Consider the following 144,179-nt stretch of genomic DNA (forward strand, 5'->3'; position numbering starts at 1 on the left):
TTGTTTATGCCAATTGTTGCTAAACACTTAGCCTATTTGGTAGCTGCCTTCTCAATCATCTTTCAACAATGCAAAAAGAGTGATATCAACATAAACAGACTTCGTTCTAGTTTTATAAAAACTTCTTGTTTACTTTAAAAGTTTATTAAAATAGCACAACAAAGGAACTTTGTATGGAGCATTGAATGTGCTAGGAGTCTATCTAAGAAAATGAAGAAGTAACTTCACAATGCTTTATATTAATTTCAACCATTAACACATCACAAGCAACCTACTCACCAATTGAAGACTGCTGGATTTGATCTTAATAAAGTTATATTCAGAAATGTAATTGCATTCTACTCCTACCTCACAATATATACTGTGTGCAGTTAACAACTTCGAGGCATACGCTTACAACAAGAATGTTAGAAACAATCCAGGTCTGTCAATGTTTATTTCTTGAAAGAGTATCTACACAGGCTAATGCTATTCGTATACGAGGTGCCTTGTACAACAGACGCTCCTGCAACATAAATAAACTGTTCTGAGAATGTTCACGTTATAGGAATTTTATTTTATCCAAACCGTACAGTACACGTAACTTGCCTCTCAAACTTACCCCTTTGGCACTTCAAAAAGACAATAAATGCACCATTTTAATTTAATGACGGTACTGGTGCAGTAGTTGTGATATTGTTGGTTTGTAATGACAACATTTTTCATCCCTTTCACTTGGTTTAGGAACCATGGTTACGGTAGTTTTACGTTAAGAGCAGCTACGCAGACCAATGCTATTTGTATATAGGTACATTTGTACTAACACTATAGTGGCCACATATACTAAACATTACACAAAACTCTAAATTTTAGTATAATTTGTGCTGGTCTAAGATGGCAAATGAACTTACAAAGGTTCAAGTCTATTTTTTACAATCTCTTTGATGTTTTATCTGCTGTGAAAAAATATGATAACAGTGGGTAATTTTCCATGAACTTTATCAAATGCAAAAAGTTTTTTTTTGCTCTCCAAACTAAAAAAGGAAATGATAACAATGTGAAAATGCTTCAAAAAACAACCAAAGCTGGGCTTTACATTGAGACCATCAAAAGTATGTATCGTCTAGCATTATCATAAGCTGACACACTGATGGACTGTGTGATAACTTTCCAACCATTTAGCTAGAACCTTAAGTGTTGTAATAGTTATTAGCTTTGTCAATGTTTAATTTCTGCACTTTCTGTACGAAAGCAGGTGCTGCCATAAAAACCATTTGAGCCCTAAATACAATTTATTGATATTTGCACATTGCTCACATCCAGTTGCTAAAATATTTTGAATAGATAATTGTTGATTTATTATAAAATTCAAAAGTTATTCTATTGGGCTTGAAAAATTACTGCGAGTGATCTCTCTACTTTAGTATGATGATCTACCACCAACCTAATAATTATATAGTAGTGCAGTAACACGCACGCACGCACACACACACACACAAAAACATATATATATATATATATATATATTTATTCAACTCCTAACTCTAGAAATATGGGTGAATATATATCATAATATATATCATAATATATATCATGATATATATCATGATATATATCATGTTGGTTATATATATATATATATATATATATATATATATATATATATAGCCAACATGATATATAGCTAATGCGGTTACCTACAACCAATCTAGTATATAGTGCGGCTGCCTACAACCAACATGCAATCGAAGTGCAACAAAGATGTCGAAGCTTTTTATTTTTGTGTTACAATAGCAACTGTTTTATATGTACCAACTTTTTGGCAATCTCAAATTTCTCAACATGCATTTAATGGAACACCTAAAATGCTGGTCAATTTGTAGCTCAAACCCATGACATCCAGTTTATTATACTGACCAACTAATCAATTGAACTAATCAGCTATCTTCTAGAGTCTCAAAATAATTGTGCCTGTTTTTATCTCTGTGGCAGAAAAAGCAAACAGATAGCAGGACATGGACCAGTAATAACATAGAAGATAGAATACAATTATGAATACTAGACAAAAACGCTAAAAAACTGCTACTTTTGCAAATTCTAGATTTTTGAACTGTTAAATCTAATCTGATTTTACTAATTCCCATCAGCTAGCATCAGATGGATGTAACAAAAATGAGTTAGTGGGGCTTCAATAGATCTAGCTTAAAACTATCATTTTTGATAAAGAAACGTTGGTGAGCAATCTCTATCTAAATAGCTGTTAAAGGTAAAGAAATATCAACATACAAGCGTTTTTCTTCAGAGAAGATTATAAAGCATGCATAATATTTAACATTCGAGGTTTGATGGGAGCTCCTTCTGGCAGCTTAGGACTATAAGTTTTTAGTATGTTCAACAATGTTTACTAAAGAATCACTGCTACAGGGTATTTAATATTCTCATATCCTACAGCTTATAAACCTACTCAGAATGTTAAAGCTCTTCTTAACACACCTGCGCAAGTGCCAGACTATTGCTGACAGCTATAAGATTATGCTGCTAATAATATTCATGCATGAGACGATCAAAAAGCCTCTTGGCTAGCTTGGCTTGATAAAGAGAAGAGCGGCAAACGAGGGTAAAAATAGCATTTACTGAAAATATTAATTGATCATAGATTGTCATATCAATATCAATTTGTGTAAATATTTTTGGCGATCAGTGAATGACTTTGTATCAAGATAACCAGCATGCAATTCATCTTCGCCTCACTTACCTTCTGTTCATTGTCTCCTCCTTTTACCTCCTTGATTTGTCAATCAATCTCAACTTCTAAGGATAAGTCTATGAGAACCAGTAAAACTTTTCTCATTATTTCAATAGATAAGCCACACACCTAGAATCATTCTGTCATCTTGTGTTTCAACCCAGTAAAACTATATAAATGATAAAGATGTAGATTTTATTGTTCAACTATTTTCTAAGAGAAGAAAACTCCATATAGATTATTTAACCTTCGTGTGCTTGACCTGAGTAATTTTTTGTCTAGTTCCTTACTTTTCTAAAAACTAAACTGTTAGATTAAGAGGATTAAGAGGTTAGTATAAGAAAATCAAATTTTAAGGTATTGAAGATTAGCTAGCTAAATGCAAATTCTTTTTTCAGTCGCTTTTTGTTTCATACCTGTGCAGCCATTTAATTTTCTGGTTATGGTGAACAAATCTGCAATTCAACAGTATGGTTTTTACTATCTTGACGGGTTGTACTCTGTCTTTAAAGAGTGTATGTCACACATATTCAATTGTGCCAACTTTTACAATGTGTCATTTCATTTTATTAAACTACTCAAAATCTAAATTGGTTTTAGATGCCAAAATATTTGGCCTCAGCCTAGGCTGTTACACTGAACTATTTAAAAGTGTATTTGGTAAGATTTCTTGTCAAATTGACCTTCTCTGTCTCAAAAAATTTGAGGAGTCTTTTCAGCTATTGGATAATAGATGGTTATCCTTGTTTTGTTTGTGTGATGGTGCTAAATAAGTCACTCTCTCCTTTCAGACTCAGATTACAGTTACGACAGCGAGGAATTGTCAGGTGCTGCCGTAGTAACACAGTATTTACTGTTTAGATAGTGGAGTGAAAAATTTAGCCTAGTTGACAGCATAGCACTTGTAACTACTTTTAGATTTGAAACCTGAGATCTTTCCTGGTTGAGTGGGTGATTGCGAGCCTTCCCCTATTTGCCTAGAGCCATGAACAGCAAAATTTATATCTATGAGAACATCTTTTAGGACCTTCATAGGTTTATTTCACATTTCTGAAGTTGCCTCTACCTGTCTTACTATGTGATTTTAAGTTAACAAATTTTCTGTAGCTGGACTATCATAAATTAATGGCATGACTTTAAATAATTCATCCCTTAGATTTTACCCCATTTTGTATTAGTATACTTTTACCAAAAAAAGACCCATATGATATTTCCAGTTTAAATCTAACTATTCTTGGGCTGAATATAAAATAAAAGTCCTTCAATGTATATCTTTTATTCATGTACTTTACTTACTAAATGGCTACAATGTGTTGACATGATGATCTGCTTGTTTGCGCAGTCGATGATGAAGTGTTGGATGCCATAAGTAATGACTATATTATTTATCAACTCATATCATTTTTGCTTTGTTGCTTACAGTTGAACAGTTTTCTCCATATTGTGATGTCAACTCTCAATGGTTGAGCAGCTAAACAACCACAAACTTAACTTTTATTTGACGAGTAAAATTATTCTAGCATAAATGTCTCTTTTTTAAAGCCATAAAGATGTCTAGCTTGTTTTATTAATCAGCCAATAAAAAGACAGGTAGCATTTCACAGATATCAGTTGCCCAATTGAGCTTGGTTTCTGTGTGTGTGCGTGTGTGCACTTTTCTGCTTTCTTTGATCGTTTTCTCCTTTTGCAACTATATTGTTATTGCACTTTGTCCCACGACCAAACACGAGCAGAGCGAATGTTTGAGAGTTTTTATGATAAATGCATGTGCACACAACTCACGAAAATTATTCATCAACAACGTCGCAAACCCTTGATCCGAAATCTCATCAACAAATTAAACCATTTTTGTGTAGAGTCATTTAAGTATAATAACAATACAAAACACATAAAAACATATTTAAATATGTTACCAAGTCTTTGAAAGGATACCGCAAAACCCTAAAACTTACCCATCTGAACGGATTATGCACAAATAGACAGATTAATTTGGCCAAAAATCGTTATTAAAACTTGCTAAGCCTTACTTTTATCAAAATTAAGACCGGCAATTGAAACGCCGAACGAGAGAGAATAGAACCATTAAGTCGTGCGCATTTCACAAAAAAATAACATGCACATTTCACCAGTCTATAGCATTGTTGAATTGCCGAAGGTTTCTGTAATTAACATAGGAGTACTGAAATCGTTTCATTTTTGCCGATTTCAAAGTAACTGACATTTTAGACACTTTTGAGTACTTTGGTATTCTAACTGATGTCCAACGCAGTGTAAGTAAAGGAAACGACGATGATATTTTTTTTAACGATTCTTATAGGATTATTACAATTGAAATCCCCTGTCATACAGCCCACAACCTGATAATGGAATAAGTGATAATGGAAAAAAGAAATGGCAGTGCTGGTTGTTGAAATGACGATGATATTTTGTTCTAACCATTCTTATGAGATTATTACAATATTTAATTATAAGTTTGGATGAGTATTGAAGTGTTATAGTCACACTAACAACATCGATGATGGGCAATATGTTGCTGTTATTATTTTTTCTAAATAGTTTTGTTAAATAGATTTTCTAAAAATCTATAGAAATGCCACAACTTCTTGATATTGTTAGCTATGACGTTTTGAAATGTAAACAAAATTGTGCATTGGTTTTCTATTATTACTATATTAATAATATTGGTTATTCTAATAATATCAGTGCATTTTACTTCTGATATTGGCCAATATTGCATTCCTCCTATTGCAGGGGAGAGATATAAACATATAATCTTTCCCTTTCATTATTGCTGTTTGTTGTATATAATAACACCCACACCCACACCCAGTACATTACAGCTATCATTGCAGTTATCCTATTGCACTGCAGTGCCATTTGACTGCTAATATTGCATTTCTCAACCATCAGTACCCTTTCTTTTTTCCAATATCACTTTGGTCGTGGGCTGTATGACAGTGGAATTTCTAGTTTAGAGTATGGATGGGATTGATAATCAGGAGTACCTCAAGTCATCAGATGGTACACCATTGAGCAGTGTCACTGAGAATGGTACAATAAAACTCCTACACACTAGATTTCAGTTAAGCACCTGTTGTTGTTTGTCAGCTGTCACTAGACTCACATACAATATTTAACACGCCTCTTGATGTTGTATTGCTGCACTTAGACTGCACTAACACTTAGATTACCTGCGAATTAGATCCTCTGGCTAAGTGACCTTTTAGTCTTAAAACATTACACTCAGGCGTAACACGTAACACGCAGATGTAACCTGCAGATGTAACAGGCAGACTTAACACGCATACATATAATTATAGTTCTTCCACAGAGTAGTCATAGAGAACTAGCAGACCTCTATAAAATATTGAGCTCTAGTTCTAGCTGTCAAAGTGTCTATTTCCGTGCATAGCAGCAGATTACAATGGTCCTTGGGAAGCACAGGATCATACCTTCATCTGCTCATCACCTAGTGAGTCTTGCTCAACGTGTCTAGACACGGCTACGTCTAGTGATGACTGGGGCCAACTGCTGCAATACAGCAGCTCCTCTTTAAGCCCAGAAAGCTCTTCTCTTACTGCGATGCGTATATATGGTGGAAAAACATTTGTGTCTCGCTCTCTTGCTCGTAGCTCCACATGTGTTTTGTTTGGTGCTCAGATTCTGTTTGAGAGCTGCTTTGATTATACCAACTAAAATTAACAGCCATGAAATGCATTAGTGCAGAATCGATTGCTTAAATATTAGAATATAATTATTTTTCAGAAATTGTCTGTTTGTAAAAGTGTTCTGACATCTGCTGCTAGCTGTGACCATAGAACTTTTTATGTACGAGGTCAAGGGTCAAGGGTCAAGAACTTGTAACAAGAAATTCCAGTTTTTAAAGTTTTAAGCAAATTTAATTGTAATTTAAACTTAACGCTCTTCCAAGTGATATCTGTTTTATTAACAGAGAAAAGTATTTTAAAGGTTATATGTTAAACCACTTATTTGATTTGATTGGCTAACTGTTGCCCTTTTTGTTTTATGATTCTTGTATGATATAAATTGAAAACACTTTTGTTTAAAATGAAATTATTGCCAATGAAGTGATGTACATATATATAACAAGTTTTTGACTTGCAGCTCTTGAGAAAGCTCAAAAATACAACAGCGATAGGTTCATGATAATGTTAAAAAACTGTTGATTGCCTAACTATCAGACATAACTAAATTTTTTAGTCAGTTTGGAAACGTGTTAGCAAGTTTAGGGTGTTTCACCTTATTAGTGATTTGAGTTGTTTTGCACTTTAAGTTAAATATGTTGTTTACATTCGTCTTTAGTTTTTTACATGTATGCGTTTTGGAATGAGCTCAACTATAGTTGCTAGTTAGCTGTCTGCTAAAAGGCCTTCTCTGTAGTCTGACTGAATCCTTATCCCTTTAACAATACCAAAATGTTGACTAGTACAGATTAGGCTAGTGACAAACAAGCAAACACCTATTATCTACATTTCTGACCTTCAACATTTATTTTACCTTGTCTTTCAGAGAGTGAGTCTGAAGAAAATAAGTCAGTAGGACACGAAGCAGAAGAAGTCGATATGCCAGACGGAGTCCCACCTCTCCAGTCGGATGAACACTGCCATGCATTCATCTACCACTCCTCCAATGCTGATGACCAAGATCTCGTTGAGCATTATGTCTCAGCAATAGAGAACAGGTGATTGACACTATGCTTTCAGATAAGCTTTAGCACTGCCCTATTATGAACTGAGTGAGCTACTGGTAGTAATAAACAAATTGTAGCTGCTTGTGAACACTGTCTAATTGTACTGCTAAATTTTGATTTGGCAGTTTTATTAATATCAGAACTGTGAGAGTAAAATAAGACAGCATTATGCAGCCCTAAAAAATTCTGGAAATATTTGTGAAACTCTAAATATACAAGTTTACTATGAATGCTAGTTACTTTTTATCAACTGTGTTTCACATGTTTTAGTTTTTAGAAATATACTGCAGACTGAGTTTAAAAAGTTGTACTTATCCAGGTTTCTTTTGCTTCTTGTTATATAATTGCACAAATTGCCAGCTTACATGTGATATCAGTCCAGCTTTATCTGCATGTCAACAAAAGATGCAGCGTTGAACAAATTCAGAGTAATGTGCTCCATTATGAGAGCAGACAACTTCAATAATTTAATTGCTTTGCACTGTTATTGGTGATACATGTTTAACAGGCTATTTTATGTTATCATTTAGCGATGACATGTAAAGGATGATTGGTGCTCTGAGTGCTTAGCTTCGACAACCTTAGCCCCAGTTCTAACCAAACATAGTGCTCATTCATTGTGAACATATTCATCGTTAACAATTTATTGCTCCTATGCTATGGTTTTGGTCATGCTTTGCTCATTGGCATTGTATGCTGTAGCATGAAAATACTACTTGCATGTTTCTGATGTGTTTGTTACACCCAATTCTGCTTCTTTTAAAGCTTCCAACTGTTGGAAGCATGCAGATCGGTTAGGGTTTGATGTGAATTACTAGAACCTTAAAGTTAATGATTTGTGATAAATTTTGTTGACCATTTTATTCATTTTCAGTACCTCATCTATCTTCATTTGACCAATAACTTATTGTCCAGTGTTTGTCATTCCAGCATGCTATCTTCAATGTTGTACAAATCAGTGGCTATGCCATCACTGTCAAATGCATGTATGAGAATTATTGACAATTTTTAAAAATATATGAATTAACAGTGCTGTAGCTTGCCCTATTCCAAACGTAACTAATACGGGTGAGCTCTTATTTAAAAGTAGCCAATAAGAAAGAGAGAGAACTCTTATTTAAAAGTTACCCATAAGAATGCGCTTTTATTTAAAAGTAGCCAATAAGAGAGCTCACATTTCAAAATAACTAATAAGATAGAGCTCATATTTAAAAATAACCAATAAAAGAGAGTCTATACTTAAAATATTTCCTGCTACTGCAGCTAAAGAGCTCCATTACGCTCGTAACTAGAGGCAGCAAGACAACACCATCTTGCCCTCGTCTAAAAAATCATATAAAGTTGCAAATACAAAAATTTACATTTAGTTAGCGGCTTGATTCTAATTAGTCACTATAACGTATAATTTTATAAAATTATAATATAGAACTTAATGCATTATAATGTAAAACTTTATACATTATAACGTATAATTTTACAGTTTTATGCTTTTATCAGGCATAGTCAACTTGCAAGTATGCTGACTTAGTAAAATAGATGTGCTTGTAAAATATTCTGCCTTAACTAACCTTTGTACTGTGCAATCTGAGACAGTCTTTTAGAACAAACCATGTTTGAAATTTGTGTGCAAAACAAGAGGCTTCATTCACATCAGCGGCGAGTAGTAATCGCGGTGTATGTTTGGGTATCATCTCACATTGACAACTCTTTTGTTTTAGTGAAATTTTGTTTACTTCTACAATTTTTTCAATTATCAGAAAATTATGCTAAACAAGATAATATATTTTTAGCACATTGAGAGATCAATTAGTGAAAACTTGAGAAGTAGCTAAAATGTGAATACAGAGAGAGTTAAGCATTAGATTTGATATAACTGCTGAAGTGGAACAGATTTAAATAGTTAAATTTAGGTAAAATAATGAACACACTTCGATTTTATTCATGATCTAATGCATGACACAATACCGTACCAAAACCTGTTCTTATGGCAAAACAGTGTGAATTGCTTAAATACTTGTGTGTAAAAGTAAAGTTGAGGTGTCAAAAAGGCATGAAGAATGTAAACTCCGTAAAATATTTTTCCCAGAAATTGGCACTCATGTAATCTTGCTGAATCTGAAAGGCACCCAATTTTTTTAACGTAAAAACATCAGTTTGACGTTTTGATAAATAAGGGCAATATTGATAATTGCCTCCCCTTTCATCACTTCAACATGTTGGAGTAACTAAAATAAACAATAAGTTGACAGAGTAATGAGGACCTTTAAGAGTGTCTAAGAAACTGAATAATATGTTGATGAATTCTTCAGAGCTGTTAGCATCTTCAGAGGCTCAAAACCCAGAGAGGTATCGCAACTCCCAACCTTGCAACTATTGAATAATACATGTATTTATTGATGCACTAGAACCGTAATTTAATGCATAGACAAACATTTATAGTGTATATTTGACTAAATATAAAATAAAATAAAAATTAAATAGATTTATATATAGTAGTTAAATTTTTGCTCAATTAGTATATTTTCAAAAGTAAAGTAATCATCAGCATGTACAACATTCCAATGTTATACAGCCCGCATGACCTGAAGGTAATGACTAACGAGAGAGACTTCAAGGCTGACCTTTCAAACACTTCAAACCTGCTGCTGGCTATCACACTCAGTCAGCGAGTTGTACTTGTCTGCAGTCAAGAGTTTGTAGAAAATGAGCTGCCTCAGTTTGAGTCAGTTGAGTATGGCGTCATGTCAGAAGTGAGTATCTCATGACAGCAGGTACAATGGAGGGATATGCAGGAAGTATAATAAATGATGTTGTTAACATTTAAAGGGCTAAACATTTTATTCATCATAGTAAACCTTGTAATAATGATAAAAGCCACTGTAAAATTTAAAGTAACACGCATGCCCATAAGGTATATGCGTTTTAAATACTACATCGATCCTACAAAACTGGCATAGGTTGCTGTCTTCTGACATTTTTAGTGTTATTCTTCTTGTGAGAGCACAAGCAGTTATGACACTTACAGTAGGGAACTTTGCAGTAAGTGACACTTCCAGTAGCTGACACTTGCAGTAAATGACAGTTGTAGTAGATGACACTCACCTGTAGGTGACACTTGCAGTAGGTGACACTTGCGGTAGAAGACTCTTGCAATAGATAACACTTTTAGTTGATGACACATGTAACAAGTGGCATTTATGATTATGATTATTTAGTGAGAGTACAGATGAGAGTAGTGAGCGACACTTGACAAAACTGACACTGACAGAAAATGACCATACAATATTAACACTAGAACAAGAAAACACAGCTCGAAACAAGAGCCGACACTTTTGTAAAATGCAGAGCTTAGAATGAAACAATAACATCTTAATTGTAGGAAGACAGAAAGAACAGGCTGCTGGTTTTGTTGCTGTCAGATGTGGAGCTTCCTCCCAGCCTAAGTCGCCTGCCAAAAATATTTCGCTCTATTGATTCAGACTGCTATGATAGACTTACCAAGATTATCTCTTCTGGTTGGTAACTAGTATTATTAGTTATCAGTAACTTACACATAAATACAGTATAAATGAGCAAAGATGATATAGTGCTGACAGTTAACTTTCATCTACGACATGTACTTCAGCTAAATAGTGCATTAGGTTGTTACGATTTTTTGTACTGAGGGCACTGAGCGCTCCAGCGGACACTGGCTAGCACGTGCCTGTCAGAATCTTAAATGGCATAATTTTTATTCAAGCTTAGTGAATGTCGTTGATCTATTCTTAACATGAACATTGGCTATTGCAGATTGCTGTGCTTTAGTATGTTTTTCGTAGCGACAATGCAGCCATCTTTATTTATTTTTTTGATGACAAAAAATATGAGCAGTTTGTGAAATGTGAAAAATGAAAAGTTGAGTTGAAATAATTGTCTTAGTACCTAAAGGGTAAAATTCACTTATTCTTCTCACAATGCGAGTTACTTGTAGCTTACTCATATTGGCATGAAATGAACAACCATTACCCGATTGCGAGCCAAAAACATTTTGAATTGTGTAGCACACTTAGTGGTATGTAGCCAACTGAACAGAGTATTCTCTGTTATAACCATATATGTGCATAACATTGTTGAATGTGATTTAACATAAGTCATTAGCAAGACATGGCATGAGAGAACAATCATCTTACACATATATACTGTTGTGTTTGCTCATACAAGATCATGAATACTATCTAATACAGAAGTACTTAGAGTGGTGAGAAAATTTCATAGTGCATCCCATGTCAGGCAGATAGTTATGGCAGAGGGTGTACGTTACGCATAGCAAGCAGTGGACAATGTACGACCTACAGACATAATAAGTTTACTCAGTGTAGCAGCTTAAGCGTAATGAGCATGTGATAGAACCACATTGTATATGACACAAAACTTTATATTGCTGACACGGTATATGGCATTTACATAATGCATATGACACACACTATTTTTCAGATGAACACATAATATATACATTATATGTGTGCTATATCGTGAATTTTTAAGCAATGTCATCAAAATATCATAAACAGATGTTGGAGCACAATTACTTGCATATTCTTATTTAATTCACACAAAAGACTATTGCATAAAGCAGCAAGATGAATGCATTACACTAAACGGTTACCCTTATTATGCAAGGCAATGCTATTCACCGATGATAGCTACAAATGATAAAAAGCCTGAAATAAAAACAAATACTATACATTTGGTATTGCTTCCTAGGGCTACAGATCATAAAGTACTGTAAGAACCAGAACAATCAGATGGTGGGTGTTTTTAAATAAAGGGGATCAATGCAAAGATGGCTGCTAAAATAATGCGATGATATTGTTCATCTAGTTCGTCAGTCAAGGTAGCTCAATGTACTTGAATAATTTGATGAAAGAGAAGAAAACTCTGGACCAGACAGACTCAATACTAATGAGAATACTTAAAACTAGTGATCTTTTAACCATCTCATCTTATGAGAAGCTAACCGAACAGTGTTATGGAGTAAGTATTATCTATGTACGTGTGTATATGTAACACAACATGATGTAGCGGAGCAAAATCTCAAGGCAGCATTTAACTTTTAAATCTTGCTACTTGATCCACTCCACTGAATACACTATTATCATCTTTTAAAAGGTTCCTCAAAACGTTAAACTCGGCTACCATTCCTTTATTCTCTATCCATCACCTATTATTATTTTTAGTTTCGTAAGCCTGACGACAAAAGTTGATCGTTATCATTTTGGCAGTTTGACCATAATGCCGACTCCATTCTCTAACATAAAAATATATTTATTAGAAACATCTAGACCTAATTCTGAGGGATTTGATTAGCAGAAATGCATTTATGTCCCTGTTTGCAACTTTTCTTTTAATTTATAGTAACATAAAACTAAAATTCGTTATTGTATTATACACTATTGAAAAGAGCACAGAATTCTCTATAAGTTTCTGGTAATGATTTTATAACTTAAAATAGTATAAACTTTTTAAAGCTCAAGTCAAATCACAGGTTTTACCTAAATTGGCATTTAGCTCAAATTCTGATAAGTTTTGTATCTGCAACCAGTTTATGGTTTGTGTTTTTAAAAGAATTTCATATTTTTTGAGGTCTGTGTAAACATCCCAAATACTGCTGCTAAACAGTCAACAAATATAACAACAGTGGCTGATGGTAATATTCATTTGAATACTGTAAGTAGATGCCTTTCTTTAAACTGTCCGTCTTCTAAGCACACAAAGCACTTAATAGCTCAAGCAAGAACACAGCGGCATTTGTTAGCAGAAAGATATCTCAAAAATTTTGAGTATATATCCTAAATCGGTTTAATTATAAAAAATACAAATAGTGGAAAAATACAGTTCAGAGTTGGAATTGCAAATACAAAAACTGCTTTTCATATATAGTTTTAGTTTTTACCTGCCAACACACATTGAAAAAGGTTCTTTCGCATAAGGTAAGTTGATAAACAGGCAGAGCTAAAAATGAAATGTTAAAAACAATACTGCTTACAAGTGCCAGTCATTAAGCATATTACTGGGTTGGTGCGATGACAGAAATTGCAACTAGATTAAATTAATAATTAGTTGATAGCTTAAAATCAAATTAATAACTAAATAAATTAATTTTGAGTTAGTGAACTTGCGTAAAGCATTAAATTACCAAACTAGTTTGAAGATAGATTGATGACTTTAATAATTAAATTAACAAATCAGCTATGGTATAATCAACAGTTAAATCTCGCTAAACAGTCAATCTTGCTAAATAGTACACACAAAATGAACTAGCTGGTCAGAGAGATGTGGAGGTGCTCATCGGTATGCATGAGTAAAATTACCAGAGCTCAGAATAGTTAGTTCAACTTCTACACAATCGATTTGTTAAGGAAAACCTTGAGTAAAACCGCGCAGTTAAGTATTTTAGACTCTGGTGAGTCTTCTCCTACAATTTTAGTTCAGGATTTAGATCAACATAGACAGATGTTTGTTTTACCTGCACACAATAAAAGCTGAAGGTCAAAGATTCTACACTGACTGCTGAGCAGAAGGCTGTTGCACCTGCAACACTGATGGTACATAGGAGAAAGGTGCAGATGTTTTATGATAAATTGTACCAAGTAGTACTGAGCAGTATAACTATTGTGTTTGATGTTATGGGAAATATAGTGCTTCTCCTTACTCCAGTAGGGCAGCCTGCTACAACGGCAATTATATCAGTAGGCTTTTGCTGTTATTCTGCATTAAGGTGAGCACTCCCAGCAAAAAAGGATGAAGTTTTACTTTACACCTAGTAAGGAAACTAAGCATTCCAACGTGATTGGAACAAACACAGGGCTATTCAGCAGCCATCTACAATCTGCTAAGACTTTAATAATTTTCAGTGACCCATGTTTTGGGCAGAATAAAAATATGTGTGTGATATCGATGTTGCTGATTTTAGCCCATAAGACCTGCTTCAGACCAATGTTGTATATATGGCGTGCGATAGTGTTGCTGCGCGAGGCATTGCGCGAGGCGTTGTGTCATGCTATGCAAACTTATGCAAGTGTGCGGATTGATGTGAACCATTTAGCTATAATATCGCAGAGTGATGAAACTAAATCATGGGCGCACTCTGCAAAAGCATTGTCTTGCACGACTGTGCGTAGTTGTGGGTTCACTACGCTATGCTAAAATTGATTTGAATCGAGTGAGACTCATGTAGCTTTGTCCCTCCACCGCAAAAAGATGACTCAAGGACTTTGTTCATTTACTAACAAGGTAAGGTCTTTGTTTTTACATGTTTTTTGTAGCTACTGTATCTTGTATGAATATGAAAGATTTTACCACTGTTTATAGAATACAATTTATGGTAGAGACAATGAAAATACCAAGTTTTATACGCCACTATCATTAAATAGTAAAAAACAACAAAAACTACAAAAAACAATGCTTGGTCAAACATTGCTTCCAAGCTCAATTATGGGGCTTATTTTCTGCTTGTTTTTTTTTGTTTATTATTTTTAATAGTAGGAAAGCAGCAATTCATCTTTTTGGTCGGTTGCAAAGCGGCATCTTTAATAGATTTAAATTCCGGAAGACGCTAGTAATGATGTCATTACTAGCATTTCTTAAAACTGGCCAGAATACAAATTTTGGCAAAGTCGTGAGCTGTTCGCAAATTGCTGTGTCACATATAATCAGGAGCACAACTGCTCGTGTGATTTGAAATTGTAGGAGACGAATCCCCAAAATCTAAAATACTTAACTGCACGGTTTTACTCAAGGTTTTCTTTAACAAACTGATTTTGCAGAAGTTGAACCTTGTATTCTAAGCTCAGGTAATTTCACTCATGCAGACCTTTGCGTCCATAATGGCTAGCATAGCACAGTCCAAAAATATTGGTCTGAACAAGGCCTAACAGACAGGCATCAAAGACACTCACAGGAGACTACAAGTTTCCTGCAGGTGAAAATTGCTATATCCCTACTGATAGAGCATTCGGTCGCGTAGAGAAAAGCTTTGTATTGCAAGCAGAGTATGTTGAAATGCTACAACAGCATGACACTGCTTTGCCGTATGAAGTTTACTAGTCTGCCTATAATTTTAAAACCGAAGTCAGAAATATAGTAACAAACTGTAGGACCTACAATATATCTGAGGCCCGAGTAACTCAGCTCTAAATGGCAAGCTTTTGCTGAAAGAATCAACACATGGCAACATGACTGAACACAGCATTTTGAAGCCACGCCAGTTTTGAAGTCAATTCAATCTAGTACCCTTACTTGTGAGTCTTGTACAACTTTAAATCTTTTGAGACCAGATTATTATTGTGATGTTTACTAATCATTTACCGATGAGTTTTTATTTCTAAACTATTGGGTGTGATTTCACAGATGATAATAGGCAGCCGTATCTTACTAACACGTATTAAATTATTGGTTGTAAATAAAATCATGTGTAAAGCCTGCAAAAGCTGACTATGTTCAGATGTTGGTAAGAGAATCGAGTACTTTGAAATGACATGCTAGATCGTACATCAGCAGAAGAGCATGAAAGCAAAAATGAGTGCTAGCATAATTTGACTCGCTTATACTGATGTTTGATGTGGCACTTTTTTATCTTCTTCAGTATAAACCCACAAATTTTTATTTACAGAGATGCTTTGCAGTTTGATTTCTGATGACTTCGATGAATAAGCCAGCTCTCTAGTTAATTAAACCAGCATACACTTTTATTGCACCACCAACTATTTCTGGGGGTAACTGGTTTTGCAATAAAAAGCCGCTTTAGATCTCCAGTTGCATAGTTTCTGGAAACTTTAAAAGAATGCTAATTTGATAGCATGTAGGCCTACACATAGAATAAGTCTTTTACATAGGCTATTGAAACCAAACTTTGAAAATTCATTAACTCGCCATGATATTTCTCAATTTGCCAACGTACAATTTGAAGATAGATAGCTTTGAAAATAAACTCGTCATATGACAATCTTACGTTAAAAATGCAGAAATGCAAATGAAGTCAGTGAAGAGGTTTTGCCAGAGTAAGCAAACACTAAATTTGATTTTCCTCAACCATTATAAGTTCATCTAAAATAGGCAACAAGTAATAATAAAGTAATGGAATGGATACATGTGAAGCTGAAACGCCAGAGTCAGCTCGTTTTGGTAGCTATAAAACCATAAAAAGGTTTTTATAGCTGCCAAAAGTTCATGCAGGAACTATTGTGTTCTAAAAATAGGATAGTGAAATAGGAAATGGTTTATTACATTCTTTGCTTATTGTTATCAAACTTTTACCATCAAACCATCTATATTAAAGCACATTAACTTTGATTTATAATTACTCCATGAAAGTGATCTTTAGCATTTATATAAAGTGTTCAGTTAAATATCGGCCTGAATCTCTATCATATAAACATTATGCAACTCTCAGCACACCTTTATGCATTAGTAATTAGTAGCCTGCACTGAAGTAGGCTAAAAGTTTATAGTCACTCTGTCTATATTGGTCTTTATAGTAGATCACTTGGTCTTCAGTCCTGCTTCCATCACCATTCCACTAAATATACCTTCCTCATCTTTTAACAGGTTCTCTGGAGTATCAAACTCTGCAACCATCCCCTTGTCCATCACAAGAATCCTGTAGGAACGAAGAAAACCTGTTACAACTTCTGGCTATAAGAGTACACCAGAGTCGAAAGTCAACCATCTGTTAGGAGAATTACCTGTTGCCAAGGATCAAATCCTGGATCACACCAACTAACCAAATGGAAAAGAATGGCTCACTAACACGACAAAACATTCAGTAAATAAGTTTGTTAATAAATTTACAGATTCACTTAAAATGAAACCTAAGCCTGTTTTGATCAATACAACATGGATATTTTCCAGGAATGGTAAAACGACACACACAAATCTTGGCCACCTTCTGAAGCTACTGAATAATTGTCGCAATCCAAAATTTTTTTTTTTATTGGCTTAAACATGGCATTTACCTTATGAGACTAACACTCTAATTGCGCTGATCAGCTGCCTCCTAACATAAAACCTATTCTTTATGTTTTGTGGCAGACAACTGCCAACTAACAGACAACAGCCAACCTTTACTATAATAAGAGTCCTGTCCATCCAAAGTGTTGGTTAGAGTTTGAGACAAAAACCTACTTCCAACAAGAGTCAAACTTGTGACATACAGGTCAGCAGATCAATACTTAGACTATTCACCCAGCCTCCAGGGTCTCAGAATAGTTATGCACACAGTTATTCTCTTTGCAATGTTGACACACATGACGGCATGCTATACTAGTAATAGTAATAATAATACTACTATAATACTACTAGTAATAGTAATAATAATAATAATAACAAGGGTAATAAAGAAAAGTAATTGGAACTTATTATTGTAAACATGATCTATCATAGGCAAAAACTGGTATAAGCATGTATCAGAAAACGTTGTTGAGAACAACAACACAAAAGTACTGTGGGATTTCACTATAGAACCAGACCATATAATACAAGCAAGGAAACTAGATACCTATTAGTGCTAGATAAATAACTAGAGCAGATGTGGTTGGTAGATATTGCTGCGCCTGGTTATGGGAGAGAGGAAGCAAAAGGAAGAGAAAGAGAGAGAAATAACAAAAACTGGTTAGAGAGATAGGGAAACTGTGAAGACCTTGATGAGTGTGATACCTGTTGTGATTGGAGCACTTGGGGCAGTGGCAAATCTAACAAAGGGTATAGGGTAGTTGAACATGGGAAGGAAGGAGATAGACAGAACAAAGTTTTCTGCTGTTTTCTGCTGGAAAGTGGACCTTACCAGATACTAGTATACCGTAAGGCAGAGAGCTGAGAAAACTCAACTAGTAGCGATAATAATAATAGTAATACTAATAATAATACTACTAATAATAATAGTAACAATAATGTTAATAAAAAATAGCACTCAGAAGAATTCTTTTTATTTTAATTATAAACAAGATGAAGGATAATAGTAGCTATCATTCAGCTTGATTTATTATAAAATCACTGCTGTTGGAAATAAAGGAGAAATATTATTCTATTGCTTAATTGAAGTCAAAAGTTGAAAAAATACAAATTCAGAATATAAGCTGCTTATTGGCTCCAGTGCTGCTATTGAAGTTACTCATCAGTAGACACAAAACAGCAGTCAATGAACACCAGGGTAGTTGTCATAACATGAAGAAGAGGACAACTCCAACTTTAACTCTATGTTCTATTCAGAAGAGCTTCAACTCTGATTTATATAGAATATTGGGCTCATACAATTAAGCAGTTGGTATAACTTAGTAAAGTGATATTTCAAATTGTTACATATTTTCATAATGTGATTGTCGCAAATATGTGAAAAATTTGGAAAATTTCAAACACATTCCTGATTGAGTACTTTTGATCGCTTCTATGCATTTCAATTGCTTCCTTAGTTTGCTGTCTAACGGCTTTTGGTAAGAACTTATAATATTTACCTTTTGAAAAACGTGGTAGTAGCTGATATGAATCTCCACTGTGAAGGATAATTACTAAATTTAAGAGCTATTTGCCCGTAGAATTATTTTTAAATTAGAATGTTTTAGCTTTTATAGCCTTGTATATATAATATAGTAGCTGTATTTGTGACGATCGACAATAACAAATACCACAAATAAACACTTTGAAATTTTTCAAACAATTCTAAATAAAAACTTTCACCTTTTTAGTTTTGATCAATCTTATTTACCGATGCAGTAAAAGCTCTTCTTACAAAATGAATTTGTTCAGGGAATTGTTTCGTATGCAGGAAATTTGGTAAGCAAAAGTGCATTTTATCTTATAAAATAATGCTTTAATCTATTTCAAGCTCTTAGAAAACTTAAGCATAATATTTGTACAACTTATTGATTAAAACCTGTAACAGATACATGCTAGAATTAGATTACTGTATAATTAATACAAAGTATACATGAAAAGAAGAAAGAATACAGCAATAATGAATAAAAACTACGAATAGTATATTTGTTTACTTTTGATTGACTAGAAAAGAAGAAAGAAGCTGTCGAGCATCAGCCAATGGCAAAGCAATCGCAAAATTAGCAAAGCAATTGCAAATAGAAGTTTTATGGTAATTTATTAATGGTAATTTGGTAGTGAAACCTTTACCCTGACCCAACCAGCAAGAGATAACAAGGAAATATCATACTGGAAGGGCAGAGCGCTGACCCCAGGGTCGGCTGCCTAGCCGACCCCAAGGCCAGGGCCACAAACAGGTCAAGGCCTGGCTCAGCAGACTAGACAGTCAAGGCCAATGGAGAACCAAATGACCGATAGGATGGAGCCGGCAAAGGTCAGATGTATATATATGAACGCAAAAAGAATGAAGAGATCTGAGATTGCTGGCAGTTTCTTGCATGTTGTTCTGTTGTAAGCGCAAACACTGACCACATGCATTTATATATTTATCAAATATATAAATATATATTTTCCAAATATATAAATTCATATTTATCAAATATATAACTGTCCTTTTGCCTTGCAATCAGGGGCTTAGATTCTTGTGGTGCAGTAAAGGGAACCATTAGTTTACTTTACAACACCTGTGACTGTCTATAATAGCATCTAGCCTACGGATATGTTCATGAAGATAATTGATATATACCGTCAGGTACATGTAGGCTATAGTTCAAATGATAGCCAGTTGTGTGTAACCATCACCCTCTTTGATAGTATTCAATTTATTGGCCATGTGGGGATTAAGGGATGGTATACATAGCTATCACTGTCCATGATAGTATTTAGTCTATGAGCTATGGTTATGATTAAGGGATGGTATACATAGCTATCACTGTCCATGATAGTCTTTAGTCTATGGGCTATGGTTAAGATTAAGGGAGGGTATACATACTTATCACTGTCCATGATAGTATTTAGTCTATAAGCTATGGTTAAGATTAAGGGAGGGTATACATACTTATCACTCTCCATGATAGTATTTAGTCTATGAGCTATGGTTAAGATTAAGGGAGGGTATACATACTTATCACTGTCCATGATAGTATTTAGTCTATGGGCTATGGTTAGGATTGTGCAGTCAGCGAATGCCGTTTTGATGGTCTTTTGAATGAGATGATCAGTCTCCAAGTCTACAGCCGCAGTAGCTTCATCCAAAACAAGAATCTTAGTCTTTCTTAGTAGAGCCCTGGCTAGGCAGACCAGCTGCCGCTGTCCTACGCTAAAATACAAAAAAATATGTCCTTACCCAGAACTCGCTGCAGCATCATCAAGCGTCATACAGTTTTTAACTTTGATTCAAAGACTCCTGTAACTTGACTATGATTTTTGGTTATTGGATTGTAATACCAACCTTAGATTCGTCCCACTTTCTCCACACTCATATTCTAGTTTCTCTGGCTGTTCCTCAACATATTCCTTGAGATAAGATTGTTCTAGAACTTCCCAGATCTTATCATCTGAGTATTCGTTAAATGGGTCAAGATTGTCTCTTATGTTTCCAGCAAATACGGTTGGATCCTACAGAAATTCCAACTCAGTATGCACTTCATCTTCTTCTTTAAAAAGATTTAAGTTTTATTGAACTGGTTGAGAAAAAATTCTAGAATATTCTACTACCTTATATCAATAATGCTAGTTAATGATTGATAGAAAGTTCTGAAAGGTTCTAGTACAGTAATAGTTACTGAACATGAAATGGTTATGGAAGGTTCTGGTACAACAATAGTTACTGAGTGAGTTCTTCAAACAGTCAAGTTGCTTGATATTTAACAGATAAAAATTTATAGAGAACTGCGTAAGAGAAAGATGAGGCTTAGACAAGGTCTATTATCATTTCAAACAGTTTACCTGTGGTAGTATGGTGAGCTTATTTCTGAGCTGGTGTAGTCCAATGTCTCCTATGTTGACTCCATCAATAGATACGGATCCTTTAGATGCTTCTATTAATCTGAACAACGCCACCGCCATGGAGGATTTACCTGCTCCAGTCCTTCCAACAATTCCAATCTAGTGAGAAAATAAAAGGAATTGAGTCAATATTTTTTGCGTCGCAACATTGTTTGAGATTAAGTGAACACAATTTTTCCAAAAATTGACATAATTTTATAACATGATTTGTTTATAACATGAGTTTGAGCTTTAAAAACAGTAATTTATGTGCAAGAGAGAAGTAAATGTTGTTATACATAAACAGATTTATAGCCTAGATTCTAAAGATATACTCGAGTTACAGCTACTAAAGTCCACAGCATTCTTTCAAAACATATTATTAAGCCACAAAATAAAAATCCTAATCACTTTTTTGCAAAATAAATGTCTTGTGGCAAAATATTATTCAGTAGATTTTTGTTATTAAAAAACATGCTGTTTGCTTATACATGTATATAGCTAAGGTTGATAAGTTGATATAATGCTTGATGCAACTTGCTGATGTAGCAATTACAAGTGAGCAAGTTTGTCAGCTAATGTCTGTGTCCCTTTCTTATAAATTCTCTCTCAGGGCATGTATGAGTAAAATGTTGACTTGTTTACATCATGACGTAGAATGACATAATCTTTTTTATTTTATGATTTTTAGTTATGGTATAAAGATAGACAACTTTATGCCTGTACTACTAAAAACTAAAAATAATTAACATTCTATGTGCCTGAAACTTTATTGCTAAAAAACTAGAACAATATCTTTAGATGGGAAAAGCATAAGGAAGTGTGAATATTTTTATGAAACATGTACTTATGCCAAAACCGTGTTATAAGTTGAGAAGGTGAATATTTTTTCTCACCTAGAAGAACAGGTGTAAGAATAATAAATGTTGCAAGCTTTCTACCTCTGTCATACTTGCTACTTTTGTAATAATATGTACAGTCATCCATATACTTTTGCCAACTTTTTAAAAATCTCAAATTTAAGTCTTCTTCACACAAAAGACCAACTTTTAAGTACAAACCTTTTCTTGAGGTTTGATTGATATGCTGAGGTCTTTGAGGACTGGGTTTAATTCAGGGCGGTATTTAGTGGAGTAATGTCGGAACTGAATGGCACCGCTCACAGGCCACTCTCTAAAACAATAAAACAAGCAGAATTGTAGCTATTGGGTGTAATCCTTTAGAACCTAATGATCTGTAAAAGTAATTGGGAAGACCAAATATTTTTATTTCACCACATTTAACGTTACAACAATTCTCAATGCCTGCCTAAATGCAAAATATTCATAAAAGAGATAAAGTATAGTAAGGTACCTACTCAGGTAAAACCTTATCAGTTGTCCAGTCCGCCTCGAGAGGCAGTTCACTGTACTCCTTGATTCTTTCTATAGACACTGCATTAGTTTCAAAATCGGTAATGCTTTGAGAAAACTGTGTGTACTGTAATGTTGCCTACAAGCATTCAGAACATTGAACAACTTACAAAGTTTTTTTTAAGGTGGATAGCCTAAGCTAAACTATTTTATGGATTTTCACTATTACAAAGCAAGTTAGACATTTCTACTTGCGTATGAGATGATATAGTGTTCTTGTGTATACTCCTAGTCGCAACTTCTTAATTTAATTGATTGTGTGATAGACCGGTGTTAAACAGACCACAGCAATTTTTGACCAAATTGATTCAGTAGTATATTTATCTTCAGCAAGAAGTTATACACAGACACACCTATTCACCGCATCTGTGTAGCTAAGAGAAACCACACATTGTAGTTGGTATATAAAGAAATGCATCTCATGTAATTTTTAGAAAATGAAAAAACCACTTGAATTAGTTAATCTATATCCTACTTGTAACTTGTTTGGTCAAACCAAGACACTCGATGAGTGGCATTGCAAACAAGACTTGTACGGAAAATTTTTTTGACTTTCCAGATGTTTCAGTCGAAGCAATTATTTTGTTAATTACTGCTAGTGAAGCTTTCTGTTATAGCTTTTTATTTTACTTTACCTGATGTTTAATCATATACTTATTTTTGAACATGAATCTAGAATCTAAGATACCTACCTGCTAATACTTATACATATACAGAAATTTTAACTGCATCCGATTTATTTGTCAAAAGCTTTTCACCATCTATATATATATTTCTCAAAGTCCGTCTGTTTTCCGGCTATAGCTATTATTAGAACAGCTGAGCTGGACAACAATGCAGGCTCAAAGTCATGGCTTACCTTCATTGGAAGCCTAACCTTATTAACTAGCTTAGTGGAATTTTCTATTGGCAATATGCTACTAGCTTGAAAGGTACAGTTGTTTGACAAAGTTTTAAAACCGTTACAGTTGTTTTTATTTTTCTCTTAATTTATTTAAACTACACGACACACTTCTCTCATGATATGTAGTTTGAAAGTTAGAACGGCAAATGTTGTTATATGTTAAATACAAATCAATTTTCTGTCCAAAGACTCTTCTATTACACGGGCAACGCCGGGTGGCACAGCTAGTTTAATAAACAATTACAAAAAGCCTGACCATTAGGACAAGCAGATTTAAATGTAAAAACCTACATATAAGGAACTTACATATAAAGAGTATGTAATTGCCATGCCAGTGAAGCTGCTGTTGATATAGTCTTTCAGAAATGGTACTTGTGTAGAGAATACGCACAGACCAGCTACTAAACCAACCAAAATACCAGAGAGTACTTGTAGCCGTACGGCTAACCATCTAAAACAGACAGTTATTGGGAAATCACTTTCTGTAGGCTGAAAAACCATTTAATGTATAAAAGAGTTTCTAAAGAGTTTCTAAAGAGTTCTTACTGCTGCCACTGAACCAGAACTTACAGAAAATGTCTTGAGCTTTGAATCATTGCAGAGATTTATTCAATTAGCGTGAGGCAGCTTCTTGGTTATGCCCGTTTCAGTTGGATATAAAAGATGTGATAACCTTTAGGATATATTTAGTCAAAGCTAAGTTGGTAGCAGTGCTAATATGTAGGCATAAAGATTCAAGTTAAATTCTCCTTTACTCATGAGATTCTTAAACAAAAAATGGAAAAAAACTATATCGGCACCAACAAAGTAGAAGGCTGCAAAGATGAACGAAAAAAGATCATGTTAAATGGGTCCCTGCTCCAAAACAAATGAAGTCAATTAGTAAGATAGACCTAATGAAAAGCTAACTGTTGTATATGCAGGCGTCTCTTGCGGGCTTGAGTAAGTTTCAGGAGCTCGGGCTAAGGACACCAGATTGACTTTAGGAGGCAAAGCCTTTTACACAGGCCTATAGGATTATGTAGCTTTTTTAGCTTATTGAGGTTCCCAAGTATACATATACAAGGGTGTAATGGAGAGTCGTCTTCTTTGTTTCATCTAGTGAGGATGTGGTAGGTGATTATAAAACAATTATTTCAAAATGAAATCAGAAGTTGCTGAACAGAACCACCATAGCAATCACATCCTTCAGTATCACTTTGCTATTTGAGATCAACCCACTGATATACAGTACATCGAATACTCTCCTAGAATATATCTACATTGAAGTCGCAGATGCTGAATGATATTGACCGATGCAGAGCATGAGAGCATCAGTTATACCAGCAGTTATGAAATCATAAAAGCATTGGGTACAGCAATGTCTATCCTAGCCAACCCCCAGTAATACTGGATAACAACCTTTTGCAGAAGAGCACACTAATTAGATTGATGAAGATCTCGAGACAAGTACTGAAACTATCAAATGCTTGTAGCAATTTCTTCTCAAAGGGTGGTGAGGTAAAACTCTTTATATAGGCATGTGTACATGTGCGTACCAAATATACATGTACACATGTGCCTATCCATGTATACACATATACATATCTATGTATCTACATACATGCATACATATACATGCATACACATATGCATTTATGTATATGTATGCATACATACATGTATGCGTGTATGTATATGTATACATATACATTTTGCATTTACAAATTTGTATGCGTATTTGTATTCTAGTTGTATATGCATATACATATGTATATACAATTTTTTGTGACTGCAAAAAGTTGCTGGGTATTTTTCAAGTCTGGTTAACGTGGAAGATAATGTCATTTTAAGCTTGGTCTATAATAAAAGCTATACTCTAAGGGATACATTGGTGCAAGATTCTATGAGAACTTCAGTACCTGTAAACCTAATAGAACATGCTGAAAGAATGAAATTATCTAGACTATAATGACTATAATTATGTAAAAACTACCTGCATACTTTAAATGACTATATATAAAAGTTACCTGCATATTGTAGATGGCTATCTAACAATTACTTGCATATTGCAAGTGTCGATATGTAAAAATTACCTGCACACTTTAAAAGACTATATGTAAAAATTACCTGTTGGCTGTCCACTGAGAGTAAAAGAAAAGATTATTTTCTTCTACAAATTGTTCCGAGTTTTGGATGAACCTTTTTTGAGCTCCAAAGGCTCGGATAGTCTGAGCACCAACTATCGTTTCACCAAAATGCGTGAAAATAGGGGAACGTGTCACCGCTTCCCACCTTTTGAGTTGCATAAGCGCCCTTATAAAGTACCTCTACAAAAGTAAGACAAAAACATATCCACACCTTCACACAAGCTCCGAAGGTTTAAAGGGTTACTAGCAAAGTTGAAAATATTTTATCAGAAAGTATAGACATTTTTTTACTATTTCAAATTATTTTGTGGTTTTTGGTGATCCGACTGCCAGGATGATTTAAGATTAAAATCGACAAAACTTGATCGTGGTTAAAACGCTGAGATACAAAAGACATGCATAGTCTTTTATATGAATAGACACAGTAGTTGTGCATATTGTACAAAAGTAATAAAGATATGGTCTCATCTGCATTGGGTTCTTATATGTTTGCACACCATTTAGAGAGAAACAGTAGGACAACTTCTAACCAACCTTTCTTTAAATCACTTGAACAATTTATAACATTTATAGCAATGTGTTGATGCTATATTTGCAATATCATTATAACAATCATTGGCAAATGCGAATTAAAATATCTGTCATTAGAGACGTGTAACACTGCAACTCGAACACAACAGCCGATGCCATAACAAAAAGAACAAACAGAGAGTGCTACTGCTGTTGTCATTTTCAGAGAAGCATTTTTCTTCTAAGTATTTTATCAGTGATCAAGTTTTGCCAATTTTAGTCTTGAAACATTCTGGTAGTCATATCACCTCAACCAACAAACAGCATCTCAAATAATGGAAAATTATTTGCAATTTCTTATAAAATCTTTCAAAATATGGTATGAGAGAACCTTTAAATCGGAAAACAAAATTCTTGATTAGCAAAACTATAGCCAAGCAACTAGAATCAAACATATTAATAAACATTTTATTTTAAGCAAACATACAACTCATTCATTAGACTTCTCTCACCTGAATGGCGTAGTAACATAGTAATAGAGGGCCTAAGACAATAAGGAAGATTGGAGTGCCGTACATCACAGTAATTAGAGATGCAATAATTCTGGCAGCAGCTGTCATTGCTCTTAAACCCATCAGCCCTTGAATGTTGTCTGTAACAAAAATAAATCGTTTTAATTCATTTCAATTTGCTCTACAGAAAACTAAATTTACCTTTTGGTCCATCAGCTTGCACTAGTAGTTAATACTGTTTCCCTTTGACTGTTTTTAGTAGACAGGCATTATAGCTATGCAAAGTTTTATAAAGTTGCAAAACCCAGTATTTCTGTAAAATTATAAGATACTAGTAACCTGGCAGTCTCTTGTCACATGAGAGATTGGCAGGTGTAATAACCATGTGTACAGTTATTCTCCAATTAGCAAGGTAGTTGAGTGGTGCAATTGGTATCATAAACGGCTGCAAAACGGAGTATCTGAGTTTGATTCCTGTGCGAAGCAATCTATTTTCCTAGCTTTTAGCGTGGCTTCAGGAAGATGGACAAAAAGATGACCGGGCAGATAGATGGAAGTATGGAAGTATAGTAAAAATTGAGTGATGTAAATCTATTAAAAAGAAGAAGTCCTCATGCTTGTCAGCAAATAGTTTAAACTGTTCAATAGGTCAAACACGATAAGTGGTGTAACTTCTGACACAAATGGTAAAAATACATACCAATAACATCTACATCTTTTGAGAATCTGTTTAAGATCTGTCCGAGGGGCCGTGTGTCAAAGAAAGTCATCTGTAGTCTCATGACTGTGTGTAGAATGGCACTGTGAACATACTTTGATGCTGATATTGAGCCATATGCCAGTGATGCTGTCATCAGCAGTATTGTCAGCACTAAAAAGAATGAAATATAAACTTATTTTAAAATCAAATTAAAATTAAATTCAACTTCTATCAAAATTTAACTTGGTATTTAAACTTTTACTATTTTTTAAATGCAGCACTTGGATGAACTACAACTGCTTAATATAACAAAACAGTCTGGCATTCGTTAATTTCCCAAAAAACTGGTCTTTTTTAAAATCATAAATTGATATATAATAAATCTCAACTTCAGGACTAGGCTGTCTGTTGATAACTAGTTGATTGCTTCCTTCTATAGAAAAATGATTATAAAAACTTCTGTACTTTGTAAAGTTGCATGTTTTAGACTTATTTTTTTATCTTCATGGTATCTAATTTAAAGCTAAGGAGTTGTCTGTCTACTGCAGCACGTGGCAGCTAAGCCTGACTAATGACAGCTCCGGTTTAGTACTGAACAAATATTCTTAATAAGGCTATTCTTGTTTTAGCCACTGTTTGTAAACTACAATCTACTTGCAAGATGTCAAACAGGTCTTAAGACAAGAGGCAATAGAACAGAGAACAGCCCTGTTGAATCCCTACCTTAGCAGTTAGCAGTCGTTACAATTGATAAAATGATGAGAAAACTTGTGAGCTCAAATTCAAAATGAAAAATCCTGTGAAAGTTTTGCAATTACCTAAAAAAAACTGTTGTTGCTATGATACCAATATTTTAATTGAACCAATAATATACATAGGAAATGCCTAATTTGATTATATGAAGTCTGCAACCTGGTTGAAATTGCTACAAATAGTCAAATGTTAAACTTTAAGGACGACAGAAAATAGTTGATAGAAATTGAATCTATGGTCTAAAATCTAAATGATTGACTATCTAGGCAAGCCTTAGTCATAGCTTAGATGTGGTGGAGTATTACACGTAAGAACATAATATGGGTTCACAGAATATTCCACAAACATCTATGTATGTAAGCCAAATTCTGTCGCTGTTTGGTCTGTCCAGTTATAGCTACTAAAAGCTAGAAATGAAAGATCCAATTTGTGCTAGATCTCAGAACCTCTCATTCACCAGGCGAGACCTAACCAATTCAGCTACGTGAGACGCAATGGATTCAATCGGCAATATAAATAGTATGATAAGATAACAGCTTACTCAAATTAGTCATTGTCAATGTGCCAGGCTAATGGCAAGTGACAAGCAACTACATTACCTCCCATTGTTTATAAGCTGATTTTTAACACCTGTGCAATGCAGGGAAGTTGGCTAATATAATATAATTGCAGAAACTGAAGCATCTGCTACATGAGCAATATTTGAATCAGTTGTTTTACAGTAGACTCCATTGTATTTCAGGTAGTCAACTGCTTTGACTTTTTGATCCCAGTTAAACGGCTCAAAGTAGCTTTTCTGTTTAACTAACAAATTTCGTAATGATTAAGTTTTTACAGATAGCTACATTCATAATTACTAGTATCCTGGTAGTCTAGTGTACTGTGAGAGATTGTCATGTGTGCTGATAAAGTACAGAGAATAAGTAGCTGTATAACATATAAAGGTATCTCTATTATATATACTTGTATCCTGGTAGTCTAGTGTGCTGTGAGAGATTGTCATGTGTGCTGATAAAGTACAGAGAATAAGTAGCTGTATAACATATAGAGGTATCTCTATTATATATACTAGTACCCTGGTAGTCTAGTGTGCAGTGAGAGATTGTCATGTGTGCTGATAAAGTACAGTGAATAAGTAGCTGTATAACATATAGAGGTATCTCTATTATATATACTAGTACCCTGGTAGTCTAGTGTGCTGTGAGAGATTGTCATGTGTGCTGATAAAGCACAGAGAATAAGTAGCTGTATAACATATATAGGTATCTCTATTATATATACTAGTACCCTGGTAGTCTAGTGTGCTGTGAGAGATTGTCATGTGTGTTGATAAAGTTCAGAGAATAAGTAGCTGTATAACATATATAGGTATCTCTATTATATATACTAGTACCCTGATAGTCTAGTGTGCTGTGAGAGAGTGTGATGTGTGCTGATAAAGTACAGAGAATAAGTAGCTGTATAACATATAGAGGTATCTCTATTATATATACTAGTACCCTGGTAGTCTAGTGTGCAGTGAGAGATTGTCATGTGTGCTGATAAAGTACAGAGAATAAGTAGCTGTATAACATATAGAGGTATCTCTATTATATATACTAGTACCTTGGTAGTCTAGTGAGCTGTGAGAGATTGTCATGTGTGCTGATAAAGTACAGAGAATAAGTAGCTGTATAACATATAGAGGTATCTCTATTATATATACTAGTACCCTGGTAGTCTAGTGTGTTGTGAGAGATTGTCATGTGTGCTGATAAAGCACAGAGAATAAGTAGCTGTATAACATATATAGGTATCTCTATTATATATACTAGTACCTTGGTAGTCTAGTGAGCTGTGAGAGATTGTCATGTGTGCTGATAAAGTACAGAGAATAAGTAGCTGTATAACATATAGAGGTATCTCTATTATATATACTAGTACCCTGATAGTCTAGTGTGTTGTGAGAGATTGTCATGTGTGCTGATAAAGTACAGAGAATAAGTAGCTGCACAAGTATTCTGACGTTTTAAATAGCGGTCAAATTGGCCCTGGTTTTAAAGTGTCAGTCTACCAAGAGGAAAGTCATGAGTTCAAATCCCATTGGAAGTAATCTTTTATGCAAATCTCTAACCAGAGAGATGGATGGAAATATCTATCACAACTCTTATCACATTAAAGATTTCTGTTTTAATTCCAATTTAAAGTTATATTTTAATGTCACTCTAGATATATATAAAATCTAAATTCTAGAAACAATCATTGCAGACTCACAAAGGTAAAAGATGTTATATACTCACACTGCGCGATTGTAAAGACCCAATAGATAGCGAGATAGAAATTTGTTGCTTCACGCTGCTCTTGTTTTGTGTAGTTACCGCACGTAGCTGGCAAAAACCTTTCATCATTTGTCCAAGTGCTAAGCCATATGTTTGCTGCAACTGTTGCAAGTGCAAACACCAGCCCACTAACTAGCGAAAGGATTGTCCAGTACCGCCCAATTGCCTTCACATAGTACTTATAGACATCAACTGTAAGCTGTAAATGATAAAAATATCGTCAGCGTTAATCATAAGAATGCGATGCTTTTTAAATATTTGCAAGTCTGAGAATACAGATTCATGCACTAATCACTTCTAGTTAGGTAAGCAGACCACAAAGAGATCTTCTGCTGACATGAAATTTTCTAATAAATAAAGTCATCGGCGAAGATATACAGAAAGCTACTTTTTCCTCTAGCTGGTCTGCATTACCTATGAACTCCATTTAAATATGGTGAACAAGTATGACAACTTTTGACATTTTGCGGTAATTTCCTCTGTGCTGAGGGAAGGTTACCATCAAATTTAGCTGATAACTAGTTCAGCATTTTTGCAACAAGGTTGACAAGAATAAACACCACACACCGGTGAGAGCACAGTGCGGAGTGAAGAAGCAGATAACTCCAACTACCTAAATTTAAATAGAACCTCTTTACTAACAAACAGGTGTATAATAAAGCACTTGCAATAAGTTGCCTTCATCTTGGATGAAAGCTGAATTTTTGCTGTTTGTTCTATGAAGAGCTCACAATAATCCTACCCAATTCTACTGCAGAAAAAATAATGGCTTTAATTCATCATAGCCTGGTTCCCCAAAACCATCAAATTTACAATAGAATTAAGGGTTTTTGATAGCTGTTTCTATAATAAGTGACTTTACATTTTTCCATGATCCGCTGTTGGGTTCATAATCTAGTAGATGACTGATACCAACTTGGATTTTAGTGAAGCACACCAAGATTTTGTTTACAGTGTATCTAAAGCACTGCTAAAAGAAATTCAAATGCAACGCTTGTGAATGATCTATTATCTTTACCTTTCCAGATTCAAGAGTTTCCAAGTGCAAGGGAGTTGGCTCCTCATGTTTACTCATATGTGATTGGTTCATAGACATGAGATAATTACTAATGACGAAAGATGCCGAAAGCTCCTGTCTACAAGCAGTATATTTCCATTATTTACATGTTATACAAATAATACTATATAAACCTAAAAGTTGGTCAAAAATTTATTTTCGAGTGTTTCCTTACCAAATGATAACAATTTATAATACTAATACTGCCATATAACAATAACTGCAGAACAATCAAGTGGCCCAGTAGCTGCATGCGACAAACACGTTTGCTGATGCCCAACATAAGCTTATCGAACAGACCACCAGGAAACAGCAGAGCAAGAGATGTTGAAAGAAGACAAACATGGCAGACCAAATTTTTAATTGACAGAATCTGAAAGCTTTCCCTGTTCACCATTAAGTTCCAATAAGTGACATACCCCTTTTCTTTACAGCTACAAAATTGACATTTCTGTAGATAAGGAATACTTAAGATACTCTAAGACTTTAGCATTAATAAATCCAGTTAATAATTAGTGAAAACTCAAGTTGTATGAAAGTAATAATATGAAACAATCAATGTTTGTTAACTTTTTGAGTTTTAAAATCAGCTAACCAATAAACTTAACTATACTGCCCTAATTTGGCAAAACCTATTATCTCATCAATTTTTCTCTGTTTTTACAGCCTGCTAACATTGATTATAATTTGGTCACCTATTGATAAAGATAGTTAACATAATAGTTGTTGAAATTCAAAAAGATGAGCCTCGGTGAATTGAAAATGCTACTAACTCAGTTCTAAATACAACACAAATGTGAGCTCTAGTTTAGGAAGTAAATCATTTTAACATATCAACAATAAACATTTTGCTGATAACTTCCGGATTTAGTGGAAATAAATTATTGAAAAATATTTTTCAATCAGAAGATGTGTGAGCGTCACAGTCTTTTACAGTCGCAAAATTGCAAGCAAGAATTAGATTATTTAAACAGAGAGTAGAGTAGCCACTAAACTTTTGACCAAAAATCACATTACTTTTTTAACCACGCTAGATTAGTATACATGTAGAACTAAATCTCTGTACAAGCATAATTATTGTTTTATTGTTGCTCAAAACTAGAGTTGCCCCGATTTCAATATCGGAATCGGTATCGGTGCCGATATGGGTGTTAAGTATCTGAATCGGTATCGGCCGATCTTTTCTTAAAAAATCGGAAACTTCAGATACTTTTTGCAGATCAACTATCTAGCAGAAAACCGTATTTTAGCCTGCTGCACTAATCAAAAATCATCAGCTGCAAGTTCCTTATTTTCACCTAATGAATTCCAAGCCTGTCACACAATCTATTTCATGTCTATAGCCTGACAAACGTTAACACAGCTGAGGAATCTTTTGGCTTTAGACAGGACGTAATCAACAAGTGCGGTATTTCCCAATTACAGCGATATGATTTGTTGCAGCCAATCACGAACAAGAGACCAATGATGGAAACAAGAACGCGTGCGTGCGGTGTAACATTTCTATGTACTAGCATTACGAAAGTAATTTGAGCAGTCAATGCATAAAGTTATTTACGTATCTCTCTTGATCCTGATGATATGATGTATCGTTTGCATCGCATAAAATAACCTGAGTGGCTTATCGGTATTTAGCCTGTCCTCCATCATCTGTTGCAAGTGAATCCTTCTTCAGTACGACTGGCTACATCGCTAGTGATGAAAGATGAGGATGTCTCACTGAGATAATTGAATCACTAACGGTAATTTAGATAAACGTTTATTTGCTCTAAACTTGTACCGATGCATCAGTTCGTTCAGCAGTAAAAGACAGACTCCACTATCACAGAGAAAGATGTACCACTAACAGTAATTACCATTATTAATAGCAGATTACAAGAAACATGGACTGTTTTGTTACTAGATGCACGGTATGTTAGTATGTGAATTTAATATACATGTATATCTTTTTCCATAAATACAAACAAGTAAATGCATCAATATTTATATTTTCTTTGCATTATATTTGTGTAATAAAATTAACAATTATCTATGCAACACAAAAGATCTGAATCGGTATCTGAATCGGATTATTTTTCTATAAGAATCGGTATATCGGATCGGTATCTGAATCGGCTGGTGAAGTTAGAATCGGGGCATCTCTACTCAAAACCATTGTTTGAAACAGTGATCAGTTCTCACCTTTTTGTAAAAATATGTGTACTTTTAACCCAATATCTTCGGCAAATATAAAAAAAAATTATATTGAATTCTTCATCTCTAGACTTTTTCATTCATTCTTTCTTTTATTCATTAATTCATTCATTAATTGTTTTGTTTGTTCGATAGATCGTTTATTCATTTATTAATTCATTTTAACTAAACTCTAGATCCATTACTCAAAAGACGATCAATTTATCCTTTCAATCTGTGCTTAACAATAGACTTATAGACTTAACAATAGATTTATATATAAATCTCTTGAAAATGTATTCTTCAACAAATTTGAAAAGAATCAAAAATGGGAGCAAGATTTTTGTCCCAAATTACTAACTAATTAAAAATGTTTTCTTGATGAACAACAAAAAGTAACAGCAACAACATAAGCATAAAAATACAAGCTAATGGTTAGATATAATGAGGCCATATTAGTTTGTGTGATTTAAGATAATTGATTGCAGTTGATTCACTCACATTGATAAACCCTCATTAAGACGAAAGAGATCATAGCTATTTAGAGATTGGTCATATTCAGATTCCAGGTCGGAGTCGACATCCTCTAAAATCAGGTACATTTTCCTAACAATGTTTTGTTGAGTTTTCCTTGTCATGAATACTAAGAAAAAAATTATGCTTTGTACACAGAACACCTCAACACAGGGAATACGTCGACCAGAAATGGTTTAAATTAAGAAGAGTATAGGGCTTTTGAGAAACGTTCAGTTTAATTTAGAATATTGGATAAGTTTAGGCTAAAACAAAAGCTGTAGAAGGCTAAAAAGTATCAACTAAAATTGTGTTTTAAGTAGCTGTAAGGAACAACTTAAGAAAGTCTATGAAAAAAGTTTAAATTTTACTACTGAAGTCTTCAACATAGCTCACCCGATAGAACATGGGACTCAATCAACTGGGCAAAAGCACCCTTCTTTTCAAGAAGGCTGTCATAAGACCCAGATTCAGTCACTTTACCATATGCTAATACAGATATGCTGTCTACTTCTGGCAACCACTGTAGACCATGGGTAACAAGCACTCTCGTCTTGTTCTAAAATGAAAACACCCATTACGTTCTGAAAGCTCTTCATTTAAGATAGATTATTATGCACATCAAACGCTACTTTTTTAATTTTAATCCTTTTCAATACATGTGCATATATATGTAAGCACATACGACATGGTACTTATGACATGTTTTTATTGATGATAGCCTAAGGCAATTAATAAACTATAGTTATATATAATCTACATATATATTTTTAAGTGTTGGTGAGTAGATGCCTTCAGCTACATGTATAGGTATTAAAATCTTGGAAATAAAACTCCGCAGTTTCAAAGACTTGAACTTACGGAGATATCGACCACAAATTTAAAATCCAAGCGCTCTACTCACACACACTATAACGTATGCTATAATACGCAAACTATTTTAGCGCTGCGCCCAAGCGTTACGATGCCCCTGTTAAGAAATATTTCGGGACCTAAGTATATGCCGTACGGTGCTTCTTCATCTTTTTTCCGTTAGAGCAATTTGTTCCTCTCCAGGGTAATAATTTATCTCGAACCTAAAACTTGGCGATTTTTGCAGTGATCATATAATGTACATTATTAAAAGATATACATCGCTGAACTTGCCATGGTGGGTTATCAGTAACCGTTATCCGCTACATCTGGTATCTGTTATAATAAAAACGATTATAATAAAATATTATAATAAATTTTGTTAAAAGTTTGAAGTTTACTAAAGTGCATGCTAAAACTTTCCTCAAGTATGTTTTTAGTAAGCTAAATCATTTATGTTAGATTCAGCGTTTTTGTTACACGTCTGTCTCGAAGGGAAGAACTCTCCATGTAGTACATTGTAATGTTATGTTATTTTGCAGATCATAACCACAAAATGTACTAAAGTCGTTGTAGGTACCTATAATTACTAAGGTTAACATAGTATTTTGGTACTATTTTTAATAATGATGATTTTTACCAGGAGGTGATTGCATTAGATAATGACTGTGGGTTTCTATACCACTCTATGTACGTCTATAGCCTGTTATATTTTCGCATGCCAACACTGAAACGAACTGAAATCATAGTTGTATCCCAAATATTCTTTGATTGTAGTCATAGCGAAATATACTATATTTAGCCATTACTTGCTAATGATTTTACATTTAAACGCCTTTATATTTTATTTTTCTTTCTAATTTACTTCAAGGAAACACTTCTTTCAAGTTATAAAATTTTAAACTTACAGTTTTTTGAAAACCTTCACAGTTGTTTTATTTATTTATAATTTAGTTGTCCTGCACAAAATCTTTTTTTTATGATATGAATGTTACAGCTGTTTGACAAAGTTTGAAAACCTTTACAGTTGTTTTTATTTTCTCTTTTAATTTATTTTAACTAAATTTATCTCATGATATGTAGTTTGAAAGTTAGAATGGAAAATGTTGTTATATGTTAATACAAATCAGTTTCTGTTCAAAGACATTTTTTATTACCCGAGCAACGCCGGCTAGCACAGCTAATATAATATACAATATAATAATAAGCTATAATGTGGTCTACAAAACTATTCTAAGCAAAAGATATGTCAAGCATTAGGAGTAAAGTTGAATCACCAGAGGATGAGAATAGCCAAGCTATAATACCAGTCTTATACAGGCTTCAACAACTACCATTTTTTTGTATTTGTAAATATTTTATGAATTATTTTCCATAATACTTACCGTAAATTTCGGCATATAAGCCGACCAAGGATATAAGTCAAAGCCTAAAGTTTGGTTTAAAAATCATGGTTTTGCCAGTTACCTGCTGCATAAGTCAACCCCTTTCTCTGGCTCAAATTGTTTGATCGCTATTAGTTCAATTGACACACGAGGCAGACAATGCGTTGCAGAAATGGCATTCAAAAATTTTATCAGCAAAATCGCCATTGTTTTTTTGTTCCGCCTGTAATACTGTAATACGTAAACGAAAAACAATCATTCACCACTGTACCACTCTGCTTCACCAATGAAACAAAATTGCCACCTTTGATGATATGTACTTGTTTACCAGAAAAGCTATGCCACAAGACAGATATCTGTCAAAAATTGTGATTCATGTATAAGAAAAAAGATAGATGGACATTAGTGAATGTGCCAAATAGATCAACGATGTGTGGGCTTGTAGGCAATCAACATGAAAAAAGAACTAAATTATAACAAACAAGTTATTCCAGGAAAGAATCCTAGCGATGACCATTTGAAGGATGAAGAATGGGACGTTGTGTTTGATTCATTTCTTGTTAATTAGGATTACTAGTATTTTACTGTTTCATAAATAAATCCCTATGTCACATTATGTACTTTTGATTTACAATGGTTTTTGAAATTGAATTATCTTAGAATTCATGTTCTGAAAAACGTGACTGCCGTATAAGTCGAGGGTGGTTTTGTAAGCTTTAAATTTGGAGTAAAGCTTTTGACTTATATGCCGGAATTTACAAAACATGTTTTTGTTCCATCAGCTAGATGACCATTCTTCCTCCTTAACACTCTTACCTTTAACAGGCCTTTAGGTCCTATTACTTGCTCAAAGATCTCTCTTCCAACATGTGCATCAACAGCACTTAGAGGATCATCAAAAAGGTACAAATCAGACTCGCTGTAACAGGCTCTGGCTAAGCTGACTCTCTGCTTCTGTCCCCCGGACAAGTTTATACCCTGAAAGATGAAAGGGATTTGAAACCTTCTAATCGGTCACTGGCTGATCGGAACATGAAATTCATTGTTACTTCTTACTAACTTTCTCTCCAATGTATGTCTGATCTCCATGGTGAAGAATTTTCAAATCTGGTTTAAGAGCCACTGCTTTGACAATCTTGTCATATTTCTCTTGGTCAAATGCTTTTCCGAAAAGAATATTGTCACGCACAGTGCCATTTTGAATCCAGGCTTGTTGAGCAACAAAAGCAACTGAATCCTAAAATATAAAATGAAAACTGAGTGTAAATTTCAACTCAGATCATACTTTTAACTAATTGTAACTAATCTGTCTATTTAATTTGACAAGAGAAGACTGTATATGAAGACTTAGATAACTTTTATTATTTTGTAAGCATTTTAGATTAATTTATAACATTGCTTTCCTATTGGTTTTTGTTGCTTTGTTTCTTCTCCGACTATTTCGTGCAACAATTGTTTTGAATAAAACAAAAAAGACTCGGAAAATTAGGAAAACAGACATTCAAATATACAAAAACATGTGATTGGAAGGTCATTATAACAGTAATCAGAAGCCGAGAAAGGTGTGCCACATGATACCTCAGAACAAAAGCTGTTATTAATTGACAACTTGCAGTTGTGTTTTGTCAAAAAACATTACAATTTACAGTATATACAAAATTTCATAATTTTTTGTTATTTGGACTTGCTGATAGGTTGTAGCTAGTTATGAAAAAAGCCCTAATTCAGATCCTTTGCAACGACAAGTACATTTTCTTTGTTTTTATGATTGATTATTGTATCTCTACTAACAAGACCTCGCACCTCTTATTGGGCAGCCCTAGTATACATGTACACTACTCTTTCTAACAAATGTTGTCAATTGCTAGATACATCAAATAGCAGGTTCTTCAGCTAAATAATAAAGATGACAAACCTACAATGCTCAACTAGCTGATGAAGCAACAAGGGTACTTTATGCTAAAAATCTAATAACTTTTCCTGTAGGTATTAGAAAGCTAATGTAAATTAACTGCTCTAAATAAATGAAGCAAAATCTTTCACTTGTTTCCATGTCAAATGAGATAGTCCATAATGGGCTAGTCTAAGAGCAATGTAACAAGGATATCAAAACTTGCTTACCTTAGCAATGACTTTCCCACAATGCTTATACATGTCACCAACGCAAGCAGATAATAAAGATGATTTCCCAGAACCAACTTGCCCAACCACAGCGGTTAGAGATTTTGGAGGAACCTCAAAGTTAACCTTGCGTAGAATTTTGGCAGAATCAGGGGACCAGGAGAATGTACCATCTACAATCCTAATGTCTGCATCTGAAAGAAAGAATTTACACTATCAGTTGATGAAGCTATGATGTAGTAACTATCAAGCTTAAAACAGTTAGTGATGCAACATCTTTCTGTTTTGCCAAGATTTTTGGGTAAAAAATCTGGAATGTTCTTATGTTTCTACTTTTTTAAACTATTTAATGATTTTCCTTATTAACAGTTTCAAAAACTTAATCAGTTTTGCATAGAATGAAAGTTTAACAAAAGTGTAATTAAACAGCTGGCCATTTATCACGAGAAAATTGATCTGAGCTTGCTCGGTAAAAGTGACACAAAATTCGGTTTTCAGTAGACAGCATATACTTGTGTATAAGTTTCTATAATCATTTGTTTAGTAGATGTCACTTGATTATGCTCAACAGAACTGTAAAAGTAAACTACAGTGATTGAAATGTAATACATACTGTGGTTTAATAGTAGGTAGGTGTAAGCGAACTATCTGGCTTATATCTGATTACAAAGTTAAAATATTTAGAGCTTATGACTTTGAACTCACAGCAAGTTTTAGCTACAGTATATATGTCACTAGGCATATCTAAGATTCATTTCTTGGTTTAAAAAGACATGGCTAACACAAAAGAGTTAATGTAATTGCTTTAATTGACTGGTGGTTATAGCACAGGACAGAAAGAGGTCAGATGAAAAGATGAGTCAAAGCATTTTATTCAGTGAGCATGAGAAAAGGTCAAGTGGTCATCTACAACTTAATGGAGGTTTTTGGAGTTTAAAAAAGACTAGAGGTTAATCGTTGTGACAACATTTGAAGCAGAGCATGATTTATACAATTTTTTTAAATATGTTGGACTAACCAACTGTGCTGCCAAAGTTTTCTTACTGTTCTTTCAATTGCTGTCAATTTGTAAGGAATTTACTAACACAAATTTCTTTAACACCATCAAAAATAGGACGTAAGAAAACTCAAACATGCAGATTCAGCACAGCACAGTGTAAAAAACCAAATGTTAGCCAATAGTGTCTTTTTTCGAAATATATCCAAATGATTTTATGCGACACAGTCATAATTTTCTTCAGATCTGAAAACAACCCCAGTTTCACAATTTTTAAAATATTCATTTAATGTTATTAAAGTTTTCTAATTGTTTTAAAACATTTTGAAATTTTTTGGAACTAATCATACAACAAGAAAACTAAAAATTATAGAACGCTTACCACAGTTTTGATCCTTCTCAATATTTCCTTCAGATAAATCAGAATTCTTGAAGAACTGTACTATTCTGTTTACAGACACACTTGCCTACAACACCGAAGAGAAATATTTTCAATCCTCATAGCATTCACTTAAGTAGAGAGTGCGGAATAAATTGCTGTAATATAAATTACGGCAGTAGTTTAGAGAGGCCCTGAGACTATTGAACCTTTATGGTGCTAAAGTAAATACATTTAAATAGCAGAAAAATTGCAAAATACTGAATTTGCTGGATGTTAGCAGTAGTAGCTGTTGATTACTAGTAATAGCTAAGAGGTGGTAAAGCTTTAAATGCATGAACTTCGTTTATTTATATTTTTAGAATTTGACAATATAAAATGCCGATAAGGTAGGTGTCCTTACATCGTAAATAGTTCGCTCTGAGCTTGTTTAAATGTTCACAGGGATTTTACTCTTTGTACTAGTAGTAGTAGTAGTAGTAGTAGGAGAAGTAGCAGTAGTAGTAGTAGTAGGAGAAGTAGTAGTAGTAGGAGGAGGAGAAGTAGCAGTAGTAGTACAAGTCGTAGCATAGGTATTGGTATAAGTAGTCGCAGTAACTATACTAGTAATTCAATAGTAGCAGTAGTACCAGCAGTAGTAGTAGCTGCATAAGTTGCAGTAGCTCTAATCCACTACTGGCGCTAGAGTAGTAGCAGTAATAGCAGTAGTAATAGTAGCAGTAGTAGTAGCAGCACTAGTAGTTGCAGTGGTTCACATTGAGTAAAACGGTAAATGCGTAAATATGTTCATCTCTGTTCTTATTATCAGACTAAGCAAAAAAAATATATTAGCCAAGAAACCTAAAGTAATATATATTTTGCAAAAGGTACATCAATAGAAACTAATATTGACTGTGGGTAAATTGCTTACAAGGCGATGAGCCATATTGGTGCTAGCTACTAAGTGTGCCATTAAAGAAAAAATTATTTTGATATTCGTGAAGTGGGCCTCAATCTAATTCAGGCTAGCAGAGGCACACTAATAATGACTTGCTCCAAGTAAGAAAAAGGTGGTGGGTACTGTTGAATTTTACTTTACATGTATAAAGAAGTCTTGTGAATGGCCAGGTGTTATTTTAGTTTATAATCACGATCAGAATGCAACATTTCTGGTGCACAAAGAATTAGCAGAAGAGGCGACACTTCGAGGAATGAAAACAAGTAGAGACAGATTGACTTACAATGACTAGCATATATAATAAGAATAGTATTATACCAGTTACACAGCTTACTAAAATACTAATAGTGGCTTATTCCTTCTAAGATTTTTCTTAATTATTAGCTTGACCCCTAATCTGTGAGTTGGCAGTCTTGCAGACAGAGATTATATTATAGTTAAAAACACCGAGATTCTGAAGGTTCAGCTTAATGGAATGCTACGCAAGAATGCTATTAAAAAGCATAGTATCAAAGTAAAAATCGTTCAATTCCTTTGACTAAACCCAAACTTGATATGATGTAAAAGTTATTAATAAAATATTTTTAAAAAGATGGCACACTAGCAGCAGCAATTTACAGGCTATTAAAACCATTTGATGACATGGATCATAAAATTATCTAGCATCTTTGTAATTCTGTGAACAAATTTCATTCAATTAAAGTTAAGGCAGATATTGCTCAGGTTAAAGATCCCAGATACAGCTATGAGTTTAGCTACAACCTACACGGTAATCACGATAAATTATTCAGCTTACTTGCATCTAGCAACCAGATTCTTTCTATCATGAACTTTCCAGCAACCTTCGACTAGTACAGGACTTAATAATTAAGCATTTAGGCTAGAAAGCAAGAATTAACAGCTCTCTAAAGTCACAGATGATTTACATTTTGCTAAAATCAAACCGAAAGGTAATAGAGTATTCTACTCACCATAACGGTTGATGAGAGAGCCAGCGGTATATTTAGTAGAGCGGTGCCAAGTATGTTGAAAAGAGTCAGCGTAACGTAGGCAGCAGTTGGTGTCAATATGTGGTCAGGTTCTATGATGACGTACATGGTGTATATAACTGTAGTAACCTGCAATACATAAAATATAGAGCAAACAATTCCTACTATAAAACCAGAAGTTGAAGAAATAGAGCAACTTTGTTGCAGCTGACATTTGGTTATTCTAAAAATAAAAATACAAATCAGGCTAAATAAAGAGAGTGAAATAAGAAGTTTATTTTTGGTCTATAATTCCTACTGTATAGAGAAGGGCTGTGATGATAAAGAACTGGACTATGAGAGAATTCCAATACGCTGTAATGTTCTTTATTTCTTCTGCACGAATGGCTGAAATCTTTTCTTCAAAAGATGGCTCCCAGGCATACAGCTTGATTACCTAGAAATATATTTAAAAGTATTTGGTGGTAACTTCTGGTGAAGTTGAAGAAATGACTAATCAGCTAGTCAATAAATTCAGCATATGGTTCCAACAATGTTACCGTCGTAGCCGACAAAGAAGTGTTTCCTCAAAGTAATTTAGCATCGGTTATTGGTTCATTCTGTTAGCAATTAGTATGCTTCTGCTTTACAAAGCTATCTCAAACAATAAGTTAGCCATTGTTACAACACTTGATGCAAATAAAAAAAGTGTATTTGGAAACAGCTGTAAAGGCCTACTCTATTGGCCTGTAAAGGTGGAACAGCTGTAAAAGCCTACTCTATTGGCCTGTAAAAGTGAAACAGCTGTAAAGGCCTACTCTATTGGCCTATAAAAGTGGAACAGCTGTATAAAAGCCTACTCTATTGGCCTGTAAAAGTGGAACAGCTGAAAAAGCCTGTTCTATTGACCTGTAAAAGTGGAACAGTTGTAAAGGCCTACTCTATTGGCCTGTAAAAGTGGAACAGCTGTAAAGGCCTACTCTATTGGCCTATAAAAGTAGAACAGCTGTAAAAGCCTGCTCTATTGATCTGTAAAAGTGGAACAGCTGTGAAGGCCTACTCTATTGGCCTGTAAAAGTGGAACAGCTGTAAAAGCCTACTCTATTGGCCTGTAAATGTGAAACAGCTGTAAAAGCCTACTCTATTGGCCTGTAAATGTGAAACAGCTGTAAAAGCCTACTCTATTGGCCTATACAAGTAGAGTTTAAGAAAAGTAATTATGCAAAATAAAGTATTCTAAAATAACTTACGCTATTATGTCTGAATAGCGCAATCGATAAATGTTAAGCCCGCTGGCTCCTATTGAAAACTATGCAAAGGAAACTGCCGGTTCCCTTTGCTCACCATAAAACAGTCAAGCAATAACACCGAGTATTAAACTTCAACGATATATATATTTAAATAAGTATACATCAGCATACATGTAAGATAAACCATAAACCATATATAAAGAGTGTGCGTGTACAACTCTGCTCAAACGATCGTTTTGTGCTCCTTTTATATCTTTTAATCTTTTTAGGCTTCCCCCTTTTTCGTTGTTTCATGTTCGGTCTTCTAGTACGGTCTCCTGAGCTTTTCGAGTACTCTCAACTATGACCAAGCCTTTTCCTGTGACCAGAAGGCTCGGCCCTGTGACCGTGGTGGTCAGGAGGTTGATCGCTACGGCCCTGTGACTGCGGTGGTCAGGAGGTCGGTCGCTACGGCCCTGGTTACAGCCCTCTGCCATAACAATTAGTGATTGCTTTGAGCCATGAGCCTGTTTAGTAAATTTTAACTTTAAATTTAACTGTAGCCGGCAGTCCTTTATAATGTTAGAAAACTAGTATTCTAATCAATAGAGTTATATCCACTTTTGATGATACTCCTTTCCTACCATTGATATTAACGTAACCTTCAGCTCGCTTTAATGCGCATAAGAAATATATGGTGCAAGCAAAAAATTTCAAGGTTTATTTCGTTATCATATATAGAGAGGATATACATCTACATTCTCCCTCTATATATGAAAGAATTAATTAACTATTAATATAAAACTCAATTATATAATTGGGAGATATATTCATATCTCCCAATTATAAGGTGTTTTGGCCTCTTTCATATATAAAATAACCTTTGAAAAAATAATGAACCTTATGAACTAACACCTGGTGATTTCACAACAGGCTGGCATGAACTCACTTTTATACCGCTGAGCATTTCATTAGTGAGTTTCACTCTAGTGTCTTTTAGTTTCATCTGCTTTGCTTGAATAGCTTTCTGTCGAACTGTTATAGGAGATGTGACTGGGAGAATTACAACCATGAGACCAAATCCAAGAAAAACACTTGGTCCCACACATACGTAAAGTTGCCATAAACACAACACTACTTGGACGATTGATGAGGGCATTGTCCACAGGTCCCTAAAACAAAACAGCTATGATTAGAAAGTTTGCTAGCCTATTATAGCCAATCGTTAAAAACTCCAAAAAAATGAATATGAAAATTTGTTTTGATTGTGTTAGTGTAGCTTGTAACCTTTATTATGCCCGATGTAATTATGTAACTCGTAGCCTCAGGCCGCAAAATTTCTACCAAAGCTTGTCGACAAAAACTGAAGTAAACAAACAGACACCTCATAAAATGGTTTCAACATCATAAGCTAGTTTGTGAACATACATAAACACATCTTGCATTCGTTGCCCATCGACAGCCATCAAGTTCACAACCTCACTAGTAGTTGTTTTCTCCTTAGAATCAGAGCCTAGCCTCAATGCCTGTAGAAATAATGCCTCAGTACATTTAGAACAGGCTTACGAATTATAGGAAGTTGTTGAAAAACAGAAAGGCATGATTTTTTAACATTTTACCTTTTTGTAAAGAATGGCAATGACTGCTGCTCTAATCCTAAACCCAACCTGCAGACAGAGATACCACATGTGCTGAAATAGAATTGTCATTATCACTTGAGTGATCACAAGGAATATGGTGAGAATATATCCTTGCCATGCTGGAGCCACAGGAGTTCCTGGTACATGCTCATTTGATCTGGACATCACCAGCTCCATAAGCATGCTACAAATCGATATACACATATATATGTATATACCACTGTAGTACAACCATGTGGAACTTGTACATGACTAAGTTATTTAAAAAAAACATACAAATGTTGCCTACTGCTAAAATATGACAGTATATTGTACTCTATTTACCCCTGTAGCAGTGGACAAAGGAACTGAATCCAGTCATAGGCAAACTTGCATGACAGGGCCTAAAACAGAATCAACAGAAACATGCATAAGTAAACTTTCATGACAGAGTCTGTAAGGATGATTGAAAAAAAAACAGTTTCAAACTTCAAACAAACATTTGATCTTCAGAAGTCTAAATGTTTCTCTCCTGTGGTGTCACTGGAGTTATTTGAGTTTAATACAGTTACCGCAAAATCATTTTTGACAAAATTTCAGTAGCACTTGAAACGCAGCTGTGAATAACATAGAATCAAAAAAATTAAAAAAATATAACAGAAAAATTAAAATAAAGTATGCAATAGTTTTAAAAGAGAAATGTTACTTGTGCTTTCGTGTGAAAACAAATCTTTTGGTGACTTAGCAAACATTGCGGTGAATTTTAAAAAGCCATAAACATTGCAAAATTTGTTTAAAAAGCGCATTACATCAAGTCTGCTAGAGCCGTTTCTATAAACAAGTCACTGTACTTTTTTGGCCACTTTGCAACTTCATAACAGTGTGATTGATGATAGTAAGCCTTCAAAATTGGCTCTGCTCCATTCTTGACTACTAACCGCGCTGCATACTAAATGGCTTGCAGCACAGCCACACATATTTTTGTTTTCGTCGCCTATGCATACTGGTGACAAGAGAATAAGGAACATGTAAGGCAAACATACTCGTCTCAGATCATCAGTAACCTGACATTTGAGTCTTTCGGTTTCAACTTTGTGAATAGACGCTTACTAAAATTTCACTCCGTTAGATATGTAACCACTATTTGAATAGAGTGATGACCATAAGAGTGCACCCTCAGTCTATTGCTCTCTCCTCCTGGGCTAAGTATTAAAAGTGATTAGTTAGTAGTCTTGGTAGTATCAACTATAGCAGAATAGGATGTTTCTTGACTTTAACATGTTGTCTAGCAACAAAAAGTATGCCTTACGCCTATTTGTCTATAAAGCAATATTGGCCTATTTGGGGTTGCCTGTGGTCTGTAACAATACTTACTATGAATATAGACCACCCATGATGCTTCAGTATAATTCTAACAAAGGACAGAGGAGGATCTTTAGCAGGACTGTGATGCTCAATAAGTGGGTCGGACTCACCACTCCCTTTCAATCTTATAGAGTTATTCTCACAATTTCTAGCCATTTCCTCTTTTCTACAATCATAGACTCATAAATTAAACTCACAAACTCATAAAATGCTGCAATGCAATGCCCACCTGTTACAATGTTGATATATTCTGCTGTCTATGAGCAAGTTACTATCTAGACAAGAACTATCTGTTGTAGCTGATATAATCATGGCTCTGAACGAATTAGTCTAACTAGGTATAACAAAAAAATTAGAAGTTTTGTATAAACTTCAAAACTCTGAACACAATATTCCTTAACTTTGGTCACATACTGAATTGTTGAGAGGTAAGGCGATATATGCTAGTAAAGCATACCTATATATACATATATAATTCTCAGTGTTTGTCTTTTTGTTAAACTCTGTGTCTAGTTGAAACAATTAAAATCTAGCAATGAAAAATCTGCACAACACTGGATTTGATCTCAGGACCTCCAGATTTAGAGGCGGCGAACTTAACCATTAAGCTACATGGAACAAAATTGATTCTTTAAGCAAATAGTCATTACATAGGGCAAGATACTCATGCATGAGGCGCTTGCTAGGGGTTAATAACTAGCACTGATGCCCATCATGTGTAACGATTATTAAGCTGGCCCAAAATGAGGATGATGTTTCAGTAAAGATCTTAGTAAAGATCTAGCTTTTCAGGAAAGTTACTTAAAATTCATGTTGTAATTATTTTACTACCCATGCAACGCCAGGCATTTGGCTTGTCTATACATATAAATTTGAAAGCCTGTCGTTTGGTCTGTCCAGCTATAGCTATTAAAATGAATGAAAAATTTGCTTCATGCTGGATTTGATTTGGGTTTATTAGGCTGTTTGGTAAATGACAATGAGTTAGTTTGTTTATAATCACAATTAAACAACTGTCTTATGGTTGCAGAAAGGAATGGTAAAATTTGTATTGCCATATCTTCAACATGGAGAACAAGCTGCATATTTATCTGCAATGCTTGAAACTTCTATAAAAAATTTTTTTTTATTTGCTCCGGTACTTAAAAAAATGAATAATGACTAGAGTATGCCCCGGAATCGACTACTGTAGTTAGGGCAGCCTCAACATGTCGATTACTGACGATAAAGGTGCTGTGCTAAAATGTCAGCAAATCTTCATACGTCAAATACGTCATCTATCTAAAAAATTCAAACTTGATAAATTTTTCAGCATTTTAAAACTAGATAATGCTGCATAAGATTTAACACTGATGAGTTGAACTCAAAAGTTTACTTGATGGTTTTTATATGTATCACAAGTACACGCGTGTGGATGATCATCGTGTAACGGCAAGCGAGAGCTGGAGCCGAGGAGAGCCATCATGACCTGCTGGCGATTCTGTGGCCAGAGGGCTGGCTCGGCCTCTCCGAGCGGCTAAGGACTTGGTTAGGTCAAGACAAGGAGGGACCGAGCTGGCCCTAGGCCTGGCCAAAATCACAACTGGCCAAATACTGGCTAGTGGGACGACCAGCCTGACCACTGAAACCGACAGAGATGAAGACCGGCCTGTGACCAAGCCGGCAGACAAAAAAACCAACCTCCTACTGAGGCCGGCTCTGCAAGGAACAACCCGATGCCGAGTTGATCTTTTCGGAAAAGGGTGGAGCCTATCCAACACCATCATATAAATTTAGCCAAGCCTTGATGAGCCAAGCAAGCCAAAGCTCAGGGAAGACTCATTTCATGCAGCTGATTGTATGCGTACTGTTGATTGTATTTATTATACATATTTGAAAAAATATATCGGCCTTATATACTCAAAGGGGTATGGTTTTTTGTGGGGATGTAAAGGGACACAACAGATTCTTTTACAATATCACATCTCGTGTCATTAGAAGTTTTATGCCATATGTCATATTTTCTGACAAAACTGGTTTGCGCAGCATTATAAATCTCAGCTGTCAGCAGTAACATGGTTAAATTTAGTCAGAATCTAAAGTTTAGGTTTATACTGTCTCAAAGGTATCAGGTCACTCACCCCCTGGCCACTTACCTCCTGGCCATATACCTCCGGTCATTTACCCCCTGGTCACATACCCCCCTAAGCTATATACCCCCCAGGTCATTTACCCCACCTTTACCTTTACCTTTACCCCACCATTTACCTTTGTGCTGATGCTGGTGAACCAGCATCAGCACAAAGGCCAAAATATCGAGCTATACAGTATTGCAGAGACTACAGACAATAGTTGCGTATTATGATAACAGGCCAATTTTTGAGTTCTTACGTGGTATAGCACACAAAATTCAAATGTAATTTCATGATTGTCTAAAATATATGTCCATACATGTACTTGTTTTGCAAATGCATGTAAATTACTGTCTGTTTGTATTGAAATAAAATTTCGTGATTAGATTGTAAATAAATGCATTTATTTTTAAGTGTCTTTTTAATTTTTCATTATTAACTACTAATTAATCCATGACAAATTAGCAAGTGGTTCATGTGATTTAAACCAAAGATTAACTGGTTTAAGTTAAACTGTATTATGCGGTATTTGGGGGGGGGTACTTGACCTGGGGGTATATAGCCTAGGGGGGTATGTGACCAGGGGGTAAATTGCCAGGGGTATATGGCCAGGGGGTAAGTGGCCAGGGGGTAAGTGACCTAAAATCTGTCTCAAAGACTATACCTCAGCAAGCACAATGATTTCAATATTGTACCTTAAAGTTATATCTTCTATAGTTTTATATGTTTTCAAATTAAAGATGAATAAAATATGTGCAAAGTTGGCAAATAAAAATATCATTAAACAGATAAATTGTGCAACTTACTGACGTTTCCATTTTTTAACAGCCATATTCCAATCGGCCTCAAAGGCAGGAATATACTCCTTGCTTTTATTCTTTGGTGATAGGTTCCAGAGGTCGGCTCTGGTCAAGTCTTTTTGATAACCGAGTGTTACAATGCTTGTGAACCAAGAGAAAGTAAGGAAAGAAGGAAAGGAACAGATGTACTCCGGACAGATATTCTAGAAAAAGGTACAAAAATGTGCAATGAAAAAAATAAATGGAAGCATCTTTTTAAAATTAATTTTGAAATTGAATGCGATTAACCAAAAATCTTGAAAAATGCCTGTAGCTCTGCCTTCGCTAATTTGTATTTTAGATCATATCACCTGCATGGTAAAACCCACTAGCGCTAATGTCGCTAAACATTTTTTCTCTCGCGTTTTTTTTACGAACTAAGTTCACCGCCAAAGTTTGACTTGTGTGGAACTTATGAACGAAGCAAAAGTAACTTCACTGATTACAAAGTGACCAGTTAGACAAATTCTGATAAGACATCAAATTTATTAGTTTAAAGACTGGCAAAAACAAAAAAAATTATTCACATTAGGAAGCATATGCCGTTTAAAAATTACCTCAAAATTCTTTTTTGTTTCATCATCAGCGTCAGATATAGAAGCAAGAATAAACTGCAGTAAGCACAGGCCAAAGTAGATTGCTTTTATTGTGAATGCGGATGCATCATCAATCTCACCAATCTAGCAAAAGGATATAGATAATAATATTAGACATAAAAACAAAATTAACAACACAATGATGATTTTAAAAGCTTGAGATGAAATCGCCGCAATTCAAACATTACTTGCTTTTAAAATCTCATGTCAATTGTAACGGGTTACCTAATTTGGCACCACAACAACACAACTTCAAGTCAAGCGTAAGAACAACAATATATACTGCTAAGGATTACTATTATTATAGAACAGTATACTCACATCAGCGAAGTGTACAATTTCAGAGTAGAATGGTATAAAAGAACCTAAAGACCAGAGAAGCCAGTAGCACCAGAGAACACCGCTGGAAAAAAATCCTTTGAGCCTGACCTTTTGAACCAGAACTGCTGCTGCAACCTACAGATAAACAAGATGATAAAACAGTTTGCATTGGCAATCACCCAAAGATCAAGTAGGGCCTCTGCTTGTCTTACTGCAAGCAGAGGTTGTGTGTATTTCTAAAAGTATTGTTACACAAGGTTCAAACAATGGCCCTGTGATCTTGGCTGAACATGTATGAGTCCAATGGCCTTGATAACTGAAGACATCAACCTTGATGGAGACATCAACCTTGATGTAAAGAACCTTGATGACTGGAGACATCACCAGTTGCAGAGTGCAACTTAAGGTTGGATGTCGTTCTTCTCACCACCAGTGGCCTTTTTTGAGAACTAAATCCCAACTGACCTGTTGTCTGCAGGTCAGGCGTTCTAGACCAATAGTCCACGGCTGCGCTCACAGCTCCACAGGTAAGCTTAAATAAGAAGTTTTATATTCAACTGATATAAAACTTGCAAAAAAGCACTGTATGTAACGGATTACCATTCTCTAAGAGGTTGGGTCACAAACTAAAAATGTAAAGGTTGAAAAGTGGAATTTGATTGAGAGTTGGAATTGAAATAATGATGTTCATTTGGTGTTGAATATATTAGATGCTGCAACTGCTGATGTTAGGGTGAGCTCTAAAATGTTCACATTTGCTTCGAACGTTTGATACTTACTTTGACTGCCTTTTGGTGATTGGCTAGCTGGTCATTTTACCTTTTTTAAAAATCAAGTTGGAAGTGCTTGACAAAACAGAACCAAATTTTAACAAAACCAAGCCAACATAAAACACTCTTATTTGAATAAAGATCGTTAGAAAATCTTAAATATGTCTGCTAGCATATATTTAAGTTTTATTGCATAAGTCTTAACAGAGACTGGTGCGTAGAAATGTCAAAAATAATTCTTCTAACATTGTTTGTTTCAAAGCTGACGCTAGAACTGAAATTTCTCAATTTGTTTAGTAGTATTTCCAGTATGCTTTTGATACATCAACATATTTACCAGATGCTTGTTTCCATTTACTTTGCATTTATGTCCTTATACATTTTATCACAGACTATTTAAATGATGATATTTCTTTCTAGGAATTAAAAATTTAACATTTACAAAACTGAGATCGTTAAAACTTAAACTTCTGGTATATACTTTGGCTGAGTAATTATCGTTCTGTAACTCAATGAAATCTGTAATAACTTGACCGTAACATCTCAAGTTAAAACTATCAATCGAAGTTATCAGACTGAAGGAGAAGCATGAGACCTCTGTTTACATAAGCAATCCAGTCCAAGCAGTACTAACCATAGAGATTATCTCTAGAACTGCTGAGATGTATGAAGCTTCAGATATGTACAGTGGATCACGAACATTCTGATTGTAGAGCCTCACTGCCACATCATAGCCAAGACTAAACAGAGATATGACTGCCAGTACCAGACATATAGCCTAAAACAAACGTGTAGCTGCAATTATTGATAGAAAATGATTGTGACAGTAAAGTTTGGATTTACATTGATTCACAGAAACTCAATCATCTTTGCAACTTTGTACAGACATGATACTAAATAAAAATAGGAGAAAGTAAATATATTTATGTTCTACTGTTGGTGTGGTAGACGCTTGGCCATGACTTTCTTAGTCCTATAAATACTCCTATATATTTTGCATGTTGCGTTGTTCATTTTGTTGTATCGTTAATAACTTGTTCGTTTATACTTTATCGCTACGATGTTTTGCTTTTATTTCTGCTGTATTGTTATTGTAATGTTTGTTTATTATAACCATGCCAACACATTTATCAATTTATCTTTATCGTTAGTCGGCTTTTCTTACTCGGTTCCATTATCCAAAACGGGTAATGTACATGTATATAAAGGGAGCGCGTTTGATAAGAGAGCAGAGCAGTAGTCATAAGCTTCTCTACTAATGGATTTTATTTCATAAATAAAACAAATGAAAAGCCATACTTATTTTCTTTTCTTTATGCAACATTTTAGATCATACTAAAGCAGAGGCCGGCAATATTCTTTACAATGGTTTCCAAGAAAAAACGGTGTACCAATTACTTACAAACTTAAAAAATTTTGTACAATTTGACCGATTGAATGCCTTTAAAACGCTTACATGATAACTTGGAAATTATTCTACAATTGTGAAGCTAAATATTATATTTACTTTTCCCATAAAGGTTCAAATCCAGATATCTGGCTTAACAGACAAGCACACCCCCAACTGCGCCACTCAGCCACCTAGAGTCATTGCAGAATAACTGTACACATAGTTATTACACATGATAATCTCTCACGGTGCATAAGACTGCCAGCGTACTAGTTAAAATAAAATGTGAAAACTATGAAACATAAAGTCAAGGCAGTATAAACTATTTATGTTAATTTAAAAATCATGTAGCCCAAGTCAGACGAGCAGTTCTTTATCTTGCATCATTAAGACTGCTCATTTGCTTAACCATTTCCAATGTAAAAGCAAAGTTCAACAAAAAATCTTTTCATTGGCCATTTTTTATCAATAACTCAACTTCTAAGATATATATTATGAAATAATTTTCTAAAGCATTTGTTTTAACCTTATATCTAAATAATGGAAGCAATTACTATTAAATTTTTTACATGTCGAATAATTTAAATGTGCTTGTAAAAATGTTTGTTTCAACATATGATGATTATGATACACGAAAATGATATTGGAATGCATTAACTTTATATGTTAAAGTCTGATAGAAATGCTATACAGTTCAGTGCTGATGCGCCTTGCTCCGATAAATGTCAACTAACTGAGAGTAATATTGCAACTTTCTAAAACACCTCAAGTTACTGCAAAACTTCAACATATACATGACACTGTTCTGCTGTGATACTTTAATAAAATAATGATTTCTATTATTTCTTCTTTATGTAACTATACATTGCTTTGTTCATTAAACATCTTAGCTAATGGTGCTAATCACACCTTTCTCATGTAACATATTAACATATGAATGTGAATAGAACAAAAAATCACTATGTAATTGTTAAAAACTAATATAGTGAAAAGTTAAACAAAGTTGTCAGATCAGCTGTCTTTTACCTTGGATAATGCTATCCTGTACATTAATGTTTAACTAACTTACTAACTTACTTATTATCTAACCAACTGATCTGCTAGATTACTAACTAACTAACTAACAAACTAACTTACAAACTAACTAACAAACTAACCTACCAACCAACTAACAAACTAACCTACCAACCAACTTATCAACTAACTCACAAACTAATTAATTTAATAACTAACTTACCAACTAACTAACTAACTAACTAACTAGATGACTAACTAACACACCAACACATACTACCACACCATGCCACACTATGCCACAGTACATTACACCACACCACACTACACCATACTATATTATAATATACTACACCATACTACGTTATACTACATTATTTGATACCATGCTATATCATGGTATCAAATAATGTAGTGTAGTGTGGTATACTATGCTATATCATGCTATAACATGCTATAACATGCTATATTATGGTATAACATGCTTACCACGCTATAGAACGATATACCACGCTATAGAACGATATACCACGCTATAGAACGATATACCACGCTATAGAACAATATATCACGCTATAGAATGATATACCACGCTATACCAGGCTTTACAACACCATACCAGGCTATACTACAACATACCAGGCTATACTACACCATACCATGTCATACCACACCATGCCATGCTTTACTATACTATGCCATATCCCGCCATACTATACTATCATATATTATACTATGTTTACTAGTATACTTTTAGAACAGCAGCTTTTTTCTTACAGATTTGGTGACTGAGAATACAGAAAGCTTCTGTATGTAGCATCTTTTCTCCTTTGAGAAGTAGTAGAGATAGAAGGGTAAGCAGATCCAGAAGAAACCACATGGAATCCAGCATGCCACTACTTCTTGAAAACAAATGGTGAAGTCTGGCGCTGTACCATTGATTGTATTCCAAGAAAGACTGTCATCCTACCAAAAGAATGAACTGGTTTCATGTTGCCGAGTAAATGCACATAGACTGATGAATTTTCTTATCTGTGCCACCAGTTCTGGCGTGTCAGTTATAATAATTTCCTTGCAGTAATTGCCAAAACTAATTGCTGCCATTTACTGAATAGAGTAAAAAGGTTGCCTAAAGCTTGCTTAAAGCTTTTACTGTGGCTAAGTACAAAGTCTTATTGCTGTAACATTTGAAAATCAACATAGAAACTAGGGTTTTCTATTCAAAAAGCTGAAAGCTCCAATCTCTGTAACCCTCAAACGAAAAAATAATTTTTTAGCTTTTATTTTTTAGCAACTAAGTGTATTAATTAGTTGCTAGTGGCATAGTTGGCAACTAGTGGCATTTAGTTGCCAGTAAGTATATTACTTAGTTGCGAGAAACCTAATACAGCTCACTTTATCACCAGACAAAACACAACACCAAAACATTGCCCTTTTCTGCATTTGCGCGAAGATGAGAGCAGTCTGCTATTTTTTTAAGCTTTGGGCAATTTAAACCGGGCTAGTTGCTAAAGGAGCACACTGGCTATAACTTTATAGAGCCACGAGTAAGTGCAAACAATAACCTATGCTTTGTGTTTCATTCTACACTTCTTTGTGAAATGCAAAGAGAATGAAGCATTTCAGGTTATGAGAATTCTAAAGCTTTTTTCATTGTAGTCATTTTTACTGGTTGAATGATTCTATGAATGCAGATGCGTGTTGTTATATATATACTAGTCGAATTTACTGGTTAAACAAGGCTATGGATACAGATACATGTTGTTATATACAGGTAAATACAACTACCGTAAGTCCTCACGCTCAAGCCGCGCGGCTTGTGTTTCAAACCAGATGACTCACGAAAGAAAAATAATCCTCCAACAAGCCATGTATGCCCACAGACCGCGGCTAATGACTGAGGTTTTGTCGTCCTTGACCCCTTCAGGTGTGAGAGTATTGAGAAGGAGTTCGCTATACCCCCGTCCTTTTGAATAAGAAAACAGGCTACATCAGTACACATGAAAAGCATTTTCTTTTACTTTCAAGTTGGAATTAAAGTTCCTAAACCCTTGCATCATGAACTTACTTGCCATGTCTCAGCTAGATTTTTATTGCGCTGTTAGAGGGCTTCACGTTTATGGAAAGATGCCAGTCAAGAATGAAACGGTTTTCATAACCTATGACTGTGGTGAGTTAAACAACAGTGATAAATTCTTCTTTAGTCTGAAGTATTCCATAAACATGACCTTGAAAATAAACGAGTAGGTCACCAAAATCCCGTACATAAAAGTGTATTATGACTGCGATTCTATGGTTATAGCATGGAACTGAGCAGAGACCGCATTTATCGAGAAGCCGCCCTAAGCCTCACGTAAGTTTTAAAAACTTGGCTTTAGCCGCGGCTTATGACCTTGAACCAGAAGCCGCGCCCAACGACAAGCCGCGCGGCTTGAGCATAAGGACTTACGGTAGTCAACCTTACTGGTTGAATGAGTCTATGAATACAGATACATGTTGTTATATATATACAACTAATCAATTTCAAACACAGATCTGCCACATTAGAAATGATTCAAGATGCAGATGGTGCATGGATACCCAAAGACCATCCAACACATCATCAGTGGATGCGAACAGCTAGAGGGACATGCATACATCAAGGGTATAGTCATATAGCAAGCTCAGGGTACAGAACTCTATGCTATGAGTTTGACCTCAATAAACCACAAAACTGATGGGGAAGCTCCAGAAAAGGTTTGAGACTGACAATGCTAAACTCCCCTGGGCTTTTTTTCCTCAAACTGAAGAACAAGTTTTGGCAAACCAGCTGGATATCACAATGCTGGACAAGGAGATCAAAATGGCTACTATAATAGATTTAGTAGTACCCAATGACTACAAATGGAAAGTGTTTCCCTCTCAAAGAGAAGACTGAAAACTGTAGGTATATTGAGATGTAGTTACAACTGTAATTCCTGTTTTTATTAGAGCATTGGGTGCAATAACACCTGCACATCAAATGTGTGAGGAAACAATTTATGTATATATAAACAATAATATACATAGCATATCACATATAACATATTAAATATATAAATTATACTAAAACATTTGAGAATTAACAAATGAAAAAAAAATATAGGCTAATAGATAAGTGGTCAGGCCTACTGTTAACAACACTCTAAGCTGTAAAAAGTGCGGACTGTTATAACTAACTAAAGTGTTGGAATAGGTTAATGTTACTTATCTTTCTTCCAGATTGATGTTTTACTCTAGGGTCACGACAGGTCTGTTTCGTGCTAGTGCACTTTTCAGGTGACTTGCGTTAAATTTTGACTTGCGATTTAATGCAAGTCACCTGAAGAGTGCAAGAGCACGAAACAGATTTGTCGTGACCCTAGAGTAAAACATCAATCTGGAAGAAAGATAAGTAACATTAACCTATTCCAACCCTCGAATTAGTTATATATATACATATACACATATATACATATATACATATACACATATATACATATACACATATACACATATATACATATATACATACACATATACATACATATATACATACATATATACATACATATATACATACATATATACATACATATATACATATACACATATACATATACATATACATATATACATATATCTCTTAGTGTTTGTCTTTTTGTTACACCCTGTGTCCAGTTGCAGCAATTGAAATCTAGCAATAAAACATCCACACAAAGCCAAAGTTGATCTCAAGACCTCCAGATCTAAATGTGGCAAACTTAAAAATTAAGCTACACAGAATACAATGGAATTATTGGGCAAATAGTCATTACATTGGTTAAGATACTTATGCTTAAAGTGCTTGCTTGGGGTTAATAGTTAGCACTGTTGACCATCCCACGGAGCAATTGCTAAGCTGGCTGGCATTGTTTTAGTAAAGGTACTAGTAAAGATCTAGCTTTCCAGGTAAATTACTCAAATTCATTTGGTAATTATTCTGCTACCCATCTAATGCCAAGAATTTGGCTAGTATATATTAGCCAAATTTTTGGCTAATATATATGCATATACATGTATGTATATGCATATATATTATTATATTTGGCAATAATTTTGTTTTAAACAGCTTTGTTTTTTAAATCATACCATACAAGAGTCATAAAGAAGACAAAATTTGGTTGACAAAATAGTTGGACTTGTAGCATGGATCACAGACATGGACATAAACTTGGATCTTAGGTAGAACGCTTTTAAAGCAGCTAGCAATAGTACAGGAAACCTTTGTTACAACTTCCCTTTTTACGGTTTTTTGCGCCATACGATTTGGAACACTATGTTTTTTGTCTCATGCATACGGCATTTTTTTTCGCTTTATGACATCAACAAAAACTTCTCTCGGTATTCAAAACTGGAAGTCAGAGTGCTGAATATATTAAAATAACTAAGATGCTAATAAGTTATTTTTCAAAATCTTTTCCACAACGCCTGAAAGAGATACAATGTTAGCTCCCTCAGTTTAGCATTATCAGTTATAGGTTATAGTAAAAACGAAACCGGAAACTGGTAATAAAGATTAGGACAGTGAGCAAATTAAAGTTTAGTTTAGTAAAATACGTACTAAAAACTAACTTCAAGTGTATTTAGTAAGCTACATTCATTTAAGTTAAATTCAAAGTTTGTTATATGTATGCCTCAAAGGTAAGAGCTTCATACAGTACGTACTATACGTAATAATCTGACATTTTCTTGCAGATCATAACTACTGAATACACTAAAGTTACTGTAGGTAAATATAGTAAAAAAAGTTAATATACTATTTCGTAATTTATTATCAATATGTGCAGTACATATATCAAATTTTGATACTTTTTACCAGGCGGTGTTTGCTAGATATTGTAGATATATGCAGATAATTACTGCAGTTTCTATACTTTTGGAATTTTTTGGACTTGAACCCAAACCCATTGTCCGCAGGTAGGGCTGCTCTCAGTAGGTAAACATTGCAAACAGTCTTTGATTAAGAGTTCATTTCAAACTGCTACCTTTTAGTCAAATATTTAACTTGAATGATTATATTTTTTTAATTAATTCAAGATTATTAGGTTATTATAATGAACTGTATTAACTCTTTACACGAAATTTTTGTTTTGCATTGCCAACACCAAAACAAAATAACGTGGTATGGCGGGGTCCGCTGTATTTCAAACATAATAGTCAGAGGTTAGCTATATGCAACTTGTTTATACCAATGTAAGTTGAAATGAGTGGAAAACCTGTAAATGGCACCTACAAAAGTAGGACACCAACCATGAATAATGATTTAACTTATCCCGATTGATCTTAGTTAATTAATAACAGATCTAATGGGAAAACCATGACTGAGTACTGTTATGAGTTTGGCATATAACAAGCGACTAAATGATGTTTGCTAGATGTCAAGCAACATATTGTATAGCAAGCATCGATATGTCAAGCTCGATTACTAGCGAGCAGCTCTAATAACACAATCATTTTAAACGCCCGCTGCAAGTAGTCAAGCTGCCTAGTTACAGTTCAGATGCCCAGCAACACTGCTGCCAATACATAATAACATGAAGCTTTGGCTAGTAGAGATCTATTCATGCATTTGGTCTATAGTAGATATGGAACTATAGTGGTAAGTATGGTGTGAATGGAATAGTGGCTACAAACAGGTCTACTGAATCGGTAGGCATACAGCACACAGCTGACTAGCTAATTGATCAGCTATGAGTAATTGAGTAGGTGTGAGCAACTCCTTGAAGACAGATGTCCGCTTAGTCTACTGCAAGCAGAGGTTGTGTGTGTGTTTTGGGAAGATTGCTGTATGAACAATGATGTTGTTCTGCGATAATGGCTGTGATCTTGGCTAGAGATATCTGAGCCCATTGGCACGGAAACCTTGACGACTGTAGACATATCCGGTTACAAGGAGCTATTGGAAGTCATTTCTGTAACCACTCATGCCTTTTTGGAAAGTGAACCCGAAGCTATTGTTTGAAAGTTGGGCTTTTCTTAGTAGGTAAGCTACACATTGCATTCAATCTTGATGAAAAATTCATTTCAAACTAATACTCTCCAGCAAAAATACTTGAATGATTCTAGTTTTTTTGAATAATTCAAGATTATTAAATTATTATAATTCAGTAATAATTTAATAACGTAAATGCTTGAAAAAAAGAACATTTTCTGAACAAAAAATAGACCGATGCAAATCTTTGATGTCTCTTTAGCAGTCTTAGTCATTGGTTATAGAGTATTAAGCTTTTAAAAACAATTAGATACCTTTGGCTGCTAAAAGCCCTGTAGAAGGAAGCTTTTTTGTAAAGCAAATCACTTTACTTTATTCATCAGAAGCTTTGAATTGATCAGCAGTCCCTAACATAGTTTGGCTCTGTGACCTATTTTTACATTTATCTGTGACCTATTTATTTTTATTACAAATTAACAGCTGTTGAAGTTTTCTCACTACCTTTGTCATCTGTTTATGCTATGATAAAGCGATAGACAGGGTTTGCATATCATAAGACCATGCTATTGTGAAAAGACTAATCCACCTTTTTCCATGAACAATAAACTTTACTAGTAAGTGGTCCGCACCACCTCATGCATTCATCCTATTGTAAAGCTCTATTGTCTGCGTCAGTAAATTTTACTAGGCCATAAAATCTCTAGCATAAAAGCATTAGCTGCAATTAGGTTTGTTATCACCACTTATTCACTATACCGCAGATATATATTTTATCACAGTCACTTGTAAATCGATGATTTAGATATTTAAAAAAATAATATATATACATGTCTATGAATATATCATGTACAGAGAAGCATGCTCATGAATAAAGGTCTATGGTGGGGCATTTTTAGGCGGAGATGCTTTTGAATATATTTGTTTATGGATATACCTGTCACCGAATATACTGTACATGCATGCAGGCATTTTAATGGCACTGAGGTTGCTAGAGTCTCTGTAAGCCAAAGCTTCAGTATTCCTATTCGGTTCGTGAATAATTGGCAGGTAAAATGGTTGACAGGCAAGTTCAGTTCTATGAAGAATATGACTTTTTTCCAAACTTTGACTTAGAGATGAACTTAACAAAGATGTTTCTATAATTATCAATTACTGTTGATGTTTGAGGTGATCCGACTGCCAGGATGTTGCAAGATTAAAATTGACAAAACTTTATTGTGGTTAAAACACTTAGAAGAAAGACAAGTGCTTAATGATGTCGCTAGTTGCTATCATTGCTAGAGTTGATAGTGGGTATTGTGCTCAAGTTGCAGTGTAAAGCAACTGTATTCTGTCAGTCTCGCTGCAACTATAGACATAATAATCACACTTTCACTTAATCTGAGAATTTTAACTGCAATCAAGCTTTGTCGATTTTATGCGTGAAACATTTTGGCAGTCCGATCACTTCAAACACCAAAAGTAATCGCAAATGATAGCAAAGTTAAAAAATTAGAGCTATATGCAGCACCAAAGTTTGCATAGGAACCCACATAAGCCTATTGCAAGATGATACTAGTTTTACATTTGCATCTAAGAAGCATGTCTAGACTTGTTCATGCTCAGATACTCACCCAAATTTCAGAGCCACAAAATAATTCAAACTCCGTACGTTTGTCTGAAGGATGAGGAGACAACCAGTGCTTGTCCTTTCTTTCCATTTTGGACTTTTCTCACGATCTCTCTAAGATATAACACTGTGGCAAACCAACAATTTAAAACAAACTAGCCAGCGGCATAGCTATCATGTATTGGTCAAATGTTGGTCATACATGTTATCCACATGTGCATCTGCAGTAATTTGCATAAGATGGTGATCTAGCTATAGAGCGGTAGCTAAATATTGAGCTACTTTAGTTAAATACTAGAACAACAAAGCCAATGAGAAAGTGTAGCATGAAGTGATTAAAGGCTGTTACATTTAACTCATCTACTTACACGAGATTCAAAGTTTGTTTTCAAGGATTAAGTTTCTAATTTTTTGTGTTTGCAAATATTCAGCCCTCTCACTGACGTTTGGTAAATTTATGAGCGAGCAGATTTCGTGGCTCTACCCATATAGCTGGTCAATCTGCACTGCAAAGCCAAAAAGGCTAAAATTCTTACTACTTAGCAACAAAACCGCAAGTAAGATTTGATTTCTGGAAAGCTGAAACCGTTTGCTCACCTGACTTTCTGCTGTGCGAAGATAGACTGACTTTAGCTAAACACTTGCATTTGTTAGCTTTATTGACAAGGGGCTGAGTCAGTCACCCGTGAAACCACTGACCGGCTGATGATCAGCGTAAAACTAGCAACATAGAATTTGCGGCAAAATTTGCATAGTTACATAAAATTTATATAACTATGCAATTTTGCCACAAGTTTTATGCTAAAATCATTGTCATTTTTGTTGTTTGTGAGTGTAGTTTACCATACCAACTATTTTTCTACAGTTAAAATGAATTGATAGGATGAGTTTGTAAGGTACATAAACGAGAATAGTGCAAACTTGATGCGTAATATATAATCTTCTGTAACATCTAATGAAATATGTTGCAGATGCAATTAGGTGTGGTTGTGAATTTCTAAAATAAATTCTTCAAAAAATGTTTCTCTCTTTTTTGATAGTAAATTATGTGTCTGCTTACTCGATTCTCGCAGAAGTAAAGGGATTTACTTTTATTTTCATCCGATTATCACTAGAAAACACTAGATGATTTAATAGAGAGCCTTCTAAAGACATTACACTCTCATAAAGCGTGCCTGCTGAGTTGACCATGAAAAAGGGGAGCCATTTCTATTGCGAGAAACTAATCGGTAGAATTTGCCTTGTAGCAATATAAAGTTTGTCAAACCAATCAACGAGGTGACGAAATGCAGATTTGAAACTATGCTGTGACAGTTAGTTGCTGTCTAGCTGCCACAAAACTGGCTGAAGCAGGTACCAATTTTAGAACATTTTATTTTCAAATGAGGGTACAAAAGTTGGTAAAAAATTGGGTTAATTTCCGGCTTTACCAAGAATGCAGTCGTATACGTAAAAAATCATGAAAGTTTCTTCGACCAATGAGTATGGTTAAAAAGAAATTAAGTAAATATGCTTTATTTAAGACTACTTTAAAGGTTAAAAAAAGTAGCAGAATACCTATTTTAAATAAATGCACATAAATGTTCATTTGTGAATTTGAGTATTTGCAGAAGTAAACATGTGTGCGGTTCGCACTGCATATTAGATCAGTACAAAACTATTTAGCAAAACTATATTTACTTATGAGACACGTTCTATGCAGGGAAGTCGCTTTGTGTTATTAGATATTTTGTTTATGCGACTCTTGGCTTCTGGACAGAAAATGGAGACCAAAGAATGTGTTAGTAGGCAAGCGCAATCACAAAGTTCTAATAAATGATCTCGATATGGTATAAACTCGCTAGTCAAGTTACTGCATGCTATTGACAACGCTTTTATCATCTTTATTTGCTTCTGGTTACATCATCGTGGTCTAAATACAGATAACTAACGGTATTTATAGAACCATCAGTGGTATCTGAGGTAGAAGTTTGAATAGTAATCAACAACAAAGAGGGAGGAGTAGCCAAGATACTGGTTGCATGTTGATTCTCTCAAGAAACATGTGAACAACAAGCATGGAAGTGTCATAAACACAACTCGCTGTACCGCAGATTTACAAATAAACATCAGTTTCTTTGACAGCTTCTATGATTTGAACTCTTCAAACTCACAGTTTTTGCCGATTTTGAAAAGTTCAAACTCTGCAAAAACTGTGAGTTTAAACTTTTCAAACTCACAGTTTCTGCAGAAATTGCAATAACACCGCCAATAACTTTAGAAAACTTATATTTCCTAAATTTTCTTGCATTCACCATTTAAAGGCTGTTAAAGGTAAGCAAGAAGTAAGGAATAGTCTACATTCCATTTTACTAAACTTGTCAAGTATAGTCTAGCTATAAATGTGTCAAAAAGCTCATTGCAAATATCTACCTCTAAATTAAGGTCATGACTGACCCAATTAACATGTGGCTGATAAAGACCTTGATAATTCTCATTTGACGAGTCAAGTTTGTATTGCGTAAGCATTGAATATACCATAATTGCGGTCGTATTCTCTTTGTAGAGGTCAACTAAAAGTTTACCGCAGTCATGAGTTGACAATTCCTATCATATATATTATGTATTTAAGGTCGCCAGTGCAAAATTTGCGTAAGACGCTTTAAAAATGAACTTGTACAAAATGTTAGTAGGTTTTATCAGAAAGCATCAGTATTTTTCTATCATTTGTGATTGTTTTTGATGTTTGGGTTGATCTGACTGTTTGGATGTTTCAAGATTAAAACTGTCTACTAAAACTGTTCCCAACTAAAATGCCCAGGAAAAAATATGTACAAAATGACATTTCTAGTTGTTATTGTTGTGATAGTTGATATCAGTTATTGCATTCAATTTGCGGAATCATGCGTCTCTATTATGTCGATCTTTTTGCAACTATAAACGTCGTAATTGCACTTTAGATTGATCTGAGCGATTTAACTGCGACAAATTTTGTTGATTTTAATCTTAAAACATCCAGGTCATCTGGTATATCCTGGTATATCTCAAACATCAACAATAATTACAAATGATAGAAAAATTCTAATACTTTCTGACAACCAGTACTAAAATTTTCTGCAAGTTCATCACCAAGAGGTTTAGTGATTTGTAGGCTATAAGACACTATAGTAAAATAGTACAGGTACTTGTATATGTCTATATTGAAAGTGGTACTGCTTGACTTCTTCTACTCAGCTGTACACTTGCACAAGTTCATATCTTAAATAAAACAGTCTCCATACCCTGGAGTATAATTATAATAATCAGATCGTGATCTCTGACTGCCTCTAGTATTGAACCTCACTTGTTCTAAATGTGGGGCTTCCTTATATAATTATGATAAAGCCCGCAGGTGTTGGTTGATATCCGCAGATGGCGGTTGATATGAGCAGATTCGGCTGAAATGTCTGATTTGGCGTATATTAAAGATTTTTCATAACAGAGAGAGAGAGTCATAACACTAAATGAACATAAATTAACAAATAGGAAGCATAATCAAAACCCTAAAAGATGACTGGTTAAAATCCCAAACAGTAATTACAAAGATTGGCCAAACAGAAATGAGTGTTAAATACATAAATATATAAAATAAATAGTTGGGTACTATAACACGATCTTCTAATAATACCTTCCTTATGGAATGGCATGTTTAGTTTTTTTCTGGATTCAAATACGAATTGAGGCAGTCAAGTGATGATCTTCACTCGAATAGTTTTGTTGAAGGTAACTAGAATATAACAAGTTGATACCGAAATGACACCACAATTTTGATGAATAGAAGAAACTTGACATCTATGAGGTTGATTTCTTCTTCAAATCATATTTCATTTTCAGTTCTCTTATGGTTCACTCAGTCAATCTGAGGTTTCGGCTTCCCTTTTATTTTACAGACAGCTCTCATGAATACAAAACAATATCAGATAACAGCCTCTTTGTTATTATTCTTGTGTTTCATTCATCGATAACTGATGGACTGAATGACTATCAAACGCTAGCACGCTTTGATTCTTGAAAGCAATGTGTAGCTGGATTTGGATAGTTTGAATACACTAAGATTAAATTGAAGACAATATGTTTTAAGTTAAAAGATTATCTAGAAGCAAAGTTTAAATAGATATTATGACTAAGTTTGAATTCTAGTATTTAAAAACGTGAAAACGCCTACAAAAAAACTAATAGAGACAAAGAATTTTATTAAATATACAAAACAGACGATAAGAGGGATATAAACTTGCTTTTTTATTAGAGTTAACTCATCCTGTAACCACCAAGTTATGAATTAAGTTTTTAGGCTTGTTACATTTTTTCGTGCAAGCAAGCTACCAACTCTGAGCTGCTGTCTACGTTAATTGCTGTTAAAATATACTGTGATGTAGTACCACACATGCTTGTCATGCTGTCACCTGACATACGTGTCACGCTGCTAGCAGTTTACTTATTTTCAACAAAACACCTGCAATTAGTTTTTGCATCCAGTGATTAAGTGGTTTGAAACAGAAACCCTAAAGATTATAATGAAAAAGCTTTTAGTTAAATTTAGAAATATCTTGCTGAAATAATAGTGCTAACATCTGTGGAATCTTAAAACTGAATTCATTTACAATCTTTAATACATAGCTTACTGGTTAGTTAGTGTTTGTTAAAATTTTCGATACAATATTTATCTAAATAAATTAAGATATTTGTAACAAAACATGCAACATATGCGGCTACTGCATTTAGTAGAAAAAACTAAATGAGCTCTGACAGCTTTAATATATTGCTCAATGTTATACAGTATTACAAGTAGTGGTAACCACCTTTGAAGAGCCTGTGTAAGGATCATTTAATAGTGGCAAAAATAGTTGATAAATAACTGGTGAATACATATGTTAACATATGGCTTTACTTGTTAACTATAGAACAGATAAGAGCAGTACGTTTGAATGTTTTTTATTTAACCAACACCAATAGCTGCAAAAAGATTCAAATGCAAAACAAAAAAATTGTGACTAAGATATTTGCTCAATCTGTGTTACTTATTTTTTTAAACCTTTCTGATTATTACTGAAATATGAACACTTTTTATTCTCTACAGTTTGCAAACTCTTTAATTTTTAATTTTATGGTTGCCTTTAGAACTAACAGAGATCATGACTGTAGTTCATTATGCAATGATTGCTTCTTTCCTTCACTTATCTGTTTTGCATATATATTGTCTTATAGATAACGTGATAAGTACATTCACTGTTTTTATTCTGCAGCTTGTAGGGTCTGAAAGGAAGAATTCACAAAAAAGTTCATTACACATTTTGTGTTACTACCGGTTCGAGATGGCTGACAGATTGTCTATTTATTTAATTTTGTTTCGTGCCAAAAAAGCATTTGAGGTCCTTTCTTTAATAAAACAAAAATGGCCAACGTGAAGAATGAGAAAAGGTATGCATATTTATGATATAAGTGATACTATTTGGCCGAATATATACTTTACTGCTAGTATGTAAAAGTTTAACTGACTAATTATTGACCAAGAACGATGACCACAATAATTTAAACTTTGTAGCACCTTCACCGCAAAGATAAATATTTGCATAAGTATCCCATAAAGTGCATCTGTATGTTGGCTAGTATGCTCCTGACTAGTATGTATTAACTAAGCTAGACTAAATATACTGTAGTTGGTGAAAGTTGTTAGCGTTATCACTGCATTCTGCATGAGAATTATGAAGGAGTAAAAACTACTAAAACTTGCTTATGTTCACAGATCAACTGCATTGATATTTGATGCGTGATCTAGAATTCATTTGAAGCAATAATACGAACATGACGAAAAGATCAATACAGCAATCTTCCCAAAGCTTTTGAACTATTGTCATGCGATACAATATTTCTATCATCCTATAGCGACCAATGGGCAGGCAGCCCTCACCAGTCTACTTTGCCTCTGTTCAACAGCTGGCTAAGGAGCATTATTACGGAAGCAGATTGGTTATTTTATACGAAAATCTCACGTTAAAAATGTACGAGTAAAGGAATACAGTTGATGATGTGCTTTCTTTTTGTCTGATTCTGCAGAAACTAAATTTAACTTTGCTAAAATGTTAGAAGCTGTTGATCATCCTAAGTATCATGTATCTATGCATGTAATCATAGAATAACTGACCAAGAAAGGGTGTGCTTGTATTCTCTGTGTGTACGTGGTATCTGTAAGTAGTATGCATATGAGATTCATAAGTGTACGAGTAGGGATAGAGCTATATTTAGAACTATGCTTATGAAGTATGAATACGATAATCATATTAAAATTTTATATTAACAATATTGGAGAACATTTATTTAACGTTTTTGAATGGTTGGAGAATATGATATTTGAATATGGAATTATTAGGACTTCTGTTGACACCGGGTATGAAGCCTCTGAGACAAATCGTCCCGAATGTAGCTTAATACCTTTATAAATATTAATATGGTACACTGACTAACTGTTGACCATGTTTCCATTAGGTTGTGACTAGATTTGACTAAAGAACTTTTTGTATTTCATAGAAATATTTCAATCACCAATCAGTGAAAGTAACATGTAGAAAATAAGGCCTCCGCATATGTTCATAGTCTATCTACAGACAACCGCAGCTATTTGTAGCAAAAAATTTAAAGCGGTATGTAAGAGAAACCTGCATTTATCAAAAGGTAAAATGTTCGCTATTCTAGAAGCTATCATACCTTTTTAATGTGAACCTTGAACACTGGAATCAGTCCTCACGCGCCGCAAACTTTAGTATAATAAATGCACTATTTTTAGTAGTCATACAAGTTCCTAGCTAATCAGAGATCCAATTTTGTCTTGAGTGTAGAGACATCTAATAGCTTGTGACGAGTCAGCCAACAACATAAATGAACCATAAAGGCAATTAAGCTTGTGTGGCTAGTGTATCACATAAGCATAGCTGCTGGCAGTCATTATGCACAGGTGGAATTTAAAGCCCTTTTTTAAATTTGTCACAATGTCAAAGTAGACACTTTGAAAAACTGCAAGCAAGAGTTTTTAGTTGCACTTATGTAATGGAATTGCTAACAGCTCTAAAATTGAAGACGAGTAGGTATCAATATTATATGCTCATGATTAATTCAAATTAAGAATTCTGAAAAATGGCTTCTCATGTAGCAACAAAAGCCGATTGTATTTAAAAGGTCATGAGATGACCTCTAAACATTCAACACATCATTTTTACACATTTGAGTTAGCCTCAACTAGTTCTTTTAAAATAGTAAAGGTATCTTTGCTTATGGAAGTAAAAACCAGAATACACTTTGTTGCATTGTAACATACACCAGCTTTACTTGAAACTGTGTAATTAAATTATTCCAATGCAATTTTGAGTAGTTTTCGTTATGAAGGCTGATAAAAAGTAACTGCCACATATTTTAGTCAACACAGTTTGATTGGCATTTAACCTATCCTTTAGTAAAATCATTATATGATACCCGTATAGCAATGATAATTTTATCTATATAAAACAAATTTGTATATACATGTAAAATCAAGTGTTTGTCAAACGTCTGGTTAATAGCGAGTGGTGGCAATATGAATGCTTGAAACGCTTGCTAGCATGCTTGCATTTCCATGCATCGAGATATATAATAATGTGTAGCGATTATATACACAATTATTCAAAACTGTGGCAAGGTGGCCGTGTGGTTCAGTGACAGTGGGCTTGGCTTAACATCTGTGCATCTGTGCTCACCCTCTTGCCTTGTAAATAACACAGTGCGAGAGATGGAGTTGAGCAATGACTATAACCGCTATCTACTAGCAAGCACTAATTAGTCACACTATATCATAGTTCATAAAGTGTATTTGAGGTAATCAGTTATAATTCATGGCTGTCAAAAGGTCGTGACCTCTTCTTTTCTTACATAGATACTTTTACACTCATCTAAATAATAGTACAGTAGAAAATGGCTTATTATATTCCTCGTTACTTGCGATCAAATTTAAATATTAATCCATTCATGTTACGACAGTGCGACTATTATTTAAAATCACGTCTTTGGAATTTATTTCCAAATAGTCAGTTAAATATTGGCCTGAATCTCCATCATATAAACATTATGCAACTCTCAGCACACCTTTATGTATTAGTAACTAGTAGCTTTGCACTGAAATAGGCTAAAAGTTTATAGTAACTCTGTCTATATTGGTGTTTATAGTAGATCACTTGGTCTTCAGTCCTGCTTCCATCACCATTCCATTAAATAAACCTTCTTCATCTTTTAACAGGTTCTCTGGAGTATCAAACTCCGCAACCATACCTTTGTCCAACACAAGAATTCTGTAAGAACACAGAAGATTGATCAAAGTTGCTAGTTATAACAGAGCAGTACGGTAGTAAGTTAGTGGTGGTCTAAAAGACCATAGTTGAACTTTTGTATGACTATAATTTTGGAAGCATTTTTCTTGGTTGTTCAAAATTAAAAAAATTACATTTGAATGCATGCTTTCGCACCCACTATATGCAAATAGATTGGTTAAAGACATACTATGACACCGGCACATAGTTCGTACGCACATAATTTATTGCAAATTTAGGTTTTGTTTATCAAGAAGCTAACATAATGATTGTGACTGATCTGAATCATAGTCACTAGTTCCATATTTGTCAAGAACTTGTTTTGCAAACCTTGTGACAGTTTTATTAGTTGTTATCTGGCATCAGATGAATCAACAAGGAAACATAACTTCTTAATAGACACCTTCCCTTTAACTGAAGCAGTATTATGAAGTGATGGATATGCTCAATTATTATTATGCAATAATTGTGCAACAAAAAATATAACTATCTGAGCATAACATGTTTTAGGTAATCTTTTTTAGGATACCACAGTTTGTAATACAATAATTGCTGAGTAGCTATATGCCCAAGGTATTTGATGCAAAAATGGCATTGAAAATTTGCATAGCATCTCTCTTTATATCCTACTCATTGAGAATTAGCTAGTCAATCATGATGGGCAAACAGGTGCAAATAATAGGCCTTAACAATACATTGACATATTTAGACATTCTTCACTAAGTCACCAAAAACTTTGAAAGTGAATTGGTGCAAACTCTTTAATGGTATACGCATTCTAATAATTGAAAAATTAAGTCTTCGATTGTAGAATTAAAAATCCTTTGAATTTTATCTCACCATCAGCAATTTTTTTCAGAGACTGTTGATAAAGTGAGTGCCGTCTCTTTAGGTCAAGGCTAAAGCAAGGATAAAAAAGAAATCTGTTGACACTGGTGGCTTGTTTAATAAGTTATTTACTTTGGTTGCAATGCAGTTATTTTACCTTTGTAAAATTTTTACTTTTGGGAAAACCTGATTGGAGTGTCCGGTAAACATGTGATAGGAACTTTTTTTTGAATAATTTTGGAAAGTTTCAGCTATCAGAATGCTTCTGAATAAGCATGCAGCTAGAGAACCAGGTTTTATGCGGAAGAGAAGGTAGCGCAACCCGATGCACTTTAGATAAGGATTTTTGGTCAATTATTGCATATTGATATTGGTATGTAAATGGTTGAAAAACCAGTATTTGAGTAATTAAACTAAAATAAAGTAAAATAAATAATGAAAGCTATGTTTTGACTATTATGACATAACAGATTTAAAAGAAAGCGGCCTTAAGTTACGTGCATCGCTTACTTGAATTTAAATTCAATAGTTGCTCACATCATGTAAAAGTTTGTGTTTAACTATACGGTCAGTAAGCAGTTGATCAGCATTTAACCTCAGTATTCAAGCAGCAACAACCAATAGGAAGTAAGACCGAAACTTTACTATAGTCTTCTACCTCTCAAGTTAGCCCGTGATTACTTGGAAGAACAAATTTCTGGTAAGTGCAGTATCACATTTCTGACTGCCCAAACTAACAACTGCGGCTGAAACGTTCAAAATATTTACAAGTTAAAAATTGAGGAGTTGAGCAAGCCATTCATAAACAACTAAATCCTTCTCGATACTGGAAATTGTTGTCCATTATGGTCAGATGCAGAATCAGAAGATCGCTAGCAACTATACAAATGTCTTGTAACAAAACAATAGTTGCCCAGGCATCCTTTTCACGATAAGAACGCTTGAATATAGTTGCCACAAGCTGAGTAAACATGTACTCGTGCCAAAATAAATTGTTTTACAACAGTTTTACAGCTTGAAAAAATAGGTAATCCTTTTTGTAATACAAAACTGTGCTCTTATCAAAAATCAAGCTTGAAGCTTAGGAAAAAATTTTCACAACACAGAAATCAAATTCAGGTATTTAGCTTTCCAGCCAGGCACATTACCGACTGCACCACTCAACCACTTTGCTGCACTGTGGAATACTTGTGCAGATACTTATTACACCTGATGATCTGTCTCGTTGTATAGAACTGACAGTGTACTAGTATTTAATATAATAACAGCAGCGTTTGTTCATTCAAAGTCACAGTTGGAGAGTCGGAAAAAATATTGCATCAATGTGATTTTAACTAGCAGCCTTTGACTGGTAGACCAGCACTCTATTAACTGCACATATCGCCTTCAGGTATTATAGAATAATTGTAGGCTACATATCGTTATTACAACTGACAATCTCTCATGGTACTCTAGACGGCCAGATTAATAGTGTCAGAATAAAAGGAAGGCCTAATTTATAGCGAGCTACTGACACTAGCTAAAGGATCAGTCACACCATTGCTCAAATCAATGAAAAGCTATGTGATAGACCGCCACTATGAGCTGCTATGACGTGAGGTTACGATGACAGCCAACATAATCATTATTAGCAACGATGCGATGGACCTTCAACAAGTTGAACTTTGACAACGATGATCTTAACTGTTAGCATTTTGATTGGCTGTTGGGATCGATGTCGATGTTATTTGGCAAGCATGCACTATGTTTTCATGACACGCATGATGCACAAATTGACCAATCCCAAAGTTAACTGCATCATGGAAATGACATAAATTCACAAGCTAATCGCGTTTTGCGATTCGCAAGTCTTACTCGAATCTATCAAGTTTGCAAATGATGCAAACGGCACTTGCGAATGAGGCGCATTAAAATATTGCTGAATATTCCATTACCAATATTTTAAAACTTCAGCCGTTTTTATTTCGATTGAACAGTCTCAATGGGCCAAAGTTCCAAACAACTGCTGCTAAGCTTAGCGTGGGTGGCGTGACAAGACTGCATAATTATTTATAGAGTCATTAACTAGGTTAATAGGTGACCTATGGAGTCAAGCGCTGGTGTTAAATGCTCATGCATTGTGCAGAAGTTCATTAAAACACTGGATTACAAAGTAAATCAACTTGTGCAAACCCCAAATGCGCATCATGCAAGTCATGGAAACATAGTAATGACAAAAACCTACGTTGTGAAAAATTAATATAATCAGAAATTTGAAAGATAACAAAAGGCCAGCAATACTAAGAATAAAATTTTTATTGGTTGTTGTCTAGCAGACATAAACAGGTTTTAATCACTCATACTATGTACACCTTATAGTTGATGATGACGACGAAGTCAAAACAGCTAATCGTTGCAGTAAAACGTTTCACAGCCAAACGTTGATCTGAGCGGTAGTATGCACAGGCCTTAAAGCCGATGTACTAGTTTAGTAAAAATAAAAGCATAGTTCCGATTTGCTCATTTTTGCTGATAAAACAACCATAAATTATTTAAAGCTGCTTTACCTCATACTATTTTGCAAAAAAGAGAAGATAAACCCACTGGATCTGAACTGGCTTAAAGCAGAAAAGAATGGCCTCAGAATAGCAGGACAAAAACTTACCAATTTTTTAAGCCATTCATAAACAACTAAATCCTTCTTGATACTGGAAATTGTTGCCCATTATGTTGAGTCATAATGAGGATAATCAACATAAGGAATACTACACTTGCAGACAGTTGTGACACTGTTTAAATTTTTTAATCAAGCATTCAATCCTCTCTGAAAACTTTGAAGGAATATATGAAGTTGTCTGTACACTAGCCATTAACTTCCTCTAACCTGCTCTTGTTTTTAACAGATTTTTGTTATGACTAATTTGTGTCGCAATTGAGCCTTAAACCAATTGACACTGCCAATAGGCACTACGCATGCAAATTTATTCGTTATTCCGATTAGTGATTAATGTAAGTAATTCATGAAAATCGTAGAAATTATATTTATATGCGGAAAGTGAAACCAGGCTTAATTTATGTTGAGAAATAAATCTGTACACTTGATTTGCTGCAATTACTTGTCACAACTGCAGTTACTTGTGCACTGATTCACAAATTAAAAAAGTCTTTGACAAAGGTTTAGTTTGCTTAACAAGGTTTTTGAGATTTGTTAGTCAATCAAAATGATGGCCAACTCTATCTGATTATTGACTAAAGTACTCGAAGGTTTGGCAAAAAAATCAAAACAAGATAGCAACTCAGTCAAACAGTAGAATCTACAACAAGGGTCGAAGACCTAGTTGACTAGAGCAGTTGTTACACAGCTTGCTTAAAGGTGCGCTAGGTTGATACATGTCACTGAAAGTTCTGGGTGCCTAAAGGCTTTTTGTAATGCACTCTTGAAAAGATTCACTATACCCATATTCTCTGCATTGGTACGCAACAAAAATGTTGCCTAAAACCAAATATTAAAGTGATGCGTGCCATCGCTCTTTGGTTAATTTTCAAAGCAATTCATCAATGACCACATGACGCTTTTATTCATAATCACAATAAAATGGCTGAGATTTTTGTAGCAAAAAAATTGCAAACAATGTTGCTATAGATGGACAATAGATAAAAGCATGTTAAAGTTTATCAGCCCACAACACCTAGTATTTACAATTAGGATTGCTTTATGTCCTCCCCAAATTTCATGGTAGAATGCACATTCCGTCTCGTGACTTGGCAAACTTCTACCAGTTGGTGTAGCTTTAAACATACTTTTTAAAGTTATTTATGTGACTTTTTCACTGTATGCAAATAGATTGGTTGAAGACAGATGCTATGACATCGGCACATAGTTGGTCCGTGCATAATTTATTGCAAATTTAGGTTTTGTTTATCAAGAAGCTAACATAACGGTTGTGACTGATCTGAATCACAATCATTAGTTCTGTATTCGTCAAGAACTTGTTTTTCAAACCCTGTGACAGTTTAGTTGTTATCTGGCATCAGGTGAATCAAAAAGGAAACATAACTTCTTAATACACACCTTCCCTTCAATTGAAGCAGTATTAGCAAGCGATGGATATGTTATTGGTATTGTGAGCCATAATAAGCTAGCAAGAAACAGGCATCTCAGTTGTTAAAACAACCCTTTAGCTCAACCACTAAACTAGCAAGGAAATGACACCACAGCTGTTCTTAAGATAAAACCTTTACTTTTTCTGAAGCTGTATTAGCTACCACAAAGGCCATATTCCCATTCTCAAGACCAGACCTTTATACTCTTGACCAAAATTAGTTAACGATTAATCACAAAAGTTAAAATTGAGAAAGGCCAGGCATTCCAATTTATATTAAGGACGTTAGTTGCTTTATGTATGTAATTAAAGTTAGCAAGTATTTAAGGAAAATTAGACATACCTATCACTGTATATAATAAAATATAGTCTAAGGCCTATGGTCAGGATTACGGTAGTGCATACTGCATACATACCTATCACTGTCCACAATGGTAGGTAGTCTATGTTTTATGGTTAGGAGTAAGAGAGGGTGTACATACCTATCACTATCCATGATAGTATTTAGTCTGTGGGCTATGGTTAGAACTGTACAGTCCGCGAACGCAGTTCGTATAGTCTTCTGGATGAGATCATCCGTTTCCATATCAACAGCCGCAGTAGCTTCATCCAAAACAAGGATCTTAGTTTTTCTTAGCAGAGCCCTGGCTAGGCAGACTAGCTGACGCTGGCCAACACTGCAACAAATGTTGCTTTTGGCCTACACAAATATCTTTTAGCTCAATGCTAGTTTTCTTTGAATGACATTACATAAAATGTGTATAGAAAGTTAAAAATATACCTACCTAAGGTTGTTATCACTTTCTCCACAAAATATACCTTCCTAAGGTTGCTACCACTCTCTCTGGAGGATATACCTTCCTAAAGTTACTACTACTCTCTCTACAGGATATACCTACCTAAGGTTTTTACCACTCTCTCTACAGGATATACCTTCCTAAGGTTGCTATCACTCTCTCCACAAGATATACCTGCCTAAAGTTGTTATCAATCTCTCCACAGGATATGCCTACCTAAGGTTGCTACCACTCTCTCCACAGTCGTACTCAAGCTTCTCTGGTTGATCCTCAACATACTCCTTGAGATACGATTGCTCTAAAACCTCCCAGATCTTGTCATCTGAATATTGATTAAATGGGTCAAGGTTGTCTCGTATGTTTCCAGCAAATACGGTTGGATCCTATCAAAGCAGTGTGAGTAATATTTAGTATGCGCACTCACTTGAATGAATTTAATATCATACTTTACAAACTTCTCAAGTTATAGCAGATAAAAGTGCATGAGAATATAAAGAAGTAAGAAAATGCTCTGCTAAAATGGCCGACATTGCAACAGAATGCATTGACAGCCAATCGATTCTTTTTTATTTCTTATTATGTCGACATAGTGTAACAAACATAGAGATTTTCTTTGAAAAATACAATGTCAGCAATACTGATGCAACGTTGTAGGCTATCCTTTCAGGAAATGAATCTGATTAATGCTGCATCAGTGTTATAACCGCACAGTTATGCTCGAGCCGTTTCCAGCCATTTCCTCCATTCATTTTCCAGTTACCAATTAATAGCTCACCTCTTGCATTATATGATAGACATTTTTGTCAAAGAAGAGACAATTAATATAATAACAAATAAGGTAAAAACAACATACATGTATAATAGCATGAAATGCTGCTATTTTATAAGTTCCACAGTCTATATGATGTTATACTCTGATCGCTATGGCAACTAAACTGTTTTTCGGCAACTGTATAAAAACGCTTTTGGCAGATCGCAGCTTGAAAGGCCGATTTTCACTAGTCTAAAGGTGAACATCTACTTGTATCATTAAACAAATTTAATGCTTACCATGAAATGTAGTTTATTTTCTATTATAGCAGTATTTTACCTGCAGAAGAAAGTTTTCAAGAGCTTCTTAACAAATAATTGGGAAAAAACTTGTACCTTCATTGCTTTATAGGTTTAGATAACTGAGTGGGATTTTCTAATAAAACTTCACTAACTTAAAGCCTAACTAGTGATTCTAATTGCTTATGAGACAACTGATTAGCACTGAATTTTAATTACGTGTTTTTAATTAAATGTCATTCAGTCAAAACAACATTTGACTTTAAACTTAGAATTATCTTCTTTCTATGCAATAATGATAACTCTATTTATGCTGCAGGAAGTGCATAGCTTTGCAGGTAATCCACTGGAGGAAATGAAGTTTGCTATATTAGTGTACCTGAGGAAGAATAGTTAGCTTGTTTCTTAGCTGATGCAAGCCAATAGATTCAATGTTGACTCCATCAATAGATATTGAACCTGCATGCGCTTCAATGAGTCTGAATAATGCTACAGTCATTGATGATTTGCCTGCTCCTGTTCTTCCAACAATTCCAACCTACAAAGGTGTCACGGCTTTATTTAATCAAGTTGAGCATCCATAGAAACACAGTAGAGTATAATATGGTTATTCTAAAATTAATTTACTATTTCCATTGCAGTAAAAGTTTAAAAGTATTTATTGTTATAATTCTTTCTTTTAAATAGATCTTTACACCTGCCAGACCTGATCACAAAATGATTGTTCTGGTAGCAAGTGATAAGCTTTTGCGACTCAAAAGCGTACAACTTTTCCGAGTTTATTAAAAAGCTGCTGTAAAGAAACAGCTGTAGTTAGTTTACCTAGATTCATTCTATCTGTAACAAAAGAGTTTGAAAAATCTCCTAGTCTATGGTGTTAGTTTTAAACTTCCATGCAAGCAATTCAAAACTGGTGTGGTGAATATTTTGATAGTGGTAAAAACTAAACACATGACTTTGAGCCTGGGTTTCAACGTTTCAATATACCTTAGTATGTTTAGCAAGCTGTAACGCACAGAGTTGTCAAATGTAAAAAATCAACAAGCAGGTTGATAAGTAGACAATAGATACTGTATATCACAGAAAACCTCTTACAAGTTATGAAACTAAGAATTACCTTTTCTTTTATTGTAAAAAAATGTTAGAAAATGTACAGACAACTCATCATGCTAAATTTAATCGTACATGTAGGTTGAACTTGTGTGAGCAATTCTGAGCCAGTCATTGAACAGATCACGTTTTTTCCTTATATGAACAAGCTTAAAAAGCATGGTTATAATAGCATCAAACATTAGGGTAAAAGTCTTTCTTGATGAAAATCTGTTTAGTATAAATACTGATTTTATAACACTAGCAAAGCACAGATGTTTGTGAATAGGTTTGCACAACTATTTTATACAGTTTCACCAGTTAATATTTGTTTAAAATATTTGAAACAATTTTATATCAAAAAACCTTTTTCTGTTTATTAAATGCAATAAACCTACCCTGGCCTAAGGTCAATCACATTGTAGATCTTAGCTTTTATGTACAGTCGAGACAAAAAGTTTTAACACCCATTCCTTCGTTACCTAGTCTATTTAGCAATAATTGGACTAACCTTGATTAGACTACTTACTGCATAATCTATTTCAGCCATGAATACTGCATGGCTTAGAAATTAGTATTAATTAGAATTATTAGAAGTTATTAATTTTAATAATTAGAAATCAAATCTTTCTAATTAGATTAAAACTCCGAACAATAAAGCCATTTTTACTGAAGAACTGGTCTCGGAGATTGACTCCAAGTACAAAACCAAAAACCAATTGGCTAACCGATGATACATAAAAAAGAAATATGCTGCAGAGACGAAAGTGAAGGTAGCCAAAAGGACTAACATTTCTACCAAAAACGAAAGTGCCAGACTAAAGCGATGCTTATGCGGCTTGAATTTTGTGGCATCTAAATCCAGACTAAAGCGTACTTTCAGAATTGTTAAAGTGCTACATCATCATCATTATTAATATAATATGGCGAGGCTAATATCCTTCTTCAGGTCTAAAACCTCGTTCATTTTTAGGCAGTCAGTAAGTTATTATAAAAAACAGAATAATACCTTTTCTTTTGGTTTGATAGATAAATCGAGCTCCTTGAGAACTAAGTTCAACTCAGGTCTGTACTTAGTAGAGTAATACTGGAATTTGATGCCTCCTCGTGTTGGCCATTGTCTACAAGTTATACAATTTCTTTCATTTAATTATTGTAGTCTCACTCAGAAAACTTACTGAGCAATAAATATATCAGTGGCATGGGACAAATAATAAGACTTAGCATAAATCTATAAATGTTTTATAATATATAATAGAAGACGGAATACCTTGAAGGAGCATCCTTTGCAACCCAGTCTGCCTCTAAAGGCAAATCCGTATATTCTTTAACTCTTTCTACTGAGACTGCATTTGTTTCGAAGTCTGTGAGACTGTGTGTGACCATTGTGAACAGCATTGCTGTCTAAAGCAAAAGTATGCTGCACAATAAACTGGCTGTGTAGCCTGAATAATCTGTCAGACAATTGCTTGTTAAAAGTAGGGTTTTGAATCCCTGTAGGTAATGTTTTTGCTACACTGTTACAAGAGGAAGACAACCGTAAACAAGCTTGAGCAGCTCTCAAATGGTAATAAAATCAAATCTCAGCATGTAGGCTAATGTTGATTCATCTGCTTTTATGTTAAAACTGTTGCATGTTGAAGCAAAAATGCCTATGCTAATGCCAGGTAATTCATTTAACTCAATTGACTATAGGCTATATAAACTTACAGAACTGTTCAATATGTACTGCAGGTAATTACATGTAACCTTTAAACAAGTGGCTGCAGGTAATTACATGTAACCTTTAAACAAGTGGCTGCAGGTAATTACATGTAACCTTTAAACAAGTGGCTGCAGGTAATTACATGTAACCTTTAAACAAGTGGCTGCAGGTAATTACATGTAACCTTTAAACAAGTGGCTGCAGGTAATTACATGTAACCTTTAAACAAGTGGCTGCAGGTAATTACATGTAACCTTTAAACAAGTGGCTGCAGGTAATTACATGTAACCTTTAAACAAGTGGCTGCAGGTAATTACATGTAACCTTTAAACAAGGGCAGTATATAAAAGCTATGCATAATATTAAGTAAAACAATAAAACTTATGGAAAAAACTAATGCAGTAAAGTGGCAACCAATAAAAAGATTCTTTTTATTGTTGTTTTACCAAAGTGAAAAGTGAATGCATTGCTGCAGAAATAGAGTTGGTTATTGTGATACAATGCATAATTCACTTTAACTAAATAAAGTTTGGAGTAAGTTAGCTTATATTTACAGCGTCTTTATCTTTTCACACCGTGTTTTTTTACTTTTTACTAGCATCTTTAATTTTACTTACAAAAATTGCAATGTTTGGACAGAATTTGAATGTCATACTTTAGAAATTACTTCAGGCGTAAAATCAAATATTTGAATAGGTGAAGGTTATATCAAGTTTTTTCCCACTCAAAACATTTTTAATACTAGAACCCTGGCAGTTTACAGCATCCTGGGGGCCCTCAGGTGTGTCAATGAAGCACAGAGAAGAACTACATGCACAGTTACTCTGAAATGCCAAAATGTGAACATTTAAAACGAGTGTTAGTGTTGGTCTATGAAGCTGAATGTCATGAGTTTGAACTCCGTTGCACGAGATTTTATCCCAACCTACTGCCCTGGCTTCTCATGGACAGACATATTTCTTTTTGTAGGGAAGATCACAACAACTGATTAGATTTCTTTATAACTTTGTACTAAGCGACTATGTTCTATGACCCTAATTGTGCTGAAGTTTATTACATCATACGTTGATTATTAATTAAAACAAGTGGACTTTTTAAAGAGCTCTGTAAGAAGTTACTGGGAATGTGTGAAATGAGTTAACAGTTGATAGTAGTATACTAGGAGGACTTACAAATAAAGAGTAAGTAATAGCAAGTCCTGCAATGCTACTGTTTATGTAGTTCTGTAGAAGAGCTATTTGAGTTGAAAGAACGCATAGACCAGCGACGACTCCAACGAGAACACCAGACATCATCTGCAATCTAACTAACATCCACCTGCAATATCCAGTGTATCCCCACATTAATACCACTTATAAAGTGGTATGAATAATATGGCTTGTCCTGTGGTATGAGAGTGGTCATTTTAAAACCACTCATGTAGTGGTTTTAAACAATACTATAATTATGTTGCTGCATTTTAGATATCTTATAATAAATCATCAAGATAAACATCTTTGTATGAGTGATGCTAATAAAACCACATCGTCAGTAGTACTAATAATACCTGCTAATAAGTGGTATTAGTGGTGCCATCTAAACCACTCATTTAGTGATACTAAGATGTGGGATGACTTCACAACATCACAGCATTTGGTAACTTTCATAAATTATTAACTGTGCATAGCTATTACTTTTACTGCTATTTGCAGATGCAGCAAATTCATCCATTGAGCAATATCTTAACTATGAGACAAATTTTCTAGGTGATTTGTGGCTAAAGAACAACAAAAACTTGGTAGGACATGTTACCTGTTTGCAGTTGTTTCAGCGTAAAAGAAAAGATTGTTTTCTTCGACAAAGTTCTCTGATCTTTTAATAAATCTTTTTTCTGCCCCGAACGCTCTGATAGTTTGAGCACCAACGATTGTTTCACTGAAGTTAGTAAAGATGGGAGAACGTGTCACAGCTTCCATTCTCTTGATCTGGAGAAGAGCTCGGATGAAGTACCGCTACAAAGTATACGCCTATTTGTTTAGCATAAAACATAATTATACAGGCTTGTTCAAAATTCGAATACTGGGTACTGTTGTTATAAGCCTTATGTAAACCCTATAATTATTTGGTGTTTTCACTTGGCAATTTTAAGCTGCAATTTACATTTCCCACTTATTCATACCAATGATTTGTAATGCGTAATTAGTTTACTGTTTGTTGGGGAAAGTAAAAACTTGTTAAAATTTCTGTCATAGCTATGAATTAAACTCAAAAGGTTGGGAAAAAATCTTGCACATTATCACAAATAAATGACTAAAGCATTTATAAGTCAAACAAATCAAAGGCTAACACCATACGATTGAACATTTGTCGAAAATCATTTCAGCCTAGCAAAAAAGTAATAATGAAAACTCTTATATGAACAGTTGTTGTGACTCATAATCTCCTGTTTATCTAATCAATCTTTGTCATCGGTCTAGTGAAATTACAAACTAGTGTTCAGAACAAAATGCACATGACTTTCTAGTAAAAGTACACATATTTCAATACCAAGGCTTGTCAGCTTTGTGCTAGACGTGTCGTTAAACGCAACGTCATTAGTTATCAAGCTGGCGGCTGCTAGGTTGATTCTTGCTGTAGAAAATTCAACTTTATTCTGGCAAACTGGATTTAAGAATGCTGATTGGTATGTTTGTAATAGCCTATGATACATGTCCTTTATTCAACCTTTCTCTATAGTGCACTCAGTAAACCGCCCGGTATTTTGTCTATTTCAACAAATAGTTATGTGTAGTGCTGCATTTCATGCTTGATGGAGTTTTTAATATTGGTGCTCTACGTGGTTTGTTTGCACATAGCTAATATTAGTTTCCAGTTTTGACAATGCTATCAAGGCATCATTATACAAACACATCACTTAACATCCATACTTTGCATGATCAGTTTGTTCCCAGGGGTTTCACTCTCTTCTATTTATTCCCAAGGGCTAGTCTGAGATGTTATAAAATGCACCCTTTCTCCTGACTTACACATACATGTAAATAAAAAAACTACCCCTTATCACTTTATCACCACAGACTAATTGCCCCCTTCTTTGGCTCATGAATCCCCTTTTCACTGTGTAGAACTCAATGATACAGGTTTGGCCCCTATTCACTGCACCAAGCTAAAAAACATACTCCTTTTTATAAAAATACTCCAGAGTGTCTGGCCACCAAAAACACCTCTAAAATGTGCTTTTTTCGTTGAGAGCTTGGAGATGAAAGTTGTGAGTAAAACCCCAGGGAGTTTGTTATACTATAGTAGTGAAAAATTTCGATCACTTCAAATTGTCTTGTACATACAAACTCATCGCTGAGGCTCTAATAATAGAATAAAAGACAAGATAGACTTCTTATGAGCAATACTAGCATGCAAGGCTCACCTAACAGCACTTTTTACACCAAAATATTTTTTCTAAAGCAATTAGTTCTACGCATAATTTTACCATGAGTAGCAAATCGGCAAAAAAAATTAAAACAATGCTTCTAGCCTACTACAATTTGCGGTTGATTCTCATCAACACATCTATTAGTACAAGCGACTTACATAGATGAAATAGTAGCAAAGACCAAAAGGTGCGAGGAACAGGAAGAAGATTGGTGTGCCATACATGATGGTAACTACGGCTGATACAATAGCTGACACAGCATACAAGACCTTGAGGTACATGAGACCGAGGCTGTTATCTACAAACACAACCAAAAGTCTCTAAGATTCTTTTGAGAATTACATTGATCAAACTAAACACCAATTTAGTATATATATATATGTATACAAAATTTTATAGTCTAAGAAGTTGCTTTGAAATACATGAATAAGAAACAATTAATTAGAAAGGCTGGTGGCAAGCCTTTTTTTTCCTTTTGAAATAACTTTCTTAGCTATCTAATTCTGAGAAAATGGTAGTTGACTGCAAATAGATAGTGATATTTAATTCTAGCTGCAGTGGAAAGGTATATACTTCTTTACTGTTATTAAGTTAGGAAAAAATTTGAAAAGCAAAAAAAGTTAAGCTTTCCTGTTCCTTCCTTGTGAGCTACTAAAAACCTCATAGGTACATGTACCTATGAGAAAATGACATATTCGAGGTATTTGGTTGCTCGGATGACATATTCGAGCAACCAAATACCAACTAAAAGAAATTTTGCCTTGGGCTAGCTACACACTTGTGTTATCAACACTCTAACTGCAGCATTACTCATTGAGCTGGGTGCTTCAGCGCGGTATTTTTTCACTCAAAAATGCGACATTTCTTTTTGGCTTTTGCTCTGTTATTACATGTTTTATGTAGCCCAAATTAAAAATATATTATTATGGCTCTTTTAACATCAGAATATAATTAGTAGTACCTATCATGGGTGACCTTATAGCAAACTTGATGGTGCCAAATACAAAAAGCTTTGTTTTTTTTAATAAAAATAAGAATACAACTGTCTGGGCTCCATTTTATATTGCATACATGCTGGCTGCTTTATTTTGCTGCTAGAAGTGTTAAGATAACATGAAAGCAGTTTGGAAAAACTTGAATAAGTTAATGCAGAGTTATATAATGCAATATGAATATAAAACAAACAGGAAGTGAAGTTCCAACAAAATGTAAGAATGAGTAACACATGAATTTCTATCATAAAAAATATAATTATCGATAGCAGAAGCCTCCTAAAATGAATGAAAACAAGCTCTCAAATAAAAAAAAATTTCAAATTTAAGGTACAACACATTGTAACAAAGTTAGACAAAAAACACCATAAAAAGCGTAGAAAGTCTTGTTTATAGAGACAAAAGGTTTCGTATCATTTACTTTCTTAAGACATATTTTCTATTGGTGTGATCAGTAATTATCAACAATTGTAGCGTTTTCATTTAATATTTATAAATGCATAGGTTTATAGTGTGATGGAATTTGAGTTAAGCAAGTTTTCATGAAGCTGTGAAGGTCTTGACAAATATTTAGAAATCATTTGCAACATTGAAATGAAGTGTGTACTATTTTTCCGTTATCCATTTCTGTTACCACTATTCATTAAATTCGGTTCTTAACTGTTACAAACTGCTTCATAGGAAATATAAATACATTACTAATGTGAATATACCAGGTTTGTAGATATTCTGTAAGAATATTATGCTCATTTAGCAGGTGTAAACTTTTATAGATTCTGAGGCCTGCAGGTTCGAAAAATTGTGAGAATTGCCCTCGCGTAGCGTAAGTATTTTTGCAGAAGTCTGAAAATGGCTCTCAAAGGGTTAAGTGTCTATAATCAAATTTTGAAGGGTTAAACAGCTTACAGCAGTTTTAGTAAGTTAAAGGTTAGATGGGGTCATAGGTTAAATACTTTAGCAAGGGTAAGGTGACATTATTATTATTGTTACCATTATTAATATTATTATTAGATTAATAGAGTTTGGCTATTAGCTAAATCTATAAAATAAGTCTTAATCCTTAATCAAATAAGAGTCTGTTTGATTTTTATCAATGTTTAGTTTTTCTTTAGAGAATTTTTAATTGCCCTTACTATTTATTAGTATAGCCTATTAGTTTTATAATATTTGTAAAAAGTAATAACACAACTTTTATTGCATACAAGAACTTGGCATGCAAAATTAATCTGTTTCGATGTTTGCTTTGTGCGCCAAACCCATTAAATGTTTAAGCATAAAGTTTTTTATGGATGTACTGTGTTCTGCTCATCTTTTTTCAGCTCTAAAACAACTGAAAATCAATGCTAAATATGTCAACTTATAGCGCTCCGCTGTCAAAACAAATAAATTATTTATAACTATTTAAAAAATGTAGCAGTTCAAACTAAAAGAAGACCGCTAAATTGATAGGGTAATAATCGATGAAAATATTCTAATCATTTCTTTACATTTGAAACATCTGCAAAAAGTGCATGCTCTAGCGCATAACTTGTTCTAACCTACTATAAGTTTTCTTTAAACTAGCTCAACCTACATACCGCTTTATTACTTTTACGGTTTCATTTTAATGTGTTTCTTTTTTCACTGTTTCTTGCAGAACTTTGTTTTGAGAAATTTTAGATATCTATGTACTAATACAACTTTACATTTTGAAACAAATATTTGTTCGAATCTTTCTCTGTTGGTTGAAAAATTAATGTCTAGGTGATTGTATGCCGAGGTTGATGTTCTAACTAAAATAAATTAGCCAATGGGAAAACTTATCTTTCAAGTTCAAAGCTCCTCATTCTACATGATACATGTAATTATAAAAAATGAGGAACAACTAGGAAACGTTGGTTTATTGTAACTCTTCCAAGGATGGCCTCTTGCTTGGGTATTCACAGTTCCAGTGCTAGCCTTTCTAACCTCCTACACTGTTTCAATTTGTCTAACTCAATAAATAAGTTTGTCTAGCCTCTAATAAATATGTTACTGGAAGCTTACCAATGATGTCAATATCTTTGGAGAATCGGTTTAGGATCTGCCCTAATGGTCTCGTATCAAAGAAGGCCATTTCAAGTCTCAGAATCCTTTTGAGAATTGCTTTATGTAGAAATTTGGAGGCTGATATAGAGCAGTAGGCAAGTGCTGCCGTTTCACACATGAATGCTAATGCTGAAAAAAGTCAGAAACTTCAACAGCTTTGAGATGCTTTTAAGTTTTCAGCTCTGAAAAGCTTTTAGCATCTTTGCTTAAACAACGTTTTGAGCCAATGTTGCTCTACATGCGTATTTACTAGCAGATGGCTTGTGTTCGCTATTTGTTGACCCAGGAAACAGTTTATAAGAAGTAGACAACCAACATGCAGTAATAAAGAGGCTAGATAAAAAGGTTGCTGTAGACAGACGCCACTGATTGAAAAAAAAATTCTACCATTTATTTACTAGAACTAGATTACTTATTGCTATTAACAATTAATTATTATTGTAAACTTCTGATATAGCTAGATCACTCTAAGATTAATTACACCTCTGAATTAAAATATTTGTTATGAAAGTTCTTCCCCTCACATCAAAGAAAATAGGTCATTTAAAAATGAACTTACACAACTTTTTTGTAGATTTTATCAGAAAATATTTTTCTATTATTTCCAATTCTTTGTTGTTGTTTGAGATGACTTGACTGTCAAGACATTTCTAGATTAACATCGATTCAAGATTAAAATCAATAAAACTTGATTATGGTTAAAAAGCTCAGAAGAAAATAAAGTGCCAAAATGATGTCACTAATTGCTATCGTTGCTATAGTTGATATCGGCTATTGTGTTCAAGTTGCAGCATTACACGTCTTTATTCTGTCAGCCTCTTTACAATTACAAATGTCATAATTACATTTTGATTGATCTGGGGGTTTTAATCGCTATCAAGTTGTATCAATTTTAATCTAGAAGCATTCTAGCAATCAGATCACCTCAAACATCAAATACAGCCACAAATGATAGAGAAATACCGGCCTTTTCTGATAAAATCTAGAAAAAAATTGTGGAAGTTCATCTTAAAATTTGAAACAAATGCCAGATGCTTCTTTATTTAGAGAAATTGTCTTGCATGTGTTTCAAATTTATTGTTATTTTGACTTATGATTCACTCTTTGCAGTTTACCACTGCGACAACTAACTTTTGTCAACTCAGCTTATAGAAATCAAACAGACTTTTATAGCGGAAACATTACGTGTGTTACATTATGCATCAAGCCAATAAAAACATGTTTACAGCCCAGGCTGAGCTTAAATTCATTTTGCACATACCGTATATACTCATGTATACGTCGATCACAAACAATTTCATAATATTTTTAATACAAAAACTGCATGATTATAGGTATTACTCATGTGAAAGTTGAGCCCGTTATTTCATAATGTTCTGGAATAGTTGTATCCAATCAGAATCAATTTTTGCTATCTGAAATAAAAATACAACTTTCTTGATTTAATCTAATTTATTCGATACAATAAATATAGTTCTTTAGCATGTTTTAAATGAGGTTTGGGTCGACTCGCTTACGGTATTATTTGTGCAATGACTGCATGACAAAATACAAGTTAAGCTTTGCTTTTTCTCAATTACTTGTTTGCTACTGCGTACCCAGTAAACAAACAAAAAGCAAATATCTGTAGAGCCAGGCGTTTTCAGAATTTGCAGTTGTAAAGTTTCGTTTAACGTTTTTCCAAATACATACTAGTATATCACTTGTGAAATTTACAACCGGCTGATCGTAGTACAGCAAAACAATGTCGGATGCTACGTTATGATTGAAAGCACTGTGGTAAAATTTTTTACTAAGTAAGATATGCCATACTTTCACTTATAATTGATACCCTCAATTCTGTGAAACAACTTTAACATTTATACAATGAAGCACCATTATTATGGGTGTTGATTATGGCTTCATACTAAGATGTGCATATTTCGTGTACAATAACAAAGTTTTCTTTTCATATTCACATTCTATTTGACTCCGCAGCCACATTTCCATAAGCATTACTCTTTTACAAGTCAACGCAAAAGTTTTACCTTGAAATCGTCGTCCAAAAACTCGACTTATATTTGAGTACATACAGTATTTCATTTTTTATTGCAATTTTTTCTTTGCAATAACCAGCTCTGTCAGATGCACTGCAGTTACAGGGCTTAACAAATTGTATGTCAATAAACTTCTGATGACTATCTGTTGAGCAATAATTTTAGGGACGGTCAGTATTTAATTTTTAGCAGTAATAATACCATAAACAATAGAAATAGTGAAAACTTATCTGACTCGTATTATGTTATGTGTTACTAACTTGTTAACTTGTTACTCATGGTAGTAGTGGTGGGGAGTCAAAAATGTGTTCAAGCTCATTCTGCAACACATCTTTAGTATATTTTATGGCATCAGCTGATGTAAAATATTATGATAGTCAAGTTAGTATCAAAATCTTTTTTTATAAATATTGTGGGTCTTAAGTTAGGACAACTTATATGCGCTAATTTTAAATATTTCGTTTTACTAACTATTTAGTTACGGCCAAATACAAAAATTAATTTGGTAATGAAAAAGTTCATGCATTGTCTGAACTTCATAAAAATGTGACCAACCCTGAGACAAATAGCTAGTGAAATAAGCTGGTTCAAATACTCACATTGCATGAATACCATCAGCCAATAGATTAAAAGGTAGTATACCGTGGTCGCCCATTGCTCTTCCTTATTGTCCTTTCTAGAAACTTGAAAAAAGATTTCATCATCTGTCCACATGCTGAGCCATACATTCGCACCAGCAGTTGAAAGAACATAGAACAGCATCATCAATACTGTTACTACATTCCAGAAGCTTCCGATAGCTTTTCCGTAAAACTTGTAGACAGCAGACGTCAACTGTTAAAAGAGTAAAATGAATTTTTGTTAATAATTAAACTGCTCGCTAGCATTTTTGCAGCAATTTAGCGTAAGAGAATGTGTGTATGACAACCAATATTTGTCTAGACTTGGCTAAAAACTTTACTGCTTGTGTTCCATGGAAGAAAAATGAATAAGTTTAATACACGCCAAGCCAAATAGTTGCATTGTTTGCCAAAAGGATAGTAGTATATGTTGTTATCTTTTAAGAAAGAAGTTGGGTGACATTTTTCTCGACATAAGCAATGAGCTAGAATGGAAGCCCCTGTACATCTATGACATACCCTACAGGATGAAAATATTCATTGGTCATAAAAATTCGCGATTTCGCGAACAGTCAATCCCGCGAATTATTAAATTCAGTGAACAATTAGTTCTATTTTTAATCACAAGAGAGAATAACTGCTGCATCAAATTTAAAACTAGTCGCTAGCCTAGTTTTTAATGTAAATACTAAATGTAATTGAGTTCCAAAACATTTTTAAAATCATTGCCTGAGCTTTGAGCTAACACCATTGGCAATGCATCACATTTATTTACAAAATTATTCGAGGTTGTCACAAGATATGCAGAATGGCGTCATCGCGAAAATAGCCGCGAGGCAGAAGTACTAAACGTAGCCGAGTTCCGAAACTTCTTTAAAATCATCGCCAGGCTTCGAGCTTTATTGCCATTGCGTCAAACTTTGCAAAATTATTCAAAGTTTTTACAAGTTATTCGGCATGGCTTCAGCATAGCAAAAAAGCTCTCCTAGTCTTTTTACATTAGAATCAACTCCATCAATCTCTAATACCGAAGTCAAGGACGATCATGATTCTGATCTGGACATTATGGTATGTATTTGATTTGCAGTACAGATACGTTTTTTCATAATCAACTGCATTAGTTAATTCTTTTGTTTAAAAACTGATCGCTTTCATCAAATACTTCAGCTATTGTTTTTGTACGTCCTCAACACTCGTTAATATTTTTTCTTTTTCGTGTTTACTGCAGATTGACTATGAAAACTAGAGACAAGTAGTAATAATATTCGTCAAGGCAGGAATATTGGCAAAGGCAACCAGTCAACCTAGACCCCTTCATCGACAACAATTCCTTGATATCGCTGTAGCAAACATGATTAAATTATATATTTTATTTCATGTATAGATGTATTATAATTTATTACGAACTTGAGTGTACAAATAAAATATTTCAAATACAAATAAAATTTTACAAACGATGAATGGAGTAAATATAAACAGTTTAGTCCATATGGCGGTTGTCTAGCAATAAAATTAAACTGGTACTCTTGATATGTGAATACTAGCGTGTAATGGTGCTTTCTGACTAGTTATTTTGGTAATAGCAGCTCTGTCACTGTCTTGGGTATGTGTTGAAGGCGATTCTCTCGCTACTACATGGCTGGTAAGGAAGTTATCATCAGAACTCTCCTCGTGGCTTACTATTGCAAAGTTCTGCCGGTTGGTCAAAGATTTGTGCTCGTAAAGGCGTTTTCGTTCCTTTTTTAAAAACAGATATATTCTTCTCGTAAGTAGCTGCGGTCACTTCAACCTCAATTTCCAGACCTCCCTGAATGATTGGTGATCTTCTAAGAATGACATCTACCACCCTTGCAATCATTGTTCTTCGGTGCATGATGAAAAATCTCTCTCTCACACTAAAACAAATAATGAAGCAGTAGGGACGGAAAAAAATTAGTATTGCGTTTTACCGAAGAACCAAAGTAAAATTTAACTAATTTAATAAATGTAAAAAACTCATTACTTACCACAAGTTGTTTGCTTATCAAAGGCCTCCAAAGCGATGAATATTCGTGAAAACCTCTGGACGCAGCAAAAATTGTTTACCGTAGAATAGCATGATCACCTCAAAGTTGTAAGCTAAATATAAACCGGAACACGCGGTGTGCGCATGCGTAGGAATATCTATTACTAGCCACAATAGAGTTAACTTTTTCTAGAGAGTGGCAGTTTTCAGCCGCGATTAAATTCATCCGCGAATATGCATGAAAAGACAATTTTCGCGAAATATAACTCCGTGAATAAATTCATCCTGTAGGGTAGTTAGAGGCTAACAAATTCATAAATAAACTCAAAATTTGCAGCGCACTATTATGAGGCGTAGCCTCCTGTAGACTCAATTTAATTCTTCTAGTCAAGCAAGCTTTCTTAACCTCGTGTGATGAAGCTTATAATTTACCTGAATAGCACATATATTTAGTTCAAAAAGTTGAAAAATCAGAAAGAAATCTTAGGACAGAGATGAAGCCAGCGATAACAATTTACCTGACCAGACGCTAAGTTCTCAAGGCGTACACTAGCTAGACCTTCTTTACCCTTTGCAGCAGATTGCGCATATGATGAAAAGACACTGCTTAGAATGAGTGATGTTGAATGCTCCTCTCTGCAACTCAAAAAATAACACATTAGTGGATAATTTTCACAGCTAAATAGACACTGTTTAGTTTTTTGATAATCAATCTGTTTTATTGCAACAAGGTGTCACTTACAAAAGTAAGTGACAACTTGTCCTTGTCCTGACACCTGTCCTTGTCCTTTTTTTATCCTGAGATGGGATTCGCAGTAAAATAGCAGTGTTAACTCATCAAGACAGCTGCTTTTTATATCACAAAATTAGTTTAATAGCGTTTAAAACTTTTGCTAGTACTTAAATTTGTGTACAAATTTGTTTTAAAGCTTCAACATTTAATTATACTGATTTTAAAGTTTGTCAAAACGTCTTGTAAATTGAAATTCTAAAAGGAGGCTCTAACTTACTCAAATCACTTATTAAAGTACGCTAAGCTAATACCGTGAATTTACAATTATTTCAATTATACATTTGAAATACTACAAGTTACATTAGAAACCAGCTGTTCAAAGCTATTAAAATAAACACAGTTTACTAGCTGACCTGGAACAATCTTCATTAAAGCCATGGATCTGCATTTTATATGGCTCAGTTTCTTCATCTGACTCTTCATCTACAGCTGGAACAGTTTGAAACAGAGTTTGTGTAAGAAATGTCAATCCTTTGTGTCCAATCACTACCAAGTTTTTGTCATTTTTAAATAGATATGAAAACAATTACTTGACTGCGCATATTCATCAATAAGTTGAGCAAATGCTCCTTTCTGAGCAAGAAGTGTGTCGTATGAACCAGTTTCAGTAATTCTGCCATTGGTAAGAACAAATATTCTGTCTACTTCTGGTAACCACTGAAGACCATGAGTAACAAGTACTCTTGTCTTCTCCTAAAACATACAATTTGACCATAATTATGATTGGTGTTAGATCAATACTTTCACATGAAGAAGCAGATGCTAAGTTGGGTGTCCAACATTTCAGTAACTCTCACAATTTTTTACCAGAGTAGAGTGATCTTAGCTCTTACTTGTGATGTCAATCAAAATTGCATGGTTGCAATATAGCAACCTTCAATGTTTCGACAAGCAAAGAATATAAGATGGTATAGCACATAGAGAAAGTAAGATGACTTACTTTTCTATACAGCCACCAAACCTAGTCGTACCACTAAATAGATATCTTCAATATATATTAGCTTATGATGAATTTTATAACAAACTCAGCTTTCAAAGTACATGTGAGTGCAATTAGTCGAACAAAAAATTCAACTTGGTTATTTAAATAAATGTACTAATGCAACCTTGTCTAGCCGGGACATCTAGTACAGTTTCTTTTGACATGAAAGAAATTTGATTTTTAGGCAGAGTAAAGATTGAATACTTGACCTTCAGCAAACCATTATGTCCGATCACTTGCTCAAATATATGTTTCCCGACATGAGCGTCGACAGCACTTAGAGGATCATCAAAAAGGTACAAATCAGACTCGCTGTAACAGGCTCTGGCTAAACTGACTCTCTGCTTTTGTCCCCCAGACAAGTTTATACCCTGAAACAAAATATTTAAAAATATATTTGCAATTTGGATCAAAAAGTTTAGGTAGGTTTGGGAGCAAATAATGCTGGCTAAAATTGGTAAAAGCAATTTAAAAAAATTGATTACAACTGAAATAATGCAACTGACCTTTTCACCAATTAGTGTCTGATCTCCATCTTTTAGTATACTAAAATCTGCTGCAAGGGCTACAGCTTTAATAATTTGGTCATACTTTTTTTGATCGAATTTCTTCCCAAATGTGATATTTTCTCGGACAGTTCCATTTTGAACCCATGCTTGTTGAGCCACAAAGGCTACAGAGCCCTACAAATAAAATGTTAAAACAGTTAATGGCGAATCAAAACCATCTAAATGACACTTTTTTGTTAAACTAATTTATTCAGACTGTTTTTTAAAAATTTAGTCAAATTGCAATACCTGAGAAATGACCTTTCCAGAGCACTTGTACATATCACCGAGACAGGCTGACAGAAGCGATGATTTGCCAGATCCGACTTGGCCAACAACCGCCGTTAGGGACCCAGTGGGTACTTCAAAATTGACATTCCGCAAAACTATTTGTGATTCTGGACTCCAAGAAAATGTGCCATTAATGATTTTCACACCCTCACCTATGAACAAAAGTCTCCACGACTATCACAGTGCCAAGTAAAATCTAACAATGAAAGGACATACTCTGAGAGTTTGTGGTGGCACTCCTGATGAGAAAGTTCATAACAAACTAAGTTGCAGTATAAAGAAAGTTACGAAAACCTTGCTTCAGCAATGTGTAATTAGGCTGTTTATTTCCTGGCAGTGAGCAAAAATGACCCCATAATTCAGCCAGCTCCTAAAATCTTGATAAACTTGTAGCCTAACAGCAATAAGATGCTCTAGCAACTATTATCTTAGCAATTGAACAGCCATACTCTTTTTTAAAAGTTTCAGTATAAGCAAGATGATTTACACATTACAGTAAAAAAAAGGGAAATCTTTGTCATTTGTAACCCCAAATAAGACCTCACCACCAATCCCAAAGCTTTATTCATGTTAATGAAGTGAGTAGCACTCATTTTTACTGATGGTGAAGAAATTTTACCTTTTAGGCTTCCATCATTTTCCACACTATTTTCTGCCAAGTCAGAATTTTTGAGAAAATTCACAATCCTGTTCAAAGAAGCAGAAGCCTAAAAATAATTCCATAGTAAAGTTAATAAATGTACAATCGAACTCTAAAAAAGAAGCTTCAAGGTTTGCAATCGTAGACCAAAGAAGAACAAGTGGCAAATCAATAAAGGTATGCGAATGTCGAAAACTTGTTCTAGCTAGTACATACATTTCGATTATCTGTTTTCAAATTCAATAAAACTCAAGCAACAGTACAGAAAGATGCTTAAATATTACAATTAAATGATCTGAAATGTTTAACAGCTCTGAGCAAGTACTAACCATGGCTGTTGCAGACAACGCAGCAGGTATGTTTAATAAAGCAGCTCGTAGAATGTTAAAAAGTGACAGCGTCACGTACGCCGCCGTTGGCGTAAGAATGTGTTCCTCTTCAGTAAACACGTAAATAGTGAATATCATTCCAATCACCTAAAAAAGTAATTGTTAATTTTCTCAACCAAACCTAGAAGCAGTGCTTCGGTTGAGGAGCATTTCTTTAAGTTGCTTAGAGTTCTTAAGATTTACTAACTCAGTATTAAACTAGTGCACTTGATAGACCTAATTAGTGGAACTCATATATCAAACTCAAACAGAATGTACTTCAAAAATTGTTCTCATTTTGCGCATGCTAGTATACCAACCTATCAACTCACACAAAAGCATATGAAAAAAAGATGAAGTTCGAATAAGCATGACTTACATAAACTAATAACTTGATTTAATACTCCACCTTGGTTCGCAGAGAAAAATTCTCTTGTTAAAAATATTGTACACATTTGTACATAAATACAAATGTAAAACTGTACAATCCAGTAAAAATTCAGCATTTCAGACGATACCTTCAATGTTCAATTGAGACAGACGAGCTCTAAACAAATTATTGTATTAATCAATGTTCACAGATGGTAACAGTGATAACCAGTAAACCAGCAAATGAACTCATGCAATTAGTGACGAAACTGAAAAGTTTGTTTTTAGCAGGCCAATAAACCATCAGTTATACTAGTTTAGACTAACTACATAGCTAGAACAAAGGAAAAAGGAAGACAATGAAGAAAAAAAAAGGGAACAAAAAAAAAGTGAAACAGAAAGAAACAGTAGTAAAGAAAAAAAAAGAGAAGTAACGATAAAAAAGCAAGCAAAAAGAGTCAAAGAAGAATCAGAGGACAAAAAGAAATTGAAAATGAGAAGGCAAAAAGGAAAGAGCACAAAGGCAAGTTGACAATAAGAAAAAAGAGCCAAATAGTAAGAGGAACGAAAGAACAAAGAAAAAGAAAATGAGAAACAGGAACAGAACAAAACCGAAAAACAGGCACTCAAAAGAAGGGTAAGAAAAAAGAGGCATGACAGGATAAAAAAAAGAGTAACAAGGAGAGAGAAAAACCATGTTGTCATATGCTACTGACATGTGGGAAACCATGTTACCATATGCTACTGACGTGTGAGAAACCATGTTACCATATGCTACTGACGTGTGAGAAACCATGTTACCATGTGCTACTGACATGTGAGAAACCATGTTGTCACATGCTACTGACATGTGAGAAACCATGTTGTCATATGCTACTGCCATGCAGGAAACAATGTTGTCAGATGCTACTGACGTGTGAGAAACCATGTTACCATATGCTACTGACATGTGAGAAACCATGTTACCATATGCTACTGACATGTGGGAAACCATGTTGTCATATGCTACTGACATGTGAGAAACCATGTTGTCATATGCTACTGACATGCAGGAAACGATGTTGTCATATGCTACTGACGTGTGGGAAGCCGTGTTGTCATATGCTACTGACATGTGAGAAACCATGTTACCATATGCTATTGACACGTGGGACACCATGTTGTCATATGCTACTGACATGCAAGAAACGATGTTGTCATATGCTACTGACGTGTGAGAAACCATGTTGTCATATGCTACTGATGTGTGGGAAGCCATGTTGTCATATGCTACTGGCATGTGAGAAATTACTGCTCTATCTACTTGTTGAAAAGTGCACCAAACAAAGATGATAAGCGATGATAAGCCTTCTTTTACTAAAACTCACTGTGTTGAGTGCACTGGTTATAATAGCATATTGGGCAATCAGAGCCCTCCAGTACACTGATATATTCTTCATTTCTTCAGCACGAATAGCGGAAATCTTTTCTTCAAATGATGGCTCCCATGCGTACAGCTTAATCACCTGAAAAAGCCAATCAAAGTATTGTATATTAAAAGAAAATATTGGCTCAAGTTTATTTTTACTTTTAATTTTGTTTACATAAACTTTCTGTATAACTGCAATAATGGCCATGCTGTATAAAGTAGCAAAAAACTCAAAGAGTTTTTTGCTACTTTATACAGTAAAAAACGCGAAGAGTTTTTTTTGGAGCTATTCACAGTCCAAAAAACTCTTCGAGTTTTTGGACTGTGAATAGCTATTGTGCATCACTTATTAAAATGAAGCCAATTTTAGTTCACAAAATTCATAGTTTTTTAACTGTGAATCGTTATTGTAAATTACCTATTGCCAGTGTTGCAATACAGTCACTTGAAGCCAAGAGCTCAGGTTTAAAGATGACAGCTTTGTTATTCACCAACTAATTACATATTGATAAGGGTCTGTAGAGCAGTCATACTTTGGCCACTGAATGTTTCTGATCTAGACCAAATATGATTTTGAAACATGAATTCAAGATGTGATATGCCTCAGAATAGATTATGGTTAAAAAACAAAGTTTGTCTGTATATCACCTTTAAAGATTTCCCAATAAAAACACCACTATACGTTCGTCAACGATGTTTGTTGCTTTACGATAAATAAATAGCCTACTACAAATTTGGTAAGTTTAAAGTTGGTGAGAAATGAAAGGCATACAGGTTAGCAATAAGTTCAGCAATGCAATTGCTATGGCGATGTTATCGATATGGTGATTCTATTGCTATGGCGATGCTATTGCTATGGCAATAATATTTCTAAGTCAATGCTAAATTGTTTTTATTTTAAATCCGAGAGCTTGCTGATGAGTGTTAAAGGAGGCTGGTTCTCTGTAACCAGATAAAGTTTACAAGCCAAATATTTTAGTAATTTTGTGAAAAGCATGGAACATATATGTGTGAAGTTTGGACAAAATCAGAAAAAAAACATAGAAATGCATAGCATTCATGCAGACGAACAGGCAGCTGCTGACACATGCACACTCAAACATGCAACAAAATTAAATTTATCAATATAGATGGTACTAGCTGTGCTACCCAGCGTTGCCCGTGTATTAACAATCAGCTTATAAACGATGAGAGGTAATGAGAAGTGCCTGCCACTTGCTATTAGCTTGGTACATTGCCAATGATTAATCTGAGTAAGCTTACTAATAAGAGCTACGCTTTTCATGACTTTGAATCGTGACGGAATGCGGCAGTGTATTTGTTCGCATATACAGACATATATCGCCTAGCATTTTTAATCTATTAAGTTCTGTGGTTTAGTTAGTAAGGTTTTGGGCTGGCGAACGGGAGGTTCCGAGATCAAATTTCCTGCTTTACGGGTTCTTCATTCGAAGATTTTAATAGCTATAGCTAGGCATACACAACGATAACAAACTTAAAAAAAAATATATATATGGATAATTGATGAAATAGCTAATTTGTTTTTCTCCTCTATAGGAGTTGTCATCCTTCTAAGTTCCACTTTGCTTACTTTTATGCCACTCAGCACTTCATTGGTCATCATTATCCTGGTGTCTTTCAGTCTCATCTGTTTGACTTGTATAGCCTTCTGGTGAGCTGCAATGATTCCATTTATAGGTATGGTCAGAATCATGAGTCCGAAACCTAGAAAAACGCTTGGGCCAACGTTGATGTATAGCTGCCAGAGGCAGACGACTAGAGAAATCGGAGATGATGGTAGTACCCACAGCTCTCTACAATAAAATAAAGTAGTATTATATAAAGTAAGAACATTGCAGCGTCTCACGGAATAGTTTTGTTTAACTTTAATAAAAACGCAATGTTTTAAATGAAATATTGAAAAAGTGCAAAACTAGAGTGTGCAAGTAAAAACAAAAAGTTGACTAGAGGTTTTGGGATAAAAGAAATAATTGCTTAGGGAAATCAGTTTAACTTCAGTAGTATAATAAATGCTACAAAGGTTTCTTAACAATCATATCAAAGGTATTGTAAAAAAGATTTTGCAGTATTAAAACTATAATAAAAACAAAATGTAATATGTGCTATAGTGTGCGTAATGTACTGTTTTATGTAATTATGTACTCGAGCACTGGTAGAACTGTTTGTAGAGATATTTGTGCTAGCTGAACATCTTGAGACTTTAAAGTATTTTGATAGAGATGTATTTGTGAGCTATGTATCTCAAAATGCTAATCTATAAAATGCTATCTAAAAATTGGCAGGGATACTATTGATAGGTAAACCTCTAAAAGGTTTTACTGCATATAGTAAGGAAGATGATGACAGTCTAGCATTGTAATTCTCACAAACAGTAAACTTACGAAAACACATCCTGCATTCGCTGACCGTCTATTGCCATGAGGTTTACTATTTCACTTGTACTAGCCTTCTCTTTAGCCTCTGCTCCTAGTTTTAAAGCCTGTATAAATATTAAAGTTATTTAGTGGGCCATTCAATGGATGCTTGTATTTTTAATTACGAGCAAAGTCTAATAAGTGAACTCAAAATATTTAATAAGAAACATAACTTGCCTTTTTATACAAAATAGCTATAATTGATGCTCGTATGCGAAACCCAGCGACCATGCTGCCATACCACATGTGCTGGAATAAAATACTCATTATGATTTGAGTGGTGATGAGCAAGACAGTCAACAGGTAACCCTGCCATGCTGGAGCGACAGTTGTACCCGGCACATGTTCATCTGTCCTTGTCATTACCAAGTTCATCAGCTGGCTGTGTAATACAATATAAACTTTGTTGCTTCAAGACTCAAACAAAGCATTTAAAGATCGAGTTGAATTAAAAAGCAGATTAAATGTTAAACTTCATACCTTTGTAAAAATGGACATACAAATTGAATCAAGTCGTAAGCTGTCTTGCTAGTCAAAGCCTACAACAAATGAAATATACATTTTTTACTTAAACTGTTTCAAGACTTATTTAAAACTAGGCTTTGTTTATTAGTCAAAGCGGAAAAATTACGTTAATTATGGACGTTAATAAAAACTGGCATGAAAATTAGCGATCAAGCGTAGTCAGTCATTGGTAGACTAACAAGCGAATTAAATCATTGTTTCAAAGGCAGTATGAGTCGTCACTCATAAATAAGAAAAAAATGGTAATAATCCTGACAACAGGTAATATACTCAATATTGAACAGCAACAAATAATGTTAATATTGATATTATACACCACTGTGATTAAAACAAACTTTTTTACAACCAGTATCTTTTGTGTCAGTCCAGGAATATTCATCTTGGTAAAAACAAAATAAACATTGATCATGCTGGTGAGTCTACGAATATCGGTGAATAGTGTGCGTTGTGTATAGTAAAAGTTACTTGAACTTTTGTTTGTGTTTTTAGTTTGTAAACTTTAGGTGTGCTGCGTGCATAGTAATTTAGCCAAGTGTTTGTTGCTGCGGTCTCCACAGCAATTCGGTTTGTCGTTTTACTTTAAAAGCATTGTTTATTCAAAGCTTTAGTTAATAAAGCAGTAAAAATTAAAAAAATTGATCAGGTTTGGCACTAGTCTTGGGTAACAAAAAATAAAATGAACAAACCTTTAAAAGTGACACAGTCATCACTGCAATGTTAAACTATTGAACAAATTAGTAAAATAGAGACTGTAAAAACATATATACCGGTATGGAATTATTGCAGATGTTTGTGCAAACAATTCAGACAGCTACAATTAATAAAAAAGCTTGTTGGTTGGCGGAACCGACTGAAAAAACAGAACGACAGAGAAATCTTTGTTATAAAAACATTAAATCAGGTGGTTTTAATAGATTTAAAAGTCAACAAACACTAAACAATAATAGTAGTTGAACTATCATACCACGTATAATAGCTTTGGCACAAAATTTGAAACTGAGATTTTTGGCTAATCAATTGCGACCATAAAATAATTTTAGATTTGTGTGAAGGTTTACCTAATAAACTCATACAGTCACAGCTTGACATAAACTCAAACCTCTACATACAATCAAACCGCTAAATAAAGTAAACCTCTGCATACAGTCAAACCTTTACATACAGTCAAACCTCTGCATGCAGTCAAACCTCCACATTTAGTCAGACTTTGACATGCAGTCAAAAACCTCTACATAGAGTAAAACCTTGACATAAACATTTAATGCGTTTCAAATTTTGCATAGCGTTTCAAATCCATACATATATGTTGAAAAAATACCCTTGCTATATACCCGTAATTTGCAACCCGAAACCTTAATGGTAAATACCTCAGGTAATAAAATATACATGTACTATTAAAACTAATAGCCTACGTTATGTAAAAATATGCCAATAACATAAATCAATTCAATTTTACTTGAATGACAAAATAAAAGAAGTAATAACTAGTGAGATAATATTTTTATTGCCACTGTGTCTCTACATTGAATACAGAAATCTGAGGAACAACTTTGGCAAAACAGAATAAAAACAAGGCATAGGTAAAGACAGCACTAGAGATATGAAATTAGACTAAATCAGTCAATGCAAAATTTCAATTAGCATTTATACTCATACCTTAGTATTTTAACATTTATATTTTATCTTCAAATATCATATCCAGCCTCTCTACTTTTATTTCATTCAAGCTTTTTTAATCACATTCTTTTCCTTGCCATAATTATGACTAAATGGTTTTAAGATTTCAAGAAAGTGATTACCATAGATATAGTAAACCCTAGATTGGGGAATAGCTATCATTATAGTGGAGCAAAAGTGAGGCATATAATTGGCTGTTGTTTTTACAACGTTACGTCGCAGTGATGTGCATCACAGCGTCAGAGCCTTCAATTGAGCAATGAGTTTAGTAGTGAAAGCATGCTTGTCATACTCATAAACATGACAATAAGACCAAATTCTTAGTGAGATGTCATCAGAAGAGACTATAACACACCAGGTATATCCTGAACTGCCCATCACAAGACAACTTGAACTCAAAACAAGAAGTTCTCAACAATATCATAAGCTATATTATCTATGCCAGTTAAAGACATCAAACGGAAAGCTGCTAGTGGAAAATAGTAGGAAAACCTTCATCATTGGTTTTGAATCAGCAGCCAAATCTGTACATGACATTGCTCAATATCTTTTCAGTAACTACCCTTACATCAACTACTTCCTAACCAGGATCAGATTGAGACACTGTTTTCCACTCTACGATCTATCGTGGAAAAGGTAGGGTAGGGTGGCTATAACAATAACCCGGATGTGCAGTGCTTTAGATCTGCACTTCGAGCACTGCTCATAAAAGCAGATATCACACCAAGTCCCAATGCTAACTGTATTGATCTGGATGTGTGCTGGGCTAAAAAAACTGGCCAACTCCTGCTACATTCTTTGGCTAGAAAGAAGAAGGAAGAGACAAAAGCTGAGGAAGGTGAAGATGAGGAGTTCGGTGATGAGGAATTTTTTCTAACTCAAATGTGATGACTGTATGAAGTTCTTGACTGATGTAGAAGTAGTGGGAAGTAGAAGTAGTGATGACATAACCCTAATCTCAGTTAAAAACATACGAGGAATGATAGGTCGAATAAATTGATAGGTCGAATATGTATTGCTGCAGAAAAGTGCTTACGGTCACACATGGATAGCTATGGTATCATACAGAGAGCTTTTAAACAAGTGACATCACAGACAATAACATATGCCCTATTACATGACCTCAATCAAGGTTTTACATGCACAGTGCATGCCAACAGTCTACTCAAAGCTATAGTAAATTGCTATATTAAAATCAGAATACACTACGCCGCTTCAAAGCAAGAATCTAGTTCAACCAACCTTAGACAAAAGCTATCTCGTCCAGTTATTTTCAGTCATGTCTAATGGGTGTTTAATAAAGGGGTCCATCTTAACTGCTTCTAAATCTCATTTGATTCATTAGTTCGTTATTAGTTTAATTTCTATTTGGTCACTCTTTGTATTATCAATGATATAGGAGCTTCTAAATCATTGGTATTATCCATTACCATGTGTGTAAGATTCTTGTCTTTCTCATCCAAAGTCAGTTTTATACATTTCCAATAAAATATGCAGTCTCAGATGCACAAACTGGAATAATTGTGCAGGTTTTAGTTTTAAGCCAATAGGAATTCATAGATCAGCTGATTCACTCTACACATCACCATGACGTTGCGTCATGCTATTTATAAGCCTCACTTATTTTGATTATTCGCATATCTAGGGTTTACTACATCTATGGTGATTACATTATGTTTGTTTATATGTTCAATAAGTTCCTGCTTTAATTCTTTGGAAAGCATTGTTTTGGTTCATTTTATTACTTATACCACACATGTTATTATTCTTCTTGAGATTCAACACTTGAAAGCCACTTATGAAGGACATGGCTGAATGTTTCAAGGACATGTACGACGTACTGCTTAATACCATATAAACTTTGAAGAAACGAACAATGGAGAGGAGAACAATGTACATATGCGCTTATTTATAAATTACAGTTTACGCTCATGTTACGTAAAATTTCTTTAATGTAAATTCCAATTACCGAAAATAATTAATGTAAAGTTTTTGCATCTAGTTATCATAAAAATGCGGCGTATCATAGAAATAATATATTTTTATTTTACTTCATTTTAAAGGTATAAAATACTTTTTATTATTTTGTTCTTTGCAAAACAGACCTTACTGTAACATAAAAATAGAAAAATGGTGTAAATTGACATTGAAACTTCCCTTAGCTTATCATAAAATTATTGTTATCTTGAACTATTAGAAAGAAAAAAAAAAGAAAAATTGTTGAAAAAAACCAATTATATTAGTTACTGTACAGCTATCAAATTAAAATGGTTACACTTCTTTTTTTGAAGGGGCACATAGGGTGAGTTTAGAAAAAGATTACAATGAATTAGGCAGTTTACATGAATTTTACGGTTCAAATAGTGTAAAATTCCTATATTGTAAATGTTCCTGGATCGGTTTATTTACATTGTGGGAAGGTTTACTGTAAATTGCTTCATGAAACCTTGCACATTGTATGCAAAAATATCCTATATGTGCCAAAACCTTTCATATGTTGAAGGGTTAGTATGCTAATATGAGGTTTGAATGTATAAATCTAGTCAATAAATTGACATTAAGATCAACTTGAAGCAGCACATTTGAGGTCAATTAGTTAAAAGTTTTCTAGCATACACTTTATTAACTTTAGACCAATGATTTGGCATTCACTAAAGATTTGAAAACAATTTCAGTTAACTAAACTTCCGTTAAAACTCAATACTAAAAGAATACAAACCCTCAGCACAATACACTTACTATGAGTATTGTGGCACCGTGATGCTTCAATATAACTCGGAGTAATGATAATGGTGGTTCTTTAGTCTTTCTAGAAGTTGCTATGAGAGGATCCGACTCGGTTTTTTCTGTAATGTTCATGGAGTGACCACAATTCTTTGATTTCCTGTAACAGATTGACAAAATAATGTAGACTTTTCTAATAGAATAGTTTTATAAGGCTAGCGATTCATGCTTCTTGGGTGGTCGATGGTAACTTACTCTCGCCTCCATTTTGCAACAGCTTGATCCCAATCAGTTTCAAACGGAGGTATGTACTCTCCGCTAGAGTTGTATGGTCCAAGATCCCAAAGATCGTCTCTAGTTAACTCCTTTTTGTAGCCAGTAGCCACTGTTCTTGTAAACCAAGAAAAGGTTAGGAAAGCTGGAAATGAGCAGATATGCTCTGGGCAAATGCTCTGAAATATATGCGTAAAACTAGAGGAAGGACAGTACAGGGATGAGTGGTTAACAAACAGACACTATACAGCTTACACTGAAGCAACACTTTAACAGCTAAAGCTGGAAATTAGCCGCCATCTTGATAAATGGTTGAACCAATGCAGTCAGTTGATTTGTGAGTTTTAAAATTGATCAATTGGCAAAAAGCATTTAAAAAATGTGATAAATCATAACTGGCCATGCGTGTAATTTCTCATGTTTCATGGCAGATAAACAAATATTTCAGCTAGTACTTGCATACTTAATGAAATGGTTACTGCATTCTGCTACCTGATATTATTTTGAAATAAAACAGTGTATATACTATCATGAAATATTTGGTCTTGGTCTACCACCAACCTCAAACTTTTTCCTTGTTATTATATCAGCATCTGAAATGGATGCAAGAATGAACTGAAGAAGGCAGAGGACAAAATAAAGCACTTTAGTTGTAAATCCTGGAATGTCATCAACCCTGCCAATCTACAAAAATGTAACAGATGCACAGATAAACATGGTAAAAACTATAGGAAATAATAATTAAACTTGATATAATTCTTATACAAAATTCTGATAAAATTTAATGCTTAACATCAAATATGTTTATCAGTGCAATGCTGACATTCAAGAGCTACAACTAGTATGTTATGTTCAAACCTCCTGCTTGTTTCCCTACAATACAGTAACATCTGTACATATTTTAATAAGCACCGCATGTAGTTAATTCAATCAGGCCATGCAATAATTAAAACCAGACTTACTGTAACTATCCAGGATACTTCAAGTTGAATATTTATAGAATTTGCTAGCTTGAGCATGACGATAAGACAACTAAAGGCTGGTTCAGACTGCATAGCATGATGTCGCCCTAGTCTTCTTTGCAATTATTCGTCGACTATGTGCACCACCGCAAACTGATGAGATCGCCGTGGCAACAGGGATACATTGGGAAAAATGGCAGCTGCTTAATTTTACTGATGGTTTGTCGAACATCCATGACAGCCTGTGCATTGCACATCACTTTGGCGATGAAGATTGGCTGTTTTATATAGCTTGGTCTATGTTTTCCTTAATGACAGTTGCTGCGGAACTAGTATTTCACCGTATCCACAAGCAAATTGTATAAAAAAGAATGCTGCCAACTATTTGCTCATGTAAACAGAGACGTGTTTGTAACAGTGTGAACATTGTTATCAAAGACAATCACCGAAGTATTGTGGAGTTAACATTGACATTTGGTAATATAGTGTGAACCAACTTACAGGGAGCCACTATAACACAAAGACTCGCCGACTAGCAGCTCTTTATGTTTAACGTTTATAAACACACGGAGCACTCTTGAAGCCTACTCAGAGCTAAATATTTATTTAGCTGCTGGGAATTTGATTGTTATTTTCTACAAAACCATTAAGTTTTAGAGTTCTAAAATGTTGATATACAATGAAAATTAGTGGAAAATTTATGTACATTTTAATCCGCTCAACAAAAGTTTAAACCTTAATCACAAATAAGTATTTGTAGTTATTCGCAGTGGAACTCTACAATGGTTTGCAAAGGCCTTTTAGAAGCTAAAAGAACAGTTATTAAATAGAGCCTAGATTTACCTACTGGCACATTGAAATTATAATGAAATAAAAACTAATTCACATATTTATGCTAACTAAAATGGGGTTGAAGAAAAAGACTTACATTGACAAAGTGTACTATTTTAGAGTAGAATGGAATGAAAGAGCCAATACACCAGAGAAGCCAGTAGCACCACAAGACTCCGCTGGTAAACTTTCCTCTCAGCCTGTACCACTGGATCAGCATGGCAGCTGCTGACTGCAAACAAATCAGCACTGTGTGCGTACCTTGTGAGAGTTAAGGAATATAGCAGTTATCAAACATATGATCTAGGATGCACGTAGGTGCAAAATTCAGTTTTACAGTACACAAAGACATGTACAGTAGATGCGCCCACAACGTAAATAATTCGTTCCAAGAAAATTTACCTTACAGAGATTGTAGGTTATACGAACAGTAATATAAGTGCAAGTTGTCTAATCCATTTTAAGATCTTTCCATCTTAACTGCTTAATGTGTGATACAGTTTATTACTTAGGCTAATGGCTGAATGCATATTTTACACAAAATCTTTTTGAAGTACGTAAACCTTGCTTATGCCTGATACTTTCTAACTGTATGCTTGAAAACTGCTTTCTTTAGAAGATAACTTCTATGAAAGAAACGTTCCAAAGCTTTAACCACAGATAACCATTCGTTTGTGTTTCTTGGTATGTATTGAATATTTTAAGGCTTTGTACATAAACCACAAATCAGAACAGCTATACGAGCTATATAGCTCGTATATAGCAAGGTACATATGCATGTCCTACCATAGTCACAAGCTCTAGCATTGCAGAAACGTAAGCAGCAGGAGAGATATACAGAGGACTTGTCCAATCTTTGTTGTAAAACCTGACTGCCACAGAGAATCCAAAATCAAATAAGGCCAGTGCTGCCAGTAGGAGGGCTAAAATCTGTAAATTGAAAAATAAGCAATATTAATTCAGCTATAATTATGCAATACTAGATGAATGCTCGATATTGCAAAAAGATTAAAAATTTTTTTGCACAAAAAAATTATTTTAATCAACATATACAACTTTCACCAATCTAACTTTTAAATGAAGGTGTTTGTTTATTTTTGTGTGCTATGATTTTAACTAAGTTTACGCTATTTATACCGTAAAACCTTTAATTGAACACCATCTCTATTTGACCGCCACTTTGAGAAAAGGGTTGAAATATAGAACACCACTCTCTATTTGAACGCCACTTTGGCAATCTTTGATCTTTATGAACCCATTATATTAGTGGATCAGCTAAAAAATTCCCACAAAATTGTATTAATAATGAATCTTTTACATTAACAACAATTAATTTTCTTGTTGCCCAACTCCAAAGCTTTTTGCTTTTTTCATTATAGCTTTGAAAGCAAAACATAAAAATAATTAATAGCTGTTTCAGGCAAATAATAATTCTTTGTTTAACGCGGTCTTGATACTATGAAGTACATGTATCTAGAAAAGGTGTACAAGTTTGTGATGATACAGAGGTTACACTTAGCAAGCAAAACGCTTGCTTGTTGAATTTAAATTTGTGCTAAATGCAACGAACAAAAGTTTCGCTTTGCAAAAAAATTGTTTGGTTGCTAATATTGACTAGTTATACAGGACAGAAAAAGAGTTGAGGCTAGAAAACATTGTGAAAGATAATGGTCCCCCAGAAGATGTTCGTTCCATCGAAAGTAACAATCAGAACATAACTATCTGAGCAAATGATGCAAATATCTTTATTTTAAGACGTTAATTTTTGTTTCTGCATGTAATATTAGTATGGTTTGTTTATGTCACTTGTTCATTAATATATCTTTGAAGCAGTTGATAGGTTATCTTTATATTACTTAATATCATCATTGCAGTAGTCTGATCTTACAATTGATCAGCACTCGTAATTCTTCTTCTACTGCACATAAAAGGCTATGTTGGTTGCAAACTGTAGCAAATATATCGATAAGTGCAGTGAGTTTCTATGCAACATTTTTAAATGTACATGTAGGTACAAAATAAAAATCCGTTTTTAAATTTAGAGTTAAATGTTGATTTGAAAGCTCAAAGAATTGCAAACTAGGATACAAGCTATAATATAATCGCAGGTTAATTGAATGCAATAGATATCAATTGGTAGATATATTTCTCGGTCTTCAATGAATATTTATTAAGAGATCATTAAAAATTTGGAGATGATTTAGCAGATTTATTGGGACTAAAAAGCTTAATATTGCTCTACCGGAAAAAGTGCACAAAATATAGGCGGCACTCGCTACGTCTGTAAATGGGGTATTTTAATGGGCTAAGTTTATCTTTCCGAAATTCTAACGAACCATTTGAAAACTACACCGCCAGCCACTATTTGAACGCCACCTCCAACTGGTCGCCACTATAGAGAAAAAGTTGAAAAGTAGAGTGCTATGGCGTTTAATTACAGGTTTTACGGGACATGCATTTATAGCATTTGTAGGTAGTCTAAACACATAATTTTCTCAAAAAACTTTTTTCTAGGAAATTAGTTCCAGCTGAAGCTAGCTGAATTTGCTAGGTAAAAAATAAAGAGTAGGTATTATAATCAATCAACACTAAAGTTTGGCAGATGTAATAAAGTGTTCACAACTATTTCGTGGTATGGCAAGCAGGCCAGGCAGTAGATACATTGCCTGTCAGTAGAACTGGAGTGCCGATGTGGTGTTTTTGTTTCTACAACTATAGCTTGACATATATATATATATATATATATATATATATATATATATATATATATATATATTTACATCTCAAAGTCTGTTTTCTGTTTTCAGTATGTCCAGCTAAAGCTATTATTAAAATTTTGGAATAAGGAATCCATTACCGAAGAAGATTTGATCTCGGAGTCTACCATTTGCCTGTCCAGCGCCGTACCGAATTCGGCCACCGAGAATTGATAATCCAGCTATGCCATATATGTTGCTGTATTTGCATCATGGCGTACCGTCTCTAGAAGTCCTAGCTATCATGAGTAAGCTTACTTAAATTTTCCATTGGCGATGTGCCAGGCTATAAGCAAGTGGCAAGCAACTCTCATTACTTCTCAATGTTTATAAGCTAAATTTAAATACCCACAATGCTGGCAAGCACAGATAGTCTAGATATATAAATGTGATTTTATCTTTAGTTATAACAAGAAAATTTTCATAACAAAATGTCTGCTTTGCAGAAGATTCAATCCTGGATTCTCCAGTCCTGGAGTTCTCAAGCTTCTCCATTAGACTACACCATCAAGCTTTCTATTTATCATTATATTAGCTAAAATACACATAACGAGTTGCGGTCACACATAATGATTACCAGCCGGTCTTACCACATGAGTTCTCGGTGTGTTCACGGAGTAATAAAAACAATTTATAAACAGTTGCAGCAGTGTAGTAGGTAAAGTAATCTGGTGCTTATAAGTTGTTTATATTACTAGTGCAACGCAAGGTTTTCACCTAGTTTATATATCTATATATAATAGGAGACTAGAGTAGTTACAGAACAGTGATTTTTGCTACTAATGCTACAAAACATTGCCAACTAGCAGACCTTTGGCCGAGCCACTAATTATTATAATGTTCCAAGGCATGAGCCATTAATATTGTTAAGTGGGTTGAAGAAGCGACAGGGTTAGTTGAGTTATATGTGTTAGGCGGTATTAGTCAATACACATATTCTATAGTAATCCCACAGTATTACTACTTTTATTATTTGCTGTCATTGAGTTTATTGTAAAGAATGTAACGTAGTCATCAATAAGAATACCTCATAAACTGAAGATTCATGGTCTGTACTACCTTTTTCTCTTACATACATAGAATGGCCCATTAGATGTGAACCTACATGTATTTGAGGTCAGACAAGGAAATTGTTTGTTTCTGGAATGTTCCAGAAAAAAGTTTTTTTTTTTGCATCACCCTCAGTGAAGTAGGCCTATCTAGTTTGCTTCTTAACAAATTTATGTTTCAACAATAAAACATCCATAACTGTTCTATAGCGAGATAAGAGCAAGCTTTGAAATAGCTTTTTAGTAACAATCTCATTCCATGTAGCAACTATAAAGCACTTGGTAGAATAATAACAAAGGCAGGCATGCTCGCACACCACACAGCAGTTTGCTGACAGATTTTCCTTTATGCTTCTAGTCATAAGAAAGTTTTTGCAAGTTTAACTGAAAACAATAATTTGTTAATTATATTCTCTTTTTTAGCATCTATTCTTGTCAAAGTGGTACATTAACGGTTATGTCATTAACATTAACATGTTTTTCTGGTTAAACACACGATAGCCTGTACTCCATTGTCAGCATTTTACTGAATGATAAACTACACCCATCATTTCATTATGCTTTAAATAGGAACTTACGCCAAGTTTTATAAGAGTTTATCAGAAAGTATCAGTAGTCTTCTACTATTTACAATTGTTTTTGGTAGTTGAGGTGATTTAAAAGCCAGGATGTTTCAAGATTAAAATCAACAAAGTTTGATTTCAGTCAAAACGCTCAGGTTTGAGCAAAAGCGCTATTACGACGCATATGGTTGCACCTTGGCTAAAAGACCGACAGAGTGGAGACGCGTAACTCTGCAACTTGAATGCAATAGTAGGTATTAATAACAAGAACGTCAACTAACTAGTGATGTCATTTCAGCGCGTATGTTTCTTGTGAGCGTTTTAGCCGCGATCAAACTTTGTCGATTTAAATCTTAAAACATCCTGGTAATCAGACCATGTCAAACATAAAAAAATAATCGCAAATATAGAAAAATGCTTATACTTTCCGATAAAATCTACTACAATTTTGTGTAGGCTTTTCTTTAAGTGATGATACAGCTACTAGCTTATACTATAAACAGATCTATCTATCAGATTGCACTCTCGTTGGACTACTTCTGCAACATATCTCACTAGGCTATGTGTAAAAAGGAATCAGTTATAGACATTACAGGATTTGCTAGCAAATCACATTATGTCTTTTCCTTTATCAAAGCTAATATATTTATGACTTCTATAAAAGCTTCAAAAAAGTTTCTGCCATTTAGCACTTCACGTTTTGCATGCTGAAGCAATGGAGCCTGTAATCACATTGTGGATATTCTTTAACACTAAAAGTCCTGAAATTCTTGTAAGAAATGATCATTCAAAAAACATTTTTAATTATATTTATGTAGAGCTGGTGAACATACCATGAGAAATTACGAACCGAGCTTGTTGCCAAAAAAATGTTGCCAGCAACTTAATTTCAGTATTCAAATCACGCATAAATTTGGACCATAATTTGGTGTAGTTCATAAAAGTTGTGATCTTTATCCAACTTTATGTCACCATTAACAAGCTTGCTTTGAATTTCCTAATTCAATATTAATCACCAATGATTACTGCTAGCCTGCTTGTCAAAAAGAACTGCCATTTCAAGTATTACGTGACCGCTTTGGACCGCAGTGCTGGATAACTATAGCAATTAGGTCAGTGACTCTATTGTATACGCACTCGATGAAAGGTTTGCATACACAACATCGTTTGAGGCAATAATCACTAGCGTGTTTGTATGCGGCTTTAAACTTGGAAATGCAGCAATCCTGCTACAATGCTGCAAATCCCTTCTTTGTTTGAATATTTATGTAACAAAAAATTTTTTTTGACTACAGAAATCTTCCAACTTTTAATATTTTGTATAAATTCAATATGAACAAAAAATGTCATCTATGGTCAGAATTCAAAGATTTTAGCTACCTGCTGTAATGGAACTCAACTAGCAATGTAAATTCATTAGTTGTCTCATTTTTTACTGCAAAATTGTAAAAAAACGACTGACTTCATTTAAACTATTCTGTGTACTACTTGTGAAGTGTAAAGTCAGCTAGTACCGTTTTCTATGCACTCACAAATTACAGTTCATTGTAATGTCTATAGTTCGCTGCCACCACCGGGCCACGCATGAAACACATTAACCTTGCCGAAACACATTAAAGTATCAGTTATGCCATAATTACACTGCTTATTAAAACATACTCATGCTGCGCGCACTGGAAACGGTTTCTAAACGACTTCCACTGGTTTCCTTAATGGTGACATTGTTTGCTGACTCACATTTGCCTTTACATATATATATACGCCAGTTTCAGATTAGCCACACAGTAGCAGTTTTAGTGCTGTGGGCAGCATGTAACCCAGCACAAAAAGTTTATTATCAATAAGTGACAAAATTATAAGTGAGAGACTAGCAGGCCTACGGAGGCAAAAGGTCAGTTTTATTATATACTTAAATGTATTTTATTTGAATAAATTGAATGCTTTTGTTTTAATGTGACTTTCATGTCAATTATATAATGTTTGTTTTATGTTATTATGCTTTACACTGTAGTTTTATTGTGACATGTACTTTTGTAGGCTTCACGGTCTATTCTGGCTATCAGTAAAATAAGCAGTCATATCTACCAGAATATGATCAGTTCAGTTTAAACCATCGCAAAACCTGCTGTCATCTCGATTCGTGGCATTTTCGCTACACTACTGATTCTTTAATCAATAAACATAGCAGAAAAAGCATTTTACAAAGAATAAAATCAATCGCAGTTTTGCGCATGTCCATGTATGCTACAAAGGGCGAGTTGCTGGAACACGTGGAGTAGTAAATGCAAACATTGTTTTGGCCTTGAAACTGGCAGCAGGAGACACTTGAAAACTTATAGTTCAATTCTACTTCATCTAGTCAATCATTGTAAAACCTCCCGTTGACGTTGATGGAATGAGAACGATTAAAAAAAAGGAATTTCACATAATATTTAATTGAGTAGCCTTCAAAAACAAGTTTGCTATATAGTTAGAAGCATTACACAATGCTTACATTTTAGTTTTGTTTAACAGTTACAAGAACTTAAAAAAAGATTCCATTGCGACAGTTTTACTGAAGCTCATTTGGTAAAAAGTAGTGCTTATGAAATTTAAATATCTACTGTATTTTAAAGCATCACATGTCGTGCTTCCACTTATATAATCTTTATATCAATTTAAGAACTTTTATTTGGTGATTTTAAGAAGAGCATAATTTTGCTAGTACTTTTGCTATCATTTTACTGTCTTTGGACTTTGACATTAAACTAAGTAGCCTGTGTTTCTGCTGTACTAACCTAGCGGCTCCAAAAGCTTTTAACTTTTTTGAATAGATTTTATGAATAGCTACTCATCTCTTTTGAAAGGAGTTCAGTTAGATATCATTACACTATAGCAAGGTCTCAAATTGCACATTGCTCTGAACGACGGTCTAATATCACAAAACTATTATTGTGTGAAAAGATGATCAAATGTTGTTTTTTAACTGATGTCGGAATTCAAACTTATAAAACTTTGTTGTTATAACAAATCATCAAAAGAATTAAAATGCATTTGTGAGCTTGAAACAATTTCATTGTAATACCGCTTTCTGTTAATTTGCTTTCATACTTACTGATTTGGTGGCGGTAAACACAGAAGCTTTTTGAACGTAATCTTTATTTTCAGTAGAGAGGTAGTAAAGGTAGAATGGTAAGCAGATCCAGAAGAAACCACATGGTACCCAGCTTGCTATAGTTTCTTGAAAACATCTGGTAAAGTCTGGTAAACTTCCATTCTCTGTATTCCAGCTTAGGTTGCTATTCTATAAAGTACAGTCGAGCTTTATTCTTTGATGTGAATAAGTGGAGATCACAAAAGCAAATTATTTTTAAAGAAGCCATAGTTACATGTAAGCCAAGCTTTTCATCTATTGCCAGCCAAATTCTCAGATACAAAATTAGACATATAAAAAGTGGCAATATATATTTTTATAAAAGTGCAACGCAATATACACAGTAAACTCAGTGTTAGTAGCGGTGAATACATATGGACTCATCACTGACTTGAATTAATGAATGCGGTGCCTGTGCGTTAGTTTATGTAAGTTGTTTTATGCGATATATTCTAATTTATAGGTGTCGTGGTTAAACCGTCGCATAAACAAGTTGCTTTTTGATAATTGTCCTGTGGTTAGTAAGACTTAGTTTCTAGTAGATGCCTGCTATATGCTTTTATGCTATAAACAACCAACTCGTACATAGGCTGCATGTGATTAACTATTTCTCCAGCCTTCTGTATCCAATGAAGCTGTGCTAGCTAGGATAAATGATTGCATTGAGCTCAAGGAATTTTGAAAAATGGGCAATTTTAAACATACGTGACACTCCTCATGAATAAAGATGACCTGCTTATGGCACTCCTGTACATCTAAGCACTGTTTAAATTTCTGTTTACTCTGAGTGTATAAAACTTCAAAAGTGATCTTTCACTAAAAGTGAAGAGCTAGAGACAGCAGACAGCTTTTAAAACATTTAACAGTCTTTCAAAGTTAAAAACCTCAGTACTTTTTACCAGTATGTAGCATAGCTATTCATGTTCACTTGCGGTAGATAGCAACAGGGCTTACTGTTTTTGGAACAAGTTCACTATTAATATAACAGCTTACCATTATAGAACTCTAACTAGATATGCACAGAAGAAAATTTTTAAACTCCCAGTAAGCATGGTAAATTATTGATACTCCCGAACATTGGGCCCAGAATCAACACTAACCTCAAAAGTTAATCCTTTTCACACATAAAAGATTTCATTTTAGAAACTTTAAATGAGCTAAAACACAACTGCAATTTTTGGATATATTAATATTACAAATTAATTATTTGACAATTTTGTGAAGAATGCAATGCAAAAAAACGTAGTGCATAGTCCTAACTTCAACCATTTCCGTTATTGTTTAAAAAATAAGCAATATTTTTAAACATATCATTGAAACATAAAAAATAAAATCTTGCAAATTTTGTTACTCGTAGAAGCGATGTAATGGATTATAACATACCGATGAATCAATGCAGTACACGCAGAACTATATTTGCATGCTACTTTTGCTGTTAAAATAGTTCTTAGAGCTTAATATTCAACACAATGTCAACAGAATTACTGAAAGCAACCACTATCTAATCTATCCAATCTACGTTACAATTACCAAAAGGAAGGCTACTTATATAAGAAAAAAAAGTTGCACACACCTATATTTTTGGGCCACGAAACTGCTTCTTTATAACCATGTGGTATTTTTGTATACTTCTTTGAAATTATCGCGAAACATGTTGAAAATGGTGATTGTACATAATTTAGCTAAAAGACAAGACGAGTGGTTCCTAACTATTAGTGCCAGAGTATCTTATGTAATCATCCTTTAATTTACGTGTTGGTATCTCGAGCATAAGCTGACTTAATGTGAGTTTCTAATGTTCTAAACGTTCCAAGAGAGTACAGCAACCGTAGCTAATAGGAGCATTTCAATAGGTTGTTTGAAAACACTGAGTGTAATTGAAATGAATTACATGTAACATAAACAAGGGTTCATGACTGAACTTGACAAGCAGGCCTACTCAGTGATGGCATATTTAAAGCAATGCTAGTCTTTTCAGACATGAATCGTTACACTTATTCTATAGTAGGCAGTCCAAGATACCCGCGTGTCAACTATGCTTGTCAACTGAGCCCACGCTAGCTCGATGCACCGAGGAATATTGTGCAATGCGTTGTATAATAAAACTGCTGTGTATGTCTGATGGAACTGCTGCAGTGGTTGTTGGGGCTCCTTAATCTGCCCATTATTGTTCTGCTTACATAACTAGAATTTTGAATGGGAATATTATTATCGACAAATCTATACTTTAGTACAAGCGATCAGGTATTAAATTCTTTTCATTGTTATTGTTAAGTATGTCAAATTCTGACTCGGAAATCTGATACATGAATTGAAGAATGTGTCAGTAAATAATATAAAGTTAACAAATATCAAAGAATAGTAAGGACTATACCATACCGTTGCTACCACTTGAGAATGTCTTTTATGAGATAGAAAAGCCATATTACAAACATTTAAATCTTGCTTAAAATTTACTTTACCTTATATTTAATATTTATATATAATATTTATATATAATATTTATATATAATATTTATATATAATATTTATATATAATATTTATATATAATATTTATATATAATATTTATATATATATTTATATACATTTATATATAACCAAAGTAAATATATTTATACTTACCTTAGGTTCTCATGATTAAAAAAGTAAGTGTTCAAACTACAGCTGTTCAAGAGCATGTGAAAATTCTCGTTTAAATTCTATTGCACCTTCAATTCAATTTGACGTTTGAATTCTATCGCAACACAACTTAATGAAGCCAAGAAAATTGTTTTTAGCTAGTGAATCAATATTACTAATGATGATGATAAACTCATTATTAATCATATACAAAAACAGGCCTGTATTTGCATACAAAAATGAAAATAATTAGGTTAGTCAGTAAAAGAGATAAGACTATTTGAAAATAAAATGGTCTAACAATATGAAAGGCTACTAAAACATGGCTGCATTTAAAGCTAGTCACATATAAACAGGAACAGCTGTACACTTACCCACAACTCGGATCCACAAAATAACTCAAACTGTGTTCGCCCACTCTGGTCTTCTGCCATTGCCAAAACTTTGTGCTTTTTTGACTTTCTGATGCTACAAAAACAAGTATCCACTAAACTACCAGAATTGCCAGCAGTTTTGCCTGTTTCCAGCATTTTTTTACTTGCTATGCAGCTTGCTAAAAAGAAACAAGAAAACAAAAAGTACTAATGCAATGTGACAGCAACTGGTTTAATATGACTCATCCATATATTCTATGTAATGTTGAACAAGTGACTGCTACCATACTGGTAGCAGTCCTATCCTGGTATACTGGCCAGGACTGTCAGCAGGGTGCTCAGTTGTGGACATGTACACTTAGTTTCAATGAGTTATGATGTGAGACGAAGACCAGGATCTACTGACATGAGGCGCTTTAAGCATAACTTTCAACACTAAAATTAATTACATCGTATGGTAGTTCAACAGAGCTCTTTCAAGCTTCAAGAATTCATTTGGCAGTTGAAGCCAGTTTCGTTAAGTTATTAAGAAGATAGCTGTGTAAACTCCTTGTACAATGTGCCCTTGTATTACAATGACCATGTTATACAATTTTTTTGATCCACGATAACAAACACGCTGATCTTTTGCCTTCTCCATATGCAATATTTTTCACGATACAAAATCAACAGAAATTTCTTTCAAATTTTAAATTTGGCAGTCAGCGTGCTGATTACGTTGGAATAGCAAATATGCCAACATGCTATGCTATGCCAGAAAGTGTGCCAAGACCACTCTCAAAAGCAGGGACAGATAAACTTATCCTCTGGCTACCCGCTGTAGCAGACCAATATGTCTGAACCTGTTCCTTGAATCCCATCTCTGTACTGCTGAGAGAGGGACTTCAATAATGCCAAAGTTAGTGTTCCTTAAAACCTATTGCATGCAGATTTGTGGGGTGTTTATGCAAATGATTGTTATGATCTATCTTCAAGTGAAATGCTAAGGAGCACATTCTAAAGTGCTTGGAATACTTTTATCAACAATGATTTGTTTGATAACAGTTATATAAGACACCAGCTAATAATTACAGTGTGACACCATGTTGATACCGAAAATGGCTTTATTTCTGAGTTTGATAACTAAATGAGAAAATTGCTACAAACTGTTGCTCTGTGTAAATAGTAAAACATTATCACAGTTAAACAAAGCCCCTAAATGTGAATCTGGTAAAATCCAACCATTTTTGCACTTTCTACAGATAGAAAATGCTTAATAAATCATGCACTTACATTGCGTATTGCAGGCAGCACAAAGACTCGTAAAGGTTGCTTATTTTGCTAAAACCTTGAAAGCATAATACAGCAACTAGTATCTTTACATATAGAAATCGTTATACAGCAATGATAAAATTAACTGGGGCATGGGCTAAAATGCTCAGATCAAGTGATGGTACGATTGTGATACTTATAGTTGCAAAGAGACTGACAGAATAGAAACATGTAATACTGCAACTTGAAAGCATTAGCTGAGGATATCAGCTATAGCAGTGATAGCTACTAGTGATGTCATTTTGCATGTATTTTTTTTTCGAGCATTGCAACTGCGGTCAAATTTTGTCAATTTTAATTTTGAAACACCCTGGCAGTCAGACCACCTTAAATATCAAAAACTATTGCAAATGATAAAAGAATACGAATACTTTCTGAGTCTACTAAAATTTTGTGCAGGTTCATCTTTGAATATTCAGTTTTATCAAAACTTTCTTAAATCTTAGAAGTAACAACTTTTACAAACTCTTGGTAGGAAGCAAGTGAATTAAAAGCATGTTTAGTAATTGCCTTAACTAAAGAAAAGGAGGATTGAAAAATTTGTTGTGGCAGAAAATAAAGCGCGTAAACAGTAAATCCTCCACAGAACGCAGAAGCTTGTAAACAATCCTATTTCAGCAATTAATTAGTAATCAACAACATACATACATACCACATTTAGTATTTCATTGTGTTCAACAGAGCATGAACTAAATTACCATAACATTGAGCATAACCAATTGCCTGTGCTACTACCGTGAAACCTGTATTTAAATGTCACCTTTATTCTAAAGCCACCTCTATTTGAACGCCACTATAGGAGAAGAATTAAAAAATTGAACACCAGCCTTTCATTAAACGACACTTCTAATTAAGTGCCATCATAAAAGAAAGGCTGAAAAATAGAACACCATGGCGGTCTAATAAAGGTTTTACGGTATATATTACAAAACTGAAGAAATTTAATATGTTCTGTACAAGTCCTTTTCTGATAGCAAAGTATGAATAGTTGCTACATGCTGCATGTAATAAATGACTTACACTCTAGTTTTGATGTTTTAATCAACAGGCAATGGGCTAATGAAAATAGTAAGCTTTTGTATTTTAATTAATATATAGTAATACAAACTTAAAATGTCTATATGTAACATATTTTTATTTCTTATTGTCTTTTTAGTTACTCGCTATACATATAGCTCATATAGTGCTGTGAACTATAAATATTTCTAAATCATTTACTTGAAAATACACCCCTAAAATTAGAGCTTTGGCTCATTAGATTTTTATGTGAAAATGTCGTATCTGTCACAAATAAGGCTTTTCAATTTTAATAGACCTACGGCATTCAATTTTAAAAGACTAAGATCAGTTTTTTGATAAATATCTCACAGCTTTTCTATGTTATGAACAATGTAAAACAAACATAATATCTTTGTCACATACTGTCACGTAATTTCACTTACAGCCACGTACTGTCATACACTGGCATATACTGTCACATACGGTCACATACCATAATGTGCTGTCATATACTGGCATTTACTGTCACAGACTGTCATATACTGTCACATAATGTCACACACTGTCATATACTGTCATCTACTGTCATACACTGTCACATAATATCATATGCTGTCACATGCTACCTTATGCCAACACATACTGTCATATACTGTCATGCGCTGTCATATACTGTCATATATTGTCACATACTTTCACGCACTACCACGTACTGCCATATACTGTCACATACTGTCATATACTGGCACATACTGTCATCTACTGTCAGATACTGCTGCATACTGTCATACACCGGCACATATTGTCATGTATTACCACGTACTGTCACATACTGTCACATACTGTCACATACTGTCACATACTATCACATACTGCAATAAATCTCTTAAAAATAAAGCATTCTATGTCACTGTTTAAAACTTCTTTTAGTTGATATCAGGGGAGACGGAGGCTTACAAGGCAGATTAGGAATCTTTTTTTTCATCTCCCCTGGCCTAAATTTCACCTTCTCATTAAACTGCAATTTTTGTGATTATTTTAAGTTTTGTAGGCTTACAAATTGCAATCAATTAAGCAAACTTTCAGCACGGTCTCGCATTTGCTTGTGAAATGAAAATAACTGAAAAGCTGCAGATAATCATGCATTATCCAGACCTCACAAACGCAATGTAAAGATCAACAAAGCAAGCAGAATATTAGAAAAGAGTTTACCCTAGTAATTAGTCTGCTATAAATTTTGTGAGATGGAAAAACATTTTGACCGTTTGGCCACATATCCTTTACATATTTGCATAGTATCAACAAAATCACAAACTACTGAAATATTTGTTCCTGACACTAAAGAATGCTCAAATCTTATTGATACTTAACTAGTGGATAAACCTACCTACTAACCTGACCTCTACCCAAGCTGCTGAGTGAAAGGCACTTTCAATAGATATTCACCCTTTGAGTGAAATGGAATTACTCATGCGTAGCGCCTCGGTAGGATTGAATTTCTCAAGACTGGAAGTAGAGCATGTTTTTTAGTTTATGATCGTGATTGGCTAATATTAACTCTTAATAACCTGGTTTATTGCTATTCTTCTCAGGCAAATGGATGAGCCAAGCAGTTTGTAGACAGTCTCCTGCTGACACAAAATTAAAGAATAAACAGAGACTTTTCAGCAGCTTGTAAAAAAGGTTGTTCAAGTTTGTGCACGTTTTCTTATTAGGTAGATAAGAACATCTATGCATTGACTTCGCCTCACACCAAAAGCTTTTAGTTCTGCTTCCTGGTTTAGTGTTGCCAGAATAACATGTTATATATTTTTGAGTTTAGTTTTCAAACATCGGCCAAACTGTGAAGCTGAAAACTGAAAAATTTCAAATGACAAAATACCTACACAATTCAACGGTATAGTAAAACCTCTGTGTAAATTCAAAAGAAATCTACACCAGATGGTATGAGGTTGCCACCTTACTTACCAACATTTTGTTTGTTTCTATGGTTTGCACAGACACAGTTCGCAGAGTTTATTTGTATATATATACATTATATATACAAATACAGAGTTTATATATATAAAGTGAGTTGTCTATATATATATATATATATATATATATATATATATATATATATATATATATATATATATATATATATATATATATATATATAGACAACTCACTTTATATAGACACAGTTCGCAGAGTTTATTTGTATATATATACATTATATATACAAGTACAGAGTTTATATATATAAAGTGAGTTGTCTATATATATATATATATATATATATATATATATATATATATATATATCTAGACAACTCACTTTATATATATAGACAACTCACTTTATATATATAAACTCTGTACTTGTATATATAATGTATATATATACAAAGTTATATATAAGTAGATATATCTCAAGTCCTTACGCCTGAGTACTACGCTTTCCCACAACTCACTTTGTCATGCTTATCTTTCTAATCTTGGAATAAATGACCTCACTTTCTACAAAAACTTCTAATGGTGGGACAACTTCCCATTTCATGACCATTAAACTTCTAATTGTAGTAAAATCTTTCTCTACTATACTTAATGCTTCTAATTTGTCAATATCTAATACCATTTCTGTTTTCACTATCATCGCTTTAACTCCTACTGTGAACTTTTACACACCTGACCTACAAACAACAAGTTGAGGTTTAATTTCTAAACAAAGTCACTGGTGGTGACAGATATGACATTCACTCTCTTCAACTTGGCACGTCTGCAGTTGTTGAGGTTTCCTTGCCACTGAACTCAGACATGTTTAGCCAAGATCACAAGACGTTTGTTTTTGCAGTGATGCTCTTAAAAAACATGCACAGCCTTTGCTTGCAGTAAGCTAAGCAAACGTCATACTTGATCTTTGAGGGATTTCTCACAAACTGTTTTTACTCCTTGCTTCTTGCTTTTTCTCATCCCTACCATTACTATAATTTCTATAATTTTACTTATTGACTCTCGAATTGTTCTCAAATGATACTAACTTTTAGAATCATATTTTTGGCAGCTTTTTCTAGGGTACTGTGCCTGTGCCCAACTCTTTTTGTCACCCAAACAACCTCTGTTTTCATGTAGTATTTTGATCAATCTCCATTGTTTTCTACTCTCAAAATTCTAGCTTAACTGATCACTATCTTACAGACCTTTAATGTTAACACGTTCTACATTACATTAAGATTCTTCACCCACTTAATGCTTACTTCTCTATCAAGCCATTAGCTACCGCAATCAAAGAGAGTCTTACTCTAGCACTATTATTCACAACTTCAGCACATCTATACTTAAACTTTCAACCCTTTGTAAAAGTCTTCTATCTCTTTAATAACTACCTGTTTAGCTGTAAGGAATTTGTGCCTTCTTTCAAACATTCTTTTTTCTTTATACCTTTTTCTATTCTCACAAAAACCTCTATTACAACTTAATAAGTAGAATAACTACCATTTACATTAAGCTCAGTATCTCTTAACACTTATCTTTCTATGTTTGTCCAATAGCCCTTAGAAATGGGACCACCTTGGCTCTACTTCACACTACAGATCTATCAACAGCTACACTTCAATCTTCTGCATTTTTGATACAGAAAATCATTTCTCAATGAAACCTTTTATACAAACCATTGCCATGTTCACCAAACACAAATTTGGAATAATATTACATCGTTACTACTATACTGTATATACCAAATTAATATGTATCACAAATGATCGACTTACCACCTCTTCCCTTTTCTTTGCTCCTTGTTTCTTTTGTTTTCCTGCCTCTCTCTAATAATAAAACAAATTAAAACTTTTCTTTTTCCCCTTCAGGGTTTCAACTGTTTCATCAACTTGAATTTCTTCCGCAGCTAAACCTCACATATCCTTCAAAGTGCGTCATCCGCACACCGTTAAAGGGTCTCCACAAGTGCTATTATCGATGAATCTCTGAAACTCACCTCACTTAGTACATAATTGCTGAAAAAAATTAGTTCTGTCAACTGTGCCAGGCTGTATTATGTATGCCAAGTAGATAGAGCATTGTATGTAGAAAATTGTCTCTTCCTCTCCACTTGCTAGTGTACTACCAATCTATTAATTCCTATGGTATCATTAACTTCTCAACTGCTAGGGCTACTCGCCACTGTGGTAACCTTAGATGTCAATAGAGGCTGAGTCACACAACCCAGATTGTAGAAACTTTTGTCACTTTGAGACCACCATGATTCAAATTCTAAAGGATTTAATTAAATGAGAGCTATAAAAGCTTTGTTGATAGCTCTTGTTGAGTAATTAGGAATTTAATTAAAAAGTGGCTTGTTATCACAACTTAACTGCAATATATCAGAGCTAAACAATTCTGACAGAATTTGTATAAAAACAAAAAAAAACCTCTGTCAATGGAGTATATAAAAAGTTAAAAATGGTTGAATCAGAAGCTGGAAGTAATTTTTACTATCATAACAGTCAAGTCTGTCTATCCGAAGCCATGTAAGGAGTGTTAGGAAAAAGTTCCTTTGAAAGGAAATTAAACCTTGTGCATCAGATTCAAAAGCAAGCATGCTACTACTCTGCCACTCGATCAAATGGTACTTTGGTAAACTGACCACAGGGGGAATTGCTCACATACTAACTACTCGTAATGATTTCTCACCGTATACAGAACTGGGAAGCGTACTACAGCAATAAGAAAATACTTTTAAGAAGGTAATCTGACTTATTTGAACTTCCATAATTCACATGTAGCTAAATTAAATCTTAAATCTTAAATCTTTGAACTGAAAAAAGCTAATCAGAAGAGTAAAGGAAAAATGTGAGAATCTAAAAGCCATGCTAGAGACATGCTACGGATATAAATATTTCAATTGCCAAGTTTTTTTTGGTGAGTATGTCTTTCAGGCGTTGTGAGAGGGATCCCGGTAAATAGCATATTGGCATATTCATTATTTTAATGCTTTCAGCACAGCGACTGTAAAATTTCTACTTCAAGAGAGTTTTTTGTTGATATCGTATGGCAAAAGAAAAAAAAATATCGGGTTGTACTTCTCGAGGCGAAAAAACGTATAACAGGAGCATCGTAACCCGAAGGTGCAATGTATTACTTAATACTAAAAAGTTTAAACAAACTCAACATGTGAAATCGCAAAAAAGCATATATAGTATGTGGTAATAGCGATGGGTGTTACAAGTATGGTTAGCTTATTAGCAAACTTGCAGTTTTTGGTGTGTATGTCCAGCTATTGCTATTAAAATCTTGGAATTACATGTAAATCTCCGCATTTTGTAGAATTTGAACTCACGAGGATTGCGTCTTTAAGTTTTATAGCCACATGCTCTACCAGTAAGCTACGCAAGGCATAATGATTAAAGCCATTATCATATATTGTATAGCGTATGCACATGCTAAATGACATATTATTTGAAACTCTATAAATTCTGTTACCTCTATGAAAAAAACATGCATTTTTGTGAACTTTTATTTTCAGCTTTTCGTAAGGTTCAATTGCTAAATCGCGATGAGGGTCAATACTTTTCCTGCGAACAATTGTATTATCTTCGTAGGAATGGCCTTGATATTCTCTCACCGTTCAGTCAGACAAAGACAGTAAGATATTTCATTTTTACATTTGTACTAGTATTGAGAGGTACCAGTATTGTCGTATTCAGAGTTCTGATGGATATGTTCTGTTGGAACAGTAACCTTTTTCATACAAACACTTCTCTGCAAGAATTGTTATTATTATCTCAACATATTCAGGATTTTTATTTTGTTTTCTCACCGGTATTAATTGTATCATTACCAAATCATGTTTTAATGTAATTGTAGCAAACCGACTTAATTTAGCTTTTACTTGCTAATTATTTCACTTTTACATTTAAACCTATTTATAGTCGTTTTGTTTTTTTCAATTTATTTGACCTGCACGAAACATTTTCCTGATGATATGAAGTTTGAAAATTACAGTTGTTTGACAAAGTTTGAAAACCTTTACAGTTGTTTTTATTTCTTTCTAAATTTTTTTCTATTACACAAAACACTTTTTTCATGATATGTAGTTGGAAAGTCGGAATGGCAAATGTTGTTATCTATTAAATACAAATAAATCTTTTGTCCAAAGCCTTTTTTATTACCTGGGTAACGCTGGGTAGTACAACTACTGCAGTATATATATTGATATACATTTATTTATATATATATTTCTCAAAGTATGTCTTTCTGTTTTCTATCATCATAAGTGGATCTGTATGCATTCCGGCTATAGATCTTAAAATCTTGGAATAAAGAACCCGTACCAAAGAAGATTTGATCTCAGACCCAACCATTGTCCAGTCCGACACCCTACCCAATAAGCCACTGAGATTGACTGAGTAGCTAGTCATATATGTCACGATATTGGAGCAAATACCCAATGGCTTTGCGTACGACACAGGGTCATACTGTAGTATAACCTCACGAGAAGCTGTTGGCTCACATTATAAAGCGTACCCAAATTTTCCATTGGCAATGTGCCAGGCTAATAGCAAGCAACTCTCATTACTTCCCATTGTTTATAAGACAAAACATTTCTCACATGAAATGTAGTTTGAAAGTTAGAATGGCAAATGTTGTTATATGTTAAATACAAATCAGTTTTCTGTTCAAAGACTCTTCTATTACACGGGCAACGCTGTGTAGCACAGCTAGTATCTGTATATAAATGCAATTTTATAAATCTCACAATACAATACTATTGTTTTTTATATTGGTACTAACAGGACTACTTTGTTATAATTGAATAAAGATTATTCTGGTAATTGACCTTTCTTCTCAGAGCTAAATGCTAAGAAACATAGTGATGGGGCAATCTGCATGTGGTTTATTTGGTTTATTGACAAAGTAACTTAAAAAGTAGTATTCATAACTGTCTTCTATTGGCTGCTTGTAGTTAGCTAGTTTTATCATGTAGGCTGTCAAACAAATGAGTGATGCTTTGAGTCCAGAAATAAGTTTTCTATTGCAGTGGCCAGTGTACAGAGAGCCATCTTGAATACATAGATCAGAATTTTTAGGTAAATATTGTAGGTAGGGTAAATGAGCCATCAACTAAAATATTTGTGATGTCAGCATGTGCTAGGTACTCAGTTTAAACTAAGTTTGAAATCGTCTTTTCTCCCGAAAACACTAATAATTTCTATTATACTCTCAATACCGCATAGCCTTGTAGATAATCTGCTGGAGCACTAAAATCTATTAAAATAATTTTTTGAGGAATAATAATAGTTAGCTTGTTTCATAGCCAACTTAGTCTAATAGAAGCTACATGTATGTTGACCTGTCAATAGGTAGGGAACCCGCACATGCTTCAATAAGCTTCAATAATGTAACAATCCATTAGGATTTATCTGCTCCTGTCCTTCTAATAATTCCTATCTCAGGAGATATCACAGGTTTGTTTAAGGATAAACAACCAAGCAGCTTACGAGTATGCTACAGTTTACCATAATTGTTTTATTTTATGCTTTGAAAAATTAATCGCTGCAGTTTATTTTCACGTTGGAGTGTAATTTTAAATCTACTAAGTTTGATGCTAAAAATATGACTAAAAATTGTTTATTAGCAAACGCAAAAAGATGCAGGTTCAGAAAATGACAATTTTTGAGACTTAACTTGAAGTTGTAGCAAAAGACTGCTTCAGTCGCTTTACCTGTATTTCTTCTGTGGACGGTTTCAAGAAAAAGTTGATGATATAATTGTATTTATAAAATGAGTGTGCAACTCCAAAAGTGTGCAAAGAATATTGCCACATTAAAATATCCTTAAGAGATCGGAGAACATAATTTAGTCAATCATATAAAGCAAACAACAAGTTTATGAACAGGCCATGAATATATCATGAACATTTTTCTGTTCCACAAAACAAAACATCCCATTAAGTGTTAATAGCTTTATTATTATAAGGACTAGTAAAGTACATGTATGTTGACAGTTCTATGTGCTGTGAGAGATCATCAGGTGTAATAACTATGCATACAATTATTCCACAATGCACAAGCTAGTGGAGTGGCGCAGTTGGTAGTGTGCTTGGCTGCCAAGTATCTGTGTTTGATTCCCGTGCTTTGATTTTTCCTCACCTCTAAGCATGGCTTCAAACAGATGGATAAACACAGCTCTTATTATGGTGAAGAATGTAAATTGTGCAGACAACTCCCCACATCATATTTGATCATGGCTTGATGAGATTGCGCGAGTTCTTGTCAAAACCATTATTTCCGCTAATTCTTCATTTTAGAACTGACAAGGTTATACATTTAATATAAACAAGATTATTAATAATTAGTACAATGATATTGAATCTTTACTATAAAGGGCGCGTTGTCTCTCTGTTCGCCCATCAATGTGTTTAAATACAAGGTCAGCAGTTACAATAAATAATTGTTTTTGACGGGACTCAAATTCTTAAAACTTCACTTAATAGACTGACACTATAACACTTTCTGGCTCATCAGAATTTGCCAGAAGTCTCTATCAGAGAGTTTCAGATGTCTCTGTGCTTGAATGGCACACCTGGAAATCTTTCACAGCATACTAGACTGCTAGGGTACTAGTGTCTGTAAAACAAGCCATCTTTAAAATGTGAAATTTTTTTATGGTAATATTTATTTCATTTTATTCTACTAAAATTTATCTACTTTAAATAAAACTATGAAATATTTCTACGTAGTTATAGTAACATCATCATTTTTGTATCTAATTTTGAAAACGTATACATTTAAATACTTCTGGAGGTTATTAGCTAATGCGGACTTCTTCCAATAAATGATGAATGAATCTCAAAGTTCACATTTTTCTATAAATGTAAAATTGAAAATCATTTTGTCATATTAATTTTTTATGAACGAGTCTACTGAATAAACTAAAGGTAGAGAATAGCAACAGACAGATGAGAAGATAAGAGGTATTGTTAGATTTTATAAATTGGTATTCACAGACAGAGTGTTCAGAGGCCAAAGTAATAGGCAAGATGGTGAGTGTACTAACAGGTAAAAGATACAGTAAAAATCAGACTTAATTCAAAGAGCTATAGATTCAATTGAATTTAAGGATACTTTCCCACTCCCTGAACTCTGTGGCATCTAAATAAATGAATGTGTACCAAAATAATAAGTAACAAAAGTAATAAGTAAGAAATGAAGGTAAATGGCATGGAATGTTAGCTGGTCGTAAAACTTGAAATGAACGATGGTCCTTGATCGTGCCTTTTGCGCTATTTATACAATAATTGTTAATTTTCACTTCACCAATGACTATTATTTACAGTATGTAAAAAATGACTTAAGTCTGATTCAGATAAATGTCGTAGGTATAGGGTGCTAGGTGCTGCACCTTGCTATGCAAACTAAGACAGGTATGTGGTTGGTTGATGGAAACCAAGTAGCTACAAGACCGCGGGATTATGCAACTAAATCTACTCGCGCTCAGGTAACTAAATACCAACTTGTATAAGTTTTAGGATAAACACACAACAAGTGAGCGCTTCACTATGTAAAAGTTTTTATCCTTGAACCTGAAGCTAAAGAGAAAGTCCCCAGTAAAGTAATAACGGCGTCGCTTCATTATGGTAATATTGTTTGCAAGTCTTTGTACAATCATAACGATTAGCTGACACACTCATATTGCAAACATACCAACTACATGCTTTGGAACTAAATGCTTTGTACATATATATCATGTATAAGTGCAAATAATACAATTCCAAACGACGACGTTTTTGTGATGGCTGCGATTAACTGTTCGTTTTTGAGCTTTTAAGAGCTTGTAATCACATTCCCACATATTTTGCACCTACAACACAGCAGAGTAACACATGGTGAATCTTTTGATACCAAATAATTGTAATGTGAATTTTGTTGCAAGTCAACTTTTAAAGAGAAGGGAAAGTTTTGTTGGTAACAGATGACTTCAAGTAGATAAACATAACCAGAATACTTTTGGACTATTAAATAAGTGGTAAAAATAGATAGAATACTTGTGGACTATTAAGTAAGTGGTAAACATAGAGAGAATACTTTTAGATTATTTAATAAGTGGTAAACATAGAGAGAATACTTTTGGACTATTAAATAAGTGGCAAACACATAGAGAATACTTTTGTACTATTAAATAAGTGGTAAACATAGAGAGAATACTTTTGGACTATTAAATAAGTGGGAAACACATAGAGAATACTTTTGTACTATTAAATAAGTGGTAAACATAGATAGAATACTTTAGGATTATTAAATGAGTGGTAAACATAGAAATAGTACCTTTAGATTTAGCTTTCAGTTTTTAGCTGCTTATCCACTGCACCTTCTTTGGTCAAATTTTGCTGCCGATCCATAAAAATACTATGTATTTTTGGGGAAAATTTGGAATGGGTTATGAATAGGAGATGAGCAGTTTTAATTTGCTGTGACTCAAGAGTATGGAAGGTCTGTTTCAGTAGATGATTGTGTTAACATGGCAGATTATCCTATCACTAGTAAATTTTAATTGAGGCTATCTTTAAACTACCAGATTAACAAGCGACATTTTATACATGTAATAATAAGTCATAGGATAACTACTCAGCAAGTGAGCACTTCGCTTTGTAAAAGTCGATATCCTTGAACCTTAAAGCTGAAGGGAAAGTCCCCCGAAAAAATAATAACAGCGTCGCTTCACTTTTGAAGTATTGTTTGCAAGTCTTTGTACAATCATTGGAATTAGCTGACACACTCATATTGCAAACATATCAACTATCCGCTCTGGAACTCATTTCTTTGGATTTTTATGTTTAAGTGTCAATAACATGATAATGTAAAAAAATACCAGCATCTTCACAATTCAATTGCACCATTGTTAAAACAAGCGCCCCATCACTGTGCCAATGATGTTGTAGCACCTATAAACACTTCTATAAGCATCCCCACGCGTTCCTATAGATTTAAGTGCGTCCCAACACGCCTAAATACATCACCTCATCTGGTTGTATGTTTGTATATTCCGCAAGTTTTCTATATTGATTGCAATATTTGTAAACACAAGAGGCCTCAGCCTAACAAGACATCTGAACCAGTTTTATGATAGAAACATAAGTTTATAGAAAAATTACTGTTTGTTGCTTTTGGGGAATATGTTATTTATATAAGTTACTTTTTTGCACATTGAGATTGAAAAATAATAAACCTTAAAACTCAATTATGCCTATTTTACCATTTACATGAACTGTTAAATTAAAATCGTTTTCTTCAAAATTCATTAAAAACAAACATATGTCAGTTTATATGATAGGTCACAGTTCTTTTACCTGATAAATCTTATATGTACTTTGATTAAATTTTGGCCCAAGATAATTTGTCCCTGTGCACAGATGTCTCTGTGCTTAAATGACACATTTGGTAATCTCTCACAATATGCTATACTGCCAGGGTACTAGTGTTCATGAAAAGAGCCATTTTTATTATGTGAAATATTTCTAAGTTAATATTTATTTCATAATACTATAATAAAATTCATCTACTTCGAAGAGAAATATGAACTATTTTATGTCATAATAACATTATCACTTCTTTGAATAATTTTGAAGATATACGCATTCAAACACTTTTGGAGATTAATAGCGGGTGCAGACATCTCCAGAAATGTTAAGCGAATCTCGAATTTTACATTTTTCTATAAATGTAAAATTGGAAATCACTCAGTAATATTTGTTTTTATTTATTGAGTCTACTGAACAAACTAAAGGTGGATAACAGCAACAGACAGACGAGAAGACAAACATTATTGTTAAATTTTATAAATTGGTATTCACAGACAGAGTGCTCAGAAGCCAAAGTAATAGGCAAGATGGTGAGTGTACTAACAGGTAAAAGATACAGTAAAAGCCAAAGCGAATTCAAAGAGCTATAAATTCAATTGAATGTAAGGATACGCTCTCAATCCCTGAACTCTGTGGCATCTAAATAAATGAATGTGTAACAAAATAAAGAAGATTGTTTAAACTTGAGCTATATCTACTGCTATAAAAGTTATCAATATTAACTTTCTAAAAATCAAACATGTTCAGCTCATTAAACAAACTTCTTAGAGATGAACTTGCACAACATTTTAGTCAATTTTATTTGAAGTATCCGTATTTTTCTATTATTTGCGATTGCTTTTGAAAAATCTTTAACTCAGACAAACTTTCTAAATAATTGGTGAACACATCTAAGCTAAAAGTATAACCTACTTTCTTTTACGTAGATTTATTAAGAAATCACCTTGACACCTCAATTGAACTCTGGTATGTACTTACTAGAGTGATTTTAGAACTTGATGGCTCCTTGCGTCGGCATTTGTCTACAAATTAGAAAAAAGTTGGTATTTTATTATTGTAGTCTTAAACAATCTTTGAGAATTTTACTTATGATGCATCAATTATTGTGTCAGAGGATAGCAAAATCTGCCCAAGAGAAGAAAGAGGCAAAAGCTTTTTATCTCATCTGTTTATAGCCAATTATCAAATGATGGAGTGAAACACTCTAAAAAATTAGTAATCCAAACAACACAATATTAATGGCGATTCTTTACACACTCTTGAGATCTGAGAACCGACCACATACTCATCACTAATCAGTAATAAGTTAGAAATGAAGGTAAATGGCATGGAATGTTAGCTGGTCGTAAAACTTGAAATGAACGATGGTCCTTGATCGTGCCTTTTGCGCTATTTATACAATAATTGTTAATTTTCACTTCACCAATGACTATTATTTACAGTATGTAAAAAATGACTTAAGTCTGATTCAGATAAATGTCGTAGGTATAACGTGCTAGGTGCTGCACCTTGCTATGCAAACTAAGACAGGTATGTGGTTGGTTGATGGAAACCAAGTAGCAACAAGACCGCGGGATTATGCAACTAAATCTACTCGCGCTCAGGTAACTAAATACCAACTTGCATAAGTTTTAGGATAAACACACAACCAGTGAGCGCTTCACTATATAAAAGTTTTTATCCTTGAACCTGAAGCTAAAGGGAAAGTCCCCAGTAAAATAATAACGGCGTCGCTTCACTTTGGAAATATTCTTTGCAAGTCTTTGTACAATCATAACGATTAGCTGACACGCTTATATTGCAAACATACAAACTGCATGCTTTGGGACTAATTGCTTTATATACATGTTTAAGTGCAAATAATATAATTTCAAACTACAACGTTTTCGTGATGGCTGCGATTAACTGTTTGTTTTTGAGTTTTTAAAAGCTTGTAATCACATTTCCACATATTTTCTACCTAGAAAACAGCTGTGTAAGACATGGTGAATCTTTTGATACCAAATGATTGTAATGTGAATTTTGTTGCAAGTCAACCTTTAAAGAGAAGGGAAAGTTTTGTTGGTAACAGATGACTTCAAGTAGATAAACATAAGAAACATAGAAAGAATACTTTTGGACTATTAAACAAGTGGTGAACATAGAAAGAATACTTTTGGATTATTAAGTAAGTGGTAAGCATAGAGAGAAGATTTTTGGATTTACCTTTCAGTTTTAGCTGCTTATCCACTGCACCCTTTTTGGTTAAATTTTGCTGCTGCCAATTTATAAAAATACTATGTATTTTTGGTGCGAAATTTGGAATATGAATAGGAGATGAACAATTTTAATTTGCTGAGACTCAAGAGTATGGAAGGTCTGTTTCAGTGGATGATTGTGTTAACATGGCAGATTATCCTATCACTAGTAAGTTTTAATTGAGGCTATCTCCAAACTACCAGATTTACAAGCAAAATTATATACATGTATGAGTTATAGGATAACTACACAGCAACTCAGCAAGTGAGCGCTTCGTTTGTAAAAGTCGATATCCTTGACCTTGAAGCTAAAGGGAAAGTCCCCAGCAAAATAATAACGGCGTCGCTTCCCTTTGGAAGTATTGTTTGCAAGTCTTTGTACAATCATAACGATTAGCTGACACACTCATATTGCAAACCTATCCTGCATGGCTCTGGAACTAATTTCTTTGTACATTATGTTTAAGTGTCAATAACATGATAAGGTAAAAAATACCAGACTTAAGTATCTTCACAATTCAATTGTACCTTGTTAAAACAAGCGTCCCATCACTGTGCCAATAATGTTGTAGTACCTATAAACGAATCTATAAGCGTCCCCACGCGTTCCTACGCAACCCTTCGCGTCCCTACGCATCCCTATGAAATTCTCTGCGCCCCTATAGATTTAAGCGCGTCCCAACACGCCTAAATACATCACCTCGTCTGGTTGTATGTTTGTATATTTCGGAAGTTTTCTATATTGATTGCAATATTTGTAAACACAAAAGGCCTCAGCCTATAACAAGACGTCTGAACCAGTTTTATGATAAAAACACAAATTTATAGAAAAATTACTGTTTATTGCTATTGGGGAATATGTTATTTATATAAGTTACTTTTTTTGCACATTTAGATTGAAAAATAATAAACCTTAAAACTCAATTATGCCTATTTTACCATTTATATGAACTGTTAAATTAAAATCGTTTTCTTCAAAATTCATTAAAAAACAAACATATGACAGTTTATATGATAGGTCACATTTCTTTTACCTGATGATTCTTATACTTTGATTAAATTTTGCCCCAAGATGACTTGAATAGGTTTTATTAAAATTTCACTTTTGTGAAATTAACCAAACAGCTAATTTGGTGCGGTGAGGGCTGTAAAGGAACAAAATTTTGGATTTTATTCATTTACGTGTATATTCAAACTTAATGTAAGTTGAACTGATGAGTATTTTTGCCAATGTAGATGGCGATATTAATAAAAGCAAGTAGTAATATTTACAAAAATGAATAAAAGCATTATAAAAAGCAATCTTATTAGCCTACTAGAAAAACCCTAATTAACTGATATTTACTGTCACATTGCTAAATATACTAATCATTCATACATGCTTGATATAGATTAAAAAATCATTAAAACATGAAACAAAAAAATTAAAAAATTAAATTAAAATACATCAAAAAGGCCTTGACGTAATTTCTATTTCTCTTATAGAATTTTATCGTAAAAATATTTGCATATTTCAAAGCTATTCATTTACTTGAGAGTTAAATAACATCAAAAACTGATTCAAATAAATTTAAAATCATGTTTTCTAAAAACTATCAGAATTTTTAAATTTGATATTTTTTTACAAAGTTTAAAAAAAAAAATTTGTATGATAATGTTACTCTATCAACTTGCATTGTTGTGCTTGAATCTATTGTAAATAATTCTTTGCCTTTCATCTATACATATAACTAACTGTTCATAAATTTAGTTTTTTATATATACAAGTACCATATTCATGAAACTACATATGCATGTACATATAAATGCAAATGTTTTATTAGCAGCTAGTAATTTTATACTAAGCATATTAATTACTATATTATATTACTTTGATGATGTAGATGATGATATTAATAAAAGCAAGCAGCATTATTTAGAAATGGAAATAGAAATGTTATAAAAACAATTTTATTGTTATAAATATCTTAATAAACTGATATTTTTTGCCACATTGCTAAATATATTAATCATTCATACATGTTTGTTACATATTAAAAATCATTGAAATATGAAATAGAAAAATATAAAAAGTAAAATTAAAATAAATAAAAATGCCTTAACTTAGTTCTTATTTTTCTGGTAAATTTTATAGCTAATAGTTCTCAGGTGTCAAGGCTATTCATCTACTTTTGAGAGTTAAACGAGATCAAAACTGGTTCAAGTTAATTTAAAATTATATCTTTAGAAAACTATCAGATTTTTTAAATTTGATATTTTTCTCTAACAAAGTTTTGTAGGAAATTTTTTTATGGTAACGCTACTATATCAACTTGCATTACTGTGTAGTTGAATCAAAAGCAAATAATTCTTTGCCATTTACCTATACATACATCTAATTTGTTGTAAAATTAGTTTTCTGACATGTATACATGTACAATATTTATAAAACTACATATAAATATTTTTCTCAGCAGCCAGTAATTTTATATTAAGGACATTATTTATTAATGTTAATTTCAGTAATTTAATCTGTTTTTTCTCACACTGCTTTACTTTTGATAACTTGGAATGGCAAATTGTTATAGAAGTAGAAAGTGTCTTGAGATGGCTAGAGCGGTTCTATATTAGACGTAAGAGTAAAATAATAGTTTGGCTAGTTTCATATTGTTTTTAATGAATCTGTGGTAAATTTGGATTTCAATTGTTCATTATAATAATTTACACAACTACATCAAAGTTGTTGGCTCAAACTACTTTTGCTATTTTCTCAAACTTCCACTTTGTGAGCTTCAGATGAAGACTTGTGAGTTTTTAGAAGTATCACCTCATTTCTGTAGATTCACTCTAGTCAGAGAGTCTTGATTTTCTAGCAACAAAAATAAAATATTCAACTTTCTGCAACTTTAGTCTGTTTAATCGTATTTTTAAAATAATTATATGAATTTTTTTTCATTTCCGATGTGAGTCCTTTAGTATGTAAGGTTTAGAATAAAAATTTATTTTAACGTCATGTGTTATCTCGAAATGTTCTTTCCAATGTTTGACATATGTGGCACTTCAATAAGAGATACCTTTAGAACACTAAACTTTGTTTATATCTCTGCCTCTTTAGCATCAAAGAATGTTAGCGAGCATTTGTCTGATTTATAATCCAAAACAAATAAAAATGGTGTCTTGCGTACTGTACTCAGATGCAGCTCATACCTACTACTAGCCAGTACTGCACAGATCAATACAGTGTTTTAGGATTATACAGAGATAACAAAACCTTTTGCTGAACAACAGTCAACATGTGAATTTTCGAGTTTAATCTTGCCGGCACGGTATAAAATGCTACTGTGAATGAGTCGATGCTTGTAAATTTTTATTGTTTCAAACATGATATTTGCTTGACTGCACGATTATGACCGTTACAAAAAGATCACAAATGCATATGGACATCTGCTCATTAATTAACGTTCAAATATAAAATGAATTCTGGTTTCAGTAGATTTTGACCTGGCTATCTTTGTAGTAATATAATGTCATATTGCTTCACGAATGTAGAGTGGCCATCTATGTTTTTCATCTAGTCCTTATTTCTCATTGTTGTACACAAGTTATGTATAGCCAATATTTAGTTAGTGCTTTGCCTATCTAACTGGGTAAACCTTTTGATAGCTGTAAAAATTAAGACATGTTAAAACTAGAAAAAAATGTTATTAAATTCCTGTGTATGAAAGTTGAGCGAAGTGACAGGAAGCTGATGATTAGCTAACTTTAGCTTGAAAAAGTTTTGCATTGTCTTACCTATAAAAAGCTGATTTATCTAGTTACAGCCAAATGAATGATTTGAGAAACACGACAAATAATGTATCTTCATTGAACAAATATAAACATACAAAGAATTTTAGCAATTATAACTAACAAAAGAATGAATAGAAACTCATTTTAGATGTTTGGATCTATCATGGGCAAGCTATTAAAGATCACTGAAAGAGAAGGGAAAGTCCCTTAGAGAGAAGGGAAAGTACCTTTAAAGAGAAAAGAAAGTTTTGTTGGTAAATGAAGGTTTTGCTGTTCATCATTGAGCTTTTGTGTATGCAGTGTAACGTGGTCTACAGTTAAATATTGATTCTACTACAGTTAACACCTTTATAGTATAAAGTTAGTAAAATTAACAAAAGTACAGTAGATGGTCCTATAACATAGGATAACGTCCTATACCTCTTACAACATCAATTCCAGATAGCGTAAAGAACCTATGTGCGGTTTTTGCTTCCTACTACATAAAAAATTCCATATAACGTAAGGTGTCAAGTTGGGTGAGTTCTTAAATTTGATTTGAACGTTAATCTATCTCGCCGCATTTGCGAAAAAAAAACCACGTGCATATAGCGTTATACCTATTATATATTCATATTTTGCACTATTTTGTCATGATAGATCGCCAGACGTGTTGACAAAATAGAGAATAGGGTAACTGGGGATTGTTCATAAATACAAAGGCGATCGATTAGTGTGGATGTTACAGCGTCAGCCCACCAATCTGAATGTCAAGAGTTAGAGTATTGTCAAAAGTTATCTTCTATTCTAACTTTGACCCCTGAATATTGATAGACAACAAAAAGGAAGTACCGCTTTTTGTAAAATATTTTGTTGTTTTATTTTGTTTTGTTGTAGACGTATAACATATTTGTTAGTAGCTTTATTTTGAAGAGTACACTTTGCTGCTAGGAAAAATAAGCAAATCGTTGTAAATGAACGTTGCTCCCCATAAATTTATTATAAAATCACCGCAATCATGGTCTATAAAACCAGTGAGATCGATCATAAAAAGGAGAAAAGTTATCGATGCAAACTAATAATACTGCAGTTACGGTACAGCCCAGACTTAGAAAAGTTAAGTCAAGTTTTTCCTTTTTGTATGCTCAAAGAGGTGAGTTTAGAAAGATCCTGGAACAGATTAGGCAATTTACATGTATTTTACTGTTCTTATAACGTAAAATCCCTATTACATAAACATTACTGGAACAAGTTATTTACGTTTTAAGAGCGGGTACTATACTATTATTACAGCAAGTAACTGGAAGTACTATTATTATACTAGCATTATTAATAAAATAGATAACAACATTTCTGAAACAAAATCGCAGTTGGAAGTCTTCACGGAATGTGGGGTTTCTTATTGTAAAACTGACGGTTAAAAGAATAATTTATACATATAATGCATAGAGCAGTCAAGGAAGCAGCCAACGCCTATTTGTCGAAACCTCTAAAACAGGTTGGGATTTGAGTATAAAAATGTGGTGGTGACAGGAAAAACATCCAAGCATTAATTAGTCTACCAAATGAATAATTGAGACCAGGCTGAGCGGTCATATAGGGCTAAGGTCACCTAGGTGACATGAAATTGTATGCGATGGTGATTATTAGGCTGATGAACTCACTTCTCTTATTTTTAAGTATATATAAAAGCAAATAGTTTGATCTACTACAAGGGTGTTCTTCTACTAGATGGACTAAGGTGCAAGAAATAGATTGAATTAAATTTCCATTTTTAAAAAGCTTTCGATGCTTGTTATACCTACAAGTTGTCTTCAGCAGAGGTGTCTACAGCTTGTCTCATTGTTCTAAAACTGAATGCAGGACAAGATAATTTGTGATTAGGAAGAAACTGTTGTTTTATTATTATAGAATAAGTTTCTTAACTTTAAATAAGATGTTTCTATAAAAATTTACATTTCATTCTTTTTGTTTTTAACTAACTGTGGAACCTTTGACATGATAACCTACACGTGCTTCAAGACTATAAGGTAAATCAGTAGCAGTTAAAACTAACATGACCTGACTTTACCAAATTATGTTATGTTTTACAGAATGAGAGTGGACTCTGCAATCTCTGCAAAGATATTCCAGAAACTGGTCAACCCCGGTACATTAGACTAGCTCGACCTAATTTCGTTCATTACGATTCTCAAAACGGCCGCATGATTTATGAAGAAGATACAGCTCAGCTGATGAACGCATTCATCTAATTGATTGGTTTGACTCTTTAGACTACTAGTTTAGATAGATTGTGTTTTTCTCTTTAGTGTCTGAAACAATTTACTATCAACTGAATTGTTACTTGTAGTCAAGTACCCAATTGTGTTTTCTGATTTGATGATTTGATGTTTGATGATATCACTTGCTTTTTTAGAACTATAGCTTATTATTTTAGCAGATTTACTCTTTGTAAAGGTTGACTTTCAGCAAATTCTTTGAAGAGAGTACAAATATCAACTAGATCGTCGCTAGTAGTTAAATAGTTAGTTGTGTTCTCCTAAACTGTTTGATGATATCACACGCTTACTTAGAATTGTAGCTAACTTAGACGTGAAATAAAATTGACAGCAATGCAAGCTTAAGTCTTATTTTAGTACAGATTTACTTTTTGCAAAAGTTAAATTGCTCAGACTTTTTCGGAAGAGTAAAAATATCTGTCACTAAATATTTGTTCATGATAAAATGCTGAATTAATTGTCAATCTCCCTAAATGACTAAAATTCTTGCAAAAAGATGCGTTGTAAAGAACCGATACTGCTCATGAAGATGGAAGTTGCATGATGAATATTTTCTTGAAATATTAGTTTTGTTTAAAAAAAACCATGTTTGACAAGACTGAAGGTAACTAAGTCAGAAATTACTTTTAAGGGCAAATGTGTGTCAATAAAATTGCTGCAGATTGTTAGACTTTAACTGGTTGAGTATTTTCATACTTGTCTCATAAACTAGCAAAGATAGAAAATTGTATTTTATTACTTTACTGTGTTTATTATCTCGTTTATTTACATGACTGAGCGATGGTTTTGTTTGTTTGGAAAAACCACATTTTTTGGTATTATCTGCAAGTGTTCTCAAAAAACTTTGATAGACATGATGGTAACCATCAGGGTGAACTTCTATTTACTTTATACAGTAAACTGCAAAATCTCTGAGTTACTAGTACATAAATATGGAGTATTTTTAGTACACAATTTAATGTATTATTTATTTATTATTTACCAACTGCAGGCTTTATATGTTTGTTTTCTGCTCCCAAAAAACAACTTAATTGCTATCAGTGATTATCTGCTCAGTGGCCTTAGTCTAATTGATATAGCCTAGAGTAAGTCAAAATTTCAAACCATTTTACAAGATTTGGAAAGCTTTTATGACAGTTTGCTGATGCAAGCTGTTTAACTTGTAGAGTTTTAGCTACTTGAACGCGTAAATACCGTTAAAAAAATGACAACTCCCAACCATCAGTTTGACATTGTTATTGCTGTATTAAGCTGTTTCTTAATTAAAAATGAGCTTATACAAAATTTTTGTAGATTTTATCAGACAGTGTCGCTAGTTTTTTAACCTTCAATATGGTTTTTGGTGCTTGAGGTAATCTGACTAATGACAGGTAATGTAACTGCCAAGATGTTTTAAAATTAACAAAACTTTATTGCAATTAAAACAACCAGAAGAAAAACACGTGCAAAATGACATCACTAGTCGCTATCGTTGCGATAGTTGATCTCGGCTATTGTGTTTAAACTACAGCGTTACGCATTTGTATTCTGTCTGTCTTTTTGCAGCTATAGACGCCATAATTGCATTTTCAATTGGTTAGAGCCTTTTAACCACTCTCAAGTTTTATAAATTTTAATCTTAAAACATCCTGGCAATCGGACAACCTCAAACATTAGAAATCAGTTGCAAGTGATAAAAATCAGCATTACTCTCTGATAACTTTCATAAAAATTCTGCGCAAGTTTATCTTTAAATAGGAGAAACTTGCAATTAGTCATAAATATAGCAGCAAGATTTAGCTGTTAACGACAGCTTGGAACTGCCGTAGGAGTTGCACCACCATGTATTGACTATGCCAGAGACGAAAAACTCAAATACATGTAGATCGCTCGCTAGGCTGCTGCACTTGAAAACTACACAAGGCAGCTTAAGTAAATGTGCTGTTACTAAGTCTAGCAATAAAATAGATCTAGTAACTGCTAGAGTTTGTTGACTCATCTCAGGTAACAAACCGCTACTTCAGTAAACAAAAAAGCAGCAATTCAATGATAAAGTGTTTAGAATTGGCAAACACAAGTTGTATGTTTTCTGTCGAGCTGCAGATCACCTGCAAAGCCTTTCATAATTATATTATTTATAAAAGTCCCTGAAACACGCAATCAATGTGCCTATAAAACAAAAAATAGATTGTGGTTGTTACAATCAAGCTCTCAGTACGCAATATCTGTAAGCTGTTAGATAAAAGACCACTCAAAAAAGGACTGTACATAAAATCTGCATCTGATTTAATCGGTGAGAAAGTTTTACTAAATCTTAGGCTGCGTTCACATGACCCAATTTGCAAACCAATTTTTTTGGCTGATCTTTGAACAATTTTATGGAGCTACAAGCCTGATTTTACCATTCGCACAAGGCCATGTATGGGTCGAGAATACACAATTCTGCCATTATTATGCCAATTATTATGTTGTTGCTAAAATAATTGAACTTACATGTAAGTAATAATTCTTTTGATAGAATTCTTCAAGTAGCTTTCAACATTACATATTTACTCGAGTTTGAAGCCCATGACAAAAATAAGAACAAGTGTGAAAACAAATACGATGTTCACTTAAAACAAAAATGTAAGATTGGCTGTGAAGAATGTTTTCATTAGCTACTCAAATTCAAAATTGGCCTAAAAATAGCTTCTTTAGCCATTTTGCTTATTCAAGGCCTAGAATAATTGGTCCAGATTCCAGTTTTGTTAGCCATTTCCTTGAATATGCTAGCATTGTCTTGTAGAATGTGATCTGGTGTGTTAAACTATGCGACCATGCTTTTTACCAACACTGGGATCCTGTAAAACTAGTGAAATAGGTACACAATATTAAGAAATCTAGCTCTCTGAGGATCTAGTTGCTTAAATAATTTTGGCCTATCAAATAAGTAGTAAACACAGAAAAAATACTTTTAACTATTAAATAAGTGGTAAACATAGAGAGAATACTTTTAAATAATTAAATAAGTGGTAAACATAGAGAATACTTTTAGATTATTAAATAAGTAGTAAACATACAGAGAATACTTTTGGATTAATAAATAAGTGATAAACACAGAGAGAATACTTTTGGATTATTAAATAAGTGGTAAACATAGAGAGAACACTTTTAGATTATTAAATAAGGGGTTAAACATAGAGAGAATACTTTTAGATTATTAAATAAGTAGTAAACATAGAGAGAATACTTTTGGACTATTAAATAAGTGGTAAACATAGAGAGAATACTATTGGACTATTAAATAAGTGGTAAACATAGAGAGAATACTTTTGGACTATTAAATAAGTGGTAAACACAGAGAGAATACTTTTGGATTATTAAATAAGTGTTAAACATAGAGAGAATACTTTTGGACTATTAAATAAGTGGTAAACAAAGTGAGAGTATTTGTGAATTTAGTTTTTGGTTTTTAGCTGCTTAGCCACCATTGCCTTTTTGCTCAAATCTGACTGCTGCTAATGAATTAAAAATACTGCGCATTTTTTGCGCAGAAAATGGGATGGGCTATTGATAGGAGATGAGGAATTTTAATTTGGTGAGACTCAAGACTATGGAAAGTCTGTTACATTAGATGATGGTGTTTAAATGGCAGATTCTTCCAAAACTAATAGGTTTTAATTGAGGCTATTTTTACACTACTAGATTTAAAAGCAACATTTTGTACATGTATGAGTTATAAAATAACTACCCAACAAGTGAGCCCTTTGCTCTGTAAAAGTTAATAGCATTGAATCTGAAGGGAAAGTCCCCAGTAAAATAATAATGGCGTCGCTTCACTCTGGAAGTATTGTTTGCAAGTCTTTGTACAATCATAACAATTAGCTGACATGCTCATATTGCAAATATACCAACTACACGCTCTGGAACTAATTGCTTTGTATTTTATGTTCAAGTATGAATAACATATTGCAGTAAAAAGCTTCCAGTATTAAGCATTTTAAAAATTCAATCATGCTTTTGTTAAAAATAGTGTCTTGTTACTGTGTCAATGATGTCTTAGCACATATAAACACATCCATAAGCGTCCCTATGCGTTCCTATGGATCCCTATTTGCGCGTATCCCAACATGCCTAAATAAACCTGGTTGCAAATTTGTATGCTCCAAAAGCTTTTTATATCGATTGTAATATTAGTTAACAGAAGAGGCTTTACCCTAACAAGTTTCTCAAGCCAGTTTTATGATAGAAACTCAAAGCTATAGAAAAATTACTGTTTATTGCTGTTGCTGAAATTGTTAATTTTCTAAGTGACTTCTGTAAACATTTGGATTTGAAACTAGTAAACCTCAAAACTCAATTACGCCTATTTCAATATCAATATGAATACCTCAATTGAAATTTTTTCAAAATTCAATAAAAGCAACCATTTCACAGCCTTTCTGACAGCTCACAGATATTTAATCTGAAAGTTCGAATAGTTTGATTACATTTTTCTCAACACTAATTTGATTACGCTTAATGGAAATTTAACTTTCATTAAACCATACAAACTGGTGATACGTAGGAGGGCTGCAAAGGTGCACAATTTTGGCTTTCATTACTTTATGTGTATATTCAAATTTAAATTGGGCTGATAAAATTCTTTTTGTTGATGCAGATGGTGATATCAATAAAAGCAAGTAGTATTATTAATAAAAGTAATTCGAAATATTAAAAGAACAATTGTATTGTTATGGATATCTTGATAAATTGTTTTTACTGCCACTTAAATAAATATATTAATTATTAATACATGTTTGTTATATATTAAAAATTATTAAAATATGAGATAAAAAATATAAAAAGTGAAATTAAAATAAACAAAAAAAGCCTTAACTCACTTCTTATTTCTATTATTGAATTTTATGGTGAATGGTCCTAAAGATATCCAAGCTATTCATCTCCTTGAGAGATAAATAGCATCAAAAACTATATAACATCAAAAACTGGGTCAAGTAAATTTGAAATTCTACTTTCAGAAAACTATCAGAATTCTCAAATTTGATATTTTTCTCCAACAAAGCTTTTTTGAAAGTTTTTTATGGTAATGCTACTATGTCAACTTGCATTGCTGCGTAGTTGAATCAAGAGTGAATAATTCTTTGCCCTTCACTTATACATACAACTTTGTTGTCCAATTAGTTTTCTGTCATGCATACATGTACCATATCTATAAAACTACGCATATACTTGTGTGTTTCATTAGCAGCTAGTAATTTTATACTAAGCATAATAATTATTTATGGTAATTTCAGTAATTTAATTAGTTTTTCTCAAACTGCTTTACCTTGCGTGAGTCCACACTTGTAACTTTATATTGTTTTAAACATGAGATCTACTTCACTGCATAGTTATGACCATCACAAAAAATAACAAATGCTCATTGGTGCTCAAATTTGAACTGCAATGCGGCTTCAGTAAATTTTTGCCTGGAGAGCTTTGGTGTAGTCTATACGATGTCGGGTTACTTCACAATAGTGGGATGTCCATATATGTTTTCACCTACACCTTGTTTCGCATTGTTGCACACAAACCTTTGAATAGCCAAAACTTAGTGCATTGCCTGCCTAACTCGGTGGACTTTTGATAGCTGTAAAAATTAAGTTTTGTTTTAACAAAAGAAAATTGTATTGAATTGATGTTTATGAAAGTTGAGCAAAGTGACAAGAAACTGATGGTCAGTTAACTTTCTCTTGAAGTTTTGCGCTATCTTACCTATAAAAGGCTGTTTTAACAATTTACAGTCAAGTCAAGAATTTGAGAATCATGACAAATACTGTAGGTTATTGAACAAAAATAAGCAATCAAAGAATTTTAGCAATTATAACTAACAAAAGAATAAATAGACACTCATTTTAGATGTTTGGATCTATCATGGACAAGCTATTAATGTTCATTGAGAGAGCAGGAAAAGTTCTTTGGAGAGAAGAGAAAGTAGTGTTTGTAAATAAAGGTTTTGCTGTTCATCATTTTGCTTGTGTATGTAGTGTAACATGGTCTACAGTTGAAGATTGATTCTACTACAGTAAACACCTTTATAACATAAAGTGAGATTAACACAAGTACTAGTATTGCAGTGAGTAACTGGAAGTCACTAGCAGTATTAATAAAAATAAATAATAAAATTTCAGAAACAATATCATAGTTAGAAATCTTCATGAAATTTTGAGTTTCTTATTGCAAAACTGAAAATTCATAGGATAATCTAGATTCTAGACTTATATTGTATTCAAAGAAGGAGCCCACGCCTAATTGTCCAAACCTCTAAAAATAGGCTGTAATTTGATTATAAGAAAACGGTGGTGACAGGAAAAACATACAACCATAAATTAGTCTATCAAATGAACAATTCAGAGCAGTCTGCGCAGTCATTTGGATATAAGGCTAAGGTCATCTAGGTGACATGAAGTTGTATGTGTTGGTGATTATTAGACTAATAAACTCACTTCTTTTATCTCTAAGTATATATAAAAGCAAAGAGTTTTATTTACTTCAAGGGTGTTTGTCTACTTGATTGACTAAGGTACAAAAGATAGACTTAATTAAAATCTCAATTTTAGAAAGCTCTCGATGCTTGTTATACCTGCAAGTTGTCTTCAGCAGAAATTTGTATACAAAAATCAACACATTTGAATATTTTAATGGCGATTTAATATAGTACTTATTAAAAATGTGGCTACATATACAGTTTAAAACAATTTATTCTAAAATTATACAAAAAACTAATGATTATTTATACAAATCATTTTTGAATGTACAGGCTTTCTATTATATGTTTAAAATCTTCTCCTTTAGATTGAAAACTTCATATTAAAAATTAACTCAATAAATCAATTTTAGTATCCAATAATTTTGACATAAAGTGTTTATAATGACTTTCACAACTGACCTACTGTGTTTATAATTTATATTGACTTTGTTTTTATGTTTTGAATTCTGTTTGTAATCTTTTTATTCGTTCTTAAACTCGGCAAGTTTTATGCTCTTGAACATTTGCATGACCTATTATTAAATGTTCAGATAGACGCTTAAGGATTTGACTGTCACGTGACAGCTTTCGACAATTGATTTTCTTTCACCTATTCAAGCTGCATATCAAATGACATATAATATAAGTGCTTGATTAACTTTGTTCTTGCTCAC

The 144,179-nt window shown here is 33.8% G+C and overlaps 2 protein-coding genes across 6 annotated transcripts; both read right to left on the reverse strand.

The window, feature by feature from the left end:
* Positions 1-16,456: 16,456 nt before the first annotated feature.
* Positions 16,457-61,392, reverse strand: LOC137405806 (multidrug resistance-associated protein 1-like). Of its 2 annotated transcripts, XM_068092216.1 has the most exons (33): positions 61,380-61,392; positions 60,787-60,909; positions 53,980-54,168; positions 51,433-51,576; positions 50,029-50,163; positions 49,669-49,791; positions 49,079-49,275; positions 46,171-46,327; positions 45,142-45,200; positions 44,797-45,001; positions 44,606-44,703; positions 44,127-44,349; positions 42,268-42,405; positions 41,952-42,098; positions 40,047-40,131; positions 38,668-38,861; positions 37,607-37,783; positions 37,363-37,524; positions 34,706-34,868; positions 34,298-34,382; positions 32,044-32,058; positions 31,586-31,703; positions 30,529-30,766; positions 27,497-27,667; positions 26,797-26,936; positions 25,755-25,954; positions 23,952-24,096; positions 22,687-22,820; positions 22,391-22,502; positions 21,291-21,449; positions 20,794-20,960; positions 20,467-20,661; positions 16,457-17,073 (listed from the first exon to the last, which is right to left on the reverse strand). In XM_068092216.1, exons 2-33 carry the CDS (start codon positions 60,871-60,873, stop codon positions 16,956-16,958), a joined length of 4,680 nt encoding a protein of 1,559 aa, XP_067948317.1. In that variant the 5' UTR covers positions 60,874-60,909; positions 61,380-61,392; the 3' UTR covers positions 16,457-16,955. The 2 variants fall into 2 exon arrangements, with proteins under 2 accessions (XP_067948317.1, XP_067948318.1); XM_068092217.1 differs by lacking the exon at positions 32,044-32,058.
* On the reverse strand, positions 16,457-115,219 carry LOC137405804 (multidrug resistance-associated protein 1-like). 4 transcript variants are annotated; one of them, XR_010979810.1, is made up of 31 exons: positions 115,130-115,219; positions 112,096-112,284; positions 105,420-105,563; positions 104,731-104,865; positions 103,402-103,524; positions 102,823-103,019; positions 102,583-102,727; positions 98,122-98,180; positions 97,819-98,023; positions 97,609-97,706; positions 96,798-97,020; positions 95,166-95,303; positions 93,391-93,537; positions 93,041-93,128; positions 92,380-92,573; positions 91,792-92,265; positions 91,131-91,293; positions 90,954-91,029; positions 90,326-90,443; positions 87,782-88,016; positions 85,105-85,275; positions 82,246-82,385; positions 80,473-80,672; positions 79,854-79,998; positions 78,247-78,380; positions 77,986-78,097; positions 76,267-76,425; positions 75,054-75,220; positions 74,523-74,717; positions 68,910-69,112; positions 16,457-16,871 (listed from the first exon to the last, which is right to left on the reverse strand). XR_010979810.1 is itself a non-coding variant. In XM_068092214.1 (31 exons), exons 1-31 carry the CDS (start codon positions 115,187-115,189, stop codon positions 68,995-68,997), a joined length of 4,617 nt encoding a protein of 1,538 aa, XP_067948315.1. In that variant the 5' UTR covers positions 115,190-115,219; the 3' UTR covers positions 68,618-68,994. The 4 variants fall into 4 exon arrangements, 3 of the variants coding, with proteins under 3 accessions (XP_067948315.1, XP_067948313.1, XP_067948314.1); XM_068092214.1 differs by lacking the exon at positions 16,457-16,871 and having other exon boundaries at positions 68,618-69,112; positions 91,792-91,953; positions 92,089-92,265; XM_068092212.1 differs by lacking the exon at positions 16,457-16,871 and having other exon boundaries at positions 68,618-69,112.
* Between the last annotated feature and the right edge of the window lie 28,960 nt (positions 115,220-144,179).

The sequence above is a fragment of the Watersipora subatra genome, chromosome 10 (assembly GCF_963576615.1).
Source record: "Watersipora subatra chromosome 10, tzWatSuba1.1, whole genome shotgun sequence".
NCBI lineage: Eukaryota > Metazoa > Bryozoa > Gymnolaemata > Cheilostomatida > Watersiporidae > Watersipora > Watersipora subatra.

What these genes read in the sequence shown, in the direction of transcription:
- LOC137405806 (XM_068092216.1), bottom strand. Translation starts at nt 60,873, where the DNA reads ATGGAAAGAAAGGACAAGCACTGGTTGTCTCCTCATCCTTCAGACAAA. An exon ending in AGACATACATTGGAGAGAAA is followed by an intron (nt 37,525 to 37,606) that starts GTTAGTAAGAAG and finishes TTCATCTTTCAG; the next exon opens with GGTATAAACTTGTCCGGGGG. An exon ending in AGCTCACCATACTACCACAG is followed by an intron (nt 20,961 to 21,290) that starts GTAAACTGTTTG and finishes GAATTTCTGTAG; the next exon opens with GATCCAACCGTATTTGCTGG.
- LOC137405804 (XM_068092212.1), bottom strand. Translation starts at nt 115,189, where the DNA reads ATGGCAGAAGACCAGAGTGGGCGAACACAGTTTGAGTTATTTTGTGGA. An exon ending in CTATTACTTACTCTTTATTT is followed by an intron (nt 78,381 to 79,853) that starts GTAAGTCCTCCT and finishes CTTTTGCTTTAG; the next exon opens with ACAGCAATGCTGTTCACAAT. An exon ending in GCAAAGGATGCTCCTTCAAG is followed by an intron (nt 78,098 to 78,246) that starts GTATTCCGTCTT and finishes TATAACTTGTAG; the next exon opens with ACAATGGCCAACACGAGGAG.